This window comes from Rhinoraja longicauda, chromosome 37, assembly GCF_053455715.1.
Source record: "Rhinoraja longicauda isolate Sanriku21f chromosome 37, sRhiLon1.1, whole genome shotgun sequence".
In the NCBI taxonomy this organism is placed as follows: Eukaryota; Metazoa; Chordata; class Chondrichthyes; order Rajiformes; family Arhynchobatidae; genus Rhinoraja; species Rhinoraja longicauda.
In genome coordinates, this window is record NC_135989.1 from 8619046 (window position 1) to 8763224 (window position 144179).

At 48.0% G+C, this 144179-nt stretch overlaps 1 protein-coding gene across 2 annotated transcripts; it reads left to right on the top strand.

Moving 5' to 3' along the window:
* Window positions 1–20990: 20990 nt before the first annotated feature.
* LOC144610604 (adhesion G protein-coupled receptor E5-like) lies at window positions 20991–82976 on the top strand. Of its 2 annotated transcripts, XM_078429416.1 has the most exons (25): window positions 20991–21360; window positions 22972–23070; window positions 46844–46975; window positions 48065–48205; window positions 50619–50750; window positions 51946–52077; window positions 53517–53654; window positions 54491–54622; window positions 55905–56042; window positions 57058–57189; window positions 59918–60058; window positions 61121–61252; window positions 61810–61877; window positions 63371–63457; window positions 64057–64231; window positions 66190–66309; window positions 67301–67488; window positions 69672–69848; window positions 71293–71484; window positions 72768–73003; window positions 73923–73989; window positions 74855–74946; window positions 77404–77572; window positions 78506–78592; window positions 80241–82976. In XM_078429416.1, exons 1-25 carry the CDS (start codon window positions 21321–21323, stop codon window positions 80244–80246), a joined length of 3153 nt encoding a protein of 1050 aa, XP_078285542.1. In that variant the 5' UTR covers window positions 20991–21320; the 3' UTR covers window positions 80247–82976. The 2 variants fall into 2 exon arrangements, 1 of the variants encoding a protein (XP_078285542.1); XR_013549439.1 differs by lacking the exons at window positions 73923–73989; window positions 78506–78592; window positions 80241–82976 and having other exon boundaries at window positions 77404–77533.
* The last annotated feature ends 61203 nt before the right edge of the window (window positions 82977–144179 follow it).

Consider the following 144179-nt stretch of genomic DNA (forward strand, 5'->3'; position numbering starts at 1 on the left):
GCCTCGTTGTTCACGGGGAATAATCATCGGGAAATGCATTATATTGAATTGTGGGTTTGTGTCTTTTTAAACAATACGTACTGTACTTCACTGACAATAATTAACGGCTGGAATGGTCGGCGATGGCGGACCTTTCACTGAAGATGGCTGCCGGTACAGAGAGGCGCAGGCGGGTTGTGTTGTGTGCATCACGTCTTGGTGAACACTCGGTACATTTAGCATGTGCTGGCATCCCCTTCACTAACAGATAGCACCGGGTTAAAGAAAGTAGCGATTGGGGTTGTTTTGTGGGCTCGGCAGGGAGGTGCTTGCCCCAGACTGAAATTACCTGCAACTTGTTGCAGTAAACCTGTGTCTCCGATGCCAATAACTCAACCCGTTAAATCACTGGGGAGCTGCAAGAAACAGATCATCACTTTCTACCACTATCGCTTAAAAGGACAGTACCAAGTCCCAGTGGTCTAGGAAAATAACTGCAGATGCTGGTACAAATCGAAGGTATCACAAAATGTTGGAGTAACTCAGCAGGTCAGGCAGCATCTAGGAGAGAGGGAATGGGTGACGTTTCGGGTCGTTGGATAAAGAGCTTATTGTCTGGCACATCGACGGAGAAAGCGCACGCACAAAGAAGTATCGACTTGCAATCATTCTCTGTAACATAGTGTGCGCTTTGTGTTTGAGGAGTTCGCTATTTGCGCCCTTTGATGGTAAACAAAACTGAAATCTTGCAGGTTAAGCGCAGGGATATTGATACAATTGTCTTTGCTGCCACAAACTGTGTTACATGTCTATGTTTTTCCTCTGGGGAATATTTGAAGCTGAATAACATTCTTAATTTAAGCATCATGTTTGATTCTTACGCCTGGCCATACCTATTGCATCAGTTTTGTAGCATAATCTGATGGGGACTCTGCTACACCTCAGCTGTTGAAGCTATCTCCTGTTATTACTAGACTTGATCTTTTTGATACTCTTCGGCCTATTTTCTTCCACCCGATTCAATATCAAGCCTATTATGCCTATGCCGTATTTATAAACAGTAATTTTCTGGTCTCGTGCCGCAATTCCCTCCCCTCCACCTTCCCAACCTCAGCCTCACCTTAGAGTACCCATTTCCATCACTGGTAATGACCACCCACGGACGGCCCCCAGTGTGGGGAGTGTGGAGTTGGGCTTGCCGGCTTCCCTCCAATGATGTGAAGAGCGAGGGAGGAGTCCCTGGTGCTTGGCCCATTATTCACTGAGAGACACAGCACGGGAACAGGCCCTTCGGCCCACCAAGTCTGCGCTGACCATCGGCCTACAGTCATCTCTCATTCATCCCAGATTCTCATCAACGACCCTTGGAGCCTACACACATCCTTGGGATGTGGGAGCACACAAGAGTCTCGGAAAAATAAACCCACACCATGTCCTATCGCACCCACCTTCCCCCCAGCCACTGAGTCAGGAGAGGGGGGTGAAAGGAAAGGGAGGGTGGGAGGACAGGACAGATTTGACAAGAGAGGGAGGGGACTGGGAGGTGGGAATGGGTTGGATAAATTAAGGAAGGCGGGGGAAGGGAGGGAAAGATTGGGAAAGGAGTGGAGCGGAAGGGGAGTATTGGAATGAATATTTACCCATTAGAGGCAAACAGCAGCCCATGTTGCCCAGTCTCATTCTCTGCAGCTACACCCGCTCCTGTGTCAGCTGATTCTGAAAACACCAGAGTTTAGACTTCATTTGATCTCTTCATCACATTGAGCACATTGGCGGGTGAAGGAAGTGAACCTCCCTTCCTGCGCCATTCACAAGGCAAAAGATAACCAAATGTGTTTGTTGGGCATCTCAGGGCCATGTCACTGTTGTCATTGACGGGAGGCTAAATATCTGGACCAGACCAGCACACAGGTGCGGGTTCGATCCCAGGAGGTGGAGGTGGTTGGGGGGGGTCCAGTGAAAGTTCAAAACCCGGGACTTGGGAGCATGGTAACTGCAGCAGCTTCTGCCGCAACGATCGGCTCGATGCAATTGGCGACCACAGGAGAAGATCTGTTACTCCAGCGAAGCGGTTCACAGGAACAGAAGTGCGTGAAAATGACGCTTCTGCTGGAGCGAGTCACACCGTGGCTGAGAGCGAAATCCAGAAATAGTTTCATTTGTCTCGCTCACACTTGGCCTCACGCCAGTTTCATTTTAGTTCCAGATTTCAAGATCAATTTATTGTCACATGTACCAATTACGTGTACACATGTATGCCATCTCTCTGGCTCTTCGCACTGTCCTGACTCACCTGGAGAGACAGGGCACCTACGTGAGAATTCTATTTACAGACTGTAGCTCTGCCTTCAACACAGTCATCCCCATCAAGCTCACCTCCAAACTCCACCAGCTAGGCCACAGCTCGCCTATATGCAACTGGATCCTGAATTTCCTGACGGAGCGCCCTCAGACACTGAAAATGGCCTCCACCTGTCCTCCACCACCACCCTGAGTACTGGCACACCGCAGGGTTGTGTACTGAGCCCCATCCTCTACTACCTCTTCACACATGACTGTGTCCCTGCATTCGTCACCAACACCATCATTAAATTTGTGGATAACACAACGGTGATCGAACAGATCTCCAACGGCGATGAATCAGCCTACAGAGCGGAGGTGCAGAACCTGTCAAGCTGGTGCTCAGAGAACAACCTGTCCCTAAACACATCAAAAACCAAGGAGCTAATTATCAACTTCAGAAGGTCACAGAATGTTCTCATCAACGGGGACGAAGTAGTGAGAGTGTCCAGCTTCAGGTTTCTGGGCACACACATTTCAGAGGACCTCACATGGTCCACTAGTCAAAAAAGCACAGCAACGGCTGCTTTTCCTGAGAACGCTAAAAAAGGTCGGTCTGCGACAACAGTCATCACCTTCTACCACTGCACTACAGAGAGCATTCTGACATACGGCATCTATGTGTGGTATCTCAGCTGCACGGCAGCGGACAGGAAAGCTCTTCAGCGGGTCGTCTGCAGAGCGCAGAGGATCATTGGGATACAGCTGTCAGCCCTGGAGGACATCTACAACGCACGCTGCCTCAGGAAAGCCACCAGCATCTACAAAGACTCCACACACCCATGCCACCGTCTGCTTCAACTAATTCCATCTGGCAGATGTACGCCCGTACCTCCAGACTAAGAAACAGCTTTATCCCTAAAGCTATAGCTGCTCTGAGTCGGTCCTGCTGAGAGCCCGCCAGTGATGGAAATGGGTGGGGGGGGTACGCAGGGGGACGGTGTTCCCCTAGTTTTCAATTTCCAGCTCGGGTTTAATGAGTACTGCAGAAAGATTCGAGTCGTTTATCACTTTATTCAACTCAGACGAAAACGATTTGTTAACTGCCACTGTTAGCACTTGTTAACAGCCAGTAGTTAACAGGTAGTAGTTATACAATGTGTCATCAATACATGATCCACATTCCTCAGTAAATGTAATTGTGTTTTGACCATGTATTAATGACACCGCATTCCTTTGAATAAAATTCAAGGGAGAATTTCTTAAACTCACTGTCAGGGCTACCGCGAGCACGGGCTCAGCCAGTAAAGTCACGTTATTTTATTATTCCACGTTATTTTATTTGCCGCTCTGCCGCTGCGCCTCAATTGTTTCTGTTAAATTAGAATGGCGCATTGCGCATGTTGTGCCTTTGTTTAAAAAAGGTTCTAAAAGTAAACCTAGCAATTATAGACCTGTTAGTTTGATGTCTGTGGTGGGAAAATTAATGGAAAAGATACTTGGGGACAATATATATAATCACATGGATAAACAAGGCCTGATTAGAAACAGTCAACATGGATTTGTGCCTGGAAGGTCATGTTTGACTAATCTTCTTGAATTTTTTGAAGAGGTTACCAGGGAAATTGATACGGGCGAGGCTGTGGATGTTGTCTATATGGACTTCAGTAAGGCATTTGACATGGAAGGTTGATTAAGAAGGTTAAATCGTTGGGTATTAATAGTGAGGTTGCAAGATGGATTCAACAATGGCTGAATGGGAGATACCAGAGGGTAATGGTTGACAACTGTATGTCACGTTGGAGGCCAGTGTCTAGTGGAGTACCCCAAGGATCTGTGTTGGGTCCACTGTTGTTTGTCATTTACATTAATGATCTGGATGATGGTGTGGTAAATTGGATTAGTAAGTATGCCATGATACTAAGATAGGTGGTGTAGTTAATAATGAAGTAGATTTTCAAAGTGTACAGAGAGACTTGGGCCTTTTGGAAGGGTGGGCTGAAAGATGGCAGATGGAGTTTAATGCTGATAAGTGCGAGGTGCTGCATTTTGGTAGGACAAATCAAAATAGGACGTACAGGGTAAATGGTAGGGAATTGAGGAATGCAGTGGAACAGAGGGATCTGGGAATAACTGTGCATTGTTCCCTGAAGGTGGAATCTCATGTGGATAGGGTGGTGAAGAAGGCGTTTGGTATGCTTGCCTTTATAAATCAGAGCATTGAATATAGAAGTTGGGATATAATGTTAAAATTGTACAGGGCACTGGTGAGGCCGAATCTGGAGTATGGTGTGCAGTTCTGGTCGCCAAATTATAGGAAGGATGTCGACAAAATGGAGAGGGTACAGAGGAGATTTACTAGAATGTTGCCTGGGTTTCAGCACTTAAGCTACAGAGAGAGGTTGAACAGGTTGGGTCTTTATTCTTTGGAGCGTAGAAGGTTGAGGGGGGACTTGATAGAGGTTTTAAAATTTTTAAGAGGGACGGACAGAGTTGACGTGGGTAGGCTTTTCCCTTTGAGAGTGGGGAAGATTCCAACAAGGGGACATAACTTCAGAATTAAGGGACAAAAGTTTAGGGGTAACATGAGGGGTAACTTCTTTACTCAGAGGGTGGTGGCTGTATGGAATGAGCTTCCGGTGGAAGTGGTGGAGGCAGGCTCGATTTTATTATTTAAGAGTAAATCGGATAGGTATTATGGATGGGAGGGGATTGGAGGGTTATGGTCTGAGAGCAGGTAGATGAGACTAGGTTAGAGAAAGTGGTCGGCGTCAACTAGTAGGGCCGAACGGGCCTGTTTCCATGCTGTAATTGTTATATGGTTATTATATGGATGGGGAGAAAATTAATTAAGTAGTACCAATAGTTTTATCCAGCCTAAATCGTGAGTGGTGAATATTTTATAGTGGGTAGTTTTATTTAGCAAAACAATAGTGCATGCGGAAATATTTTATTATATATCACCAACAAATTTTATTATATATCACTATCAAATATCTATAAATTTCAGATTTGTGTACCCCTGTGAAAATGAGTATAGAGATACTTTGAAAGACAGCGTCTTCAGATCGATGAAGAAATAAATGATAACTTGAAAATTGGTCGTGTTTTCAGTGTGAGATGGGTTGCTTCGTCTTACCGAACTGTAAAGGCAATGTGGCAGCCTTATAAAGCTATTTGGGAGCATTTTGGAAAAGCACGCTGTGATGCTTCAAGATCTAGAGCAGAGAGAGCAAAGTACGAGGGGTTGAAAAAAGTATTTTCGTAAATAATTTGGCCTTGTTGATGAACAGTTTGCTGGAGTTGTCTGAATTGTCACTTGAACTGCAGAACCGAAATTGTACACTTAGTAAAGCACATGAGGAAATTAAACGAACTATCAAGGTTCTTGAATGTCAAATAGAGAAGCCAGGAAAAATTTATACTCAAATGGAGAAAGCAACAAGCTAGATGATATTTAATGGAATAAATTTGAGAGCTGGTAAAGCACCTATCATACATAAATAACAGTTTTTGAGTAGTTTGGTAAATAATATGAAATCCAGGCTGCTTGAATCTACAACAGCTTCCAATGATAAATGTAAAAAGTTAATTAACAAGTCGAAATATTTAGATATTAACAATATTCCAGAAGATTCACTTTTTACCTTTGAGGATAATGATGTAGAAGAAATGGCAGAACAATTTGGCTTAAATGGTCGGCTTTGTGTCAGAGCCTTCAGAGAATTCAAGGAATCTAAAGGGAAGATAGTTTCTGCCGATTTTCAGCAGCTAGTAACACCTGCAAATACAATTCCGGTATCAACAGCAGAATGTGAATGAAGCTTCAGTGGCATGAATTTCTGCATATTACCACAACGTGCAAGACTTCAAATTGATCATCTCTCAACTCTTCTATTTATTAAGTTGGTCTGTCAAAATTCAACCCGAAGAATATGTGAGGACATGGCTTCTTAGTGGCAGAAGGCGTGCTGAAGAAACGGCATGCAGAAAGAAAGAAGGTTACAGAAAAAAATGGAGATTATATACCATTATGGAACATTTTGTAATGTAAACAGAGAGAGAGATGCCAGAAAGCAGTTATGACATATAATACACAATAAACTATATTATAAATACACAATAAACAAGTTATGCATTCTTGTACTCTTACATGGGTATGACCACCTTCCTTCCCAACTTCAGCCTCACGGACCTTAGAGTACCCCTAGTTCCTAAAACCCATTTCCATCACTGGAGCCCGCCATGATCTGTCTCTGCTCCCAAGGTCATCTGGCACAACTGACCCTTGCATGATCCTTTTTTTTGCACATTACCTTGTTCCCCCTTTTTTTTCCTTTCTCCCCCATGATTTTTGCCATGATTTATTTATATATTTGATAGTATCAATATGGAAGCAACATTCAAAAATCTCGTTGTACTTGTACAATGACAATAAAATATATTGTATTGTATTGTATTGTATTATATTAAGGTACAGTGAAATTTGAGTTACCATACAGCCATACGAGGTGAAAAGCAACAAGACACACAGCCACATAAAATAATATAAACTTTAACATAAACATCCACCACAGTGGATTCCACATTCCTCACTGTGATGGAGTTTAGAGATACAGCGTGGAAACAGGCCTTTCGGCCCACCGGGTCCGCACCGACTATCGATCAGCCCCTACACGAGCACTGTCCTACACACTATGGGACAATTTACAAGCTTTGCCGAAGTAAATTAACCGACAAACCTGTATGTCTTTGGAGTTTGGAAACCAGAGCACCCGGAGAAAGCCCACGCAGGCCACAGGGTGAACGTACAAACTCCATACGGACAGCACCCATAGTCAGGATTGAAGCTGGGTCCCTGTCACTGTAAGGCCATAAGTCTACAGCAGCGCCACCGTTCCACCGTGTTGCACTTCTGTTAAGAAATCATCTATGGATTTAAAAATCCCTCTCTTGGACTATAACTTGGTGGAGACCAATGAGTTTGCCTGAGGATGGAGTCAAACCAATAACTATTGGTTGTGCTGGGTGTTAAGAACAGGCTACTGGCAGAAAATGTGGCACAGTGGTGTCCGTCTGAAGATGGGTTTTGACCCGAAACGTCACCTATTCCTTTTCTCCAGGGATACTGCCATACCTGCTGTGTTACTTCAGCATTTTGTGTCTATCTTTGGTGTAAACCAGCCTCTGCAGCTCCTTCCTGCACAGTGGTGCAGCTGGTTTGGGGTTTTTATTGGCACGTGTACTGAGGCAGAGTTAAAAGCATTATTTTGCGTGCTATCCAAACTGATCAGATATGCCATATATAGATACGATCAGTTCAAACTCAGGTACAACAGATAGAGCAAATTTGGAATATAGTTCTCAGAGGTTGACTTGCTGCCTCACAGCACCAGAGACCCGGGTTCAATACTAACCTTGGGTATTGTCTGTATGGATTTTGCACATTCTCCCTATCACTACGTGGGTTTCTTCAGGGTGCTCCAGTTTCCACCCACATTCCAAAGATGTGCGGTTTTGCAAGTTAATTGTCCTGTGTAAAATTGCCCCAGGTGTGTAGGGAATGGGCGAGGAAGTGGAATAACATAGAACTTGGGCACTCAGTGGGCCAAATGTCCAGTTTCCATGCTGTGTCTTTCAGTTATTCAAAGTCTCATTCTGTGCGGTAGAAGTGTCCTTATTTGAGCCCACACTGGAGAACAGCTACAGTCTCTGCCAGACATGCCAGGTGCCCTCTGCCCTCGTGGGTCACTGGTGAAGATCCACAGCCACCCATGGCCACAACTGATGACAGTCACTATTTGTGGGATCCTGTTGTGCACAGTTCAGCTGCTACATGTGTTGGAAAGAACTACAGATGCTGGTTTAAATGGAAGATAGACACAAAATGTTGGGAGAGGCAGCATCTCAGGAGAGAAGGAATGGGTGCCGTTTCGAGTCGAGACCCTTCTTCAGAGTGATGTCAGGGGAGTGGGCGGGGCAGAGATCGAATGTAGTCAGAGACATTAAGACTGGTCTGAGAACTGGGAAGGGGATGGAAAGAGAGGGAAAGCAAGTATTACTTAAAGTTAGAGAAGTCAATGTTCATACCGCTGGGGTGTAAGCTACCCAAGTGAAATATGAGGTGCTGTTCCCTCAATTTGCACTGGGCCGCACTCTGGCAATGGAGGAGGCCCAGGAGAGAAAGGTCAGTGTGGGAATGGGAGGGGGAGTTAGTGTTGAGCCACTGGGAGATGAGGTAGGTTTAGACGGACTGAGCAGAGGTGTTCAGCGAAATAATCACCGAGCCTGTTTCCTCCAATTTGCGCTGGGCAATTAGCTGCTGCATCCGCAGTGTAACATCAGTGCGTCTACATCTCCAGAGGACCTCCATTGCAGAAGGAGCTTCTGAGGTCACTGGAAGCTCAGCTCGCCACCAAACCTGAAGCAGACAGTGGGAGGGGTGGAGTGAGGGGCACAGCTACTTCCAACCATATAAAGGACCCCCACTCACCCAACTCCCATTGATAACCCCTTACCGACCTCTCTGTCCTGGGCCTCCTCCATTGCCAGAGTGAGGACACATGTAAACTGGAGGAACAGCACCTCATATTCCACTTGCATAGCTTTCAACCCAATGGTATGAACATTGAATTCTCCAATTCTGAGTAATCCCCTCTCTTTCCTGTGCCTCCCCCCACCCCCACGCTGGTGTGCACACCCATTACCCCCCTTACTCTACCCTTCCACCTATATCCCTCAGTCCATACATTTCACTCTTCCCTCCTTATCTGACACCCTTTTGTCACCTTTTCACCTCCTGCCTTTGATCACCAAACCCTCCTCACCTGTATCCACCTATCACTTGTCTGGCCTTGTCCCACAACCATCTCCTTGCCAGGTCGGGACTCTTGTTCAGGCTGTAGAAGGCTTCCCACCTGAACTGCCGCCTATTCCTTTTCTCCAGAGATGCTGCCTGACCCGCTGGAGGGTTACTCCAGCGTTTTGTGTCTGTCCACCTCAGATGCTGCCTGACCCGCTGTTTTCCTCTGGCAATTTATGCTTTTGGTTGGGCGTGGACTGGGTTAGAAATTTTGAATCTCTTGGCCCAGGTCAGGACACGACCTTGAATAACCTGCAGGAGAATGTCGGGAGCTGCTTTGGTCACTGTGCAGGAGCAGTAATCATTAAATTCCTAACACAGAGTCCGCCCGAGTGGTCTGTTAGTTCTCCTCACCCTCCTAATCCTCAGTCCCAATCCCTTTTTCTATACCCTTTCGCCAGCCTTTGCTTAAACCTGTTCCTTTTCTTCAACTCAAATTGTTGCTCTCCAAATTCAGGAATTTCACCAGAATACTAACGGGATTTGTTGGTGACCATCTTAGAGTCAGAGTCAGACAGCACAGAAACAGGCCCTTCGGCCCACTCAGTCTATGTTGTCCAGCAACCTCCCACTTATACCTTTCCCATTTTACTCTCCCCACATTCCATCAATACCCCTCAAGACTCTACCATCCATCTCCACACCAGGGGCAATTTGCAGAGGGCCAATTAACCTACTAATTGAACGTCTTTGGGATCTGGTTGGGAACTGGAGCACGCGGAGGAAACCCACACTGTCACCGTGAGGACAGACGTGTTAACTCCACACAGATAGCACCCGAGGTCAGGATTGAACCCGGGTCACTGAGGCAGAGGGCCACTGTGTGTTACACATGGAGCCCTGGTGCTCCATAGATTCATAACATCTGCTTGGCGGGGCAGTGGCGTAGCTGATGGAGATGCTGGCTCACAGCGCCAGAGACCCGGGTTCGATCCTGTCCTTGGTTGCTGTCTGTGTGGAGCTCATAAGTTCATGCTCTTAAGTGATAGGAGCAGAATTAGGCCATTGGGCCCATCAAGTCTACTCCACCATTCAATCATGGCTGATCAATCTCCCCCACTCTTCTCAAAACCCCTGACACCTGTACTAATTAGGAATCTATCTGTCTCTGCCTTCTCCACCCATTTCTGTAGCTGCCCTTTAGCCCATTGCATATTTTGTTCGATAGAGCTCTAGGGGATGGAGGAATCAAGGGATATGGGGAGAAGGCAGGCGCAGGTTACTGATTGTGGATGATCACAATGAATGGCGTTGCTGGCTCGAAGGGCCGAATGGCCTCCTCCTGCACCTATTTTCTATGTTTCTATGACAGCCTCCCTCACTGTCTGTGACCACAACAGTCTTGGTGTCATCTGCAAACTAACAAACCAATTCATCTATATTATGTTCAAGTCAATTATATTCTATCACAACAGCAACGGTCCCAGCACAGATCCCTGCAGAATATTGGCATCACAGACTTTCACCCTGAATGTTGTCCTTCCACCACAACCCTCTGTCTTCCATCAGTAATCCAGTTCTGAATCCAGATGGCCAAATCACTATTACTCCTATGCATCTTAATCTTCTAGATCAGCCTACTACCACAGGTGACTTTAATAAATGCCTTATTAAAATGTAAACATCCACCTCCTTACCCTCATTGATATCTTCCTCCAAAAAAACGATCAATTTAGTAAGACGCGATCTGCCGTGTATAAAGCAATGCTGACTGTCCCTAATTAACCTAATGTTGCTATAGTACCTGCCTCAACTATTTCCTCCGGCAGCACTTTCCATATAGCCACCACCCTGCCTGAAATTGTTGCCCCTCAGGTTCCAATTACATCTTTCCCCACCCATCTTAAACCCATGTCCTCTGGTTCTTGATTCTCCTCCTATAAGGCCGTTCCTCTCCCTCCATTTGGAAAATGTGACCACGCTGCCATTTTCCTGCTGCCGGAGTATAAACAGCGGATAGTACGGGAAACGGCGGTGACGAGGGCCATAAAGCGGTGGTCTGACCATTCGGAGGCCATGCTGCAAGAAGCACTGAGCGAGGTCGACTGGAATATGTTCCAAGCAAGTTCCAGAGCCGTCAGTGAGTTTGCGGAAGCGGTTACGGACTTTATTGCAACAATAGCCGATAACATCGTCCCCACGGTAAGGGTTAGTATCTTTCCTAATCAAAAACCCTGGGTGGACAGGTCTATTCGCGTTGCCTTGAATGCTCGCACCACTGCTTATAACTCTGGCCTGGCATCCGCCAATATGGACGACTACAAGGTAGAGTCCTACCGACTGCAAAGGGTGGTGAAGGACGCAAAAAGGAGGTACAGGCACAGGATGGAGTCGCAGATGGAGCAGCAGGACACCAGGTCCCTTTGGCAGGGGCTATGGACTATAACTACCGGTGCAGCCCCCCCCCCCCCCCCCCTCAACCGGAAGTGCCGGCATCTCCCTAGCTGATGACCTGAACTCCTTCTACGCACGATTCGAGACGGGCAACATTACCCCTAGCTCGCCGTCTAAAAACAACACCGCCAGCATGCTGGCTAGCGAGGCTGGAGGGGGATCCACCGCTGAGATGTGCACACATTCTCGGTGTACGAGCACGACATGAGGAGGGCTCTGACGCGTGTGAACATGCGGAAAGCTGTAGGCCCAGATGATATATCTGGGTGAGTACTAAAGACTTGTGCCACTCAGCTTGCTCCAGTGCTCACCACAATATTCAACCTCTCCTTGGCCAAGTCCGTGGGCCCTGCCTGCTTCAAAAGATCCATCATCGTACCAGTGCCAAAGAATGCCTCTCCAGCCATTCGGCCCATCGAGTCTACTTTGCCATTCAATCATGGCTGACCTATCCTTTCCTCTCAATCCCATTCTCCTGCCTTCTCCCCATAACCTTTGACACCCTTACTAATCAAGAATCTGTCAAACTCCGCTTTAAAACTACCCAAAGTGGCGCAGCTGTCGAGTTACTGCCTTACAGCCATTGCAGCCCCAGAGACCTTGGTTCGAACCCAACTACGGGTGCTGTCTGTATGGAGTTTGTACATTCTCCCTGTGACCTGCATAAGTTTTCTCTGAGATCTTTGGTATCCTCCCACATTCCAAAGACGTACAAGTTTGTAGGTTAATTGGCTTGGTATAAGTGTAAATTGTCCCTAGTGTGTGTTAATGTGCGGGTATTGTTGGTCGGTGGGGACTCGGTGGGCCTGAAGGGCCTGTTTCCGCACTGTTTCTCTAAACTCACAGCAGTGATGCCTCTGGATGGGACTGACGGGAGAAATATCTGATCATCTCCATTCTTTATCGAAGTTTAAGATCTCATTTATTCTTCAGCACTTGGCATTGTAGATGCATAAAGATTTATTCATCAAGATAGTTTAATTAAATCAATTTTGATCAACAATACAGTAATTTTCAAGCATAGTCTTCTTTGTAAAGAAACAATCATAAGTATATTTTCTAATAGAAAATATCATTTCAGTATAGTTTTTGTACAATTGTTATGAAGGCAAATAAAGCAAAGAAGCTCCTTCATGTTGGTTCTGTATATAAAGGTTCACTGTCACCAAAATAGAGGTGGATAAGGTGTGGTATTGGTTCCACCAGTGCTGAGTTAGCCAGTCAAAACCAAGCTAAAAATGGCCTCAAAACCGTCAGTGGTGATTGTGTGTGTGAGTGTACAAGTGTGTGAGTGAGTGAGTGTGTGCGCGTGTGTCCATGTGTGTGTGTGCGCGCTGTACTTGTGCTTCAGGACTGTTTGCGTTTGTGAGTGCGTGTGCATGTGCGTATGAGTGTGTGTGTGCATGTGCATGTATGGGCATGTGTGTCCGTGTCTCTCCGCTGTACTTGTGCTTCAGGGCTCTCTGTGTTTGGGAGTGCATGTGCATGCATATGTATGCGCGTGCACATACATGTAGGAGTGAATGTGTGCGCGTGTGTCCATGCATGAGTGTGTGCGTATGAGTGTGTGTGTCTGCGCGCGTGTGTATCTGTGTGTCTCTCTGCTGTACTTGTGCTTCAGGGCTGTCTGCGTTTTTGTGTACGTGTGCTTGTGTGTCCATCCGTGCATGTACTTAAAGTGTACACGTGACAAGTGCTGTACCGATCTTTTGCCGGAGTTTTATATCTGGTACATGTGTGTGTACTGTATCTGTACATGTGTGAGCTGTACATATACACAGCTCCATACCTGTATCTGCAACATTTCCAGTAAGGTCAAGTGTTGCCTTATAATGCTGAGAATTATATTCTGCACTCTGTATCTTCTCCTTTGCTCTACCTATTGTACTTCCATTGACTGTATTTGTGTATGGTATATCCGAACTGTTTGGATACCATGCAAAATAAAGCTTTTCACCGCCACCATGGTGCACAAGACAATGATAAACCAAAACTTAAATTTAAGAGTCCAAATCTGGTGTCTCACATTAACCAGAGATGATCTCAACCATGTTGGCTCCACAGTGGCACACCTCAATAGTAAATAAGCAAAATAATACAATCCTAGACTTGTACATCGCAGTGTCTTTAGCACAACACGTCCAAACCAACCAAGATGTCATTCTGAGTTAGTCCCATGTGCCTGCATTTGGCCCATGTCCCTCTAAACATTTTCCACCCAAAAACCTGTCCAAATGTTTCTTAAATGTTGGAATTATAACTGCCCATGCCACCTCCTCTGACAGCTCAATTATTAAACTCACCACTCTGTGTGTGAAAAAAGTGTGCCTCATGTCCCCTTTAAATCTCTTCTCTCTCACCTTAAATCTCTAGTTTTACACTCCCCTACCCTGGGAACAAGATTATACCCAACCACTTTATCTGCACCCCTTATGGTTTCACAAAACTCTGTATAAGAGTCACCTCTCAGTCTCCTTCACTCAAGGGAAACAGAGACTCCTTATAATGGAGGACTGCTGGGCAAATCGAAAAAGTAGCAAAAAACAGATTGGTAATCACACGCATAGAAAAAAAGCAGCAAATATCATTCCTTTACAGACTCATATTCATAGACGCACTTGAAAACATTAAATTATACAGTAACTGCTCCCTCAATGTCAGCAGATGGAATCAGCTGGTGGTGGACCTGAGGGGCTACGTTGAGGTACATGGCCCAGTCTGTATCAATGAAGCTGAAGTGGAGATGGGGGAGAGCATCACGTTCCCAGATGTAAATATCATCATTGAATCGCCCTAATCAAGCACACTAACAACCACGGCTGTCTGCGTTTGTGAGTGCGTGTGCATGCGTGTACGAGTGTGTGTGTGTGTGTGTGTGTATGTATGTGTATGGGCGTGTGTGTCTGTGTGTGTGTATGTGTCTCTCTGCTGTACCTGTGCTTCAGGGCTCTCTGTGTTTGTGAGTCCATGTGCATGCGTGTATGTGTGCGTACCTGTGGGTGTGAGTGTGTGTCCGTGTACGAGTGTGTGAATGTGAGTGTGTGTCTCTCTGCTGTACTTGTGCTTCAGGGCTGTCTGCGTTTGCGTGTGCATGTGAGTCCATGCGTGCATGGACATTAAATGTGGCTAAGACAGCACATCAATATGGTGGTGCAGCGGTAGAGTTGCTGCATTACAGCAAATGCAGCATCGGAGATCAGGGTTCGATCCCGACCACGGGTGCTGTCTGTACGGAGTTTGTATGTTCTCCCCTTGATCTGCGTGGGTTTTCTCCAAGATCTTCGGTTTCCTCCCACACTCCAAAGACGTACAGGTTTGTAGGCTAATTGACTTGGTATAAATGTAAAAATTGTCCCTAGTATGTGTGTAAGATCGTGTTAATGTGCGGGTTAATGGGGGTCTCTGGCCGGCGTGGACCCGGTGGGCCGAAGGGCCTGTTTCCACACTGTATCTCTAAACTAAACACCTCGACTTCCTCAGAAGGCTCAGCAAATTCGGATGTCTCCAGCCACATTCTAGGCTTGGTGAAGAGAAGCGAGCCGGCCTGAAACGCAAATCCCCCCAGCTCTGAAGTGTGACTTCAACCCACAATTTTCGGAGTGGGAAGCACGAGCGAGGTGGGGAGCGACAGAGAGAGCATGAAAGGAGGAAAATCCACTGAGATAAATCATGTCCTTGAGTCTTGAAACCTTCCGCTTACATCGTTTTATAAGTCTGGATAAAACAAAATGAGATTGCAATGAATTATTTTGCTCCAATCAACACACAGTTGAGACCAACCACATGGACCTGAAATGGACACAAAATGCTGGAGTAACTCAGCGGGGCAGGCACCATCTCTGGAGAGAAGGAATGGGTGACGTTTTGGGTCGAGACCCTTCTTTAGAATAGTCAGGAAAAAGGGAAACGAGGGATGTAGACAGTGCTGTAGATAGATATAGAATGTGAGGATCCTCTGTCCACGGTGCTGTCTGTTCTACCAGGTGGACAATGTCCCGTCTGGGTCATCAGGGACAGCAGGAGGGATGGAATGGGAGCAAGGACCACACTGTGTCCATCACCTGCAGTAGCCTGCAATAGTCTGTCGGACACTGTCACCCACTTGGGTGAGGAGGGGCGAGGATGGGGAATGGCTGGGGCACCTTGCCAGGAGCCTATGGATGCCACTCCCAGCAAGAGGAACAAACAGCATTGTTATTGATAGTCATCCGGGTTTCAGACTCCAGCAGAGGGCAGCAGATAGCCGAGTGGAGGCAGAAAATCTCCCTCTGTCTTCAGGGGTCTGGTCTATAGCTGAGTTGGGAACCTGACCATAGCCAGGACCTGATCAGCCCCCCTAAGCCTATCAGGGGTTATGGGGAGAAGGCAGGAGAACGAGGTTGAGAGGGAAAAGTAGATCAGCCACAATTGAATGACTGAGTAACTTGATGGGCCGAATGGCCCAAATCTGCTCCTGTATCTTCTGAACTTATGAACCACTTGCAACTGATCAGCCCGTGTCTGAATGTTCAAGATTTCAAGATCAATTTATTGTCACATGTGCCAATTAAGGCACAGTGAAATTTGAGTTACCATACAGCTATACACAGTGAAAAGCAACAAGACACACAGCCACATAAAATAACATTTAACATAAACTTCCACCACTGCGGATTCCATAGAAACAGAAAATATGTGCAGGAGGGGGCCATTCGGCCCTTCGAGCCAGTACCGCCATTCATTGGGATCATGGCTGATCATCCACAATCAATAACCCATGCCTGCCTTCTCCCCATATCCCTTGATTCCACTAGTCCCTTGAGCTCTATCTAACTCTCTCTTAAATCCATCCAGTAATTTGACCTCCACTGCCCTCTGTGACAGAGAATTCCACAAATTCATAACTCTCTGGGTGAAAAAGTTCCTTCTCACCTCAGTTTTAAATGGTCTCCCCTTTATTCTAAGATGGGAACATTTTTCCTGCATCTAGCTTGTCCAGTCCTTTTATAATTTTATACGTTTCTATAAGAACCCCTTTCATCCTTCTAAACTCCAGTGAATACAAGCCTTGTCTTTTCAATCTTTCCGCATATGACAGTCCCGCCATCCCAGGGATCAATCTCGTGAGCCTACGCTGCACTGCCTCATCGTTCACATTGTGAGGACAAGCCCTGAAAAGTTCAGATGTGGGCGGCACGGTAGCGCAGCGGTAGAGTTGCTGCTTTACAGCGAATGCAGTGCCGGAGACTCAGGTTCGATCCTGACTACGGGTGCTGCACTGTAAGGAGTTTGTACGTTCTCCCCGTGACCTGCGTGGGTTTTCTCCGAGATCTTCGGTTTCCTCCCACACTCCAAAGACGTACAGGTATGTAGGTTAATTGGCTGGGTAAATGTAAAAAAAATTGTCCGTAGTGGGTGTAGGATAGTGTTAATGTACGGGGATCGCTGGGCGGCACGGACTTGGAGGGCCGAAAAGGCCTGTTTCCGGCTGTATAGATATGATATGATATGATATGATATACTAGAGGAGCAAGATGAACTGCTCTGTCGAAATCGTCTACACTATAAACAATAGACAATAGGTGTAGGAGGAGGCCATTCGGCCCTTTGAGCCAGCACCACCATTCAATGTGATCATGGCTGATCATCCACAATCAGTACCCCGTTCCTGCCTTCTCCCCACACCCCCTGACTCCGCTATCATTTAGAGCACTAACTAGCTCTCTCTTGAAAGCATCCAGAGAATTGGTCTCCTGAGGCAGAGAATTCCAGATTTACAACTCTCAGACTGAAAAAGTTTTTCCTCATCTCCATTCTAAAGTGTTTTTTCTCATCTCCGTTCTAAAAATGTTTTTCCCCATCTCCATTGTAAAAAAGGTTTTCCTCGTCTCCATTCTAAAAAAGTTTTTCCTCATCTCCGTTCTAAAAAGTTTTCCCTCATCTCCACTCTAAAAAGGTTTTCCTCGTCTCCACTAGAAAAATGTTTTCCTCATCACCGTTCTTAAAAGTTTTTCCTCATCTCCATTCTAAAAAAGTTTTCCTCATCTGCGTTCTAAAAAGTTTTTCCTCATCTCCATTCTAAAAAAGTTTTTCCTCATCTCCATTCTAAAAAGTTTTTCCTCGTCTCCATTCTAAAAAAGTTTTTCCTCATCTCCGTTCTAAGCAGCGGGAATATGCGACACAACTAATCATGACTAATGGTGCTCACAAAAATGAACAAGCTGTCACAAATATACCATCGATTTCTCTCATGTCTCCAGGGAAGGTGATCTGGTGGCCTCACCAGGTTAAGCCCACGTGACCAACGCACCAATGTGGTTAACTCTTCCTCTCCTCACCTTCACAGATCTTCCCTGCATTCAGGCTGGCGGTCGCAGATGATGCCAGAAACCCTGCTCTGCAGTTGCAATGGTAGGAACCCCAAGGACCCACACAGTCTTTCCAGGTGAGACAGAGGTTCACCTGCACCTCCTCCAACCTCATCTATTGCATCCACTGCTCTAGATGTTAACTTCTTTACATCGGCGAAACCAAATGCAGGCTCGCCGATCATTTCGCTCAACACCTTCGCTCAGTCCGCCTTAACCAACCTGATCTCCCAGTGGCTGAGTACTTCAACTTCCACTCCGACCTTTCTGTCATGGGCCTCCTCCAGTGCCATAGTGAGGCCCACCGGAAATTGGAGGAACAGCACCTCATAATTCGCTTGGGCAGCTTGCAGCCCAGCGGTATGAACATTGACTTCACCAACTTTAGATAGTTTTCCTGTCCCTCTCTTCCCCTCCCCTACCCAGTTCTCCCTCTATCTTCCTGTCTCCACCTATATCCTTCCTTTGTCCCGCCCCCCTGACATCAGTCTGAAGAAGGGTCTCGACCCGAAACGTCACCCATTCCTTCTCTCCTGAGATGCTGCCTGACCTGCTGAGTTTCTCCAGCATTTTGTGAATAAATACCTTCGATTTGTACCAGTATCTGTAGTTATTTTCTTACACTAAACTAAACCAATGATCACGCCTGCTGGAGCTACCAACTCTGGTTAGACCAGTTCCTGGACGATGCATCACATGGTCCCCTGTTTTCAAGGGACCAGTCTGGTCAATATATTCATTTCCCAGTCTCTGCATGATTCAGAATAATCGACCAAATCTGTCACAAGGAACAAATAAAAAGCCCATGTTTGGCCCCCACCACCATCCCACAATGATGCTCAGTGAGATTTGTTCAGAGGACTTAAGTCTCAAATTCCAGGACATTCCTGTAGGATTGACAATCGTAACAGATGATGGCGATTTATTCTCTGTTTCTTGCTTATACAGGGCGGCACGGTGGCGCAGCAGTAGAGTTACTGCCTTACAGCGCCAGGGACTCGGGTTCGATCCCGACTACGGGTGCTGTCTGTACAGTCTCTATGACTGCCTGTGTTTCCTCCGTGATAAGCGGTTTCCTCTCACACTCCAAAGACGTACAGGTTTATAGGTTAATTGGCTTCGTATGATTGTGAATATTGCCTAGCGTATGTAGGATAGTGTAAGTGTCCGGGGATCGCTGACCGTCGCGGACTGGGTGTGCCGAAGTGCCTGTTTCCGCACTGTATCTCTAAACTAAACTAAAACTAAACATCCCTGGTAACCTCTTCAAAAAATTCAAGAAGGTTAGTTAAACATGACCTTCCAGGCACAAATCCATGTTGACTGTTTCTAATCAGGCCTTGTTTATCCACGTGATTATATTTATATTGTCCCTAAGTATCTTTTCCATTAATTTTCCCACCACAGACATCAAACTAACAGGTCTATAATTGCTAAGTTTACTTTTAGAACCTTTTTTAAACAAAGGCACAACATGCGCAATGCGCCATTCTAATTTAACAGAAACAATTGAGGCGCAGCGGCAGAGCGGCAAATAAAATAACGTGGAATAATAAAATAACGTGACTTTACTGGCTGAGCCCGTGCTCGCGGTAGCCCTGACAGTGAGTTTAAGAAATTCTCCCTTGAATTTTATTCAAAGGAATGCGGTGTCATTAATACATGGTCAAAACACAATTACATTTACTGAGGAATGTGGATCATGTATTGATGACACATTGTATAACTACTACCTGTTAACTACTGGCTGTTAACAAGTGCTAACAGTGGCAGTTAACAAATCGTTTTCGTCTGAGTTGAATAAAGTGATAAACGACTCGAATCTTTCTGCAGTACTCATTAAACCCGAGCTGGAAATTGAAAACTAGGGGAACACCGTCCCCCTGCGTACCCCCCCATTTCCATCACTGGCGGGCTCTCAGCAGGACCGACTCAGAGCAGCTATAGCTCTAGGGACAAAGCTGTTTCTTAGTCTGGAGGTATGGGCGTACATCTGCCAGATGGAAGTAGTTGAAGCAGACGGTGGCATGGGTGTGTGGAGTCTTTGTAAATGCTGGTGGCTTTCCTGAGGCAGCGTGCGTTGTAGATGTCCTCCAGGGCTGACAGCTGTATCCCAATGATCCTCTGCGCTCTGCAGACGACCCGCTGAACAGCTTTCCTGTCCGCTGCCGTGCAGCTGAGATACCACACATAGATGCCGTATGTCAGAATGCTCTCTGTAGTGCAGTGGTAGAAGGTGATGACTGTTGTCGCAGACCGACCTTTTTTAGCGTTCTCAGGAAAAGCAGCCGTTGCTGTGCTTTTTTGACTAGTGGACCATGTGAGGTCCTCTGAAATGTGTGTGCCCAGAAACCTGAAGCTGGACACTCTCACTACTTCGTCCCCGTTGATGAGAACATTCTGTGACCTTCTGAAGTTGATAATTAGCTCCTTGGTTTTTGATGTGTTTAGGGACAGGTTGTTCTCTGAGCACCAGCTTGACAGGTTCTGCACCTCCGCTCTGTAGGCTGATTCATCGCCGTTGGAGATCCGTTCGATCACCGTTGTGGCATCCACAAATTTGACGATGGTTTTGGTGACGAATGCAGGGACACAGTCATGTGTGAAGAGGTAGTAGAGGATGGGGCTCAGTACACAACCCTGCGGTGTGCCGGTACTCAGGGTGGTGGTGGAGGACAGGTGGAGGCCCATTTTCAGTGTCTGAGGGCGCTCCGTCAGGAAATTCAGGATCCAGTTGCATATAGGCGAGCTGTGGCCTAGCTGGTGGAGTTTGGAGGTGAGCTTGATGGGGAAGACTGTGTTGAAGGCAGAGCTATAGTCTGTAAATAGAATCCTCACGTAGGTGCCCTGTCTCTCCAGGTGGGTCAGGACAGTGCGAAGAGCCAGAGCCATGCGAACACGTAATTAGTACATGTGACAATAAATTGATCTTGAAATCTTGAACTAAAATGAAACTGGCGTGAGGCCAAGTGTGAGCGAGACAAATGAAACTATTTCTGGATTTCGCTCTCAGCCACGGCGTGACTCGCTCCAGCAGAAGCAAGCGTCATTTTCACGCACTTCTGTTCCTGTGAACCGCTTCGCTGGAGTAACAGATCTTCTCCTGTGGTCGCCAATCGTATCGAGCCGATCGCTGGGGCAGAAGCTGCTGCAGTTACCATGCTCCCAAGTCCCGGGTTTTGAACTTTGACTAGACCCCCCCCCCCCCCAACCACCTCCACCCCCTGGGATCGAACCCACGCCTGTGTCCTGGTCTGATCCAGATATTCAGCCTCCCGTCAATGACAACAGTGACATGGCCCTGAGATTTGGTTATCTTTTGCCTTGTGAATGGCGCAGGAAGGGAGGCTCACTTCCTTCCCCCGCCAATGTGCTCCATGTGATGAAGAGGTCAGATGAAGTCTAAACACTGGTGCTTTCAGAATCAGCTGACACAGGAGCGGGTGTAGCTGCAGAGAATGAGACTGGGCAACATGGGCTGCTGTTTGCCTCTAATGGGTAAATATTCATTCCAATACTCCCCTTCCGCTCCACTCCTTTCCCAATTTTTCCCTCCCCTCCCCTCATCCGCCTTCCTTCATTTATCCAACCCATTCCCACCTCCCAGTCCCCTCCCTCTCTTGTCCAATCTGTCCTCTCCTCCCACCCTCCCTTTCCTTTCACCCCGCTCTCCTGACTCAGTGGCTGGGGGGAAGGTGGGTGCGATAGGACATGGTGTGGGTTTATTTTTCCAAGACTCTTGTGTGCTCCCACATCCCAAGGACGTGTGTAGGTTCCAAGGGTCGTTGATGAGAATCTGGGATGAATGAGAGATGACTGTAGGCTGATGGTCAGCGCAGACTTGGTGGGCCGAAGGGCCTGTTCCCGTGCTGTGTCTCTCAGTGAATAATGGGCCAAGCACCAGGGGCTCCTCCCTCGCTCTTCACATCATTGGAGGGCAGCCGGCAAGCCCAACTCCACACTCCCCACACTGGGGGCCGTCCGTGGGGGGTCATTACTGGGGGCAATTTGGACCCCGGCCTATCGACTAAATTGTAATTTGGGGGAAAACTTCCATCGTCTTCTGTGCCGAGGGCGACAGACAGTCACCAGAATCTTCATCGGTGACAGCCGTTTCACAGTGTTGTCCACAGCTCCCGTTTCGCATTGATCAGGTTTAACTTTATAGGAAGGTTTGTCAATGAATCTCTACCCCTTAGTCTTAGTCTTAGCTACGTTGTTGGACTGGGAGGGAGGGGAGAGTGGGCGGTTGTAGCAACAAGAAGCAGCCTTGTTAAAGCTGGGAGATGTCACAGAAAATAACTACTTCTTTTGTTGACGATAGTGAGAAAATCGTACATAAACTGGAAGTCTTAAACGGGTGATTTACAATAGACAATAGGTGCAGGAGGAGACCATTCAGCCCTTCGAGCCAGCACCACCATTCAATGTGATCATGGCTGAACATTCTCAATCAGTACCCCGTTCCTGCCTTTCTTTTCCCCATACCCCCTGATTCCGCTATCCTTAAGAGCTCTATCTAGCTCTCTCTTGAAAGCATCCAGAGAATTGGCCTCCACTGCCTTCTGAGGCAGCGAATTCCACAGATTCACAACTCTCTGAGTGAAAAAGTTTTTCCTCATCTCCGTTCTAAATGGCCTACCCCTTATTCTTAAACTGTGGCCCCTTGTTCTGGACTCCCCCAACATTGGGAACATGTTTCCTGCCTCTAACGTGTCCAACCCCTTAATAATCTTATATATTTCGATAAGATCCCCTCTCATCCTTCTAAATTCCAGTGTATACAAGCCTAGTCGATCCAGTCTTTCAACATACGACAGTCCTGCCAGCTTCGAGTCTCCTGAGCTTTAGACACCGCAGTTGATTGTAGAGGGGTCTGAATTTTGGTCATTGCGTACAAAGCACAGGGAATTGAGTACAATTGAGTGTTCGGTGCCTTCGATCCACAATGCAGGATGGGGATTGAGCCCCTTGCCTTCAGCAAATGTACCTCCCATGGTCCCATACCTCCCATAACCTCCCACTGGCCCATGTTGTCTTTTGTTTTACGCAGAGAAGGAGCAAAACTGGGGGAACAAAGGTCTAACTGCTTCGTTTTGTTTCTTCTAGTTGCCTTGAGCTGTGGTGCCGGCATGGTCGTTCTATGCCAGGGTACAACATGTTCACCAGGTTTTCAAGTTGATCCAAATGGCAACAATCAATGTACAGGTGAGTGTTAAATTGTCTTGGGTGACTGCTGAGTGCTTGAGATTAAAGTGGGGAAAGCAGTCAGATGAATGATTTTCATGAATGTATAGGGCGGCACGGTGCCGCAGCGGTAGAGTTGCTGCCTTGTAGCGCCGGAGACCTGGGTTCAATCCTGACTATGGGTACTGTCTGTACAGAGTTTGTATGTTCTCCCCGTGACCTCCCCACACTCCAAAGACGTACAGGTTTGGTAAATGTAATAATTGTCCCTAGTGGGTATAGGATAGTGTTAATGTGCGGGGATCCCTGGTCGGCGTGGGCTGAAAGGGCCTGTTTCCGCGCTGTATCTCTAAACTAAAATATGGTCGTACGTGTGTGCTTCTAATGTTTCTACTTAAGTGTACATGATTTGTTAAACTAAGATCTTATAGCAGCGGGAGTAGACCATTCGGCCCCTCATTGCTGCTTGCATGTTCAATGAGATGGTGTGTATGTGGATAAATTTGCACATCGAGTGTTCATTGGATCGAACTAAGATCCTACAGTAGACCACGTATAGGGCGCCGACAAAGTTACCAAAGTTTTAAATATAGTCCCAATGGCCCCTCTTCATTCTCGGCGCTGTTTCTACTTAAGTGTGGATGTGTATAAATTTGTGCATAACTTGTTCATAAGTTTGAACTAAGATCTTATAGCAGCGGGAGGATCATTTGAACCATTCAGATTTTCACCATCAATGACCTTGATGGTCCCTCTGTTTTGCACTGTCTTCTGGAAGCTGTGTTGATGGACCCTTACTCAAGACTCGGATGTTACTGAGTTCATTGAACCAGGGCTGGGTTAACATGGGACATCTACTCTTTGTTCCTTTTTCCATTCTTAATTCAGTGACCTAAGAAACTGAAACTACAATTGGTGGTGGTCATCTATTTCCACTTCCTCTTTGCCCCAACTTCCTAATATTTAAACATCACTTTGGTATACATAAGAAATAGAACTTAGAACTATACAGCACAGGAATAGGCCCTTCGGCCCACAATGACTGTGCCGAACTTGATGCTAAGTCCAAGGATAAACAGGAGGGATATGGACCATGTACAGGCAGAAGACACCGGTTTATCTTGGTAGACACAAAAAGCTGGAGTAACTCACCAGACATAGTGTAGGAAAATAACTGTAGATGCTGGTACAAATCGAAGGTATCACAAAATGCTGGAGTAACTCAGCGGGTCAGACAGCATCTCTGGAGAGAAGGAATGGGTGACGTTTCGGGTCAAGTCAGAAGAAGGGGCTCGACCCGAAAACTCACCCATTCCTTCTCTCCAGAGATATTACCCGACCCGCTGAGTTACTCAAGCATTTTGTGATAACTCGCCAGACATAGCAATAGACATAGACATAGAAAACCAGGTCATAGACATAGACATACAAAATAGGTGCAGGAGGAGGCCATTTGGCCCTTCGAGCCAGCACCGCCATTCATGGTGATCATGGCTGATTATCCGCAATCAGTAACCCGTGCCTGCCTTCTCCCCATATCCCTTGATTCTATCTAACTCTCTTTTAAATTCATCCAGTGAATTGCCTCCACTGCCTTCTGTGGCAGAGAATTCCACAAATTCACAACTCTCTGGGTGAAAAGGTTTCTTCTCACCTCAGTTTTAAATGGCCTCCCCTTTGTTCTTAGACTCTGGCCCCTGGTTCTGGACTCCCCCAACATTGGGAACATTTTTCCTGCATCTAGTCTGTCCAATCCTTTTATAATTTTATACGTCTCTATAGGATCCCCTCTCATGCTTCTAAACTCCAGCGAATACAAGCCCAGCCTTTCCAATCTTTGACAGACAGCATCTCTGGAGAAAAGAAATAGAGGACGTTTCGGGTTGAGACCCTTCTTCAGACCACGAACCGAAACGTCGCCTATTCCTTTCCTCCAGAGATACTGTCTGACTCGCTGAGTTACTCCAGCGTTTTGTGTCTATCTTCAGTTTAAACCAGCATCTGCAGTTCCTTCCTACGTTGACCTTGGTGTCATGTTTGGCATGGATGTTGTAGGCCGAGGGGTCCATTCCTGTGCTGAACTGTTCTACGTTCTCCCAGCCACATCCCTCTCTCGTAGTACCTATATTTTCTGCCTGGAAGACTTTCAGTTCAATTTATCTGCAAAACCAGGATTAAGAATTGGAAATATATATATATATATATATATATATATATATATATTTTTCTCTCTCTCTCTCTCTCCCCCTCTCCCCCCCCTCTCCCCCCCTCCAATCCTCTTGCTATGAATGCTAACATACCATTCGCTTTCTTCACTGCCTGCTGCACCTGCACGCTTGCTTTCAATGACTGGTGCACCATGACACCCAGGTCACGTTGCATCTCCCCTTTTCCTAATTGGCCACCATTCAGGTAATACTCTGCTTTCCTGTTCTTGCCGCCAAAGTGGACAACCTCACATTTATCCACATTATATTGCATCTGCCATGCATTTGCCCACTCGCCTAATCTATCCAAGTCACTCTGCAGCCCCCTAGCATCCTCCTCGCAGCTAACACTGCCACCCAGCTTCGTGTCATCCGCAAACTTAGAGATGTTGCATTCAATTCCCTCGTCCAAATCATTAATATATATTGTAAATAACTGGGGTCCCAGCTCTGAGCCTTGCAGTACCCCACTAGTCACTGCCTGCCATTCCGAAAAGGACCCGTTTATTCCTAATCTTTGCTTCCTGTCCGCCAACCAATTCTCTATCCACCTCAACACTGAAGCCCCAATACCGTGTGCTTTAGGATTGTACACCAATCTCCTAACTCTTAAACACCACAATCATATCTGTCTCCACTACCACCCCTGACAATGCGTTCCAAGCCCCCATCTCTCTCCGTGCAAACACCATGCCCCATACATCCCCATTAAACTTACCCCCCCCTGTTAAATCAAGTTCTTTACCTTCAGTCTGAATAATCACCCGCAATACTGAATGAGCACATCAGATTTATTCCACCATGGGGTTCTTCTCGTGAGGATCTCCAGACACAACACTAGTGTCTGAAAAGATCACAACTCAGGGGAGGGGAAGAACAACTTCGCCACGATTGTTTACTTTTTTATACAGAAAAAGAGAGGTGTGACAAAAAGAAATCAAGGACCAATTACAAATCTAATACAATTCCCATGGTTACAGAGAAAACAAAATCATTGATACAGGTCACATGCTCAGAAACCAAACCATTAATATAAGTCACATGCTTTTGGAGAAACGCATCAATTTACCTAGAGTGGATTCAAAACTTTTCCTACTTTCACATGCACCCATATAAGGAGTTGTTATTAAGAAATAAACTTTCTTTATCTCTATAGACTATGGCGAGTCCGAAACTTGTTGGTTGTAGACAAAGTTTATTGCAGCCGCAATACCCGAATACAGAGTTAAACAACAAGGTACAGGACAACCAATACAAACTTACTGTCTTCCTTGAAGACTTCGCCGAACTAACTAAATCGGGCGCCAAACGCGCACATGACATCGCTGGCCAATCAGCGATGTCGCTCCCTGGACCAATCCCCATGGTCGCGTTCCCACGTGACCTCGCTGGCCAATCCGAGGGTTCGACGACCTGGACCATTCTCTATGGTCGCTACATGACCCCCCCCAGAACCCGAGGTGCGGAACCTAGCAGGGAGCCGGATTTCGCGACCATAACGAGTACGGAGAGGGACAGCCTGAACCACAGGAGCCGGAGGTTCCGGACTTGGTGGAACAGCCGGAACGAGAGGTTCTGGAGGAACTACCGGCACGGGGGGTCCTGGAGGAACTGCCGAAACGGGGGGTCCTGGAGAAACTGTCGGAACGGGGGTTTCCGGACTGGGCGGAACTAACGGAGGTCGGCCTCTCCTAGGGGTTTGACCGACCAGGACTGGTTGATCCGGGTCCAAATGGGCAGGTTTGAGCCGGGACACCGAGACGAGTTCACTCTTGCCGCCCATGTCTAAGGTGAAGGTAGCCGTTCCTTTACGTAAAACCCGGAACGGCCCTTGATAGACCCTCTGCAACGGGGCGCGATGGGCATCTTTACGCAGAAAAACAAACTCACAGTCCTTCAGGGAAGACGGTTCATGTACCATGGGACACCCATGACGTGAAGTCGGAACTGGAGCCAGGGAGCCCACCCGTTCCCGGAGAGATGCTAACGCTGATGGGACTGAAGGGAGCAGGTCTGAAGGGTCCGGAAACAGATCTCCGGGTACTCGAAGTGTCGAGCCATATACTAGCTCTGCGGATGACGCACCGAGATCTGGCTTAGGAGCAGTCCGGATACCCAAAAGAACCCAAGGGAGTTGGTCTACCCAGTCCGGGCCTTCAAGCCTTGCACTGAGGGACGCCTTAAGTTGGCGGTGGAACCTTTCTACGAGTCCATTTGCCTGGGGGTGATATGCAGTCGTGGGTTGCAACTTGGACCCGTACAGTTCCGCCAGCGCGGCCCAGAGGGACGAAGTGAACTGTGGCCCTCTGTCAGTGGTAATAACTGCCGGGACCCCGAAACGAGCTACCCAATGAAGGGCCAAAGTCCTAGCACAAGACGCTGACGAAATATCAAACAATGGGAAAGCCTCTGGCCACCGGGTGAACCGATCCACCACCGTGAGGAGGTGGGTGTAGCCCCGGGAGGAAGGCAAAGGCCCGACCAAATCCACGTGGATGTGGAAAAAACGAACAGCCGGGACCTCGAAATCCTGTACGGGGGGCTGGACGTGGCGCTGGACTTTAGCGGTCTGACAGGGCACGCAGGAACGTGCCCACCCCGCTACCTGTTTCCGCAGGCCATGCCAGACAAACCTCGCTGCTACCAAGGCAGAGGTGGAGCGGATGGACGGGTGCGCCAGCCCATGAATGGCATCGAAAACCCGGCGCTGAAGGGAGGGCGGTACTACCGGCCTGGGACGGGGAAGAGAAACATCGCACCAGACTTTCGTGCCCTCCGACCCACAAGCTACCTGGGCCAACTTCAATCCCGAAGTGGTGGACCGGTAAGCCGAAACGGTATCCGCTAGGAGCTGTGCCTCCGCAAGCTCCTGGGGATCCACTTCGCAGTCCACTGCCGAAATAGGGGGAAAAGCAGGTCTAGACAGGGCGTCAGCAACGGCATTAAGCTTACCCGCGACATGACGGACATCGGTGGTAAATTCGGAGATAGCAGTCAGGTGCCGCTGCTGGTGGGCCGACCATGGGTCAGACAATTTCAAAAAAGCAAATGTTAATGGCTTGTGGTCCGTAAATGCCACAAATGGGCGGCCCTCGAGGAAATACCTGAAATGACGAACAGCTAAATAGAGAGCTAGAAACTCTCGGTCAAATGCGCTATATTTCAGCTCGGCCGAATTTAGTTGCCGGCTGAAAAACGCTAAAGGCTGCCAACGGCCACCGACCTGCTGCTCCAGAACCCCGCCCACCGCCACGTCAGAGGCGTCAACCGTCAGGGCCGTGGGGGCGGAGGGGCTCGGATGGACCAACATGGTGGCGTCTGCCAAGGCTGCCTTAGCTGCTGTAAAAGCCGACTCTGCGGCCGGGGACCACAACAACTCTACCGGATTCCCTGCAAGGCATTGGAAAAGCGGGCGCAGGACTCGCGCCGCTGCCGGGACGAATCTATGGTAGAAATTAACCATGCCTACGAACTCCTGCAGCCCTTTTACTGTGGTGGGCCTGGGAAAAGCCCGGATAGCCTCCACCTTCTCGGGCAAAGGGGCGGCGCCGGCAGGAGTAATTCTGTGCCCTAGAAAATCAAGAGCAGGCAGGCCGAATTGACATTTGGAGGGTTGGATAATGAGCCCGTGGTCTTGGAGCCGCTGGAACACGGTCCGCAAATGGGCCTGGTGTTCCTGCACTGAGGGGCTGGCGACCAGGATGTCGTCTAAATAAATAAACAAAAAGGGTAAACCCCGGCCCACGCGGACCATCAGTCGCTGGAAAGCCTGTGCCGCGTTCTTTAAACCGAAAGGCATACGCAACCATTCAAACAACCCGAACGGAGTAATAGTTGCAGTTTTCTGTATGTCCTCCGGTCGCACCGGAATCTGATGGTATCCTCGCACCAAATCGATTTTGGAAAACACCACCGCTCCTTCCAGCCCAGATGAAAAATCCTGTAGGTGCGGTATGGGGTAGCGATCAGCCGTGGTGACAGCATTGAGACGCCGATAATCGCCACATGGCCTCCACCCCCCAGATGCCTTGGAGACCATGTGTAACGGCGAGGCCCACGGGCTGTCAGACTGATGGACAATTCCCATTTCCTCCATCTTCCTGAACTCCGCCCTTGCCACCACCAGTTTGTCTGGCGGTAGTCTCCTGGCCCGAGCGAAAACGGGAGGGCCTTCGGTGCGGATGTGATGGACCACACCGTGCTTAGCCGAAGGTGTGTCAAAACGTTGGACGAGCAGCTCTGGGAACTCTGCCAGAATCGCAGCATACGAGTCGGGGGCCGCGACGACGGCCTGGACAGTAGGGCTGGGCGAGGAGGCGATTGCCGGAGCGACATGCTCATCTTCGGCAGAGGGTCGGAGGTCGTTACCGCGGACATCAGGAACCAGTGAAAAAGCCCAGAGAAAATCTGCGCCCAGGATCGCTTGTTTGACGTCGGCTATGATGAATGGCCATTCGTACGTGCGGAGGCCTAACACAAGGGACATCTTCCGTGTACCGAAAGTGCGAATTGGGCTGCCATTAACCGCGATGAGGGTGGGACCTGTCTTACCCGATCTGGTTTCGAGGTCGGTCGGCGGCACTATGCTGACGATGGCTCCCGTGTCTACCAAAAATTCCGTGTCCGTGAATCGATCATGGACATAGAGGCGCCGGTTCTGGCCAATCGTAACTGCCCCTATGTACGATCGGCCGAGGCATTTCCCGCGAAGGTACAAGGCAAACGACAGTTGCGGGATTCGTTACCCCATCGTAGGTGATAATAGCACCAGCCGCGCTTGTGCGGATCTTTTTGGCGGGCTTTCGGAGAATTGGCGGGAGACGTGGCGCCATCTTGCCGTCGCTGTGGCGTGGTCACCGATGTCGAGACTTTGTTGATTGAACCACTTGCCTTGTTTTTTGCCGCTATGAGCGCGTCCGCTTTCGCTGCATATGCTTCGGGGTCCTTAAAAGAACAATCCGTGAGCAGCAGTCGGACATCCTCGGGAAGTTTCTCGCGGAATGCCTGTTCGAACATCGGGCAATCCGTATGCTCACCGGCTAGCATCATCATTTCGGCCATGAGGACGGAAGGCAGCTGGTCTCCAAGATCCGGTAGGTGCAGAAGTTTTGCCGCACCACCATGCTTATTAAACCCGAAGGTTCGCAGTAATACCTTCTTCATGGCCTCGTACTTGTCTTCCGCAGGTGGATTCACGATGAACCGCATCACGCGCTTGGTTGTGTCCGGCGATAGAGCGCTGACGAGGTAGAAGTACTTCGTGGATTCGTCCGACACCTTCTTTATATGGAATTGAGCCTCGGCGTGGATAAACCAAGCTTGCGGTGCGTGCGTCCAAAACAACGGAAGATGAACGCCTGCCGCGCTTGACTCCGGTGTGCCCTGCTCGGTCATCGTCAACGAGGCGTCGGGTTCCTGCTCAGTCGGTGATCGTCCAGATCACGTCGGGGTCACCAATATGGCGAGTCCGAAACTTGTTGGTTGTAGACGAAGTTTATTGCAGCCGCAATACCCGAATACAGAGTTAAACAACAAGGTACAGGACAACCAATACAAACTTACTGTCTTCCTTGAAGACTTCGCCGAACTAACTAAATCGGGCGCCAAACGCGCACATGACATCGCTGGCCAATCAGCGATGTCGCTCCCTGGACCAATCCCCATGGTCGCGTTCCCACGTGACCTCGCTGGCCAATCCGAGGGTTCGACGACCTGGACCATTCTCTATGGTCGCTACAAGACGATCAATCTCGCAGCTGCATGACCTTGCTTTACTGTTTCAATACACAGCACTCACACAGTCAGACAGAGTAGTGGGAGAGGACAATAGCCCCATCTCTTCTGAACACTCCTTATCATTCGTAAAGGGACAAACACATTCTGTTCCCAAGGATAACATTTCTGCCACAAGCATCCATCTTACTGCTTTCCACTGAAAATAAGCATTCATTTTATATTAGCTAAAACAACAAAAGAAACCATCTCAACTACAACAAATATCAATATCTCTAATTAACTATATCAACTAATAGCATAGATTCTCATTCCCCCCTTTTATCATTCTATGATAACTATCAAAGCTTAAAACAATAAATCACCTTAAACACCTCAAGAGTAAAACAATGCCTTCATATTCCCTCAGGTGGATAGAAAACAAACTACCTACAACCAAACTTCTAAGTACAATCAAATCTAAAGCTTGTTTATTTCTACAGAAAGGAAACAACATCAATACTAGACAGAATCCCCCTCATTCTCACCTTCCACCCCATCAATAGACAATAGACAATAGACAATAGGTGCAGGAGTAGGCCATTCAGCCCTTCGAGCCAGCACCGCCATTCAATGCGATCATGGCTGATCACTATCAATCAGTACCCCGTTCCTGCCTTCTCCCCATACCCCCTCACTCCGCTATCCTTAAGAGCTCTATCCAGCTCTCTCTTGAAAGCATCCAACGAACTGGCCTCCACTGCCTTCTGAGGCAGAGAATTCCACACCTTCACCACCCTCTGACTGAAAAAGTTCTTCCTCATCTCCGTTCTAAATGGCCTACCCCTTATTCTCAAACTGTGGCCCCTTGTTCTGGACTCCCCCAACATTGGGAACATGTTATCTGCCTCTAATGTGTCCAATCCCCTAATTATCTTATATGTTTCAATAAGATCCCCCCTCATCCTTCTAAATTCCAGTGTATACAAGCCCAATCGCTCCAGCCTTTCAACATACGACAGTCCCGCCATTCCGGGAATTAATCTAGTGAACCTACGCTGCACGCCCTCCATAGCAAGAATATCCTTCCTCAAATTTGGAGACCAAAACTGCACACAGTACTCCAGGTGCGGTCTCACCAGGGCCCGGTACAACTGTAGAAGGACCTCTTTGCTCCTAGTATCAGCCAGTGTATCCAACAAATCATCCTCCAACATTTCCGTCACCTTCAACGGGACCCCACTACTGGCCACATCTTCCCATCCCCTCTGAAGAAGGGTCTCGACCCGAAACGTCACCCATTCCTTCCCGCCTGACCTGCTGAGTTACTCCAGCATTTTGTGAATAAGTACCTTCGATTTGCACCAGCATCTACAGTTATTTTCCTTCAAAACTAGACCATCATTAACACTTCTAAACACTTCTAAACAATGACCCCCAACACCAGAAAAACTACGCCCTGCTACAATATCTCTTACATGAACTGCTTCTTGCCTACATCTCCTTAACCCTTTCAGTTCCAAACTCCACACATGCATCATTCTTCTGGTATCGCCCTCCAAAGGCCACGTATTCTACTACACCTATTCTATTAAGTTGGTCATCCTCAAAACCACTTCATCTTCCCCTTCGTTGTTACCTCCTAATCCAATAGCCTTCCTAGTCGTTCAAACTCTTCCTTCACACCATCAACATCCTCAGCCTCCTTATCATACAATTCAGTTTGTCTTACCACTAACATTCTTGAAGTACCAATACTTTCTAACGCCATCTGCATTCTTTTCAATACACATTTCAGAATAGCCAACCCCACAAATATACAAACAATTAAAATTCCCAGATACAATGCTATATCAATCAACTTGTCTGACCAGCCTCCGAAACCCCAATCACCCCAACTAGTCGACTCCTTCATGTTATCCATTTGCTCCCTTATCTTTATAATAAAACGAGTAATATTCTCTGTCTGATCCCTAACTCCCATCATACACCTACCTTTCACTATAGCACAAACACCTCCTTCCCGAGCCAACAAATAATCTAGGGCATATCTGTTCTGCATAGTAAAGAGCCTAAGTTCAGTAAGTCCCTGGGTAATCATGTCGAGGGCCCCCGTGGTTGCATTACCCAAGATAGTGAGACCACAAATGAGGTAATTGCGATTATTGGCAGCCAAATAACCTCCAGTGAAGCCTAGACTAAAGACGCTAGCCCATCCCTATCCCACAGAGCTCCCATGTGTTCCCAGAGATGTAGGATCTTTCCACTTTGAACAAAATTCTTCTGAAACAGCTTTACACCTCGGGAATGGTGGATTCAGGACATTAGTGGCTGTACCATTAAAGAAAAAGAAAAGGTTTGAATCCGTTGAAAACAAGGTGCCATGACATATCGAATACATGTTTAACTCACCTCCCTCTATCCAATCCCTAAACTGCTCAGAGAACCATCACACATCTCTGCCACCTCTTTCTTTCGTCATCTGGGTAAAAGGGGACGTATAGTTTCCCACCACCACATGCATTCGATTGCAGACTCCACAGACTAGTTGGATTCCCATAACAAGAGGAACACAGGTATAGGGGTGACATTTACACTTCCCTTGGCCATCTTTGACCTGACAGGTCCTGTTATCACAAAACGACATCAAGCATGTGATGTTGCTTGGGTTATCAACATATAGCATCCCTCCTTTTCCTGGTGGAAACAATTCTCCTATGACCTGAGGTCATCGTTGGGTGTGAATTTGCACGGTTTGGCGATATTTGTGACCAAACATACATCCTGTGAATGTGAATTATCCTTTGGTAACGGGAGACAAATAGCAGGCGGGGCAGTAAAGGGTTCATAAATAAGGTGGATAGGTTTAGGTTCCTTTATTTTTGCTTTCTCCCTCCAATTATCACATATAAGGTACTTTAGGGGGTCCCATTCTGGTCATGCTGAATAATGCCTGTACTGAGGTCATGGGTGGGTAGCAACAACTGACTGTGGGGAGTACATAGCTGAGTGAGCTCGGAGAAATAAATTACCTCTTGGGATTACTCCGAGAAACTTGAGATCACGTTTACATCTCTGTAGTTGAAAGACCAGACATAGTTCTGTGGGAATCCAACCTACCGCACTTGGACATGCATCATCAAATTTACACTTAGTCCAATAACAAGGTAACAAGGTAACATTTTATGATGACGGTCCTTCAACAGTCACGAAAAGTGAAGATGCCTCAAAAGTCCAATACAGGCCTTCAGTCGGCTGGCGTCCCATTCTCTAAATCCCTCCGAGTGCATTTTCATTATACGTTAACGTCGTCTATTCCGAGGAGAGATTTCAGCATGTAGTCTCCTGGTATTATGGACTCGTCCCCTTATGTAACTGGTGGTGGCTTCTGTGCCTCTTGTACCTGGGAATGCAGGACTGGTAAAGCAGGGGTTAATTGCTGTGCATAAATAATTAATTCATCGCTGAGGGTGTGTTGGTCAGAATAACTTCCACACACTTAATCATAATGTGCCCCTGACAACTCTATAAGATCTACTTATATACACTCAAAGGGTCAATAGACAATAGGTGCAGGAGTAGGCCACTCAGCCCTTCGAGCCAGCACTGCCATTCAATGTGATCATGGCTGATCATTCAAAATCAGTACCCCGTTCCTGCCTCTAACGTGTTCAATCCCTTAATAATCCTATGTTTCAATAAGATCCCCTCTCATCCTTCTAAATTCCAGCGTATACAAGCCCAGTCGCTCCAGTCTTTCAATATACGACAGTCCCGCCATTCCGGGAATTAACCTCGTAAACCTACGCTGCACGCCCTCAATAGCAAGAATATCCTTCCTCAAATTCGGAGACCAAAACTGCACACAGTACTCCAGGTGCGGTCTCACTAGGGCCCTGTACAACTGCACACAGTACTCCAGGTGTGGTCTCACTCCAGGTGCGGTCTCACTCCAGATGCGGTCTCACTCCAGGTGTGGTCTCACTCCAGGTGCGGTCTCACTCCAGATGCGGTCTCACTCCAGGTGCGGTCTCACTCCAGGTGCGGTCTCACTCCAGGTGCGGTCTCACTCCAGATGCGGTCTCACTCCAGGTGCGGTTCTCCAACTGCAGAAGGACCTCTTTGCTCTTATACTCAACTCGTCTTGTTATGATGGCCAACATTCCATTGGCTTTCTTCACTACCTGCTGTACGTGCATGCTTCCTTTCAGTGACTGATGGTCAGTCCAATATGAGTGTCATTCCCTTTGTCTTTCCGGGATTATTTCATCTGCAAATTTCAAAATCTGAGGCTTGTTTTAACGCCTCCTGGTGAATTTTCGGATGCCACCATGTTTCTTTTGCCATCCTGACCATACCCTCCTTACTAGCATGCGTAAGGAAGTGTATATAGTTGAAAGGAATGGGCAGAAAAACATCAGGTACACAAATTTGCCCAAGAGGGGTAAGCCAGAGCCCAGTCAAGGAGTCAATGGCACAATCCTCTCATTTCCAAGATCACGTTGCCCAGCAGAGGCATCCCCCTGCATTAACCCTACATCACCCATGTCTGGCAAGGCCGTTCTGCCCATTAGAATCTTTGGTTCTGTGGGGACCATAGTGCAGGATTCGCAAGCTACGGTGCAGGATTCGCAAGTTACGGTGTGGGCAGGCATTTCCCAGGAAATTTTAGTCGCGGCCACCCGGATGGGCATTGCACTTGAAAATGGCCAGTTGCGTTGGGAGGGCTGGGGCTTGCAATAGGTTGATCACATAAAGCTGAAAATGGGCAATCTTATAAAGGACGACCAATGTCTGGTGCAGTGACTAGCACTGTTTTAGATTGCGGCACGCTTCTTCTTGTTGGGGTGAGAGAGTGAGTTGCTGCGGTGCCTTGGCGGAGGCAAGGGTGACAGTAATTTAGTGTACACTGCCACGTTGGGGATCCACTCCGGCAGAAATTCACCAAACCCAGAAAAAACCCTCATCCGTCTAGGGGTGGTCGGGCTGGTATGGTTCCCAAAGGGTTCTCCATCGTACCCCCTCGGTTGGATTCAGGATAGCGGACGTTAGGGTGAACACATCTCTTGCGACTGTTTCGTACATGGTTAATGTTGATCTTATACAATTCACAAATCCAAACGCAGTCTGGGGCATTCCTAGAAATCTTCATAATTTCCTGCAACTTCCATGGGGTGTATACATGCATCACAGCCTGCGCCCCATTCTGTCCTGCTAATGGATTTGGCATTGCTCTCAGTAGCATTATCTTTTTAGTCTTTTTAGTTTCCTGCTGGTTCTCAGCCTCGCGTTTCCTTTGCTCTTCATTGCACTCTCTCACTGATTAATTCAATTACTGCTCCTCCTTCCTCTTCTGCCTCAGCCCTTCCCCTCCTTTCGTCCTCCTTTTCAGTTTCCCGGTCGCTGTTGGTATCATCTTCCTCTGGGGATGCCCTTCCCTGTGGGGGTGCCGATGCCCCCCCCATGGTATCTTAGTGGGGCAGTTCCTGCTCTTGGGGACAGGTAGCTAGGGGCATATGGGGGAGATGTTCTACACCATTCCCGACTTTCCCAATTTACTCCTCATCCTCCTCTTCTATAAACAGGGTCGCCATGCCAGACAAGGAGTCCTCGGGGTTATTTTGCTTAGGTTTCCATTTTTGCATTACCAATTGTTTACAATCCTGTTGGCCAACTGCATTTTTTCCTCCTGATCATCATGCCGTTGGCACTCTGCCAATAATACATCCCAACCTTTCAATATGCCTTCCTTCGTACGTAACTATCCCTCTACAACTTGGATTATCCATCCAATATGCCGAAACTCCTCCCACACCTCTTTCTTCATATTTCCATTCCTCAATCCATTTCTTCCATTTCTTGCCTCTCTCTGCCTCTCTCTCTCTCTCTCTCTCTCTCTCCCTCTCTCTCTCTCTCTCTCTCTCTCTCTCTCTCTCTCTCTTAGCAGCTGGTCCGCCTGCTTACTGACTTCAGTCAGTCTACTATCATCTTAAGAATATCTCAAGGGTTAAAGGACATGGCTCAGCAGGATAGCTGCAGCGGTTTCAGAAGCAGCTACTCGAGTTTCACTAAGGCCAAGAAAGTGAATCGCATCATTCCAGTTCTGAGGTCCTCGCATCCAATCTATCAAAGAATTAATTTCAAAAGGTCTTCTGGGACAGATCGGTTCTCTGTCCCAGAGTCAGAAATAAACCTGGAGAAGCAGCGTTTAATTTTTTATGCACCACATATATGAAACAAACTCCCAGAAAACTGCAGGTTCGCTGCAACACTCAGTTCCTTTAAATCGAGGCTGAAGACTTCTGTTTGACGCTGCCTCTTATTAAATCAAATAATTATTTATTCTTGCATTGCACTGTAACCTTTATTCTGGTATTTTATACCTGTCTTATTTTATTTCAGCTTCCTGCTCTTTAATGTTTTATGTAAAACACTTTAAATTGCCTTTTTGCTGGAATGTGCTATATAAATAAACTTGCTTTGCCTTCGGCTTTTACATTCCATGCTTCCCCTACACTGACCATCCTTTGTCTCCTAATCTCTTACAAGCTGATACCTGTGTGTAATATGTACGTTTTCCAGGGTCTAAGTAACACATATCCCCCCTTCCCCTCCAGGAGGGAAACTCGGTTAACACACTGACCAATTCATAAAATATTTCTACAGACCCCATCCTCCCTGAGACGGGTTACTCAATTTAAAGTCTCCAATTCATAAAACTTTCTTACTGGCTTATTGGCTTCTATGTGACCACTGTGTTCCCAGGAACCTTTTTCAGGAGTCCAGACACAAAGGATGTGATAGTGCACTTTTACTCCCTTCAAGGTCCCGGTCAGACCACAGCCACTTACTCAGTTGTTGGAGATGGTCCTGTGGTGTATTTACCATTTTGAGTTTTGTGTTTTGGCAGCTGAGCCTTGCCGTAGTTCCGGGTATAAAGCATTGTGGGATACCTGATTACACTCTCTGGTGGTGTTGAAGTAAAGCAGCCATATGTTGTATGCTAACCCATCTCACTCGTCGATTCTTATCATAATACACCACAGTTAAAGTTGGCGACGAGGATAAAACAAGCAGAAAATGCCTATGATAGGTTCCATAGGGGAGTTCGCCCCGAAGACAGAGTCTTGGTCGGCGTATGTGGAACGTTTAGAGCAGTTTTTTGAGGCTAACGACATTGCAGTGGAGAAGCAAGTGGCTACTCTGTTAAGTGTGATGGGAGCATCTACATATGGTCTGTTAAGGAACCTGGTGCAGCCGCTGAAGCCAAAAGATAAGTCCTACGATGACATTGTGAACATTTTAAAGACTCATTTTGAACCCAAGCCGTTGCTTATTGCGGAGAGATTCCGCTTTAACCGATGCAACCAGCGGGCGGATGAGTCTGTGACCAGTTACGTTGCGGAGCTGAAACAGTGTGCAGTTAACTGAGTTTGGAGCGACGTTGAACAAGACGCTTCGGGACCGTTTTGTCAGTGGGATTTGTAACGAGGCAAGCCAGCGCCGGCTGTTGTCGGAGTCCAACCTGACTTTTGCACGGGCATTTGAAATCGCCCTCAGCATGGAGACTGCGGAGAGAGACACGCAGCAGCTGCGGGGACACGAGGTACGTCCGAACCAAGTGCATAAAGTGGATGCGCACACGGCTAAGCAAACGGGGAGGAACTGCCATAGATGTAACGGCAGAAATCACAGCCCACAGGTGTGTCGCTTTAAAGACGCAAAGTGTTACAACTGTGGTAAAACCGGGCATATTAAAAGGGCATGCAGAGGAAAAGTGGCGGCAGCACTGACACAGAGCAGATATAAACGACAGACTGATAAAAACACAAAGTATGTGGAGGCAGAAGAAATAGTGTTGCCAATGTTTTCATTAGTAAATGGCAACAACTGTAAACAAGCATACCGGGCATGTTTTGTGGTTAATGGCAAAGAAGTCAAACTAGAAATTGACACCGGAGCTGCCGTGAGCATTATCTCAGAGGAGTTGTTTCAGACCACCTTTTTAAAGCAACCACTAGGGCTTGCTGAAGTCACACTGAAGACATACACAGGGGAGGTTATTCCTGTGTTGGGACAGTTTGAAGCCACTGTCAAATATGAGAGTCAGAGTGAGCAGCTACCAATGATTGTGGTAAAGGGAGCAGGACCAGCTTTGTGTGGAAGGAACTGGTTAAAAAAGCTCACCTTAAACTGGAAAGAAATTAAACATGCCAGTGACAAGTCTCATCAGGAAGACATAAAGCATATTAAGGAGATGCCTCACCTGACATCAATACAGGATGTACTGGAGTTACACGCTGAAGTGTTTAAAGATGAACTTGGCACTCTGCGTGATGTCAAAGCAACAATTCTGTTGGAACCAGGGGCACGCCCAAATATTTGCAAAAGCCGTCCACTGCCGTTTGCCATGAAAGCACGAGTGGAGGCTGAATTGGACCGACTGGAAAAGGCCAACATAATTACTCCAGTCAAAAAAAGGACCATACCATCCGTCTGTGTGGAGATTACAAACTCACTGTAAACCAAGCTGCCACTACAGAGACTTATCCATTGCCACGGATAGAGGAGCTGATGGCAACCCTCAGTGGAGGAAAGGTGTTTTCAAAGATCGACCTCGCCTCAGCGTACCAGCAGGTACTTCTGGAGGAAGAATCAAAAAAACTGTTGACCATTAACACACACCGAGGCTTATTTGTCTATAACAGACTGGCTTTTGGTGTGAGCGCAGCACCCTCCATCTTCCAAAGAATCATGGAGAACCTCATGAAAGATCTGGATGTAGTGGTGTATCTGGATGATCTCCTCATCACAGGAAAAACTGAACGAGAGCATCTGCAAAACCTGCATAAAGTGCTACAGAGACTGCAGGAGAGCGGACTGAGAGTCAGGGAGTCAAAGTGTGAGTTTGGGAAGAAACAAATCGAATACTTGGGTCATGTGTTAAACAGCCAGGGCATTCAGCCGTCACCGGAGAAAGTCAGAGCAATAAAGGATGCACCAGCCCCCACCTGTGTGAAAGAGCTGAGAGCTTTCTTGGGACTAGTGAATTATTATGGACGGTTCATGCCCAACCAAAGCACCGTGCTTGCTTCCCTGTACAGGTTGCTGAAAGACCAGGTGTCGTGGGAGTGGAAAAGTCAGGAGCAGAAAGCTTTTGACAAGTGCAAATCGCTGCTCACAAGTGACAAGATCCTGGTGCACTATGTCCAAAAGCTTCCTCTCACTCTGGCCTGTGACTTCTCAGCGTATGGCATTGGAGCTGTCATACAACACAAAATGCCTACAGGGGAGGAGCGCCCCATCGCCTTCTCATCACGCACATTATCCCCTGCTGAGAAGAAATATTCTCAGATTGAGAAAGAGAGACTGGCGCTCATTTTTGGTGTAAAGAAGTTTCACCAGTACCTGTGGGGGAGGAAATTCAAACTTGTGACTGATCACAAACCCCTGCTAACACTGTTTGGAGAACACAAAAGCCTGCCTACCATGGCTGCAGCTCGAATCCAAAGATGGGCAATAATTCTCTCTGCCTATGATTATCACATTGAGTACTGTGCTTCAGAGAAACAAGGTAATGCAGATGGCCTCTCAAGAGTTCCGCTGCCTGACACAAACGACGCAGGGACCACAGCCGTCACTGACAGCGTATACACACTGTTAACTGAACATCTTGAGCAGGCTCCACTGAACGCAGACCAAGTGGCACGTGCAACATGCACAGACAACGTGTTGTCAAAGGTGCTGAAATTTGTCATGGATGGCTGGCCTGCTGAAGTGGATGAGACTCTGAAAGCTTTCCACACGCGTAGATGTGAACTTTCAGTAGAGCGAGGATGTGTCCTGTGGGGCACCAGAGTTGTGATTCCTGAAAAGTTGAGAAAAACTGTGTTAAAGGAGCTGCATTCTGGCCATCCAGGAATTGTGAAAATGAAAGCACTAACACGCAAGTACGTATGGTGGCCTAAAGTTGATGCAGAGGTGGAGCAAGTTTGCAGAGCATGTGAGTCATGTCAATTGGAGCAAAGGATGCCTCGTCAGGTGCCTTTGCATCCATGGGAATTTCCTGGCCAGAGCTGGAAAAGACTACACATAGACTTTGCTGGTCCATTTTTGGGACACACTTTCATGTTGGTGGTGGATGCTTACTCCAAGTGGTTGGAGGTGTTTAAAATGTCTAGCATCACATCACAAGCCACTATCGCACGACTGAGAAGACTGTTCGCAGCTTATGGATTGCCGGAGCACATTGTCACGGATAATGGAACGCAGTTCATGTCAGAGGAGTTTAAAAACTTCATGCAGCAGAATGGAATCCTTCATTCTACAAGTGCTCCTGGTCACCCTGCCTCGAATGGCCTGGCAGAACGGTACGTTCAGTCATTCAAGGGTGGAATTAAAAAGCTGACACACACCGCAATGGATGTGGAGGACAGGGTCTCCCTCTTTTTGATGCAGTATCGCACCACACCAAACTGCACTACTGGTCAGTCACCCGCTGACCTGTTTCTGAACAGACACGTGTGCACCCGTCTGGATTTCATCCGTCCGGACACAGCAGCCGCTGTTCGAAAAAAACAGTACAAGCAGAAGTTTCACCATGACCTCCGTGCAGCAGACAGGTGTTTCTCAGTGGATGACCCAGTGTATTTATACAATACGGCTGGGGGAGGACGCAAATGGATTCCTGGAGTCATAGTGGATCAAACAGGACCGGTGTCTTACAAAGTACAAGGAGAAGACACCGACATCACCTACAGGAGACATGGAGATCAGCTGAGATTCAGAGTCATGGGAGATGGACTGGATCAGGACACTGAAAACTCAACCACTGATACTTCTGCACCGAGCCAACCCGCACAGCCGGAGGACATGTCATCATGCAGCGAGCCAGGGACTGTGGACCGTACAGCTGCAGCTGCTGCACCGCTGAGTCCACGCCGATCATCAAGGGTCAGGAAGCCTCCAGACCGCTATGTCCCTTAAGCTTCATTTTTTTTTAAAAAGGGGAAATGTTCGGCATGAAGGACTGTTTAGTTGTTTAAGTTGTTTTCATTAATATGAACACACAGATGGACTGAGACTTGTTAAAACTACAAGAGGGTCTCTAGTGATAACAAGTAACTTTGCATAGTAGTAATTTTGGGAATGGTTATTGTTGGTAATAAGGTACTTGCTAATTTCAGTTATTTAAGATTACCTTCATTTTAAAAAGGGGGTAATGTGGTGTATTTACCATTTTGAGTTTTGTGTTTTGGCAGCTGAGCCTTGCCGTAGTTCCGGGTATAAAGCATTGTGGGATACCTGATTACACTCTTTGGTGGTGTTGAAGTAAAGCAGCCATATGTTGTATGCTAACCCGTCTCACTCGTCGATTCTTATCATAATACACCACAGTCCCAGCGAGATCCGTATATAATTTCAGCAGGACTCAGCCGTGTTTCCCCAGCCGGGGTAGTACGTATCTGGAACAGGGCGGCACGGTAGCGCAGCGGTAGAGTTGCTGCTTTACAGCGAATGCAGCGCCGGAGACTCAGGTTCGATCCTGACTACGGGTGCTGCATTGTAAGGAGTTTGTACGTTCTCCCCGTGACCTGCGTGGGTTTTCTCCGAGATCTTCGGTTTCCTCCCACACTCCAAAGACGTACAGGTATGTAGGTTAATTGGCTGGGTAAAATGTAAAAATTGTCCCTAGTGGGTGTAGGATAGTGTTAGTGTACGGGGATCGCTGGGCGGCGCGGACTTGGTGGGCCGAAAAGGCCTGTTTCCGGCTGTATATATATGATATATGATATGATATGATAGGGCTACGGGAAGTAATTTAACCCATGTAATTCCCAATTCAGCCTGTAGTTGGCTAATTTACTTTTAAGGTCTGATTAACCCTTTCAACTAGTCCGGCAGCCTGAGGTCTGTAGGCACAATGCAACTATTACTGGATGCCCATCTGGGTACAGAATTCCTTGTTTATTTGACCCATGAAATAAGACCCGTTGTCTGAACTTAATCGGTTTGGAATTCCATACCTGGGAATAATCTCATTAACACTTCACAACAGTAGAGGCTTTGTTATCCCTTGTCAGGTGAGCCTCAATCCATTTACTAAACTCATCTACAATAACTAATACATATTTATAACACTAACATCTCTCCAGCTCACTTTAGTCCATCTGGAGGGTCTCAAAGGGACCCACGGACAATGGTGTTTTACCCATCTCACAAGGTACACCCTTTCCAGGATTATGTTGCTGACAAATCAGGCAACGATTGCTAATACCTTGAGCCAGAGATTGCAACTGTGGATGCCAGCATGTGGCTAGGAGCATATCACTGGTTGCTTTAGCACCACAATGAGTTGCAAAGTGTATATATTCAATAACCCACATTGCTAAATCATCTGACATACAAGCCTGTCCAGCAGGGGTGATCCACAGTTTAGATTCACAATCAACTGTGCACCCGAGCTGTTTCCACAGTACCTTATCCCGTTCAGGAGCATCCTCCTGTAATTTAATGATATCTTGGATGGTTGGCATTCCTTTCCGAGGGAGACTTGCTTTTATTTGAGCTTTAAGTCTGGCCCATCATTTTAGGCACAACCACCCGCTGTCCCCGGGACGCCTCTCTAGCTTCCTAAACGGTTCCCTACATCCACTGGTGTTTGACCTGTTGTGTGGGCAGATCATTTCATAACGGAAATCTGCTCTGTTGTATTAGGACAACTAGTTCAGCTGGCTGAGCAGAATGCTCAAAACTGCTGACTCCAGTTTGCCATCCTGACAACATATGGGGGATTTAGGGAGTTAGGAACCATATAAATTCTGTGATTCCATTCATCCAAATCAGGAAAAAAACAGTCTCCCTTCGTTCGGGGAAAGCCAGCCATTGGACTACGTAATCCCTTACATTCATATCCCCAGACCCCATCAGGGTCTTGCCAGACTTCTGTCTCAAATGTTTTTCATGAGCACATTCCTTCTTTAACACTCCGGTTGATTTAGCCACTCCCCCCTTCAGTAATTCTTATTCCCAATTTCAAGGCATTATCCTGCCAACTTGCCAACACTGAAGCTTCCTTTAATTCTTGACAATACTGTTTCCACAGGGCAATAAGTTGCCAGAGTACCCCTATTACTCTTCCAAATTATCTCCTGAACATTCTTAACATCATCCAGAGCCTTTATTCCTCCTAATGGCCAAACGTCATCTCCTAATTTCTTGTTTAACTCCACCGACAATTGTCTGAATTGCTCCGATTTGTAAGGATACCGTTCACATAAGATTTGCAAAGCACTGTTTGATTCAGTTGTAGTATCCAAACGATTACCCATCTTGCCGACTGATAATTCAACACAGTGCGTTGCAAATGACACAAATTACACAGTCGCGTTCCAAACGTCACAAATCTTAATACCCCCCCACAACACTACACACAAGCTCACACACCTCACAACACTTTCATACACACAATCGGACCCAATCTTACAGGACTGAAACCTGACCAGCGTCCACGCTTTCAGGACTGAAACCTGACCAGCGTCCGCACTTTCAGGACTGAAACCTGACCTGTGCCCCACTCTCAGGACTGAAACCTGACCCAGTGGTATTGATATCGATATCATTAAATTATAGTCGACTCCCAATGATACCAATCACTGACCAAAATATCTGCCGCTTCCAGTATTCGCCAGACTGACCTGATTTCGTCAAGACGTCACACAAGAGTTAGCGAATGGCCAATTCGTCATCAGACGACAGATCAGAGGAAACCGATGCAGTAAAACAAACCACTTGCATCGGGGGCCCAATTCCTCTCTCTGCCTCCGAGACTTCTCAGCTCCTTGGCCGCGAACTCGTGGTAATTGTCTTTTGAAATCCCACCGCTGCCACCAAAATGTTAAATCAAGTTCTTTACCTTCAGTCTGAATAATCACACGTAATACTGAATGAGCACATCAGATTTATTCCACCATGGGGTTCTTCTCGTGAGGATCTCCAGACACAATATTAGTGTCTGAAAAGATCACAACTCAGGGGAGGGGAAGAACAGCTTCTCCACGATTGTTTACTTTTTTATACAGAAAAAGAGAGGTGTGACAAAAAGAAATCAAGGACCAATTACAAATCTAATACAATTCCCACGGTTACAGAGAAAACAAAATCATTGATACAGGTCACATGCTCAGAAACCAAACCATTAATATAAGTCACATGCTTTTGGGGAAACGCATCAATTTACCTAGAGTGGATTCAAAACTTTTCCTACTTTCACACGCACCCATATAAGGAGTTGTTATTAAGAAAGAAACTTTATCTCTATAGACGAGCAATCTCGCAGCTGCATGACCTTGCTTTACTGTTTCAATACACGGCACTCACACAGTCAGACAGAGTAGTGGGAGAGGACAAGAGCCCCTATTCTGAACACTCCTTATCATTCGTAAAGGAACAAACACATTCTGTTCCCAAGGATAACATTTCTGCCGCAAGCATCCATCTTACTGCTTTCCACTGAAAATAAGCATTCATTTTATATTAGATAAAACAACAAAAGAAACCATCTCAACTACAACAAAATATCAATATCTCTAATTAACAATATATCAACTAATAACATAGATTCTCACCCCCTCCCCTCTCTCATCTTATTGCGATGTCCCCTAGTGTTGGACATTTCCACCCTGGGAGAAAGGTTCTGACTGTCTACCCTGACTCCCCTCAAACTCCAATGTTCCAGAGAAAACTCCAGGTCTATCCAAACTCTCCTGTAGCTGAAAAGCTCTGATCCAGGCAGTATTCTGGTGAACCTCCTCTGCATCCACTCCAATGGTGACACGAAGGTGCAGGTCCATGTGGAGGTATAGTCCCTCATCTTCAGTGGACAAGTGAGAAGGCGCTGGACATTTCTTTTTTCTTTCCCTCTCCCTCTCCCTCTCCCTCCCCCCTCTTCCCCTCCCCCTCTTCCCCTCCCCCTCTTCCCCTCCCCCTCTTCCCCTCCCCCTCTTCCCCTCCCCCTCTTCCCCTCCCCCTCTTCCCCATCCCCTCTCCCCCTCCCCCTCTCCCTCTTGCTGGATATCTGACACAATAGAAAATGCTGGAAACACCCAGCACTGTTTCTCTCTCCACAGATGCTGCCTGACTTGTTGAGTATTTCCAGTTTTGTTCAGAATTATTACTTGTGAATATATTGGAGACTGGGAAACAGATCGATGGAGCGGGCAGTGTCCGTGGAAGCAGGGGACGGTACAATGGCACCTCTGGTCTGACCAGCATTGGCAGCTCCAGCTGGCGAGATCATTAGTTTAGTTTAGAGATACTGCGCAGAAACAGGCCCTTCGGCCCACCGGGTCCGTGCCGACAAGCGATCCCCACACATTAACACTATCCTACACCCACTAGGGACAATTTTTACATTTACCAAGCCAATTAACCTACAAACCTGTACGTCTGTGGAGTGTGGAACGAAACCGAAGATCTCGGAGAAAACGCACACAGGTCACGGGGAGAACGTACAAACTCCGTACAGACAGCACCCGTAGTCGGGATCGAACCCGGGTCTCCGGCGCTGCGTTCACTGTAAGGCAACAACTCTACCGCTGCGCCACCGTGACCGCCCAAAGAAAATCCAAACATAGAAAATAGGTGCAGGAGGAGGCCATTCAGCCCTTCGAGCCAGCACCGCCATGCAATATGATCATGGCTGATCATCCACATTCAGTGCCCTGTTCCTGCTTTCTCCCCATATCCCTGGATTCTAATTCCAATTGCCGATCCCCATCTCTCACAGGGTCCAGGCTCACGTTCTCGGTTGCAGCCCCCGTGCGGGGCCGTGGAGGATATTTACCTTTTGTAAACGATGTCTCCTGTTTACGCAGATATCAACGAATGTGCTTTCTCTCCGTGTGGCCGTGACGGGGCTTGTCACAACACGGACGGTTCCTACTCGTGTATCTGCAATACCGGCTTCAATTCGACCACCGACTCCACTGGCAAGACCACTTGTGTGGGTGAGGACCATAGACTTCCGCGAGGTGCAGTACACACGTCTACTCGGTGTTGGAGTGGACAGAAGGGTATCGACCTGAAACGCCACCCATTCCTTCTCTCCAGAGATGCTGCCTGTCCCGTTGAGTTAGTTCAGCATTTTGTGTCTATCTTCACATTTGTCCTGCAGATTCCATCAACGATTCCATTAAGCAATCTCTGAACAACTTGCTCGTTGAACCCACCCCCCAATGCTCCCTGCACCACTGCACACTGCCCTTTCTCTCCGTCTGCCCTCCTACCGATGTCCAGTGATTCACGCACGCTCCAAATCTCCCTCTTCCCCTCCCCCTCTTCCCCTCCCCCTCTTCCCCTCTTTCCCTTCCCCTCCCCCTCTTCCCCTCCCCCTCTTCCCCTCTCCCCCTCTTCCCCTCTCCCCCTCTTCCCCTCTCCCCCTCTCCCCCTCTTCCCCTCTCCCCCTCTCCCCCTCTTCCCCTCTCCCCCTCTTCCCCTCCCCCTCTTCCCCTCTCCCTCTTCACGATGTCCAACAATTTGCCAATCAAAGCCCTTTCACCTGTATCCAGCGTAGACCAGGCATTCAGCGTTTCGCTGGGATTGTGCGCTCGATCGGCCAATGCCAGCTATTTTAACTTCCCGTGCCTTTCCCAAACCGACCATTCTGTCCTTGACCTCTGCAGATACTGGATCCTCCGCTCCAATGGCACTCGTCTCTGTTTTTACGCCACATGCCACCAGAGCACATAGGTTCAAGGTGGATAGGAATCTGAGGGGTAACTTTTTCACGCAAAGGGTGGTGGGTGCTTGGAAGAAGCTGCCAGAGGAGGTAGTTGAGGCCAGGACTATTCCAATGTTTAAAAAACAGTTATACAGGTACATGGATAGGACAGGTTTGGAGGGATATGGACCAAGGCAGGCCGGTGGGACTAGTGTAGCTGGGACATGTTGACCGGTGGGGGCAAGTTGGGCTGATGGGGCCTGTTTCCACACTGTATCACTCTATGACTCTATGCTGGTGTGTTGTTACATCCAGGGCCACAGGTTGCTCACGTAACTGGGTTGACGACTGTGAAGCGTTTTCATTGTTCACACAGATATCAACGAATGCAATTTCTCACCCTGTCACGATAATGCAACTTGTTTCAACACAATTGGTTCCTACCATTGCAAATGCAACTCAGGGTTTCAGGAAACAATTGCAACCGCCGGCCAAAGTGCAGGGAAGATCTGTGAAGGTAAGGACTTCATGTCAGCAACAAAGCATGTCAACAGGTCGGCACAGTGGCGCAGCGGTACAGTTGCTGCCTTACAGCGCTTGCAGCACTGGAGACCCAGGTTCAATCCCGACTAGGGGTGCTGTCTGTACGGAGTTCGTATGTTCTCCCCTTGACTGCATGGGTTTTCTCTGAGATCTTCGGTTTTACTCCCACACTCCAAAGACCTACAGGGCTGTAGATTAATTGGCTTGGTAAATGTAAAAATTGTCCCTAGTGTGTGGAGGATAGTGTTAATGTGTGGGGATCGCTGGTCGGCGCGGGCCTGGTGGGCCGAAGGGCCTGTTTTCCGTGCTGCATCTCTGAACTAAACTAAACTAAACTGCGAATAAATCCCCAGCTACTGTTTGTGGTCAATCCTACAGGGGTCTCCGGCAGATTCCTGGACTTTTAGATAATCCCCTGACACTGCTCCGACAGAATCTCACCGGGAATGATTGGGGGACAGTATTGGGGTCAAACATTGGTATTTGTTTTGTTCAGATTGAGGATTTGGTCAACGACTGTAAATATCTTGGAGACTGGGAAGTGAAGCTATCCCGAGTAATTTCCAATCACAAACCAATGGACAAGACATTTGCAAACATCACCAGCAGTGGCATCTATGGTCAGAGAATCCCGTCAACATCCCACCATGACACCTTCCACCCCTCCCCCCATTGTTCTCCTTCTTTGTCCATTCAGCATGTTGGTGGAGTGTTTACTCGGCATGTTTCTGTCTCTGGGCCTTGTCTGGGCCTTATCGCTAAGGACAGTGTCCGATGCCCATCCCTGCTGCCTTCTTAAACTGCTGCAGACCTTCTCATGAGGATGCCCCCCCACAGTTGCTGCTGGGGAGGGAGTTTCAGGAGTTCGATCCAGTAATGGGGAGGGAACGGCAAAATATTTCCACGTCAGGTCGCACACGTCTTGGAGGGGCACCTGTAGATGTTGGTCCCATGCACCCAAACCTCTTGTCCTTGGAGATGGAGGTCACACAATAGACAATAGGTGCAGAAGGAGGCCATTCGGCCCTTCGAGCCAGCACCACCATTCAATGTGATCATGGCTGATCATTCTCAATCAGTACCCCGTTCCTGCCTTCTCCCCAAACCCCCTGACTCTGCTATCCTTAAGAGATCTATCTAGCTCTCTCTTGAAAGCATTCAGAGAATTGGCCTCTACTGCCTTCTGAGGCAGAGAATTCCACAGATTTGCAACTCTCTGACTGAAAAGGTTTTTCCTCATCTCCGTTCTAAATGGCCTACCTCTTATTCTTAAACTGTGGCCCCTGGTTCTGGACTCCCCCAACATTGGGAACATGTTTCCTGCCTCTAACGTGTCCAACCCCTTAATAATCTTATATGTTTCGATAAGATCCCCTCTTATCCTTCTAAACACACGTTTGGAAGGTGCAGCTGAGGTAGCCTTGGAGAGCAACTGGTGACTTCCTGGGCATTCCATGGGAGCATTTTAGAGCCAACCCCATTGGTGGTCTGGTCACAAGCAGGCCAGAGGACCCTCCTTGGAGGGCTTGAGGGAACCAGGTGGGTTTTAATGATAACTTGTTCATTTTTGTGAGCACCTCTTTCTAAATGCCAACTGCAGTGAAGAAAGCTAATGGCATGTTGGCCTTCATGACAAGAGGAGTTGAGTATAGGAGCAAAGAGGTCCTTCTGCAGTTGTACAGGGCACTAGTGAGACCGCACCTGGAGTACTGTGTGCAGTTTTGGTCTACAAATTTGAGGAAGGACATTCTTGCTATTGAGGGCGTGCAGCGTAGGTTCACTAGGTTAATTCCCGGAATGGCAGGACTGTCGTATGTTGAAAGACTGGTGCGACTGGGCTTGTATACACTGGAATTTAGAAGGATGAGAGGGGATCTGATTGAAACATATAAGATTATTAAGGGATTGGACACGCTAGAGGCAGGAAACATGTTCCCAATGTTGGGGGAGTCCAGAACCAGGGGCCACAGTTTAAGAATAAGGGGTAGGCCATTTGGAACGGAGATGAGGAAAAACATTTTTGCTCAGAGAGTTGTAAATCTGGGGAATTCTCTGCCTCAGAAGGCAGTGGAGGCCAATTCTCTGGATGCTTTCAAGAGAGAGTTAGATAGAGCTCTTAATGATAGCGGAGTCAAGGGGAATAGGGAGAGGGCAGGAATGGTGTACTGATTGTGGATGATCAGCCATGATCACGGTGAATGGTGGTTCTGGCTCGAGGGGCCGAATGGCCTACTCCTGCACCTACTGTCTATGCTCCGGTGTTATTGGAATTTGCTTCTGTAGATTGCACTCTGTTAATTGTATCAATCGAGTGCCCACGTGCAATCAGTGGACATTGGTCATGTGCGTGCCTGTGCTAATGAGAAGGATTTTCTCTGTTCATGTAGATGTTGACGAATGTGGCTTCTATCCATGCGAGCGTCACATGACTTGCACCAATATAGTGGGTTCCTTCCAGTGCAACTGCAAAGCAGGGTTTCAGTCACCACCTGTGACCAGCGCAGGAACGGTTTGTGTAGGTAAGGACTTTACATCGCCATGAAATGGAGAATAAAACTCAGATTGGGGTTGTGGATGTTAATCCCCCAGGACTGTCCTGCAGATTCCTGGAATTAAAGAACAAATTTTCCTTTCCCCTGACTCTCGGTCTTAAAAAAGTCTCGCCCCAAAACGTCACCCATTCCTTCTCTCCAGAGATGCTGTCAGTCCTGCTGAGTTACTCCAGTATTTTGTGTCGGAAAATAAATGCAGATGCTGGTACAAATCGAAGGTATTTATTCACAAAATGCTGGAGTAACTCAGTGGGCCAGGCAGCATCTCAGGAGAGAAGGAATGGGTGACGTTTCAGATCGAGTCTGAAGAAGGGTCCTCTCCATGTGACCCTAACGCGGCTTAAGAGTTTCTTAACCTTTCACTGAATCCTTTGTTTAGTTTCAGTTTAGTTTAGAGATACAGTGCGGAAACAGGCCCTTCGGCCCACCCAGTCCGCGACAGTCAGCGATCCCCGGACACTTACACTATCCTACACACGCTAGGCAATATTCACAATCATACGAAGCCAATTAACCGGATATCACGGAGGAAACACATGCAGTCACAGAGACTACAGACAGCACCCGTAGTCGGGATCGAACCCGAGTCCCTGGCGCTGCAAGGCAGTAACTCTACTGCTGCTCCCTGTGTAAGCAAGAAACAGAGAATAAATCGCCATCTGTTAAGATTGTCAATCCTACAGGAATGTCCTGGAATTTGAGCATCATTGTGGGATGGTGGTGGGGGCCAAACATAGGCTTTTTATTTGTTCCTTGTGACAGATTTAGTCGATTATTCTGAATCATGCAGAGACTGGGAAATGAATATATTGACCTGACTGGTCCCTTGAAAACAGGGGACCATGTGATGAATCGCCCAGGAACTGGTCTGACCAGATTTGGCAGCTCCAGCTGGCGAGATCATTAGAAAATCAAAACATAGAAAATAGGTGCAGGAGTAGGCCTTTCGGCCCTTCGAGCCAATACCGCCATGCAATATGATCATGGCTGATCATCCACATTCAGTGCCCTGTTCCTGCTTTCTCCCCATATCCCTGGATTACAATTCCAATTGCCGATCCCCATCTCTCACAGTGTCCAGGCTCACGTTCTCGGTTGCAGCCCCCGTGCGGGGCCGTGGAGGATATTTACCTTTTGTAAACGATGTCTCCTGTTTGCGCAGATATCAACGAATGTGCTTCCTCGCCGTGTGACCGTAACGTAACTTGTCAAAACACGGACGGTTCCTACTCGTGTATCTGCAATACCGGCTTCAATTCGACCACCGACTCCACTGGCAAGACCACTTGTGTGGGTGAGGACCTTAGACTTCCGCGAGGCGCAGTACACACGTCTACTCGGTGTTGGAGTGGACAGAAGGGTATCGACCTGAAACGCCACCCATTCCTTCTCTGCAGAGATGCTGCCTGTCCCGCTGAGTTACTCCAGCATTTTGTGACTATCTTCACTATTGTCCTGCAGATTCCATCAAAAAGACCATAATGACAAGGCCACTGAATTAAATAATCTCTGAACAAATCGCTCGTTGAACGAACCCCCCCCCCCCTTCTAATGCTCCCTGCGCCACTGCACACTGCCCTTTCCCTCTGTCTGCCCTCCTGCCGATGTTCAGTGATTCACGCACGCTCCAACCCCCCCTTCTCTTCAAAGTTCACCTAAGGGTGCAGGGGGATTACGGCCGTCACTAGTTCACTTGTTGCCGAAGAACGTCTGTCGCAGAGGCAGGTAGTGGGCTGCCCCCTCGGCCCAGTCTTTACCCTGGACTGATGTCCCAGTGTGGGAAGGGAGGGCCTGTGCTATTGCCAGTTATTCATTGTACTCTGCCTTACCATGGGGTGTGTGAGTATGTGTAAGTATGTGTGCGTGTGTGTGAGTATGTGCGCATGTGTGTGCATGCGTGTGCATGCATGTGAGTATGTGTGTGAGTGAGTATGTGTGGGTGTGTGTGAGTATATGTGCGTGTATGTGTGTATGTGTGCGTGTGTGTGAGTTTGTGTGTGTGTGTGTGGGTATGTGTGGGTATGTGTGCGTGTGTGTGAGTATGTGTGCGTGTATGTGTGCGTGTGTGTGTGTGTGTGGGTATGTGTGCGTGTGTGTGAGTATGTGTGCGCGTGTGTGCATGCGTGTGTAGGTGTGTGAGAAGTTGGGAACCCCGGGAACAGGTGCAAGCAGCTGTAGCTGGTGGGCTCACTGCAGTCCCAGTTCCCCAGTCCTACACGGTCCAAGGCCGTACCCGCAGGTCTCGTTCCGTACAGGGGGTGGGCAATTTTGCGAAGGTCCAGATGTGGCCAGACCCGGTCTGGGCTCAGAGCTAGGTTAGATTCACGGAGCAGTGGACATCCTGTGTCTGCAACCACCCCATGCCGCCCACACCACCCGCACCGTGACATGGTTGTTTACACAACTGCCCCAACAGAGACGGCTGGGTTACTGCCCAACCTTTCCCCTCTCACCGACAGACAGCTTCCAGTTCAATGGAACCGAGGGCAATCATCGCAGCTTCTGGCTTGTCCAAGGCTATTTGGTTCCTCAATTCCGTTTGATCCAGGAAGATCTGTTCCTTAACTCCATCCACCTGTCTTTCTCCCTCAACCTTTCACTGAATCCTTTGTTCCAACGAGGGTCTGCTCTGTGTTTAAGGCACACGCCGGTGTGTTGCTGCATCCACAGTTACAGAGTGCAACAGGGAGCAAACCGTGTTACTGTTGTGAAGGGTTTTCACTGTTCCCACAGATATTGACGAATGCAAATCTTCACCCTGTGGCAAAAACACGTTGTGTGACAATGCGCCGGGTTCCTACCAGTGCAACTGCATCGCAGGGTTTCACGCATCAGCTGGGACCACTGGCATCGGCGCAGAGGACTGTGAAGGTTGGGATGTTTAGTTTCAGTTTAGTTTAGAGATACAGCGCGGAAACAGGCCCTTCAGCACACCCAGTCCGCGACGGTCAGCGATCCCCGGACACTTACACTATCGTACACACGCTGGGCAATATTCACAATCATATGAAGCCAATTAACCTATAAACCTGTACGTCTTTGGAGTGTGAGAGGAAACCGGATATCACGGAGGAAACACAGGCAGTCACAGAGACTGTACAGACAGCACCCGTAGTCGGGATCGAACCCGAGTCCCTGGCGCTGCAAGGCAGTAACTCTACTGCTGCGCCCTGTGTAAGCAAGAAACAGAGAATAAATCGCCATCTGTTAAGATTGTCAATCCTACAGGAATGTCCTGGAATTTGAGCATCATTGTGGGATGGTGGTGGGGGCCAAACATAGGCTTTTTATTTGTTCCTTGTGACAGATTTAGTCGATTATTCTGAATCATGCAGAGACTGGGAAATTAATATATTGACCTGACTGGTCCCTTGAAAACAGGGGACCATGTGATGCATCGCCCAGGAACTGGTCTGACCAGATTTGGCAGCTCCAGCTGGCGAGATCATTAGAAAATCAAAACATAGAAAATAGGTGCAGGAGGAGGCCATTCAGCCCTTCGAGCCAATACCGCCATGCAATATGATCATGGCTGATCATCCACATTCAGTGCCCTGTTCCTGCTTTCTCCCCATATCCCTGGATTACAAATCCAATTGCCGATCCCCATCTCTCACAGGGTCCAGGCTCACGTTCTCGGTTGCAGCCCCCGTGCGGGGCCGTGGAGGATATTTACCTTTTGTAAACGATGTCTCCTGTTTGCGTAGATATCAACGAATGTGCTTCCTCGCCGTGTGACCGTAACGCAGCTTGTCAAAACACGGACGGTTCCTACTCGTGTATCTGCAATACCGGCTTCAATTCGACCACCGACTCCACTGGCAAGACCACTTGTGAGGGTGAGGACCTTAGACTTCCGCGAGGCGCAGTACACACGTCTACTCGGTGTTGGAGTGGACAGAAGGGTATCGACCTGAAACGCCACCTATTCCTTCTCTGCAGAGATGCTGCCTGTCCCGCTGAGTTACTCCAGCATTTTGTGTCTATCTTCACTATTGTCCTGCAGATTCCATCAACGTGACCATAATGACAAGGCCACTGAATTGATTAATCTCTGAACAACTCGCTCGTTGAACGAACCCCCTCCCCCCCCCAATGCTCCCTGCGCCACTGCACACTGCCCTTTCCCTCCGTCTGCCCTCCTGCCGATGTTCAGTGATTCACGCACGCTCCAACCCCCCCTTCTCTTCAAAGTTCACCTAAGGGTGCAGGGGGATTACGGCCGTCACTAGTTCACTTGTTGCCGAAGAACGTCTGTCGCAGAGGCAGGTAGTGGGCTGCCCCCTCGGCCCAGTCTTTGCCCTGGACTGATGTCCCAGTGTGGGAAGGGAGGGCCTGTGCTGTTGCCAGTTATTCATTGTACTCTGCCTTACCATGGGGTAGGTGTGTGTGATTATGTGTGCGTGTGTGTGAGTATGTGTGTGTGTGTGTGTGTGTGAGTATGTGTGTGTGTGTGTGTGTGTGTGAGTATGTGTGCGTGTGTGTGAGTATGTGTGCGCATGTGTGCATGCGTGTGCAGGTGTATGAGAAGTTGGGACCCCCGGGAACAGGTGCAAGCAGCTGTAGCTGGTGTACTCACTGCAGTCCCAGTTCCCCGGTCCTACACGGTCCAAGGCCGTACCCGCAGGTCTCGTTCCGTGCAGGGGGTGGGCAATTTTGCGGAGGTCCAGATGTGGCCAGACCCGGTCTGGGCTCAGAGCCAGGATAGATTCACGGAGCAGTGGACATCCTGTGTATGCAACCACCCCATGCCGCCCACACCACCCGCACCGTGACATGGTTGTTTACACAACTGCCCCAACAGAGAAGGCTGGGTTACTGCCCAACCTTTCCTCTCTCACCGACAGACAGCTTCCAGTCCAATGGAACTGAGGGCAATCACCACAGCTTCTGGCTTGTCCAAGGCTATTTGGTTCCTCAATTCCGTTTGATCCAGGAAGATCTGTTCCTTAACTCCATCCACCTGTCTTTCTCCCTCAACCTCTCACTGAATCCTTTGTTCCAACGAGGGTCTGCTCTGTGTTTAAGGCATACGCCGGTGTCTTGCTGCATCCACAGTTACAGAGTGCAACAGGGAGCAAACTGTGTTCCTGTTGTGAAGGGTTTTCACTGTTCCCACAGATATTGACGAATGCAAATCTTCACCCTGTGGCAAAAACACGTTGTGTGACAATGCGCCGGGTTCCTACCAGTGCAACTGCATCGCAGGGTTTCACGCATCAGCTGGGACCACTGGCATCGGCGCAGAGGACTGTGAAGGTTGGGATGTTTAGTTTTAGTTTAGTTTAGAGATACTGCGCGGAAACTGGCCGTTCGGCCAACCCAGTCCGCGACGGTCAGCGATCCCCGGACACTTACACTATCCTACACACGCTAGGCAATATTCACAATCATACGAAGCCAATTAACCTATAAACCTGTACGTCTTTGGAGTGTGAGAGGAAACCGGATATCACGGAGGAAACACGGGCAGTCACATAGACTGTACGGACAGCACCCGTAGTCGGGATCGAACCTGAGTCCCTGGCGCTGCAAGGCAGTAACTCTACTGCTGCGCCACCGTGCCGCCCTGTATAAGCAAGAAACAGAGAATAAATCGCCATCATCTGTTACGATTGTCAATCCTACTGGAATATCCTGGAATTTGAACATCTGGTCTGACCAGAGTTGGCAGCTCCAGCAGGCGTGATCATTAGTTTAGTTTAGTTTAGAGATACTGCACAGAAACAGGCCCTTCGGCCCACTGGGTCCGCGCCGACCAGCGATCCCCACACATTAACACTATCCTACGCCCACAAGGGACAATTTTTACATTTACCAAGCCAATTAACCTACAATCCTGTACATCTTTGGAGTGTGCGAGGAAACTGAAGATCTAGGAGAAAACGCACACAGGTCACGGGGAGAACGTACAAACTCCATACAGACAGCACCCGTAGTCGGGATCGGACCCAGGTCTCCGGCGCTGCGGTCACTGTAAGGCAGCAACTCTACCGCTGCACCACTGTGACGCCCAAAGAAAATCGAAATATAGAAAATAGGTGCAGGAGGAGGCCATTCAGCCCTTCGAGCCAGCACCGCCATGCAATATGATCATGGCTGATCATCCAAATTCAGTGCCCTGTTCCTGCTTTCTCCCCATATCCCTGGATTCCAATTCCAATTGCCGATCCCCATCTCTCACAGGGTCCAGGCTCACGTTCTCGGTTGCAGCCCCCGTGCGGGGCCGTGGAGGATGTTTACCTCTTGTAAACGATGTCTCCTGTTTGCGCAGATATCAACGAATGTGCTTCCTCGCCGTGTGGCCGTGACGGGGCTTGTCACAACACGGACGGTTCCTACTCGTGTGTCTGCAATGCCGGCTTCAATTTGACCACCGAATCCACTGGCAAGAACACTTGTGAGGGTGAGGACCTTAGACTTCCGCGAGGCGCAGTATACACGTCTACTCGGTGTTGGAGTGGACAGAAGGTTCTCGACCCGAAACATCGCCCATTCCTTCTCACCAGAGATGCTGCCTGTCCCGCTGAGTTACTCCAGCAGTTAGTTTCTATCTTTGGTGTAAACCACTATCTGCACTTCCTTCCTACACGTTAAGGTAAAGAAAGCTGTGGAAATGTATAGATTACACAGGATGTACGTGACTGGCTTCTCTCCTGAGGTCTAGATCAGAAGGGGAGTTTCTGAGAAGGACTGGGAGAAGGTGGGATCACCGTAGAAGAAGACACAAAGTGCTGGACGAACATAGTGGGTCTTAAGAGACGCTACCTGACCTGTTGAGTTACTCCAGCACTTTCTGTCTTCTTTTGTAAACCAGCAACTGCAGTTCAGTGTGCCTACAGATCACCAGGGAAATTGGAGCAAAACAAATTGAAAACTACTACTACAGAACTACTTTCTGTAATGTGCGCAGAACAGCACCTGTGCAGCCATGGAGAAGGTGTTGAGGGGGAGAGACTGAAAGAAGAACTGCTTCATGTATCTGAAGGGCAGGTGTAGCTTGTGCTCAGTTGTGGGATAAGTTGTTGAGTGTGAGAATGAGTCCAGGAATATATTATTATTAGGACACTTCCAGTTTCCAGCCCCGCCACGTGGACACTTCTGCTATGGGGCCATCCACCGTGGTGGATGTTCATGCCTTTCATGCTTCAGTAAGTTTCAATGAGATCCCCCCCATCATCCATCTAAACTCCAGCAAGTGCAGGCCCACAAACCGTCAATCGCTCATCAAATGTTCACAGTTGTGGGATAAGTCGTTGAGTGGGGGAATAAGTTCAGGCAGAGCAGTGAGTGTGTTGGTGACGAGGAACTGGTTGTGTCTCTGCTCAAGGAACAGGATATTAGTTGCTCGCAAGGTGAGGTCCATGATTTGGACCAGGGTAATGACGAAGGGCCGGCAAAGTATTTCCAAATCAGGGTTGTGCTCAAAGATACCAGAGGAGCAAGAAAGACCACTCGACCCAAAGAACCGTAGTATGTCATGGCACCATTTTGGTCGGCAGAAACTTGCAGAAACATTTAAAAAGAAAAATGACAATAATCTGTGAATTGATGATGAGATATATTCTGCATTTTAATGGTATCATCACACATACTGTTCCCCCAAAACACTGATTACACTGCGAGAGGCATAGCGAACTAAAATTTTGCCTACTAAAATTTCTCCTCATCGCTGACAGAGCTAGATAGAGCTCTTAAGGATAACGGAGTCAGGGGGTATGGGGAGAAGGCAGGAACGGGGTACTGATTGAGAATGATCAGCCATGATCACATTGAATGATGGTGCTGGCTCGAAGGGCCGAATGGCCTACGCCTGCACCTATTGTCTATAAACGTTTTGCCTACTAAAATGACGGACGTTACGCTCCTTTGCGTACTACACTTCAGTATAGGCGATTTCAACTGAGTGGTCCATCTTGTTCCTCTAGTATCTTTGGTTGTGGTTGACTTGGAGGGGAACCTGTGGGTGGTGGTGTTGCCAGTGCTTGAACCCTATGTCCTGTTTGCCGATAAAGGTCAAAATGACTGGAAGGAGCTGTTGGAGCAACCAAGGCAAGTAATCGACTGACTTCCAAGGACATTTCCTGCAGTATTTATGAGTCACCATATTGGTTCTGGTCACAGAGTCCAGTCCTGGTGATAACACCAGGTTAACGACGAGTAAACAATGTGTTTCTGTTGTTAACAATTGTCACTGTTTACACAGATATCGATGAGTGTAAATCCTTGCCCTGTCACCAAAACGCAACTTGTAATAACACGAGGGGTTCCTACCAGTGCAACTGCAGAGCAGGGTTTCTGGCATCATCTGCGCCTGCAAGCCTGAATGCAGGGAAGATCTGTGAAGGTGGGGAGAGGAAGAGTTAACCACATTGGTGCGTTGGTCACGTGGGCTTAACCTGGTGAGGCCACCAGATCACCTTCCCTGGAGACATGAGAGAAATCGATGGTATATTTGTGACAGCTTGTTCATTTTTGGGAGCACCATTACTCATGATTAGTTGTGTCCCATATTCCCGCTGCTAAGAACGGAGATGAGGAAAAACTTTTTAGAACGGAGATGAGGAAAAACTTTTTTAGAATGGAGATTAGGAAAAACTTTTTTAGAACGGAGATGAGGAAAAACTTTTTAGAATGGAGATGAGGAAAAACTATTTTAGAATGGAGGTGAGGAAAAACTTTTTCAGTCTGAGAGTTGTAAATCTGGAATTTTCTGCCTCAGAAGGCAGTGGAGGCCAATTCTCTGGATGCTTTCAAGAGAGAGTTAGATAGTGGTCTAAATGATAGCGGAGTCAGGGGGTGTGGGGAGAAGGCAGGAACGGGGTACTGATTGTGGATGATCAGCCATGATCACATTGAATGGTGGTGCTGGCTCAAAGGGCCGAATGGTCTCCTCCTGCACCTATTGTCTATTGTTTATAGTGTAGGCAATTTCGACAGAGCTGTTCATCTTGCTCCTCTAGTATCTTTGGTTGTGTCCCATATTCCCGCTGCTGTGATGGGATTTGAGTTTGTAGATCGAGACTGTGGTGATTTTATATTGCGCCACCAACAGACTCTGACCAGACACAATGTCCTCAGGTAACAGAGAACAACAGGTTGACGATTGTGAAGGGTTTTCTCTCTTCACACAGATATCGACGAGTGTAATTCCTTGCCCTGTCACAAACTAGCAACTTGTACCAACACGATGGGTTCCTACCTGTGCCGATGCAATGCAGGGTTTCAGGAATCAGCTGCGACCGTTGGCAACAGTGCGAGGAAGATCTGTCAAGGTGAGCACTTTAAGAGACATTGGTGCGTCTGATCACATTGGGTAGTCTTGGTGAGGAGACCAGATTTCATTCGCTGGGGGGGGGGGGGGGGGGCATTAGAGAAACCAATGCCTTTCCATGACAACTTGTCCATTTTTGTGAGCACCAATACTGATGATTAATTGTTTTCTAAATTCCTGCCTCAGTTCAGGGATGATCTGTGAGGTATGGACTTTTATCTCACCATGAAACTGAGAATACTGTCCTAAATTATCCACAAAATGGAGATTAAATCTCAAATTGGCACTGGGGATGCCCACCCTTCATCTAGTCCCGCAGATTCCTGGAATCAACAAAGGGTCTCATGAACGTTGACTTCAGCCAAGTCCATGAGAAGGTCGTAGTGTTTTCAAAGAAGGCTTGGGTCATTTGGGATTTGCAGAGGCGATTTACAGAGGCCAATTAGCCGGCAAACCCGCACCTACTTGAGATATTGGAGGAAACCAGAGCATCAGGAGTGTTTCCAATGACTTCTGTGTCTATGAGGCATGCAGTCATAGAGTCACACAGCATGGAAACAGGCCCTTCGGCCCAACTCATGCATGCCGACCAAGATGCCCCATCTAAGTTAGTCCCATTTACAAACATTTGGCCCATATTCCCCTGAGCACTTCTTATCCAGGTTCCTGTCCACGTATTGTTATAGAATCTGCTTAAATTACCTCCTCTGTCAGCTCGTTCCATATATCTGACCTCCTCTGAGTGAAACAGTTGCTCCTCAGCTTCCTATTAAATTTGCCCCTCTCTTAAACTTCTGTTCTCTGGTTTTTGATTCCCCTGCCCTGGATAGAAGACTGTGCATTCACCCCATCTATTCCCCTCATGATTTCATACACCTCTATAAGATCAGCCCTCAGTGTGGGTAAGACCGTGCCGGGCGGATAGTGGTTGAATAGCAACAGGGATGTGAGAGTGAGCCCCTGTTCCACTCCACGCATCACCCTCTTGTCAATCACAGTTTCTCGCTCCTCACCATCCGTGCCGTCGATGTTTGCAACAGATGTCTGTCTCTCTCTGCAACAGACGTGGACGAGTGCGAGCGTGGACACCAGTGCAGCGGCAACATGGCCTGTCGCAACACCTTCGGGAGTCACATCTGTGTCTGTGGAGCGGGATCTCCCCCAGGGACGGGACAGACCCACCAGGCATGTCGAGGTAAACGTAGACTTGTTGTTCAGGGAACCAAAACTGGACATGCAGGAAACATTCAACTGGTCAGGCAGAAGCTGTGGAAGGGACGGCGGGCACTGATTAGTGATGGTTAACATGGCTCTCTGGGTGGGAAATTGTGGATTACAAATGTGATTGGGTGCTTTGAAACGGTGACAAGGAAGGCACTTGACATGTTTGCCTTCATTGGTCAGGGCATTCAGTACAACAGTTGAGAGTAGACACAAAATGCTGGAGTGACTCAGCTGGTCAGGCAGCATCTCGGGAGAGAAGGAATGGGGGACGTTTCGGGTCGAGACCCTTCTTCAGACAGTTGAGATGTTGTGTTACAATTGTGTAAATGTTGGTGAGACCACACACTTGGAATATTGAGTGCACTTCAGGTCACCCAGTCTGACGCTCCTCATAGTGGGAGCACCATGGTGGAGCTCTGGATGAGGGGCAGGGGTGAGGTCTACTCTGCTGATGGGTGATCATCAGGAGGGTGACTGGTGGGGTCTACAGGTAGCACTGACATCTCTTTCATGTGATTCTTACACCAGTCGATCCACTCGGTTGTCCCGACTCGGCAAAGCAGAGTTCCACAGAGCCGCGGTGCAGTTCCACGCAGGTACGTGAACGGCCTCTGACTTTCACAGGCACAGCGATTAGATGCACACTGCTGGAGGGAGACTCAGCGGGTCAGGCAGCACCTGTGGAGGGAACGGACAGACCAGGTTGTGGGTCGGGACCATCCTTCAGGATTTCACATTGTAGTATAAGAAAATAACTGCAGATGTTGGTACAAATCGATTTATTCACAAAATGCTAGAGTAACTCAGCAGGTCAGGCAGCATCTCGGGAGAGAAGGAATGGGTGACGTTTCGGGTCGAGACCCTTCTTCAGACTGAAATCTACAATTGCACATTGTAGTGTCCACTACAATCAGACTGAAGAAGCTTCCTGACCTCGAAACATGTTCTCCAGAGATGCTGCCTGACCCGCTGAGTCCCTCCAGCACTTTGCGTTTCACACTGTGCACCATACCCTGTAAAGTACTTGTAACGCTCTGAGACCGCGAAAGGCATTAGGTAAGTTGTGATGTAGCTTTACAGGACCTTCGTTAGGCTAAATTTGGACCATTGCATACAGTTCTGGCCGCCACATTAAAGGAAGGATGTGGCGGATTTGGAGAGGATGCAGAATGACAATAGACAATAGATGCAGGAGGAGGCCATTCGGCCCTTCGAGCCAGTACCACAATTCAATGTGATCATGGCTGATCATCCACAATCAGTACCCCGTCCCTGCCCTATCCCCATACCCCCTGACTCTGCTATCATTAATAGCTCTATCCAACTCTCTCTTGAAAGCATCCAGAGAATTGGCCTCCTCTGCCTTCTGAGGCAGAGAATTCCATAGATTTACAACTCTCTTAAGTGAAAAGGTTTTTCCTCATCTCCGTTCTAATGATGTCTGGATTAGGTGGTGTTAGCTACAGGAGAGATTGGACAGACTTGGATTGTTTTCTATGGAATGCCAGAGGGTGAGGGGAGACGTGATAGAAGCACATAAAATGATGAGAGGCATAGATGGGGTGGACAGCCAGCTTTTGGGCGAGAGGGGCATAATTTCAAGGGGGCATGTCTTTTACACAGGGGATAGTGGGTGCCTGGAACACACTGATGGGGGTGGAGGTGGAGCAGATATCATCATGGTATTTAAGATACTTTTGCATTTGCACACGGATATGCAGGTAACGGAGGGATATGGGTTATGTACAGGCAGATGAGTTGGTCTTAGCATCGGGTTGGGCACAGACAATGTGGGCCGAAGGGCCTGTTCCTGTGCTGTGCTGTGCTCTTCTGTGTTTATAAAGGCAACCCTTCTTTATAAGCAACTCCTTCCTGTCATCGCCACCATTTAAGCCGTGAGGTCCAGTGAGAGTTGCCATGGTACATGACACTCACACCACCCCTGTACACAAGCGGTTTTACAGCCTTTATAGTCAGACGTTAATAAGTAGATTTGGAAGACCCTTTTTCCAATTGTTTGTAACGTTGGACTAATTCCCCAGCACGGCCAGTCCAATATCTCTAACTGTTGCCTTGTTCCTCTGTCCAGTTAACCTCTGCAGACGACGTGCTGCAGAAAGCTGATTGCTTCAAAGATAAAATGTGTCAGGATTTCAGCGTGGAAAGTGATTTCAAGGTAAGGTAGCCCTACGATCTTACCTTTGGGTAAATGTGGTGTGCATCTGAGATAGAGAATGACACGAGGGTGTTTATAAAGATTCTGTGGGCGGCACAATGGCGCAGCGGGTAAAGCTGCTGCCTCACAGCGCCAGACACCGGGATTCGAACCTGACTTTGGGTGCTGTCTGTGTGGAGTTTGCACGTTCTCTCTGTGACTGTATGGGTTTGCTTTGGGACCTCTGGTTTCCTCGCACATCTGAAAGACGTGCGGGTTTGTAGGTTAATTGGCCCTCTGTAAGTTGCCCCGAGCGTGTAGAGAGTGGATGACAACCTGGGATAACATGGAACTGGTGTGAACGGGTGATCGATGGTCGGTGTGGACTCAGTGGGCCGAAGGGCCTGTTTCCATACTATTTCAGACTTCCAGCATTCAATATCACGGAGACATTGAGAATGGAAACAAGCACTTTGGCTCAACTCGTCCATGTGGATCAAGATGCCCTATCTACGCTAGTCCCATTTCCCCATGTTTTGCCCATATTTTCTCAACATTTCCAAACCATGTAACTGCAATGTTTTGCTTTCCAATATATTGAGTGTTCTCTCCACCCTTAGGGCATGGAAACCTTTACAAACAAGGTTCTCAATCGTTCACTACTGAATACCACGAACATAAATCAAAGGCTGGAGGTGGTAACAGCCATATTGGATCTTGTGGACAAAATGGCCATGGCAATAGCTCTCACTCTGCCCAGTTCACAAGTGAAGACCATCACAACAGATTCATTTGGTAAAGTACTCTCTGTGGGAAACTTTCACCATCGCAACAATGGTTCTCGTTGCTAGTTACCGTGTGTGTGAAACTAGATTTAAGTGAAGGGGTGGCAATGTGGAGTTTACTTTGAAATAATCAGCTTTGAGCCCGAAGTGCCTGTTCATCACTTGGTGTTGAATAGATGAAGATGGACTGATTGAGATGTTGGCTCTTGATATCAATTTTACCGCAATATTTCCTGATGCAGAAAATCAACAGAACTGCAGATTTGAGGGAATTTGGGGGGGAAAAGTCCCGGAAAATGCTGGAAACACTCGGCAGCTCTGGCAGCATCTGAGGCAAGAGAAACGGCCAATGTTTCAGGTTAAAGATGTGAACTCTTTCTCTTTCCACACATTCTGCCTGAGCTGTTGAATCCACCGCCTGCTGTGTATTGATGTCAAAGTCGCTGAGACCGCGTGGGAAGGGCTTGGTGCAACACGACAAGCCAGGAACGGTGAGGTGTCCCGTCTCACAGTGTTGTACCTGTTGCCACAACTCCACATAAAGGTTACTCAGGGGACACTGTCAGCCGGGGTTTCTGTTTCGTGTAGGAAGGAACTGCAAATGTTGGTTTAAACCGAAGATAGACACAAAAAGCTGAAGTAACTCAGCGGGACAGGCAGCATCTCCAGAGAGAAGGAGTGGGTGACGTTCGGGTCGAGACCCTACTTCAGACTGGTTAGGGATAAGGAAAACGAGAGATATAGACAGTGATGTGGAGAGATAAAGAACAATGAATGAAAATATGCAAAAAAGTAACGGTGATAAAGGAAACAGGCCATTGTAAGCTGTTTCTTAGGTGAAAACAAGAAGCTAATGCGACTTGGGTGGGGAGGGATGGAGAGAGAGGGAATGCCGGGGCTACCTGAAGTGAGAGAAGTCAATATTCATACCACTGGGCTGTAAGCTGCCCAAGCGAAATATGAGATGCTGTTCCTCCAATTTGCATTTAACCTCACTCTGACAATGGAGGAGACCGAGGACAGAAAGGCCTCTGTGGGAATGGGGAGGAGAATTAAAGTGTTTAGCAACCGGGAGAACAGGTAGGTTCAGGTGGACTGAGCAAAGGTGTTCAGCTAAACGATCACCCTGTTTCCCAGCACTGTGTGGCTGTGACTGCTGCTGATACCCACAAACTCCAACTGCAGGCTCCTGCCCACTGTTCACACTCGATTCACAACCTTCTCTAAAGAAAACAATGCCTCCTTCTCTGGCCTGTCCATGGGACTGGTGTTCCTCAGTGACTGGATATCTAAATACTAAAACTCTTGTTTGTTTGTTCCTGAACTACAGCCAAAACAGTACACGATAGCGTAACAATTTTAGGCCCACCTTACTCACCGCCATCACTTTGGTGCTAATGGAAGAAGTTTCATTGAAATCAGTGTTATATTTTTAAAGTTATTCACATTTTAAAGTCTAAATCTATCTCCTAGTGAGGGAGGGGGAAGGATAAGAGTGGTTGTGGGGGATGGAGTGGGGGGAGGGGAGGGGAGTGGGGGAGGAGAGGGTGCTGCAGGAGAGGTTTGGGCCCAACGGGTCCACTTGGTCTAGTTACCACTAAATCTTTCCCGCTCTCTCTCTCTCTCTCTCAAGCCACATCTTCCCTCATGCATGGTACCCAGGTGTGATTTGCCCGAACCATCTTCATAGCAATTCAACAATGCTTCAACAGTGACATCCATCAGGACGTTCTGAGGTTGAGAGAGACACAGGGTTGAGGACTAGTCAGCCCAGACTCTGTGCTCAGGGTGTGGAAGTGGGTCTCCAGGCTCCCTCCAGGCTCAGGGGCAAGAGCAATACCTGAGCCACAGCTAACAAGTGTTGGCAGGCTGTTAGACCTTGGGGACTATTGCAAAGCTTGCGGGAGAAAGAGAGGGATCAGTTCTGTTGCCACTGCACGCTTCACAATGTCTAATCTTTTCTCATAGTTCTGAAGGTCCAGGTGATTGGAAAGAAGAATAACAGTGGGGACCACTTGGTGGAGATGCAAGTTGGGAGCAATGTCATGAAGATATTCTGGAGTTCAATCACTGGAGGGACTAACCCCGGTAAATGCTCTGTCTCTTTCCCATCCTTTCATACCTGGTGTGTAGACATCACAGGAACTGATGGAACATAGAAAACAGACACAGCAGAGGAACAGATCCTTTGGCCACAACATCAGTGCTGAACATGAAGCCAAGATAAACTAACCAGCCTGACCATGATCCATATCCCTCCATAGCCATGTGCTTATCTAAAAGCCTCTTAAACGCCATTATTGTATCAGCTTACAGCAAGTTCCAGGCACCCACCACCGTCTGTATTAAAAACTTGCCCCACACGTCTCCTTGAAACCTTGCCCTTTTCACTTTAAAGCCGTGGTCTCTAGTCTAGATATTTGCTACATTCATCATCTCATTCCACAGAAAGGCATCATCTAGATGATGATGGGTGGAAATCATAGAATCTTTTATCCAGAGTAGGGGAATCAAGAACCAGAGGACATTGGTTAAAGGTGAGAGGGGAAAGATTGAATAGGAACCTGAGGGGCACCTTTTTAACACAAAAGGTGTTAGGTGCTGCAGGAGTTAGTTGTGGCAGGCACTATCGCAATGTTTAAGAGACATTTCGACATGTTGAAACATAAACACTCATGGAGAGGTGGGTGTGTGGAACAAGCTTCCAGAGGAAGGTTCTATAACAGCATTTAAAAGATATTTGGACAGATACATGAATACAAACATTTAGACAGATATGGGCCAAATGCAGGGAAATTGGACAAACTTAGATGGGACATCTTGGTCGGCAGGGACCAGTTGGGCTGAAGGGCCTGTATCTGTGCTCTGTGACACAATGACTCTATCTTGTGTGAAGGCCGCTCGATGATCTCCCGATCCACCACTGTTTACAGCTGGTTTTAATGCTCCGAGCCGCAGTACAGGGCACCACTGGAATGGGTGGTGTGTGCTGTAGACCTGCCTTTTATGTCCAGTTACTGTAGTCTTGCAGCTGACGTTTCTCCACACTCACCAATGGTTGAACTGTTATCTCCGGCAGGGTTTGTGGCTGTTTCCTTTCTCGTATTCAATGACATGGAATCCCTGTTGAACAGAGAGATTAAAGGAGGAATCCCAACCCAGAGGACGGTCCCATTGAACTCCAAGGTGGTCTCAGCCACGATCAGCAACAAATCCGTCAGCTCCAAGCTGGAAAAAATGGTCAATTTCACAATGAAACTCAACCAGGTTTGTAAATACCACCCGAGGTGTTTCCCGATGGATGATGGGCTCCCCCAAAGGTACAAGTGGGAAATAGTTCCTGAACTCAGAATTAAGCTCCTTCTGCCCCCATTGGGTAAGTCCCCATCAAATCTGGGTCACATAAGTGCTGAAAATTGCAAGGTGTCATCTAGGACTAACTGGGCAAGTAGATGAGGGAAAAGCTAAATATGTAGGAAAGAAAACTGCAGATGCTGGTTCCAATTGAAGGTAGACACAATATGCTGGAGTAACTCAGCGGGCCAGGCAGCATCTCAGGATAGAAGGAATGGGTGACGTTTCGGGTCGAGACCCTTCCTCAGACTGATGTCAGGGGAGGGGGCGGGACAAAGATAGGATGTAGTAGGAGACAGGAAGACAGTGGGAGAACTGGGAAGGGGGAGGGGAAAGAGAGGGACAGAGGAGCTATCTGAAGTAGGAGGAAGGTGCAGAGACTGGAATGAAAACAGAAAATGCCTAAAACACTCAGCATATCAGGCAGCATCTGTGTAGAGAGGAACAAAGCTAACTTCTCATTCTCTGCAGAACCTGCCTGACCTGCTGAGTACTAGCACCATCTTGTGTTTACGTTAGACTTGGATGAGAGGATTGGCTCTGATTGCACTCTTGGTGAACGATCAGGAAGAACCTTTGCTCTGGGCTATTCACTGCTGGGAAGTCACCGTACACTGGGTGGGGATGGGCGTCCATGTGACCCTGGTTAACCCACCACACCCTGTAGTGTGAAGGTTGGCAGGGCAGCAGACACACTGAGACTGGCTTCAGGCCTGATGTCTCCATGTAAGCTGGATCTGAGCTGGTCGCCTCTCCATTCATATCATATCATATCATATCATATATATACAGCCGGAAACAGGCCTTTTCGGCCCTCCAAGTCCGTGCCGCCCAGCGATCCCCGTACATTAACGCTATCCTACACCCACTAGGGACAATTTTTACATTTACCCAGCCAATTAACCTACATACCTGTACGTCTTTGGAGTGTGGGAGGAAACCGAAGATCTCGGAGAAAACCCACGCAGGTCACGGGGAGAACGTTCAAACTCCTTACAGTGCAGCACCCGTAGTCAGGATCGAACCTGAGTCTCCGGCGCTGCATTCGCTGTAAAGCAGCAACTCTACCGCTGCGCTACCGTGCCGCCCTACTCACCGTTACTCAGGGTCAGTGCAAGGAGACCTGATGCAGGAAGTGGAAATCCCACATCTGACGGAGAGGGGAGAAGGGTTAGAGATTGGTAATGAGGCGGGTCAGAGGAGGAGGCCCTCTGCCACCATTACTCAGGTGGTGGTGCAGCTGTAGTTTCAGAGTACAGCCGCCATTTCAATGTTGGACAATCCCCATCACTGGGCACGGTGGGGCAGCGGTAGAGTTGCTGCCTTACAGCGAATGCAGCGCCGGAGACCCGGGTTTGATCCCGACTCCGGGTGCTGTCTGTATGGAGTTTGTACGTTCTCCTCGTGACCTACGTGGGTTTTCTCCGAGGTCTTCGGTTTCCTCCCACACTCCGAAGACTTGCAGGTTTGTAGGCTAATTGGCATGGTAAATGTAAAAATTGTCCCCAGTGGGTATAGGATAGTGTTAATGTGCGGGGATCACTGGGCGGTGCGGACCCGGTGGGCCGCAAGGGTCTGTTTCCGCGCTGTATCTCTAAACTAAACTCTGGAGAGATGCTGCCTGACGCGCTGAGTTACTCCAGCATTTTGTGATACCTTCTATTTGTACCAGCATCTGCAGTTATTTTCCTATATAAACTAAACTGAAAGACAATTCCCACCACTGCTGCACTGTGCATGTGGGATGTCTGCTGGGATATTGTAGAAGGAGCTTCACTCTCGATACACTCTGACTCCTCTTCCCCAGGCCTGTTTGAATGTGGAGGGAGTTTCCCTCTGTATATATCCAGCGCCCCCATCCTGGGGCAGTTTGGTGGGACAGTGCGGTGAGATTGGTAGCAATGGTGTTCCCTCTGTTGTGTTAAACGTGATCCTGTGACCAGTTTCCCACCTGCAAGGAGATCACTGAATTGCTGTCACCAAAGGGACAGGCCATATCTCATGTTTTCTGTGCTAACACAACTTGGGGAAGTGTGAATGCTGAAGCTGTTATCAGGAGGATTCCATCGATGGTTAATAGAGGTTTCTCTTCCCAGCCGCAGGAACAGCAAGACAACAAGAAGCCAACATGTGTGTTTTGGAAGACGAAGGCCGGGGATAGTGTCTGGTCCCATGAGGGTTGTGCAACGCATGACTTCAATCAGACACACGTGAACTGCCAGTGTGGCCACCTCACAAGCTTTGCTGTTTTAATGGCTCCTGTTGATCTTAAGGTACGAGGTCGCTCAACAGAAAAACTAAAGAGGGAACAAGTCAGAGTGAAGGAGACACAAGAATGGGAACATACCCATCAGCCCACCATGTCCATGCTGACCCTCAAGCATCTATTGGTCTGAAGAAGAGTCTCGACCCGAAACCTCACCCATTCCTTCTCTCCAGAGATGCTGCCTGTCCCGCTGAGTTACTCCAGCCTTTTGTGTCTATTAAATCTGCTACTTGATAGACTGAAGTCTTCAGTCTGAATAAGGGTCCCGAACCAAAAAATCACCCGTCCTTTTTCTGCGGAGATGCTGCCTGACCTGCTGAGTTGCTCCAGCACTTTGTGTCTATCTTCAGTATAAATCAGCATCTGCAGTTCCTTTGTACACAATGCCACTACTTGGCCTGTTGCCTTCTACACCTTGGTGATTTAAGTCGTACTTTGGAGTGCTGTGAGGTAGCTACCTCTCCCATCCACTCAATCCGGGTTTCCGAGATCACAGGCACCCACTGGGTGAAATTGTTCCTCCTCAAATCTTCCCCAAACCTCACACTCTTTCACCTCCACCGATACCCTCTATTTTTAGATGCCTGTGCTGTGGTATAAAGTTCCTCATTATCTACTTCATCTCCACCCTTCCCATTCGGAATTTGTGTACCTTAATCAAGTACAATCAACCTTACGGGAGGAATCAAGAACTGAGGGACATGGGTTTAAGATGAGAGGGGAAAAAATTAATGGGAACCTGAGGAGCAGCATTTTCACACAGTGGGAGGCAGGTATGTGAAAGGAGTTGAGACAGGTCTAATGGCAACGTTTAAAAGATGTTGGACAGATGTTTGGACTCAAAGGTTCTTGAATGAGGGGTTGAATGGGAAGCATTCTAGAACACAATGAATGGTGTTCTAGAGGTTGAATGGGCCTGGCCCAGAGCTCCAGCCTGTTGTCCCTGTAGACACCTCGAATATCAGAGCCTCAGGACATCAGGGAGACAGGGGTTCCTGATCACAAAGGAATTGATGGTCAATGTTCTGGAACACGATGAGTCGGTGCCTGTAGATCTAGAACCCAAGGGGACCTGGACCAGACCTGCATCATGTTGTCAATGAACACTTTGGGGGTATCATAGCCCCAGGACATCAGGGTTGGTGAATACGAGGGAATTGATGGTTTGCGTTCTGGAACACGATGAGTTGGTGCCTGTTGATCTAGAATTCGAGGGGATGTGGCCCAGAGCTCCAGCCTGTTGTCAATGGACACTCTGGGAGTATCAGAGCCCCAGGACAACAGGGTTGGTGGATACGAGGGAATTGATGGTTGGTGTTCTAGAACACGATGAGTTGGTGCCTGGAGATCGAGCGCTCGAGGAGACCAGGCCCAGACTCCATCGTGTTGTCCCTGGAGACCCTGCCGCTGCTGTGGTGTGAACGTTGTGTCCCACATTGTGCCCGCTGCAGGATGCCTTGCCCTTGGAGGTGATCACCTACATCTGCCTGATCGTCTCTCTGCTGTGTCTCGCCGCCTCCATCGCCATCTTTCTCAAATGCAGCTCTATCCAGAACGCCAACACCACCGTCCACAAGCACCTGAGCTTCACCCTCTTCCTCGCACAGTTTGTCTTCCTGATAGGAATGAGGATTAAACACAAGGTGAGAAATCCAAGCTGCAGCTTCAAATTCTCAGCCCTCTCCTGAACCTTGACCTTATCTACATCTCTCATAATTTCACATACTTCTTTCAGATCTCCCCTCAGCCTCCAAGTATTGCTTCAGAGAAAATAGTACATTTGCTCAACTTCACCTTTATGGGAAAACTCTCTAATCCAGGCGGCGTCCTGGTGAACATTTTCTGCATCCTCTTCACATCCTTCTAGTCATAGACTTGGTTGAATTACAGATTTATTTAATTAATAGACCAAGTGAACCTGTTGGGCCCAAACCTCTCCTGCAGTGGTGCAGCACCCTCCCCTCCCCCACTCCCCCTCCCCTCACCCCCCCTCCTCTACCCCCCCCCCCTCCCTCCGTCCTCTGCCCCCTCCCTCTCCCCCCTCCACTCCTTCCCCCTCCCTCCCCCCTCTCCCTCCCCCTTTCCCCTCCCCCAGCTCCATCCCCCTCAACCCCACTTATCCTCCCCCCGCCCCCCCTCCCTCCCTAGGAGATAGATTTAAACTTTAAAATGTGAATAACCTTAAAAATATAACACTGATTTCAATAAAGCTTCTTCCATTGCCACCAAAGGGATGACAGTGAGTAAGGTGGGCCTAAAATTGTTGTGCTATTGTGTACTGTTTTGGCTGTAGTTCGGGAACCAACAAACAAACAAATTAGAGTTTTAGTATCTAGATTGGTGGGGTTGAAGTTCACGTCCTGGGTCCAATCCAGCAATTGACCCATTCTGCTTGGCTGCTGGTTATCAACAGAAATGTGCCATTTAATTACACCACTGGACCTTGCTGGAGATATTGGGACCCCGGACTCTTGCAGAGCTCCAAATTCATAATTCTAAACTCGGTTTAGTTTAGTTTAGAGATACAGCTGGGAAACGGGCCCTTTGGCCCAACAAATCTACGCCGACTAGCGAACCCCCACACACTATACTACACACACGGAACAATTTACAATCTTTTCTTACCCTCACCAATTAACTTACAAACCTGTACGTCTTTGGAGTGTGGGAGGAAACTGGAGAATGTACAAACTCCTTATAGACAGCACCTGTAGTCAGGATCTCTAGGCAGGCAGCGACTCTACCGCTGTGCCATTGTGCCACCCTAATACTTAGTCACATGTACAGTGATAATCGTTTCTCTGGGTATCTGCGTGTGTGTGTGTGTGTGCCTCTGCCCCTCTCTCTGACCATTCCTACCGGTCTATGACCCACTCTGCTACCATCCAGTGCTGCCCATTAACCCGGCTGTTGCCTTTTTCTCTAGGTGGTGTGCGGTCTGATTGCAGGCTGTTTGCATTACCTCTTTCTCACCGTCTTCGCCTGGATGTTCCTGGAGAGTTTGCAGCTTTTCATCATGTCCAGACACCTCACCGTCACAAACTACACTCGCACGCACGTCATCAAACGAAAATACCTCTACGTTTCCAGCTACGGCGTGCCTGCTGTGATAGTCGTGATCTCAGCGGCAATAAACCCCAAAGGTTACGGATCGGAAAATCAGTGAGTAACAACTTATGGACAGGACGGCGGGATACGGGCCAAACGCTGGCACGTGGGACTAGGGTGGATGGGGCAGCTTGGTCTGTGGAGGCCGTCAGGGGATATTTTCAAGGCAGAGATAGACAAATTCTTGATTAGAATGGGTGTCAAGAGTTATGGGAGAAGGCAGGAAAATGGTATTAGGAGGCAGAGATCAGCCACGATTGAATGGCGGAGTGGACTCGATGGGCCGAATGGCCTAATTCTACTCCTATAACTTGTAACTAGTGAAGTCTATGTGAGCCTCTCATAATTTTATATACTTCTATCAGATCTCCCATTCCCTCAATCTGGGAGCAATCCAAGTAGAAATAAAAAAGGTTATGTGAGAGATTTTGCTGAGACTACAACTCCCAGAATCCTAAGCCCCAGAATTGCAGACATGGAAACACAGAGCATTTAGTGAGGTGCCAGAGACATACTGGGTGTGTCCAATGCCATGGCCTGTGGTGAAGTTTCTGGTTGTCAGGGTGGCACGGTGGCGCAGCGGTAGAGTTGCTGCCTCACAGCGACAGAGACCCGGGTTCGATCCCGACTATGGGTGCCGTCTGTACGGAGTTTGTATGTTCTCCCCATGACCTGCGTGGGTTTTCTCTGAGATCTTCGGTTTCCTCCCACACTCCAAAGATGTACAAGTTTGTAGGTTAATTGGCCTGGTTTTAAATGTAAAATTGTCCCTAGTGTGTGTAGGATAGTGCTAATGTGCGGGGATCGCGGGTCGGTGCGGACTCGATGGGCCGAAGGGCCCGTTTCCGCGCTGTATCTCTAAACTAAACTAAACTAAACGATACTAAACAGTGACCCTGTGTGTGTCAGTGCCTTCCACAAGTACTTCATGAGCCGAGTGAGAGTCAGTAACAAAACTCTTTCCTCCTCACAGCTGTTGGCTGAGCCTTGAGCGGGGCTTCCACTGGGGTTTCCTGGGGCCGGTCTGCCTGGTGAGCGTGGTAAGCTTCCCTCCCCCCCCCAACCCAACAACACCTCACTAAACGCTTCACTGCTTGCAGCTGATGGCAACTCTATGTCAGTGGTTCACCAGAATGCTGCCTGCAATAGAGGGGATTAGCTACAAGGAGAAGTTGGACAGATTTGGATGGTTATCCCTGCATTGCTGGAGGTTGAGGGGAGAACTAACAGAAGTACATGAAATTAAGAGTGGCAGAGATAGATAGGGTAGACAGTCAGAACATTTTCCCAAAGTGGAAATGTCAAAGACTAGAGGACGTAGCTTAAGGTAGACACAAAATGCTGGAGTAACTCAGCGGGTCAGGCAGCATCTCAGGACAGAAGGAATGGGTGACGTTTCGGTACGAGACCCTTATTCTCGCCCCGAAATGTCATCCATTCCTTCTCTCCTGAGATGCTGCCTGACCCGCTGAGTTACTCCAGCATTTTGTGTCTACCTTCCATTTTAACCAGCATCTGCAGTTTTTTTTACCTACACATAGATTCAGATGTAAGGGGCTAAATTTAAAGGAGATGAGTGGGTTAGGTTTTTTTGCACATAGAGTGGTGCGTGCCAGGAACGCGCTGCCAGGGGTGATGGTGGAGGCAGATAAGGTAGTGGTGTTTAAGAGGGGTTTAGATAGGCACAGGATATGTGGGGAATGGAGATACGAGAGGAGAAGGTTGCCGGGGAGAGGTGAGGGCCGGCAGAGTCTCGGATAGAGGGAGAGAGGGTGACGGGGAGCGCCGTGGAGTGGTGAGGGGAGAGTGGGTGGCAGCGGGCGAGAAGGGAAGGCACCGGAGGGAATTGTGTATGGGATGTGGAGGATGTCATCCTCAGCAGACTCTGTTTCTCCCCCTCTCCAGGTCAACACCGTGATGCTAGCTTGGACGCTCGGCCTGCTGAGGAAACATTTTGCCTCACGCAACAAGGAAGTGTCGAAGCTCAAGGAAACCAGGTACGTGGAGCAGAGAACATTGAACTGTACAGCCCAACAACCAGGCCCTTCAGCCCACGATCACGTGCTGACCACGATCAACGTTGCAACTCATCCCATCTGCCTGCATGTGGTCCACATCTCTCCATCCTCAGCCTGTTCAAGAGCCTGTCTGAATGTCTCTTAAATATGACCATGGTATCTGCTTCCACCTCCTGTCCTGGCAGCGCATTCCAGGCACCTATTACTCTGTAAAACAACTTGCCTCTCAAATCTCCCCAAAACTTTTCCCCGAAGGTAGACACAAAAAGCTGGAGTAACTCAGCGGGTCAGGCAGCATCTCTGGAGAGAAGGAATGGATGAAGATTCGGGTCGAGACCTTTCTTCAGACTTCTTCTACTTCTTGCGTTTGAGGCAGCAGAAGTTATGAAGCTGCTTCTGCTTCTGCTGTCTCTGTTTGTTGTCGTTCGCCTGACTGAGGTCAGTTGACTGGGCTCACCACGGGGAGGTCGACATCATGAGCCCCAGACTGAAGAAGGATCTCGACCCGAAACGTCACCCATTCCTTTTCTCCAGACATGCTGTCTGACCCACTGAGTTACTCCAGCATTTTGTCTACCTTCGATTTAAACCAGCATCTACAGTTTTTTTCTCCAATTAAACGCTCCCCCTTACACTTTAAACCTATGTCCTCTAGCATTTGACCTTTCCTCCTGCGAATAAATCTCTACCCACCTTATGTGTAGGAATGAACTGCAGATGCTGGTTTAAATTGAAGACCGACACAAAATACTGGAGTAACTCAGCGGGACAGGCAGCATCTTTGGAGAGAAGGGGTAATCTGATGAGAAGTATATAAATGTACTAGACCAAGTGGACCCGTGGTGAGCCCAGTCAACACCCCGCAGGCGACGTCACCCATTTCTTCTCTCCAGTGATGTGACCTGCCCCGCTGAGTTACTCCAGCATTTTCTGTCTACCTTATCTTTGCCTCATAATTTTAAGTTTTTCTTTCGCTCATCCCTCAGCCTCAGTCGTTCTGGGGAACACAATCCAAGTTTGTCCAACCTCGCCTTACTTCTAGAACTCTCTGATCCAGCCAGCATTCTGGTGAATCTCTCAAATCTCCTTTAACTTTCGCCCTCTGAGCGTCAAGCCATGCCCTTTGATATGTGCGATTTGCACCCTGAGAAAAAAATCCATCTTCCTTATTTACGCCCCTCATCTATATACTAAATCTCTCGTTTGTTTGTTTGTTTGTTCCTGAACTACAGCCAAAATGGTACACGATAGCCCGACAATTTTAGGCCCACCTTACTCACCGTCGTCCCTTTGGCGCTAATGGAAGAAGTTTCATTGAAATTGGTGTTATATTTTTTGTTATTCACGTTTTAAAGTTTAAATCTATCTCTTAGGGAGAGAGGAGGGTGGAGGGAAGGGAGATAAGGTTGTTGAGGGGGATGGAGTGGGGGGAAAGGAAGGAGTGAGGGGGAGGGGGTGGAGGGAGGGAGGGAGTGGAGGAGGGAGGGGTGAGGACAGAGGGAGGGGAGGGGGCAGGGAGGGGAGTGGGGAGGGTGCTGCACCAATGCAGGAGAGATCTGGGCCCAACGGGTCCACTTGGTCTAGTAAATTTATATACTTCTCATCAGATTACCCCTTAGCCTCCGACATTCTGGAGAAGGCACTCCAAGTTTTTCCAAACTCTCCTTGTAGCTCAAACTCTCTAATCCAGCCAGCGTTCTGGTGAATCTTTTCTGCACCCTCTCCTCATCCACCACAACCTTCCTGTGATCTGGTGACCAGAAATGCAGGCAACGGTCGAAATATGATCGCTGGTGACTGGATGGGCTGGGAGACAGCAGGGTCCCAGGGTGGGTCTCAGTCCAAGGTGCTGATCTCTGACCACGGTGACAATGGAAGTGGCAAGGGAAGCTGGATGAGTTTACAGATCCAGCGGGGAATCAGGCCCTTCGGCCCACCGACTCCGTGCTGGCCCTTGACCACCCGTTCACGCTAGTTCTATGTGATCCCACTTTCTCATCACTCCCTGCACACTGGGAGCAAATTGCAGATGGCAATTAAACTATAAACCCACACGTCTTTGGAGTGAGGGAGGATACCGGAGCCCCTGGAGGAAACAGACGTGGTCACAGGGAGAACGTTCAAACTCCACACAGGCAGCAGCCAAGGTCAGGATTGAACCCGAGTCTCTGGCGCTGGGAGGCAGCAGCTCTACCCGCTGCCGCCTCTCAAGTCAGGATCAATTTCTTCACGATGATGTTCTCATTGATCTGCACAGGAACAGGCCCTTCGGCCCACAATATCTGCGCCATAAGGTTTTTATTTGAAAGATGCACTGATTTTATAACGTGCTGTGGGGTGTTCAGAATGCCCCAAGAGTGTGGACGATCCCACATGGAAGGAGTTTATTCATACGATGTTTCCATTGACCTGCTCTGCTTCTCTCCTTGTGTACAGAACCCTGACCCTAAAGGCGGCCGCACGGCTGCTGGTTTTGGGAACCACTTGGATCTTGGGAATATTCCAGTTGAATGAGAGCACCCTGGCGATGTCCTACTTGTTCACCATCATCAACAGCCTGCAGGGGCTGTTTGTTTTCCTCATTTACTGCGTCTTCAACCGCCAGGTGAGGAGAAGCTCCGCAGAGAAACCTTCCCTCCTCTGATGCTGCGCTCTGCACTCTGACACGGCTGTGGTCTATATTCACCAGGTTAATCCCCGGGATGGCATGACTGTCATATGAGGAAAGATTGGAAAGACTGGGCTTGTATGCACTGGAGTTTAAAAGGATGAGAGGGGTTCTTATAGAAACGTATAAAATTATAAAAGGACTGGACAAGCTAGATGCTGGAAAAAAATCCTAATGTTGGGGGAGTCCAGAACCAGGGACCACACAGTCTAAGAATAAAGGGTGCCATTTAAAACTGAGATGAGAAAAAAACTTTTTCACCCAGAGAGTTGTGAATTTGTGGAATTCTCTGCCACAGAAGGCAGTGGAGGCCAATTCACTGGATGAATTTAAAAGAGAGTTAGAGCTAGTGGAATCAAGTGATATGGGGAGAAGGCAGGCACAGGTTACTGATTGTGAATGATCAGCCATGATCACAATGAATGGTGATTGCTGGCTCGAAGGGCCAAATGGCCTCAGCCAGCACCTATTTTCTATGTATCTATGTTAACATTTAGACAATCACTTGACTTGCAAGGCGTAGAAGGCTACAGGCCAAGTGTGGGTAAATGGGATCAGTATTGATGGTTCCTTGATTGTCAGCACGGAGAGGATGGGCCGAAGGGCCTGTTTCTCTGCTGAACAACTCTGTGACTGAAGAGAGATGCAGAGAATCACGACCCTGTGAGAGAAAATGGCGGACAGGCCAACCCAACAGAACTGGTGAGAAGAGGAGGCATCTTGGAGACTCGCTCCTGAGCGAGTGATCCCATGGAGATGCTAATGGCAGAAGCCACTGGATAAGTGTAAACTCTCACGACTGTGGGACAAAAGCGCGTTGAACGGTTGGAAGTTTTCTCCATGTGTTGAAATATTCCTATTTTGTCGAAGGTGACTACTGAATGCCGGAAATGGTTGGACAGAAAGCACAAGCATTTCACCACTGAATCCTCACTGATTCAGATGACCTCGACTGAGGTAAGAGGCTTTGTCCGGAAACACAGAGATCCTCAGCAGGTCAGGCAGCGTCCGTGGAGAGAGAACGACTCCAGTCGATGATCTCACGTCAAACTTGCTCCTCTGGAAGGAAGGTGGAAGGAAGGCTCATCCACCTGAAACATCAACTCTGTTTCTCTCTCCACATCTGAACTTTTCAGGGCTCGTCCTCACAATGTGAACGATGAGGCAGTGCAGCGTAGGCTCACGACATTGATCCCTGGGATGGCGGGACTGTCATATGAGGAAAGATTGAAAAGACTGGGCTTGTATGCACTGGAGTTTAGAAGGATGAAAGGGGATCTTATAGAAACATATAAAATTATAAAAGGACTGGACAAGCTAGATGCAGGAAAAATGTTCCCAATGTTGGGCGAGTCCAGAACCAGGGGCCACAGTCTTAGAATAAAGGGGAGGCCATTTAAAACTGAGGTGAGAAGGAACTTTTTCACCCAGAGAGTTGTGAATTTGTGGAATTCTCTGCCACAGACGGCAATGGAGGCCAAATCACTGGATGGATTTAAGAGAGAGTTAGATAGAGCTCAAGGGCTAGTGGAATCAAGGGATATGGGGAGAAGGCAGGTATGGGTTATTGATTGTGGATGATCAGCACTGATCTCAATGAATGACGGTGCTGGCTCGAAGGGCCGAATGGCCCCCTCCTGCACATATTTTCTATGTTTCTATGGAATCCGCAGTGGTGGAAGTTTATGTTAAATGTTATTTTATGTGGCTGTGTGTCTTGTTGCATTTCACTGCGTATGGCTGTATGGTAACTCAAATTTCACTGTGCCTTAATTGGCACATGTGACAATAAATTGATCTTGAAATCTTGAACATTCAGACACGGGGTGATCAGTGGCAAGTGGTTCATAAGTTCAGAAGATATAGGAGCAGATTTGGGCCATTCGGCCCATCAAGTTACTCAGTGATTCAATTGTGGCTGATCTACTTTTCCCTCTCAACCTCGTTCTCCTGCCTTCTCCCCATAACCCCTGATAGGCTTAGGGGGGCTGACCAGGTCCTGGCTATGGTCAGGTTCCCAACTCAGCTATAGACCAGACCCCTGAAGACAGAGGGAGATTTTCTGCCTCCACTCGGCTATCTGCTGCCCTCTGCTGGAGTCTGAAACCCGGATGACTATCAATAACAATGCTATTTGTTCCTCTTGCTGGGAGTGGCATCCATAGGCTCCTGGCAAGGTACCCCAGCCCTTCCCCATCCTCGCCCCTCCTCACCCAAGTGGGTGACAGTGTCCGACAGACTATTGCAGGCTACTGCAGGTGATGGACACAGTGTGGTCCTTGCTCCCATTCCATCCCTCCTGCTGTCCCTGATGACCCAGACGGAACATTGTCCACCTGGTAGAACAGACAGCACCGTGGACAGAGGATCCTCACATTCTATATCTATCTACAGCACTGTCTACATCCCTCGTTTCCCTTTATCCTGACTATTCTGAAGAAGGATCTCGACCTGAAACGTCACCCATTCCTTCTCTCCAGAGATGGTGCCTGCCACGCTGAGTTACTCCAGCATCTTGTGTCCATTTCAGGTCCATGTGGTTGGTCTCAACTGTGTGTTGATTGGAGCAAAATAATTCATTGCAATCTCATTTTGTTTTATCCAGACATAAAACGATGTAAACGGAAGGTTTCAAGACTCAAGGACATGATTTATCTCAGTGGATTTTCCTCCTTTCATGCTCTCTCTGTCGCTCCCCACCTCGCTTGTGCTTCCCACTCCGAAAATTATGTGTTGAAGTCACACTTCAGAGCTGGGGGGATTTGCGTTTCAGGCCAGCTCGCTTCTCTTCACCAAGCCTAGAATGTGGCTGGAGACATCCGAATTTGCTGAGCCTTCTGAGGAAGTCGAGGTGTTTAGTTTAGAGATACAGTGTGGAAACAGGCCCTTCGGCCCACCGTGTCCACGCCGGCCAGTGACCCCCGCACATTAACACGATCCTACACACACACTAGGAACAATTTTTACATTTATACCAAGCCAATTAGCCTACAAACCTGTATGTCTTTGGAGTGTGGGAGGAAACCGAAGATCTCGGCGAAAACCCACGCAGGTCACGGGGAGAAGGTACAAACTCCGTACAGACGGCACCCGTGGTCGGGATCGAACCCTGATCTCCGGTGCTGCATTTGCTGTAATGCAGCAACTCTACCGCTGGACCACCGTATTGATGTGCTGCCTTAGCCACATTTAATGTCCATGCACGCATGGACACACATGCACACGCAAACGCAGACAGCCCTGATGCACAAGTACAGCAGAGACACACACTCACATTCACACACTTGTACACGGACACACACTCACACCCACAGGTACGCACACATACACGCATGCACACGGACTCACAAACACAGAGATCCCTGAAGCACAGGTACAGCAGAGAGACACGTACACACAGACGGACACACACGCTCATACACATACATACACTCATACACGCATGCACACGCACTCACAAACGCAGATAGCCGTGGTTGTCAGTGTGCTTGATCAGGGCGATTCAGTGATGATATTTACATCTGGGAATGTGATGCTCTCCCCCATCTCCACTTCAGCTTCATTGATACAGACTGGGCCATGTACCTCAACCCAGCCCCTCAGGTCCACCACCAGCTGATTCCATCTGCTGACATTGAGGGAGCGGTTACTGTATAATTTAACGTTTTCAAGTGCATCTATGAATATGAGTCTGTAAAGGAATGATATTTGCTGCTTTTTTTCTGTGCGTGTGATTACCAATCTGTTTTTTGCTAATTTTCCGAGATTTGCCCATTATAAGGAGTCATAAATTGCCCATTTCCTCCATTATAAAGAGTCCCTGTTTCCCTTGAGTGAAGGAGACTGAGAGGTGACTCTTATACAGAGTTTTGTGAAACCATAAGGGGTGCAGATAAAGTGGTTGGGTACAATCTTGTTCCCAGGGTCGGGGAGTGTAAAACTAGAGATTTAAGGTGAGAGAGAAGAGATTTAAAGGGGACACGAGGCACAATTTTTTCACACACAGAGTGGTGAGTTTAATAATTGAGCTGTCAGAGGAGGTGGCAAGGGCAGTTATAATTCCAACATTTAAGAAACATTTGGACAGGTTTTTGGGTGGAAAATGTTTAGAGGGACATGGGCCAAATGCAGGCACATGGGACTAACTCAGAATGACATCTTGGTTGGTTTAGACGTGTTGTGCTAAAGACACTGCGATGTACAAGTCTAGGATTGTATTATTTTGCTTATTTACTATTGGGGTGTGCCACTGTGGAGCCAACATGGTTGAGATCATCTCTGGTTAATGTGAGACACCAGATTTGGACTCTTAAATTTAAGTTTTGGTTTATCATTGTCTTGTGCACCATGGTGGCGGTGAAAAGCTTTATTTTGCATGGTATCCAAACAGATCGGATATACCATACACAAATACAGTCAATGGAAGTACAATAGGTAGAGCAAAGGAGAAGATACAGAGTGCAGAATATAATTCTCAGCATTATAAGGCAACACTTGACCTTACTGGAAATGTTGCAGATACAGGTATGGAGCTGTGTATATGTACAGCTCACACATGTACACATACAGTACACACACATGTACCAGATATAAAACTCCGGCAAAAGATCGGTACAGCACTTGTCACGTGTACACTTCATGTACATGCACGCATGGACACACAAGCACACGCACACAAAAACGCGGACAGCCCTGAAGCACAAGTACAGCAGAGAGACACACAGATACACACGCGCGCACACACTGACACACACACTCATACGCACACACTCATGCATGGACACACGCGCACACACACTCACACCCACATGTATGTGCACGCACACACATACGCATGCACATGCACTCCCAAACACAGAGAACCCTGAAGCACAAGTACAGCAGAGAGACACGGACACACATGCCCATACATGCACACACACATACACACGCACACACTCATACGCACATGCACTCACAAACGCAAACAGTCCTGAAGCACTAGTACAGCGCACGCACACATGGACACACGCGCGCACACTCACACACACTTGTACTCTCACACACTTACACACTCACGCACACAATCACCACTGACGGTTTTGAGGCCATTTTTAGCTTGGTTTTAACTGGCTAACTCAGCACTGGTGGAACCAATACCACACCTTATCCACCTCTATTTTGGTGACAGTGAACCTTTATAAACAGAACCAACATGAAGGAGCTTCTTGCTTTATTTGCCTTCATAACAATAGTTCAAAAACTATACTGAAATGATATTTTTTATTGCAAATATACTTATGATTGTTTCTTTGCAAAGGAGGCTATGCTTGAAAATTACTGTATTGTTGATCAAAATTGATTTAATTAAACTATCTTGATGAATAAATCTTTATGCATCTACAATGCCAAGTGCAATGGATAGTGCTGAAGAATAAATGAGATCTTAAACTTCGGTAAAGAATGGAGATGATCAGATATTTCTCCCGTCAGTCCCATCCAGAGGCATCACTGCTGTGAGTTTAGAGAAACAGTGCGGAAACAGGCCCTTCTGGCCCACCGAGTCCCCACCGACCAACAATACCCGCACATTAACACACACTAGGGACAATTTACACTTATACCAAGCCAATTAACCTACAAACTTGTACGTCTTTGGAATGTGGGAGGAGACCAAAGATCTCAGAGAAAACTTATGCAGGTCACAGGGAGAATGTACAAACTCCATACAGACAGCACCCGTAGTTGGGTTCGAACCAAGGTCTCTGGGTCTGCAATGGCTGTAAGGCAGCAACTCGAAAGCTGCGCCACTTTGGGTAGTTTTAAAGCGGAGTTTGACAGATTCTTGATTAGTAAGGGTGTCAAAGGTTATGGGGAGAAGGCAGGAGAATGGGATTGAGAGGAAAGGATAGGTCAGCCATGATTGAATGGCAAAGTAAACTCGATGGGCCGAATGGCGTAATTCTGCCCCTGAGACTTATGAACTTATGAACACACTCCATGGCATTGCGTCAAAAAGTTAAAAAAATATTAATTAAGGCAAATTTGGTTAGTAGAAAGTGGCGCTGTGGTAGGACCATCTTATCAAGCAGCAAAGTAGGTGCCCTTGAATTCCTTATGACAGGGGTGTTGGTGTCTCAGTTAAGCATCTTGTTCCAATGTGGTTGTCCATCAATCTGAAGAAGGGTCTCAAGTCGAAATGTCACCTATTCCTTCTCTCCTGAGATGCTGCCTGTCCCGCTGAGTTACCCCAGCATTTTGTGTCTACGGTTTAAAGCAGCATCTGCAGTTCCTTTCTCCGCATTGTCCCAATGTGGTTCTGTGGTCCATGCTGAGAAACAGCCAGCAGTTGTACAAATCACCACCAGGTGGCAGCTGTGGTTTCATCAGGCATTGCATGAAGACCTACCTTGCCATTCCAAATGAATTCCCCAATTTTAGGTAACTTCTAACAACCCCTCCCTCCTCCTCCCATTTCTCTCCCAAAACCCCTCACTTCCTCCCCCCACATTTAATTCCTTTGTCTAAATCGTTAATGTATATTGTAAATAACTGGGGTCCCAGCCCTGAGCCTTGCCTGCCACTAGTCATTGCCTGCCATTCTGAAGAGGACGTGTTAATTCTTACTCTTTGCTTCCTGTCTGCCAACTAGTTCTCTATCCATGTCAATACCCTACCCCCAATAACATGTGCTCTAATTTTGCACACTAATCTCTTATGTGGGACCTTGTCAAAGGCTACAAAGGTACATGGATAGGAGAGGTTTAGTGGGATATGGGCCAAACGCAGGCAGGTGGGACTAGTGTAGCTGGGGCACGTTGGTTGGTGTGGGCATTGAGTCCATGGCGCTGTAAGATAGCAACTCTACTGCTGCGCCACCGTGCCACCCCTCAATGCCGCCATAGCTTTAAGGTGTGAGTTTAAAGAAAATGTATGGGGCAAGTTTTATTACACAGAGTGTAAGGGCTAACATTACAAATGCAGCAATGTGGGTTTTATTGCAGGAGTGTAAAAGCTCCAGCTCGGATTATTCCTGGGGCATCCTGTTGTCAGCATGGAAGCGCGGTTTATGGCTGATCGTATCCTCTGATATCAGCAACTGGCCTCAAAGCTTTGAAGTGTTAAGAAGAACATCTTGCCATATGGACTGCCCCTTGTTCCCAAGAAAGAAGCGGTCACGATGGACACGGAGGTCCCGAAAGACACATAAAGATTTATAGGGCATTGTAAACTTGCCATATAAGGCAGAGATGGAAAAATACTGGCACATGTATTTAGGTTATAAAAGGTGTGTAAATGCTAGCTTTCGGAGAGAGAGGCTACACGAGCTTCCTGAGCGTTTCCGAGAACGCTTCTGTATCTAGGCTCTCTCCCACCTGGGTGAGTAGAATAAAGAGGTTAAATGATTTTGGTTGTCTGACTATTCTGTTCATAGGGCACGAACTACAACAAGAGAGTGATGGGTGGCTGGAACATGCTGCCAGGAGTGGGGGTGGAGGCAGAAACGATAGTGGCATTTAAGAGGTTTTTGGAAAGGCACATGGATATGCAGGGAATGGAGGGGTATGGATCACGTGCAAGTCAAGTCAAGTCAAGTTTATTTGTCACATACATATACAAGATGTGCAGTGAAATGAAAGTGGCAACGCCTGCGGATTGTGCTAAACTACAAAACAATAGAAAAAAAAATTTACACAAAAAATAAATTAATACAGTAAATTAAATTAGTCCCTGGTGATATGAGAGTTAACAGTCCTGATGGCCTGTGGGAAGAAACTCTGTCTCATCCTCTCTGTTTTCACAGCGTGACAGCAGAGGCGTTTGCCTGACCGAAACAGCTGGAACAGTCCGTTGCTGGGGTGGTAGGGGTCCCCCATAATGTTGCTGGCTCTGGATCTGCATCTCCTGATGTATAGGTCATGCAGGGGGACGAGTGTAGTTCCCATAGTGCATTCAGCCGAACGCACTACTCTCCGCAAAGCCTTCCTGTCCTGGGCAGAGCTATTCCCAAACCAGATTGTGATGTTTCCGGACAAGATGCTTTCTACAGCCCCAGAGTAGAAGCACTGAAGGATCCTCAGAGAGACTCTGAATTTCCTCAGCTGTCTGAGGTGGTAAAGGCGCTGCCTTGCCTTACCAGTGCGGCAATGTGTGTTGTCCATGTCAGATCCTCTGTGATGTGGAGTCCCAGGTATTTAAAGCTGCTCACCCTATCCACAGCAGTCCCACTTAACACCAGTGGCGTGTACGTCCTCGGATGTTGAGCCCTACGTCCTCGGATGTTGAGTCTACAATCAGTTCCTTAGTTTTTTTGACATTCAAGAGGAGGCTGTTGTCCTGACACCAGAGTGCCAGATCAGCCACCTCCTCCCGGTAGGCCTTCTCCTCGTTATCGGAGATCAGGCCCACCACCACAGTGTCGTCAGCAAACTTGATGATGGAGTTGGAGCTTAACCCGGCCACACATTCATGTGTGTACAGGGAGTACAGTAGGGGCTAAGGACGCAACCCTGGGGGGTATCCTGTGTTCAGGGTGAGGGGGTTAGATGTTTGTCTCCCCATCTTGACCACTTGGGGCCTGGCGGTGAGAAAGTCCAGGACCCAGGCACACAGGGGAGCGTTAGGCCCCAGTTTCAGCAACTTCTCAGCCAGTCTGGTGGGGACTATTGTATTGAAAGCTGAACTAAAATCAATGAACAGCATCCTCACATAGCCCCCCTTCTGGCTGTCCAGATGAGAGAGAGCGGTGTGCAGAACCTGGGAGACCGCATCATACGTGGATCTGTTCGGACGGTATGCGAACTGCAGCGGGTCCATATTGCGAGGGAGGAAGGCACAGATGTGGTTCTTGATCAGCCTCTCGAAGCATTTCATGACCTCCGAGGTGAGGGCCACCGGTCAGTAGTCATTCAAACAAGCTGGAGAGGCATTCTTTGGCACTGGTACGATGATGGATCTTTTGAAGCATGCAGGGACCACGGACTTGGCCAAGGAGAAGTTGAATATTGTGGTGAGCACTGGAGCAAGCTGAGTGGCACAAGACTTTAGTACTCGCCCAGATATATCATCTGGGCCTACAGCTTTCCGCATGTTCACTCGCGTCAGAGCCCTCCTCACGTCGTGCTCGTACACCAAGAACGTGTGCACATCCCCAGCGGTGGATCCCCCTCCAGCCTCGCTAGCCAGCGTGCTGGCGATGTTGTTTTTTGACGGCGAGCTAGGGGTAATGTTGCCCGTCTCGAATCGTGCGTAGAAGGAGTTCAGGTCATCAGCTAGGGAGGTGCCGGCACTTCCGGATAAGGGGGGGGGGCTGTACCAGGAGTTAGTTATTGTCCGTAGCCCCTGCCAAAGGCGTCTGGTGTCAAATAGACCTGTCCACCCAGGGTTTTTGATTAGGAATGATACTAACCCTTACCGTGGGGACGATTTTATCGGCTATTGTTGCAATGAAGTCCGTAACCGCTTCCGCAAACTCACTGACGTCTCTGGAACTTGCTTGGAACATATTCCAGTCGACATCGCTCAATACATCTTGCAGCATGACCTCCGAATGGTCAGACCACCGCTTTACGTCCCTCGTCACCGCCGTTTCCCGTACTATCCGCTGTTTATACTCCGGCATCAGGAAAATGGCAGTGTGGTCACATTTTCCAAATGGAGGGAGAGGAACGGCCTTATAGGAGGAGAATCAAGAACCAGAGGACACGGGTTTAAGATGGGTGGGGAAAGATGTAATAGGAACCTGACGGGGAACAATTTCAGGCAGGGTGGTGGCTATATGGAACGTGCTGCCGAAGGAGATAGTTGAGGCAGGTACTATAGCAACATTGGGTTAATTAGGGACAGTCAGCATTGCTTTATACACGGCAGATCGCGTCTTACTAAATTGATAGTTTTTTTGGAGGAGGATATCAATGAGGGTAAGGAGGTGGATGTTTACATTTTAATAAGGCATTTATTAAAGTCACCTGTGGTAGTCGGCTGATCTAGAAGATTAAGATGCATAGGAGTAATAGTGATTTGGCCATATGGATTCAGAACTGGATTACTGATGGAAGACAGGGTTGTGGTGGAAGGACAACATTTAGGGTGAAAGTCTGTGATGCCAATGTTCTGCAGGGATCTGTGCTGGGACCGTTGCTGTTGTGATATAATATAATTGACTTGAACATAATATAGATGAATTGGTTTGTTAGTTTGCAGATGACACCAAGACTGTTGTGGTCAGACAGTGAGGGAGGCTGTCATAGAAACATAGAAAATAGGTGCAGAAGAAGGCCATTCGGCCCTTCGAGCCAGCAACGCCATTCATTGTGATCATGGCTGATCATCCACAATCAGTAACCTGGGCCTGCCTTCTCCCTATATCCCTTGATTCCTCCAGCCCCTAGAGCTCTATCTAACAAATTATACAATGGGCTAAAGGTCAGCTACAGAAATGGGTGGAGAAGGCAGAGACAGATAGATTCCTGATTAGTACAGGTGTCAGGGGTTTTGAGGAGAAGAGTGGGGAAGATTGATCAGCCATGATTGAATGGTGGAGTAGACTTAATGGTCCCAATGGCCTAATTCTGCTCCTATCACTTAAGAGCATGAACTTATGAGCTCCACACAGACAGCAACCAGGACAGGATCGAACCCGGGTCTCTGGCGCTGTGAGGCAGCATCTCCATCAGCTACACCACTGCCCCGCCAAGCAGATGTTATGAATCTATGGAGCACCAGGGCTCCATGTGTAAGACACATTGGCCCTCTGCCTCAGTGACCCGGGTTCAATCCTGACCTCGGGTGCTATCTGTGTGGAGTTAACACGTCTGTCCTCACGGTGACAGTGTGGGTTTCCTCCGCGTGCTCCAGTTTCCAACCAGATCCCAAAGACGTTCAATTCGTAGGTTAATTGGCCCTCTGCAAATTGCCCCTGGTGTGGAGATGGATGGTAGAGTCTTGAGGGGTATTGATGGGAATGTGGGGAGAGTAAAATGGGAAAGGTATAAGTGGGAGGTTGCTGGACAACATAGACTGAGTGGGCCGAAGGGCCTGTTTCTGTGCTGTCTGACTCTGACTCTAAGATGGTCACCAACAAATCTCGTTAGGATTCTGGTGAAATTCCTGAATTTGGAGAGCAACAATTTGAGTTGAACAAAAGGAACAGGTTTAAGAAAAGGCTGGCGAAAGGGTATAGAAAAAGGGATTGGGGTTGAAGATTAGGAGGGTGAGGAGAACTAACAGACCACTCGGGCAGACTCTGTTAGGAATTTAATGATTACTGCTCCTGCACAGTGACCAAAGCAGCTCCCGACATTCTCCTGCAGGTTATTCAAGGTCGTGTCCTGACCTGGGCCAAGAGATTCACAATTTCTAACCCAGTCCACGCCCAACCAAAAGCATAAACTGCCAGAGGAACACAGCGGGTCAGGCAGCATCTGAGGTGGACAGACACGAAACGCTGGAGTAACCCTCCAGATGGTCAGGCAGCATCTCTGGAGAAAAGGAATAGGCGGCAGTTCGGGTGGAAAGCCTTCTTCAGCCTGAACAAGGGTCCCGATCTGGCAAGGAGATGGTTGTGGGACAAGGCCAGACAAGTGATAGGTAGATACAGGTGACGAGGGTTTGGTGATCAAAGGCAGGAGGTGAAAAGGTGACAAAAGGGTGTCAGATAAGGAGGGAAGAGGAGTGAAATGTATGGACTGAGGGATATAGGTGGAAGGGTAGAGTAAGGGGGGTAATGGGTGTGCACACCAGCGTGGGGGGTGGGGGGAGGCACAGGAAAGAGAGGGGATTACTCAGAATTGGAGAATTCAATGTTCATACCATTGGGTTGAAAGCTATGCAAGTGGAATATGAGGTGCTGTTCCTCCAGTTTACATGTGTCCTCACTCTGGCAATGGAGGAGGCCCAGGACAGAGAGGTCGGTAAGGGGTTATCAATGGGAGTTGGGTGAGTGGGGGTCCTTTATATGGTTGGAGGTAGCTGTGCCCCTCACTCCACCCCTCCCACTGTCTGCTTCAGGTTTGGTGGCGAGCTGAGCTTCCAGTGACCTCAGAAGCTCCTTCTGCAATGGAGGTCCTCTGGAGATGTAGACGCACTGATGTTACACTGCGGATGCAGCAGCTAATTGCCCAGCGCAAATTGGAGGAAACAGGCTCGGTGATCATTTCACTGAACACCTCTGCTCAGTCCGTCTAAACCTACCTCATCTCCCAGTGGCTCAACACTAACTCCCCCTCCCTCTCCCATTCCCACACTGACCTTTCTCTCCTGGGCCTCCTCCATTGCCAGAGTGAGGCCCAGTGCAAATTGGGGGAACAGCACCTCATATTTCACTTGGGTAACTTACACCCCAGCGGTATGAACATTGACTTCTCTAACTTCAAGTAACACTTGCTTTCCCTCTCTTTCCATCCCCTTCCCAGTTCTCAGACCAGTCTTAATGTGTCTGACTACATTCGATCTCTAACCCGCCCCCTCCCCTGACATCAGTCTGAAGAAGGGTCTCGACTCGAAACGGCACCCATTCCTTCTCTCCTGAGATGCTGCCTCTCCCAACATTTTGTGTCTATCTTCCATTTAAACCAGCATCTGTAGTTCTTTCCAACACATGTAGCAGCTGAACTGTGCACAACAGGATCCCACAAATAGTGACTGTCATCAGTTGTGGCCATGGGTGGCTGTGGATCTTCACCAGTGACCCACGAGGGCAGAGGGCACCTGGCATGTCTGGCAGAGACTGTTGCTGTTCTCCAGTGTGGGCTCAAATAAGGACACTTCTACCGCACAGAATGAGACTTTGAATAACTGAAAGACACAGCATGGAAAATGGACATTTGGCCCACTGAGTGCATGATCACCTTCGATCACCCAAGTTCTATGTTATTCCACTTCCTCGCCCATTCCCTACACACCTGGGGCAATTTTACACAGGACAATTAACTTGCAAAACCACACATCTTTGGAATGTGGGTGGAAACTGGAGCACCCTGAAGAAACCCACGTAGTGATAGGGAGAATGTGCAAAATCCATACAGACAATACCCAAGGTTAGTATTGAACCCGGGTCTCTGGTGCTGTGAGGCAGCAAGTCAACCTCTGAGAACTATATTCCAAATTTGCTCTATCTGTTGTACTTGAGTTTGAACTGATCGTATCTATATATGGCATATCTGATCGGTTTGGATAGCACGCAAAATAATGCTTTTAACTCTGCCTCAGTACACGTGCCAATAAAAACCCCAAACCAGCTGCACCACTGTGCAGGAAAGAGCTGCAGATGCTGGTTTACACCAAAGATAGACACAAAATGCTGAAGTAACACAGCAGGTATGGCAGCATCCCTGGAGAAAAGGAATAGGTGACGTTTTGGGTCGAAACCCATCTTCAGACGGGCACCACTGTGCCACAGTTTCTGCCAGTAGCCTGTTCTTAACACCCAGCACAACCAATAGTTATTGGTTTGACTCCATCCTCAGGCAAACTCATTGGTCTCCACTAAGTTATAGTCCAAGAGAGGGATTTTTAAATCCATAGATGATTTCTTAACAGAAGTGCAACATGGCGGCACAGTGGCGCTGCTGTAGACTTATGGCCTTACAGTGCCAGGGACCCAGCTTCAATCCTGACTATGGGTGCTGTCCGTATGGAGTTTGTACGTTCACCCTGTGACCTGCGTGGGCTTTCTCCGGGTGCTCTGGCTTCCAAACTCCAAAGACATACAGGTTTGTCGGTTAATTTGCTTCGGCAAAGCTTGTAAATTGTCCCATAGTGTGTAGGACAGTGCTCGTGTAGGGGCTGATCGATAGTCGGTGCGGACCCGGTGGGCCGAAAGGCCTGTTTCCACGCTGTATCTCTAAACTCCATCACAGTGAGGAATGTGGAATCCACTGTGGTGGATGTTTATGTTAAAGTTTATATTATTTTATGTGGCTGTGTGTCTTGTTGCTTTTCACCTCGTATGGCTGTATGGTAACTCAAATTTCACTGTACCTTAATATAATACAATACAATACAATATATTTTATTGTCATTGTACAAGTACAACGAGATTTTTGAATGTTGCTTCCATATTGATACTATCAAATATATAAATAAATCATGGCAAAAATCATGGGGGAGAAAGGAAAAAAAAGGGGGAACAAGGTAATGTGCAAAAAAAAGGTTCATGCAAGGGTCAGTTGTGCCAGATGACCCTGGGAGCAGAGACAGATCATGGCGGGCTCCAGTGATGGAAATGGGTTTTAGGAACTAGGGGTACTCTAAGGTCCGTGAGGCTGAGGTTGGGAAGGAAGGTGGTCATACCCATGTAAGAGTACAAGAATGCATAACTTGTTTATTGTGTATTTATAATATAGTTTATTGTGTATTATATGTCATAACTGCTTTCTGGCATCTCTCTCTCTGTTTACATTACAAAATGTTCCATAATGGTATATAATCTCCATTTTTTTCTGTCACCTTCTTTCTTTCTGCATGCCGTTTCTTCAGCACGCCTTCTGCCACTAAGAAGCCATGTCCTCAAATATTCTTCGGGGTTGGATTTTGACAGACCAACTTAATAAATAGAAGAGTTGAGAGAAGATCAGTTTGAAGTCTTGCACGTTGTGGTAATATGCAGAAATTCATGCCACTGAAGCTTCATTCACATTCTGCTGTTGATACCGGAATTGTATTTACAGCTGTTACCAGCTGCTGAAAATCTGCAGAAACTATCTTCCCTTTAGATTCCTTGAATTCTCTGAAGGCTCTGACACAAAGCCAACCATTTAAGCCAAATTGTTCTGCCATTTCTTCTACATCATTATCCTCAAAGGTAAAAAGTGAATCTTCTGGAATATTGTTAATATCTAAATATTTCGACTTGTTAATTAACTTTTTACATTTATCATTGGAAGCTGTTGTAGATTCAAGCAGCCTGGATTTCATATTATTGACCAAACTCCTCAAAAACTGTTATTTATGTATAATAGGTACTTTACCAGCTCTCAAATTTATTCCATTAAATATCATCTGGCTTGTTGCTTTCTCCACTTGAGTATAAATTTTTCCTGGCTTCTCTATTTGACATTCAAGAAACTTGATAGTTCGTTTAATTTCCTCATGTGCTTTACTAAGTGTACAATTTCGGTTCTGCAGTTCAAGTGACAATTCAGACAACTCTAGCAAACTGTCCATCAACAAGGCCAAATTATTTACGAAAACACTTCTTTCAACCCCTCGTACTTTGCTCTCTCTGCTCTAGATCTTGAAGCATCACAGCGTGCTTTTCCAAAATGCTCCCAAATAGCTTTATAAGACTGCCACATTGCCTTTACAGTTCGGTAAGACGAAGCAACCCATCTCACACTGAAAACACGACCAATTTTCAAGTTATCATTTATTTCTTCATCGATCTGAAGACGCTGTCTTTCAAAGTATCTCTATACTCATTTTCACAGGGGTACACAAATCTGAAATTTATAGATATTTGATAGTGATTTGATAGTGATATATAATAAAATTTGTTGGTGATATATAATAAAATATTTCCGCATGCACTATTGTTTTGCTAAATAAAACCACCCACTATAAAATATTCACCACTCACGATTTAGGCTGGAAAAAACTATCGGTACTACTTAATTAATTTTCTCCCCATCCATATAATAACCATATAACAATGACAGCACGGAAACAGGCCCGATCGGCCCTACCAGTCCACGCCGACCACTTTCTCTGACCTAGTCTCATCTACCTGCTCTCAGACCATAACCCTCCAATCCCCTCCTATCCATATACCTATCCAATTTACTCTTAAATAATAAAATCGAGCCTGCCTCCACCACTTCCACCGGAAGCTCATTCCATACAGCCACCACCCTCTGAGTAAAGAAGTTACCCCTCATGTTACCCTTAAACTTTTGTCCCTTAATTCTGAAGTTATGTCCCCTTGTTAGAATCTTCCCCACTCTCAAAGGGAAAAGCCTACCCACGTCAACTCTGTCCGTCCCTCTTAAAATTTAAAAAACCTCTATCAAGTCCCCCCTCAACCTTCTACGCTCCAAAGAATAAAGACCCAACCTGTTCAACCTCTTTCTGTAGCTTAAGTGCTGAAACCCAGGCAACATTCTAGTAAATCTCCTCTGTACCCTCTCCATTTTGTTGACATCCTTCCTATAATTTGGCGACCAGAACTGCACACCATACTCCAGATTCGGCCTCACCAATGCCCTGTACAATTTTAACATTACATCCCAACTTCTATATTCGATGCTCTGATTTATAAAGGCAAGCATACCATAGGCCTTCTTCACCACCCTATCCACATGAGATTCCATCTTCAGGGAACAATGCACAGTTATTCCCAGATCCCTCTGTTCCACTGCATTCCTCAATTCCCTACCATTTACCCTGTACGTCCTATTTTGATTTGTCCTACCAAAATGCAGCACCTCACACTTATCAGCATTAAACTCCATCTGCCATCTTTCAGCCCACCCTTCCAAAAGGCCCAAGTCTCTCTGTACACTTTGAAAATCTACTTCATTATTAACTACACCACCTATCTTAGTATCATCTGCATACTTACTAATCCAATTTGCCACACCATCATCCAGATCATTAATGTAAATGACAAACAACAGTGGACCCAACACAGATCCTTGGGGTACTCCACTAGACACTGGCCTCCAACGTGACATACAGTTGTCAACCATTACCCTCTGGTATCTCCCATTCAGCCATTGTTGAATCCATCTTTCAACCTCACTATTAATACCCAACGATTTAACCTTCTTAATCAACCTTCCATGTCAAATGCCTTACTGAAGTCCATATAGACAACATCCACAGCCTCGCCCTTATCAATTTCCCTGGTAACCTCTTCAAAAAATTCAAGAAGATTAGTCAAACATGACCTTCCAGGCACAAATCCATGTTGACTGTTTCTAATCAGGCCTTGTTTATCCATGTGATTATATATATTGTCCCTAAGTATCTTTTCCATTAATTTTCCCACCACAGACATCAAACTAACAGGTCTATAATTGCTAGGTTTACTTTTAGAACCTTTTTTAAACAAAGGCACAACATGCGCAATGCGCCATTCTAATTTAACAGAAACAATTGAGGCGCAGCGGCAGAGCGGCAAATAAAATAACGTGGAATAATAAAATAACGTGACTTTACTGGCTGAGCCCGTGCTCGCGGTAGCCCTGACAGTGAGTTTAAGAAATTCTCCCTTGAATTTTATTCAAAGCAATGCGGTGTCATTTATACATGGTCAAAACACAATTACATTTACTGAGGAATGTGGATCATGTATTGATGACACATTGTATAACTACTACCTGTTAACTACTGGCTGTTAACAAGTGCTAACAGTGGCAGTTAACAAATCGTTTTCGTCTGAGTTGAATAAAGTGATAAACGACTCGAATCTTTCTGCAGTACTCATTAAACCCGAGCTGGAAATTGAAAACTAGGGGAACACCGTCCCCCTGCGTACCCCCCCCACCCCCCCATTTCCATCACTGGCGGGCTCTCAGCAGGACCGACTCAGAGCAGCTATAGCTCTAGGGATAAAGCTGTTTCTTAGTCTGGAGGTACGGGCGTACATCTGCCAGATGGAAGTAGTTGAAGCAGACGGTGGCATGGATGTGTGGAGTCTTTGTAGATGCTGGTGGCTTTCCTGAGGCAGCGTGCGTTGTAGATGTCCTCCAGGGCTGACAGCTGTATCCCAATGATCCTCTGTGCACTGCAGACGACCCGCTGAAGAGCTTTCCTGTCCGCTGCCATGCAGCTGAGATACCACACGTAGATGCCGTATGTCAGTATACTCTCTGTAGTGCAGTGGTAGAAGGTCATCAGTAGCTGTTGTCGCAGACCGACCTTTTTTAGCCGCCTATTCCTTTTCTCCAGAGATGCTGCCTGACCCGCTGGAGGGTTACTCCAGCGTTTTGTGTCTGTCCACCTCAGATGCTGCCTGACCCGCTGTGTTCCTCTGGCAGTTTATGCTTTTGGTTGGGCGTGGACTGGGTTAGAAATTGTGAATCTCTTGGCCCAGGTCAGGACAAGACCTTGAATAACCTGCAGGAGAATGTCGGGAGCTGCTTTGGTCAATGTGCAGGAGCAGTAATCATTAAATTCCTAACACAGAGTCCGCCCGAGTGGTCTGTTAGTTCTCCTCACCCTCCTAATCCTCAGCCCCAATCCCTTTTTCTATACCCTTTCGCCAGCCTTTTCTTAAACCTGTTCCTTTTGTTCAACTCAAATTGTTGCTCTCCAAATTCAGGAATTTCACCAGAATCCTAACGGGATTTGTTGGTGACCATCTTAGAGTCAGAGTCAGACAGCACAGAAACAGGCCCTTCGGCCCACTCAGTCTATGTTGTCCAGCAACCTCCCACTTATACCTTTCCCATTTTACTCTCCCCACATTCCCATCAATACCCCTCAAGACTCTACCATCCATCTCCACACCAGGGGCAATTTGCAGAGGGCCAATTAACCTACGAATTGAACGTCTTTGGGATCTGGTTGGAAACTGGAGCACGCGGAGGAAACCCACACTGTCACCGTGAGGACGGACGTGTTAACTCCACACAGATAGCACCCGAGGTCAGGATTGAACCCGGGTCACTGAGGCAGAGGGCCACTGTGTCTTACACATGGAGCCCTGGTGCTCCATAGATTCATAACATCTGCTTGGCGGGGCAGTGGTGTAGCTGATGGAGATGCTGCCTCACAGCGCCAGAGACCCGGGTTCGATCCTGTCCTTGGTTGCTGTCTGTGTGGAGCTCATAAGTTCATGCTCTTAAGTGATAGGAGCAGAATTAGGCCATTGGGCCCATCAAGTCTAGTCCACCATTCAATCATGGCTGATCAATCTTCCCCACTCTTCTCCTCAAATCCCCTGACACCTGTACTAATCAGGAATCTATCTGTCTCTGCCTTCTCCACCCATTTCTGTAGCTGACCTTTAGCCCATTGTATATTTTGTTAGATAGAGCTCTAGGGGCTGGAGGAATCAAGGGATATGGGGAGAAGGCAGGCCCAGGTTACTGATTGTGGATGATCAGCCATGATCACAATGAATGGCGTTGCTGGCTCGAAGGGCCGAATGGCCTCCTCCTGCACCTATTTTTCTATGTTTCTATGACAGCCTCCCTCACTGTCTGACCACAACAGTCTTGGTGTCATCTGCAAACTAACAAACCAATTCATCTATATTATGTTCAAGTCAATTATATTATATCACAACAGCAACGGTCCCAGCACAGATCCCTGCAGAACATTGGCATCACAGACTTTCACCCTGAATGTTGTCCTTCCACCACAACCCTCTGTCTTCCATCAGTAATCCAGTTCTGAATCCATATGGCCAAATCACTATTACTCCTATGCATCTTAATCTTCTAGATCAGCCGACGACCACAGGTGACTTTAATAAATGCCTTATTAAAATGTAAACATCCACCTCCTTACCCTCAATGATATCCTCCTCCAAAAAAAACGATCAATTTAGTAAGACGCGATCTGCCGTGTATAAAGCAATGCTGACTGTCCCTAATTAACCCAATGTTGCTATAGTACCTGCCTCAACTATCTCCTCCGGCAGCACGTTCCATATAGCCACCACTCTGCCTGAAATTGTTGCCCCTCAGGTTCCTATTACATCTTTCCCCACCCATCTTAAACCCGTGTCCTCTGGTTCTTGATTCTCCTCCTATAAGGCCGTTCCTCTCCCTCCATTTGGAAAAATGTGACCACGCTGCCATTTTCCTGCTGCCGGAGTATAAACAACGGATAGTACAGGAAACGGCGGTGACGAGGGACGTAAAGTGGTGGTCTGACCATTCGGAGGCCATACTGCAAGATGCACTGAGCGAGGTCGACTGGAATATGTTCCAAGCATGTTCCAGAGACGTCAGTGAGTTTGCGGAAGCGGTTACGGACTTCATTGCAACAATAGCCGATAACATCGTCCCCACGGTAAGGGTTAGTATCTTTCCTAATCAAAAACCCTGGGTGGACATGTCTATTCGCGTTGCCTTGAATGCTCGCACCGCTGCTTACAACTCTGGCCTGGCATCCGGCAATATGGACGACTACAAGGTAGAGTCCTACCGACTGCGAAGGGTGGTGAAGGATGCAAAATGGAGGTACAGGCACAGGATGGAGTCGCAGATGGAGCAGCAGGACACCAGGTCCCTTTGGCAGGGGCTACGGACTATAACTAACTACCGGTGCAGCCCCTCCCTCAACCGGAAGTGCCGGCACCTCCCTAGCTGATGACCTGAACTTCTTCTACGCACGATTCGAGACGGGCAACATTACCCCTAGCTCACCGTCTAAAAACTACACCGCCAGCACGCTGGCTAGTGAGGCTGGAGGGGGATCCACCGCTGGGGATGTGCACACGTTCTCGGTGTACGAGCACAACGTGAGGAGGGCTCTGACGCGTGTGAACATGCGGAAAGCTGTAGGCCCAGATGATATATCTGGGCGAGTACTAAAGTCTTGTGCCACTCAGCTTGCTCCAGTGCTCACCACAATATTCAACCTCTCCTTGGCCAAGTCCGTGGTCCCTGCATGCTTCAAAAGATCCATCATCGTACCAGTGCCAAAGAATGCCTCTCCAGCTTGTTTGAATGACTACTGACCGGTGGCCCTCACCTCGGTGGTCATGAAATACTTCGAGAGGCTGATCAAGAACCACATCTGTGCCTTCCTCCCTCGCAATATGGACCCGCTGCAGTTCGCATACCGTCCGAACAGATCCACGTATGATGCGGTCTCCCAGGTTCTGCACACCACTCTCTCTCATCTGGACAGCCTGAAGGGGGGCTATGTGAGGATGCTGTTCATTGATTTTAGTTCAGCTTTCAATACAATAGTCCCCACCAGACTGGCTGAGAAGTTGCTGAAACTGGGGCTTAACGCTCCCCTGTGTGCCTGGGTCCTGGACTTTCTCACCGCCAGGCCCCAAGTGGTCAAGATGGGGAGACAAACATCTAACCCCCTCACCCTGAACACAGGATCCCTCCCCCAGGGTTGCGTCCTTAGCCCCCTACTGTACTCCCTGTACACACATGAATGTGTGGCCGGGTTAAGCTCCAACTCCATCATCAAGTTTGCTGACGACATTGTGGTGGTGGGCCTGATCTCCGATAACGAGGAGAAGGCCTACCGGGAGGAGGTGGCTGATCTGGCACTCAGGACAACAGCCTCCTCTTGAATGTCAAAAAAACTAAGGAGCTGATTGTAGACTCAACATCCGAGGACGTAGGGCTCAACATCCGAGGACGTACACGCCACTGGTGATAAGTGGGACTGCTGTGGATAGGGTGAGCAGCTTTAAATACCTGGAAGTCCACATCACAGAGGATCTGACATGGACAACACACATTGCCGCACTGGTAAGGCAAGGCAGCGCCTTTACCACCTCAGACAGCTGAGGAAATTCAGAGTCTCTCTGAGGATCCTTCAGTGCTTCTACTCTGGGGCTGTCGAAAGCATCTTGTCCGGAAACATCACAATCTGGTTTGGGAACAGCTCTGCCCAGGACAGGAAGGCTTTGCGGAGAGTAGTGCGTTCGGCTGAATGCACTATGGGAACTCGTCTCCCTGAATGCACACTCGTCCCCCTGCATGACCTATACATCAGGAGGTGCAGATCCAGAGCCAGCAACATTATGGGGGACCCCTATCACCCCAGCAACGGACTGTTCCAGCTGTTTCGGTCAGGCAAACGCCTCTGCTGTCACGCTGTGAAAACAGAGAGGATGAGACGGAGTTTCTTCCCACAGGCCATCAGGACTGTTAACTCTCATATCACCAGGGACTAATTTAATTTACTGTATTAATTTATTTTTTGTGTTAATTTTTTTTTTTCTATTCTGTTTTGTAGTTTAGTACAATCCGCAGGCGTTGCCACTTTCATTTCACTGCACATCTTGTATATGTATGTGACAAATAAACTTGACTTGACTTGCACGTGATCCATACCCCTCCATTCCCTGCATATCCATGTGCCTTTCCAAAAACCTCTTAAATGCCACTATCGTTTCTGCCTCCACCCCCACCCCTGGCAGCACGTTCCAGCCACCCATCACTCTCTTGTTGTAGTTCGTGCCCTATGAACAGAATAGTCAGACAACCAAAATCATTTAACCTCTTTATTCTACTCACCCAAGTGGGAGAGAGCCTAGATACCGAAGCGTTCTCGGAAACGCTCAGGAAGCTCGTGTAGCCTCTCTCTCCGAAAGCTAGCATTTACACACCTTTTATAACCTAAATACATGTGCCAGTATTTTTCCATCTCTGCCTTATATGGCAAGTTTACAATGCCCTATAAATCTTTATGTGTCTTTCGGGACCTCCGTGTCCATCGTGACCGCTTCTTTCTTGGGAACAAGGGGCAGTCCATATGGCAAGATGTTCTTCTTAACACTTCAAAGCTTTGAGGCCAGTTGCTGATATCAGAGGATACGATCAGCCATAAACCGCGCTTCCATGCTGACAACAGGATGCCCCAGGAATAATCCGAGCTGGAGCTTTTACACTCCTGCAATAAAACCCACATTGCTGCATTTGTAATGTTAGCCCTTACACTCTGTGTAATAAAACTTGCCCCATACATTTTCTTTAAACTCACACCTTAAAGCTATGGCGGCATTGAGGGGTGGCACGGTGGCGCAGCAGTAGAGTTGCTATCTTACAGCGCCATGGACTCAATGCCCACACCAACCAACGTGCCCCAGCTACACTAGTCCCACCTGCCTGCGTTTGGCCCATATCCCACTAAACCTCTCCTATCCATGTACCTTTGTAGCCTTTGACAAGGTCCCACATAAGAGATTAGTGTGCAAAATTAGAGCACATGGTATTGGGGGTAGGGTATTGACATGGATAGAGAACTAGTTGGCAGACAGGAAGCAAAGAGTAAGAATTAGCACGTCCTCTTCAGAATGGCAGGCAATGACTAGTGGCAGGCAAGGCTCAGGGCTGGGACCCCAGTTATTTACAATATACATTAACGATTTAGACAAAGGAATTAAATGTGGGGGGAGGAAGTGAGGGGGGATTGGGAGAGAAATGGGAGGAGGAGGGAGGGGTTGTTAGAAGTTACCTAAAATTGGGAATTCATTTGGAATGGCAAGGTAGGTCTTCATGCAATGCCTGATGAAACCACAGCTGCCACCTGGTGGTGATTTGTACAACTGCTGGCTGTTTCTCAGCATGGACCACAGAACCACATTGGGACAATGCGGAGAAAGGAACTGCAGATGCTGCTTTAAACCGTAGACACAAAATGCTGGGGTAACTCAGCGGGACAGGCAGCATCTCAGGAGAGAAGGAATAGGTGACATTTCGACTTGAGACCCTTCTTCAGACTGATGGACAACCACATTGGAACAAGATGCTTAACTGAGACTCCAACACCGCTGTCATAAGGAATTCAAGGGCACCTACTTTACTGCTTGATAAGATGGTCCTACCACAGCGCCACTTTCTACTAACCAAATTTGCCATAATTAATTTTTTTTAAACTTTTTGACGCAAAGCCATGGAGTGTGTTCATAAGTTCATAAGTCTCAGGTGCAGAATTAGGCTGATAATAGGCTGACCTATCCTTACCTCTCAATCCCATTCTCCTGCCTTCTCCCCATAACCTTTGATACCCTTACTAATCAAGAATCTGTCAAACTCCGCTTTAAAACTACCCAAAGTGGCGCAGCTGTCGAGTTGCTGCCTTACAGCCATTGCAGCCCCAGAGACCTTGGTTCGAACCCAACTACGGATGCTGTCTGTACGGAGTTTGTACATTCTCCCTGTGACCTGCATGATCTTCGGTCTCCTCCCACATTCCAAAGACGTACAAGTTTGTAGGTTAATTGGCTTGGTATAAGTGTAAATTGTCCCTAGTGTGTGTTAATGTGCGGGTATTGTTGGTCGGTGGGGACTTGGTGGGCCAGAAGGGCCTGTTTCCGCACTGTTTCTCTAAACTCACAGCAGTGATGCCTCTGGATGGGACTGATGGGAGAAATATCTGATCATCTCCATTCTTTACCGAAGTTTAAGATCTCATTTATTCTTCAGCACTATCCATTGCACTTGGCATTGTAGATGCATAAAGACTTATTCATCAAGATAGTTTAATTAAATCAATTTTGATCAACAATACAGTAATTTTCAAGCATAGCCTCCTTTGTAAAGAAACAATCATAAGTATATTTGCAATAAAAAATATCATTTCAGTATAGTTTTTGAACTATTGTTATGAAGGCAAATAAAGCAAGAAGCTCCTTCATGTTGGTTCTGTTTATAAAGGTTCACTGTCACCAAAATAGAGGTGGATAAGGTGTGGTATTGGTTCCACCAGTGCTGAGTTAGCCAGTTAAAACCAAGCTAAAAATGGCCTCAAAACCGTCAGTGGTGATTGTGTGCGTGAGTGTGTAAGTGTGTGAGAGTACAAGTGTGTGAGTGAGTGTGCGCGCATGTGTCCATGTGTGTGCGTGCGCTGTACTTGTGCTTCAGGACTGTTTGCGTTTGTGAGTGCATGTGCGTATGAGTGTGTGCGTGTGTATGTGTGTGTGCATGTATGGGCATGTGTGTCCGTGTCTCTCTGCTGTACTTGTGCTTCAGGGTTCTCTGTGTTTGGGAGTGCATGTGCATGCGTATGTGTGTGCGTGCACATACATGTGGGTGTGAGTGTGTGCGCGTGTGTCCATGCATGAGTGTGTGCATATGAGTGTGTGTGTCAGTGTGTGCGCGTGTGTGTATGTCTGTTCTCTCTGCTGTACTTGTGCTTCAGGGCTGTCTGCGTTTTTGTGTGCGTGTGCTTGTGTGTCCATCCGTGCATGTACATGAAGTGTGCACGTGACAAGTGCTGTACCGATCTTTTGCCGGAGTTTTATATCTGGTACATGTGTGTGTACTGTATCTGTACATGTGTGAGCTGTACATATACACAGCTCCATACCTGTATCTGCAACATTTCCAGTAAGGTCAAGTGTTGCCTTATAATGCTGAGAATTATATTCTGCACTCTGTATCTTCTCCTTTGCTCTACCTATTGTACTTCCATTGACTGTATTTGTGTATGGTATATCCGAACTGTTTGGATACCATGCAAAATAAAGCTTTTCACCGCCACCATGGTGCACAAGACAATGATAAACCAAAACTTAAATTTAAAAGTCCAAATCTGGTGTCTCACATTAACCAGAGATGATCTCAACCATGTTGGCTCCACAGTGGCACACCTCAATAGTAAATAAGCAAAATAATACAATCCTAGACTTGTACATCGCAGTGTCTTTAGCACAACACGTCTAAACCAACCAAGATGTCATTCTGAGTTAGTCCCATGTGCCTGCATTTGGCCCATGTCCCTCTAAACATTTTCCACCCAAAAACCTGTCCAAATGTTTCTTAAATGTTGGAATTATAACTGCCTTTGCCACCTCCTCTGACAGCTCAATTATTAAACTCACCACTCTGTGTGAAAAAATTGTGCCTCATGTCCCCTTTAAATCTCTTCTCTCTCACCTTAAATCTCTAGTTTTACACTCCCCTACCCTGGGAACAAGATTGTACCCAACCACTTTATCTGCACCCCTTATGGTTTCACAAAACTCTGTATAAGAGTCACCTCTCTGTCTCCTTCACTCAAGGGAAACAGAGACTCCTTATAATGGAGGAAATGGGCAATTTATGACTCCTTATAATGGGCAAATCTCGGAAAATTAGCAAAAAACAGATTGGTAATCACACGCACAGAAAAAAAGCAGCAAATATCATTCCTTTACAGACTCATATTCATAGATGCACTTGAAAACGTTAAATTATACAATAACCGCTCCCTCAATGTCAGCAAATGGAATCAGCTGGTGGTGGACCTGAGGGGCTGGGTTGAGGTACATGGCCCAGTCTGTATCAATGAAGCTGAAGTGGAGATGGGGGAGAGCATCACGTTCCCAGATGTAAATATCATCACTGAATCGCCCTGATCAAGCACACTGACAACCACGGCTATCTGCGTTTGTGAGTGCTTGTGCATGCGTGTATGAGTGTATGTATGTGTATGAGTGTGTATGTCCGTCTGTGTGTACGTGTCTCTCTGCTGTACCTGTGCTTCAGGGATCTCTGTGTTTGTGAGTCCGTGTGCATGCGTGTATGTGTGCGTACCTGTGGGTGTGAGTGTGTGTCCGTGTACAAGTGTGTGAATGTGAGTGTGTGTCTCTGCTGTACTTGTGCTTCAGGGCTGTCTGGGTTTGCGTGTGCATGTGAGTCCATGCATGCATGGACATTAAATGTGGCTAAGGCAGCACATCAATACGGTGGTCCAGCGGTAGAGTTGCTGCATTACAGCAAATGCAGCACCGGAGATCAGGGTTCGATCCTGACCACGGGTGCCGTCTGTACGGAGTTTGTACCTTCTCCCCATGACCTGCGTGGGTTTTCTCCGAGATCTTCGGTTTCCTCCCACACTCCAAAGACATACAGGTTTGTAGGCTAATTGGCTTGGTATAAATGTAAAAATTGTTCCTAGTGTGTGTGTAGGATCGTGTTAATGTGCGGGGGTCTCTGGCCGGCGTGGACACGGTGGGCCGAAGGGCCTGTTTCCACACTGTATCTCTAAACTAAACACCTCGACTTCCTCAGAAGGCTCAGCAAATTCGGATGTCTCCAGCCACATTCTAGGCTTGGTGAAGAGAAGCGAGCCGGCCTGAAACGCAAATCCCCCCAGCTCTGGAGTGCGACTTCAACCCACAATTTTCGGAGTGGGAAGCACGAGCGAGGTGGGGAGCGAAAGAGAGAGCATGAAAGGAGGAAAATCCACTGAGATAAATCATGTCCTTGAGTCTTGAAACCTTCCGCTTACATCGTTTTATAAGGCTGGATAAAACAAAATGAGATTGCAATGAATTATTTTGCTCCAATCAACACACAGTTGAGACCAACCACATGGACCTGAAATGGACACAAGATGCTGGAGTAACTCAGCGGGGCAGGCACCATCTCTGGAGAGAAGGAATGGGTGACGTTTCGGGTCGAGATCCTTCTTCAGAATAGTCAGGAAAAAGGGAAACGAGGGATGTAGACAGTGCTGTAGATAGATATAGAATGTGAGGATCCTCTGTCCACGGTGCTGTCTGTTCTACCAGGTGGACAATGTCCCGTCTGGGTCATCAGGGACAGCAGGAGGGATGGAATGGGAGCAAGGACCACACTGTGTCCATCACCTGCAGTAGCCTGCAATAGTCTGTCGGACACTGTCACCCACTTGGGTGAGGAGGGGCGAGGATGGGGAAGGGCTGGGGTACCTTGCCAGGAGCCTATGGATGCCACTCCCAGCAACAGGAACAAACAGCATTGTTATTGATAGTCATCCGGGTTTCAGACTCCAGCAGAGGGCAGCAGATAGCCGAGTGGAGGCAGAAAATCTCCCTCTGTCTTCAGGGGTCTGGTCTATAGCTGAGTTGGGAACCTGACCATAGCCAGGACCTGATCAGCCCCCCTAAGCCTATCAGGGGTTATGGGGAGAAGGCAGGAGAACGAGGTTGAGAGGGAAAAGTAGATCAGCCACAATTGAATCACTGAGTAGACTTGATGGGCCGAATGGCCCAAATCTGCTCCTATATCTTCTGAACTTATGAACCACTTGCCACTGATCACCCCGTGTCTGAATGTTCAAGATTTCAAGATCAATTTATTGTCACATGTGCCAATTAAGGCACAGTGAAATTTGAGTTACCATACAGCCATACGCAGTGAAATGCAACAAGACACACAGCCACATAAAATAACATTTAACATAAACTTCCACCACTGCGGATTCCATAGAAACATAGAAAATATGTGCAAGAGGGGGCCATTCGGCCCTTCGAGCCAGCACCGTCATTCATTGAGATCAGTGCTGATCATCCACAATCAATAACCCATACCTGCCTTCTCCCCATATCCCTTGATTCCACTAGCCCCTTGAGCTCTATCTAACTCTCTCTTAAATCCATCCAGTGATTTGGCCTCCATTGCCGTCTGTGGCAGAGAATTCCACAAATTCACAACTCTCTGGGTGAAAAAGTTCCTTCTCACCTCAGTTTTAAATGGCCTCCCCGTTATTCTAAGACTGTGGCCCCTGGTTCTGGACTCGCCCAACATTGGGAAATTTTTTCCTGCATCTAGCTTGTCCAGTCCTTTTATAATTTTATACGTTTCTATAAGATCCCCTTTCATCCTTCTAAACTCCAGTGCATACAAGCCCAGTCTTTTCAATCTTTCCTCATATGACAGTCCCGCCATCCCAGGGATCAATCTCGTGAGCCTACGCTGCACTGCCTCATCGTTCACATTGTGAGGACGAGCCCTGAAAAGTTCAGATGTGGAGAGAGGAACAGAGTTGATGTTTCAGGTGGATGAGCCTTCCTTCCACCTTCCTTCCAGAGGAGCAGGTTTGACGTGAGATCGTTCTCTCTCCACGGACGCTGCCTGACCTGCTGAGGATTTCTGTGCTTCCGGACAAAGCCTCTTACCTCAGTCAAGGTCATCTGAATCTGTGAGGATTCGGTGGTGAAATGCTTGTGCTTTCTGTCCAACCATTTCCGGCATTCAGTAGTCACCTTCGACAAAATAGGAATATTTCAACACATGGAGAAAATTTCCAACCGTTCAACGCGCTTTTGTCCCACAGTCGTGAGAGTTTACACTTATCCAGCGGCTTCTGCCATTAGCATCTCCATGGGATCACTCGCTCAGGAGCGAGTCTCCAAGATGCCCCCTCTTCTCACCAGCTCTGTTGGGTTGGCCTGTCCGCCATTTTCTCTCACAGGGTCGTGATTCTCTGCATCCCTCTTCAGTCACAGAGTTGTTCAGCAGAGAAACAGGCCCTTCGGCCCATCCTCTCCGTGCTGACAATCAAGCAACCATCAGTACTGATCCCATTTACCCACACTTGGCCTATAGCCTTCTACGCCTTGGCAAGTTTGTCTAAATGTTAACATAGATACATAGAAAATAGGTGCGAGCTGAGGCCATTTGGCCCTTCGAGCCAGCAATCGGCATTCATTGTGATCATGGCTGATCATTCACAATCAGTAACCTGTGCCTGCCTTCTCCCCATATCACTTGATTCAACTAGCTCTAATGCTTTTTTAAATTCATCCAGTGAATTAGCCTCCACTGCCCTCTAGCAGAAATTTCCACAAATTCACAATTCTCTGTGTGAAAAATATTTTTTCTCATCTCAGTTTTAAATGGCCTCCCCTTTATTCTTAGACTGTGTGGTCCCTGGTTCTGGACTCCCCCAACATTGGGAACATTTTTCCTGCATCTAGCTTGTCCAGTCCTTTTATAATTTTAACATTTCTATAAGATCTCCTCTCATCCTTTTAAACTCCAGTGAATACAAGCCCAGTCTTTCCAATCTTTCCTCATATGACAGTCCTGCCATCCCGAGGATTAACCTGGTGAATATTGACCACAGCCGTGTCAGAGTGCAGAGCGCAGCATCAGAGGAGGGAAGGTTTCTCTGCGGAGCTTCTCCTCACCTGGCGGTTGAAGACGCAGTAAATGAGGAAAACAAACAGCCCCTGCAGGCTGTTGATGATGGTGAACAAGTAGGACATCGCCAGGGTGCTCTCATTCAACTGGAATATTCCCAAGATCCAAGTGGTTCCCAAAACCAGCATCCGTGCGGCAGCCTTGAGGGTCAGGGTTCTGTACACAAGGAGAGAAGCAGAGCAGGTCAATGGGAACATCGTATGAATAAACTCCTTCCATGTGGGATCGTTCACACTCTTGGGGCATTCTGAACACCCCACAGCACGTTATAAAATCAGTGCATCTTTCAAATACTAACCTGATGGCGCAGATATTGTGGGCCGAAGGGCCTGTTCCTGTGCAGATCAATGAGAACATCATCGTGAAGAAATTGATCCTGACTTGAGGGGCGGCACAGTGGTGCAGCGGGTAGAGCTGCTGCCTCCCAGCGCCAGAGACTCGGGTTCAATCCTGACCTTGGCTGCTGCCTGTGTGGAGTTTGAACGTTCTCCCTGTGACCACGTGGGTTGCCTCCAGATGCTCCGGTATCCTCCCTCACTCCAAAGACGTGTGGGTTTATAGGTTAATTGCCCTCTGCAAATTGCCCCCAGTGTGCAGGGAGTGATGAGAAAGTGGGATCACATAGAACTAGTGTGAACGGGTGGTCAAGGGCCAGCACGGAGTCGGTGGGCCGAAGGGCCTGATTCCCCGCTGGATCTGTAAACTCATCCAGCTTCCCTCGCCACTTCCATTGTCACCGTGGTCAGAGATCAGCACCTTGGACTGAGACCCACCCTGGGACCCTGCTGTCTCCCAGCCCATCCAGTCACCAGCGATCATATTTCGACCGTTGCCTGCATTTCTGGTCACCAGATCACAGGAAGGTTGTCGTGGATGAGGAGAGGGTGCAGAAAAGATTCACCGGAACGCTGCCTGGATTAGAGAGTTTGAGCTATAAGGAGAGTTTGGAATAACTTGGGAGTGCCTTCTCCAGAATGTCAGAGGCTAAGGGGTAATCTGATGAGAAGTATATAAATTTACTAGACCAAGTGGACCCGTTGGGCCCAGATCTCTCCTGCATTGGTGCAGCACCCTCCCCCACTCCCCTCCCTGCCCCCTCCCTCCCTCCCTCCCTCCTCCCTCTCTCCCTCCGTCCTCCCTCCTCCACTCCCTCCCTCCCCCCCACCCCCTCCCCCTCACTCCTCCCCTTCCCCTCCACCACACTCCATCCCCCTCAACCACCTTATCCTCCTCCCCCCTTCCCTCCACCCTCCTCTCTCCCTAGGAGATAGATTTAAACTTTAAAACGTGAATAACTTAAAAAAATTAACACCGATTTCAATGAAACTTCTTCCATTAGCACCAAAGGAACGACGGTGAGTAGGGTGGGCCTAAAATTGTCAGCCTATCGTGTACCGTTTTGCCTGTAGTTCAGGAACAAACAAACAAACAAACGAGAGATTTAGTATATAGATGAGGGGCGTAAATAAGGAAGATGGATTTTTTTCTCAGGGTGCAAATCGCACATATCAAAAGGCATGGCTTGACGCTCAGAGGGTGAAAGTTAATGGAGATTTGAGAGGTTCACCAGAATGCTGGCTGGATCAGAGAGTTTTAGAAGTTAGGTGAGGTTGGACCAGCTTGGATTGTGTTCCCCAGAACGACTGAGGCTGAGGGATGAGCGAAAGAAAAACGAAAAATTATGAGAGGCAAAAATAGGGTAGACAGAAAATGCTGGAGTAACTCAGCGGGGCAGGTCACATCACTGGAGAGAAGAAATGGGTGACGTCGCCCATTCCTTCTCTCCAAAGATGCTGCCTGTCCCGCTGAGTTACTCCAGTATTTTGTGTCGGTCTTCAATTTAAACCAGCATCTGCAGTTCATTCCTACACATAAGGTGGGTAGAGATTTATTCGCAGGAGGAAAGGTCAAATGCGAGAGGGCAAAGGTTTAAAGTGTAAGGGGGAGCGTTTAATCGGGGGGGAAAAAACTGTAGATGCTGGTTTAAATCGAAGGTAGACACAAAATGCTGGAGTAACTCAGTGGGTCAGACAGCATGTCTGGAGAAAAGGAATGGGTGACGTTTCGGGTCGAGATCCTTCTTCAGTCTGAGGCTCATGATGTCGACCTCCCCGTGGTGAGCCCTGTCAACTGACCTCAGTCAGGCGAACGACAACAAACAGAGACAGCAGAAGCAGAAGCAGCTTCATAACTTCTGCTGCCTCAAACGCAAGAAGCAGAAGTAGTCTGAAGAAAGGTCTCGACCCGAAACTTCATCCATTCCTTCTCTCCAGAGATGCTGCCTGATCCGCTGAGTTACTCCAGCTTTTTGTGTCTACCTTCGGGGGAAAGTTTTGGGGAGATTTGAGAGGCAAGTTGTTTTACAGAGTAATAGGTGCCTGCAATGCGCTGCCAGGACAGGAGGTGGAAGCAGATACCATGGTCATATTTAAGAGACATTCAGACAGGCTCTTGAACAGGCTGAGGATGGAGAGATGTGGACCACATGCAGGCAGATGGGATGAGTTGCAACGTTGATCGTGGTCAGCACGTGATCATGGGCTGAAGGGCCTGGTTGTTGGGCTGTACAGTTCAATGTTCTCTGCTCCACGTACCTGGTTTCTTTGAGCTTCGACACTTCCTTGTTGCGTGAGGCAAAATGTTTCCTGAGCAGGCCGAGCGTCCAAGCTAGCAGCACGGTGTTGACCTGGAGAGGGGGAGAAACAGAGTCTGCTGAGGATGACATCCTCCACATCCCATACACAATTCCCTCCGGTGCCTTCCCTTCTCGCCCGCTGCCACCCACTCTCCCCTCACCACTCCATGGCGCTCCCCGTCACCCTCTCTCCCTCTGTCCGAGACTCTGCCGGCCCTCACCTCTCCCCGGCAACCTTCTCCTCTCGTATCTCCATTCCCCACATATCCTGTGCCTATCTAAACCCCTCTTAAACACCACTACCTTATCTGCCTCCACCATCACCCCTGGCAGCATGTTCCAGGCACCCACCACTCTATGTGCAAAAAAACTTAACCCACTCATCTCCTTTAAATTTAGCCCCTTACATCTGAATCTATGTGTAGGTAAAAAAAACTGCAGATGCTGGTTAAAATGGAAGGTAGATACAAAATGCTGGTGTAACTCAGCGGGTCAGGCAGCATCTCAGGAGAGAAGGAATGGGTGACATTTCGGGGCGAGAAGAAGGGTCTCGTACCAAAACGTCACCCATTCCTTCTCTCCTGAGATGCTGCCTGACCCGCTGAGTTACTCCAGCATTTTGTGTCTACCTTAAGCTATGTCCTCTAGTCTTTGACATTTCCACTTTGGGAAAAGGTTCTGACAGTCTACCCTATCTATCTATGCCACTCTTAATTTCATGTACTTCTGTCAGTTCTCCCCTCAACCTCCAGCAATGCAGGGATAACCATCCAAATCTGTCCAACTTCTCCTTGTAGCTAATCCCCTCTATTGCAGGCAGCATTCTGGTGAACCACTGACATAGAGTTGCCATCAGCTGCAAGCAGTGAAGCGCTTAGTGAGGTGTTGTTGGGTTGGGGGGGGGGAGGGAAGCTTACCACGATCACCAGGCAGACCGGCCCCAGGAAACCCCAGTGGAAGCCCCGCTCCAGGCTCAGCCAACAGCTGTGAGGAGGAAAGAGTTTTGTTACTGACTCTCACTCGGCTCATGAAGTACTTGTGGAAGGCACTGACACACACAGGGTCACTGTTTAGTATCATTTAGTTTAGTTTAGTTTAGAGATACAGCGCGGAAACGGGCCCTTCGGCCCATCGAGTCCGCACCGACCCGCGATCCCCGCACATTAGCACTATCCTACACACACTAGGAACAATTTTACATTTAAAACCAGGCCAATTAACCAACAAACGTGTACGTCTTTGGAATGTGGGAGGAAACCGAAGATCTCAGAGAAAACCCACGCAGGTCATGGGGAGAACATACAAACTCCTTACAGACAGCATCCGTAGTCGGGATCGAACCCGGGTCTCTGGCGCTGTGAGGCAGCAACTCTACCGCTGCGCCACTGTGCCACCCTGACAACCAGAAACGTCACCACAGGCCATGGCATTGGACACACCCAGTATGTCTCTGGCACCTCACTGAATGCTCTGTGTTTCCATGTCTGCAATTCTGGGGCTTAGGATTCTGGGAGTTGTAGTCTCAGCAAAATCTCTCACATAACCTTTTTTATTTCTACTTGGATTGCTCCCAGATTGAGGGAATGGGAGATCTGATAGAAGTATATAAAATTATGAGAGGCTCACATAGACTTCACTAGTTACAAGTTATAGGAGTAGAATTAGGCCATTCGGCCCATCGAGTCCACTCCGCCATTCAATCGTGGCTGATCTCTGCCTCCTAATACCATTTTCCTGCCTTCTCCCATAACTCTTGACACCCATTCTAATCAAGAATTTGTCTATCTCTGCCTTGAAAATATCCCCTGACGGCCTCCACAGCCCTCTGTGGGAATGAGTTTCACAGATTAACAACTCTCTGACTAAAGAAGTTCCTCCTCACCTCCTTTCTAACAATCAGAATCTTTGTCCCAGGGTAGAAATGTCAAGGACAAGAGTGCCTGGCTTTAAGGCGAGAAGGGCAATGTTTAGACGAGATGCATGGGCACGTTTTCCACAGAGAGTGGTGGGTGTGTGGAATGTGCTACCAGGGGTGGTGGTGGGGGCAGATATGATAGTGGCATTTAAGATGCTTTTGGATCAGGCTGGCACAGTGGCACAGCGGTAGAGTTGCTGCCTTACAGCGAATACAGCGCCGGAGACCCGGGTTCCATCCCGACTACGGGAGCTGTCTGTACGGTGTATATACGTTCTTCCCATGACCTGCGTGGGTTTTCGCCGAGTCCTTCGGTTTCATCCCGCACTCCAAAGACGTACAGGTTTGTAGGTTAATTGGCTTGGCAAATGTAAAAGCTGTCCCTAGTAGGTGTGGGATAGTGTAAATGTGCGGGAATCGCTGGTCGGCGCGATCCCGGTGGGCTGAAAGGGCCTGTTTCTGCGCTGTATCTCTAAACTAAACTAAACTAAACACATGGATATGCAAGGAATGGAGAGATATGGATTATGTGCAGGCGGAGGAGATTCGTTCCTCAATCTCTTGGTTCTCTGGAACTACAGACCGGTGTTTCTATATCTCCTTCTCCGAAGACAGACGCAGAGCTTCGGTTTAATTCCTCCTTTGACAGAGGTGGTGAAAACCATGAGAGGAATTGATTGGGTAAATGCACAACCTTTTACCCAGAGTAGGAGATTGAGAACCAGAGTGAGGGGGGGGGAAAGTTTAATAGGAACCAAAGCACCAACTTACTTTTGCACACAGGGTGGTGGGTGCCTGGAACGAGCTGCTGGCAGAAGTAGTTGAGGAAGGGGCTATCACAACATTTAAGAGATTCTATTAATCTGAAACTTCAGACAGGTGTTTCTGAATTGAATGCTTCTTCTTTCTTTCATATGTCAACGACAACAATCAAAAATGGCAATTGGTGCTTCAGAGATACTTTATTGTCACATGTGACAAGCCACAGTGAAACTCCTTGCTTGCATACCCAAGGTTTGCAAATAGTTGCTCATAAAGGGCGCTGACAAAGTAACAATGTTATCTCCCTCCCAGATGACAGGCAGAGTATGGATTCAATTCCCTGTTCCCCATTATGAATTATCCCGTGTCTTCTGGACAGGACCCACAATTACCCACTGCTCATTTCCTCTTTCCATAACGCACGGCGTGGTTTTACATCTCCCTGTGTGGAGACAGTCAGGAAGCGTGCAGGTTGGAACAGAATAAGTGAGGACCTGTATCTGTTGTCAGGAGGGGTGGTGCCTGGAGAGTTAAACATAGAAACACTGAAAATAGGTGCAGGAGGAGGCCATTTTGCCCTTCGAGCCAGCACCGCCATTCATTGTGATCATGGCTGTTCATCCACAATCAGTAACCCCGTGCCTGCCTTCTCCCCATATCCCTTGATTCCACTAGTCCCTATAGCTCTATCTAACTCTCTTTTAAATCCATCCAGTGAATTGGCCTCCACTGCCTTCTGTGGCAGAGAATTCCACAAATTCACAACCCTCTGGGTGAAATTTTTTTTTTTCTCACCTCAGTTTTAAATGGGGTTCCCTTTATTCTTAGACTGTGGCCCCTGGTTCTGGACTCCCCCAACATTAGGAACATTTTTCTTGCATCTAATTTGTCCAGTCATAATTTTATATGTCCCTATAAGATCCCCTCTCATCCTTCTAAATTCCAGTGAATACAAGCCCAGTCTTTTCAATCTTTCCTCATGTGACAGTCCCGCCATCCTGGGGATTAACCTCATGAACCTATGCTGCACTGCCTCAATAGCAAGGATGTCCTTCCTCAAATAAGGAGAGCAAAACTGCACACAATACTCCAGATGTGGTCTCACCAGGGCCCTGTACAACTGCAGAAGGACCTCTTTACTCCTATACTCAAATTCTCTCGTTATGAAGGCCATCATGCCATTAGCAATATATCTATATACTAAAACTCTCGTTTGTTTGTTACTGAACTACAGCCAAAATGGTACACGATAGCTCGACAATTTTAGGCCCACCTTACTCACTGTCGTCCTTTTGGTGGTAATGGAAGAAGTTTCATTGAAATCGGTGTTATATTTTTAAAGTTATTCACATTTTAAAGTTTAAATAGATCTCCTAGGGAGGGAGGGAGGGAGGGAGGGAGGGAGGGAGGGAGGGAGGGAGGCAGGGAGGGAGGGAGGGAGGGAGGGGGGATGGAGGGCAGGGGGGATGGAGGGCAGGGGGGAGGGAGGGAGGGAGGGAGGGGGTTGGAGGGCGGGGGGATGGAGGGAGGGGGGGAGCATAAAGGAGATGGAGGGGGATGGAATGGGGGGAGGGGAAGGGGAGGGGAATGGGAGGGGGATGGGGAGGGGGGAGGGAGGGGGAGATGGAGAGGGGAGGAGAGGGTGCTGCACCAATGCAGGACAGGTTTGGGCCCAACGGGTCCACTTAGTCTAGTTCTATATAAAACATTGACAAGAAGACCCACAGGGGATCAGCAGCAAACTTCAAGCACTGACTTGTGATGAGCTGGGCTTGCTGTGCAGAGAGGAGGTGGAACAGGTTCAGAGGGAGATCTCAGACGTGGTGGGGGCGGTTTTGGACGTCTGAATCACTTGTTCAGGACTCTGCTCCGCAATCTCCTCCTGGGTTACGGCAGCGCGGCAGTGCAGCGGGTAGTGCTGCTTCCCCCCCCCCCCCCCCCCAGAAACCTGGGCTCGGGCCTGACCTCAGGTACTGTCCGTGAGGAGTTTGCACGTTCTCTCCGTGACCAGGTGAGGTTTTCCCCCAGTGCTACAAAATCATGAGAGGAATAGGTCGGGCAGATGCACAAGAGTCTCTTGCCCAGAGTAAGGGAATCGAGAACCAGAAGACGAAGGTTCAAGGTTAAGGGGAAAAGATTTAAAAGGAATCTGCGGGGTAACTTTTTCACACAAAGGGTGGTGGGTGTATGGGACAAGCTGCCAGAGGAGGTACTTGAGGCTGGGACTATCTCAATGATTACGAAACAGTTAGACAGGTACATGGATAGGACAGGTTTGGAGGGTTATGGACCAAACGCAGGTAGGTGGGACTAGTGTAGCTGGGACATGTTGGCCAGTGTGGGCAAGTTGGGCTGAAGGGCCTGTTTCCACACTGTATCACTCTGTGACTCTATGCTCTGGTTTGTTCCCATCCCCAAAGATGAAGGGGAGATGACTTGATCTACGGTGAATTCCCCCTCAGTGTAGGTGGGTGGGAAAAGATTTGCTGAGGGAATAAGATGTAGGGAGATAAGGAGAGGGGCAATGGGTCTGATGGGATCGGTCTGCTGGGAGCTTGCATGGATCCAATGCACCAAATGGCCTCTCCCTGTGTCGGGATAAGTAGGCTGTAGAACTGTGCCATTTTCCTATCAGAGGCATAGAGTCATACAGCAATGAAACAGGCCGTTCGGCCCCAGTTGCTTATGCTGACCAAAGATACTAGAGGAGCAAGATAGACCCTAAACTCGACCCTAAAAACCGTAGTATGTCATGGCGCCATTTTAGTAGGCAGAAACTTGCAGAATCATTTAAAAAGAAAAATAACAAAAATCTGTGAATTGATAGATGAGATATATTCTGCATTTTTATGGTATCATCACACATACTGTTCCCCCAAAACACTGATTACAAAACTCGGACTTTCTGTATGTGCTTTTGTGTTGGTGGTCTTCCTGTTTTTTTGTTTGAGGCAAATTATTATGTCGCTGCTTATGTAATACAATTTACACCTTCTGATGGTACCTGGGGATGATGATGTGCGTGGGAGGGTTACCATGGTGAGCTGGGATGTCCGCGGCATGGGCCACCCAATTAAACGAGCTAAGGTGTTTTCACACCTTAGGTCTTTATCTGCCGACCTTGTGTTCCTCCAAGAAACTCACATTAGAACATTGGGGCAGAGACAGTTGCGCTGTAGATGGGCAGATCAGATATTTCAATCCACATTTTCTAGCAAAGCCCGCGGGGTGGCAATTATGGTTAAGAAAAACATAGATTTCAGACATATTTCTACAGTAAGTGACCCGAATGGTCGATTTCTCATAGTAACTGGGTACCTTTACTCTGTTCATGTAACACTGCTTAACATTTATGGTCCGAATATTGATGATGCATCTTTCTTCCGCAAAATCTTTGATAAGCTACCTGACCTTTCTAATATGAATGTGATTGTTGCAGGGAACCATAACACAATCCTCGACTGGCACCTGGATAGGTCATCAAATAAAATGTGTAGCCCTTCGAACGCATCCACGGTTTTGAAAAATCTCATTTCCTCCACCAATCTAGTTGACATTTGGAGGATACAGCATCCCACAGACAGAGAATACTATTTTTTTCTAAAATGCACAATTCATACTCTCGTATCGATTATTTTTTATTAGACTCGAAACTCATACCTAATGTAATAAATACCAAATATCATAACATTTTGATCTCAGATCATGCTCCAACCTCAATTATCTTTGACTTTAAGCTGTCTAAACGATGTGCTAAATGGCGACTACGCCTTTCCTTGCTTAATGATGGAACTTTCTGTAAATACATGTCTGAAAAAATTACAGAATATTTGGAGACCAATGACACTGCAAAATATGCTCAGTCCTAAATATGAGTATAACACGATTCTAACAAATCAAGTCAGTGACCAGCTACTGCGACTGAAACAGCGATATTTTGAATTAGGGGACAAACCGCATACATTGTTAGCCCGTCAGCTTAGAGGGCAACAAACAAGTAGGGCCATACATATAATAAAATCAGGCAAGGGTGTTGCTTTAACCGATCCAAAGTTAATAAATGAACGCTTTAAGGAGTATTATCAAAAGCTGTATAAATCCAAAGCTAACGGTGATATCAATGCATGGTTAAAAAAGTTGGACATACCAAAATTAGATAGGGCATCTTGTGAGGCCTTAAACTCAGAACCCTCCTCTGTAGAAATCATGGACGCAATTAGGTCGCTGCAAAACGGCAAGAGCTCTGGGCCAGATGGTTTCGGAGTCGAATGTTATAAGAAGTTTGCTGACCAGGTAACTCCGATTCTGCACAGGATGCTCTCCCACTCAATCAAGTTGAAAAAGCTCCCACCATCATTGTAAAATGCTAATATTTCTCTCTTATTGAAACAAGACAGGGATGAAACCAATCCCTCCTCATACCGACCAATTTCTATGCTTAATGTGGATTTCAAAATTTTTACTAAAATAATGGCGACTAGACTAAATAAGTGTATAGAATCCATTATCCATACGGATCAGACCGGGTTCATCCCCAATAGGTTCTCTTTCTTGAATGTTAGAAGAGTAATGAATATTATGTATCACAAATTCGACAGTTCTTCCAAACAAGCCATTCTGTGTTTAGACGCAGAAAAAGCTTTCGATCAGGTTGAATGGGGATATTTACTCAGAGTGCTGGAAGAGTTTGGTCTTGGTGCCTCTTTTATTTCCTGGGTACGTCTTATATATGCTCATCCCACCGCTTCCATACTCACAAACCAGGATAGGTCACCCCCTTTTGCCCTTCAGAGGGGTACGCGACAGGGCTGCCCCCTCTCGCCGCTCCTCTTCGCGTTAGCCATTGAGCCGCTGGCAATCAGCATAAGAGGGCATGCGCTTATAAAACCGATAATACTGGGTGGGGTGGAACATAAGATTTCGCTTTATGCGGATGATATTGCCATCTTTGTATCTGACCCTGAACATTCTGTCCCTTACCTATTCCAGCTTATTAATTCCTTTGGCGAGGTCTCAGGTTACACTATAAACTGGCAGAAGAGTGAACTTATATCGTTAACAGCAGAATTAGACCCTGTATTCTTAGCCAACATGCAGTTTAAAACAAATCCGGACAGTATAAAATATCTGGGCATTAAAATATCTAAAAATCCCAAGACCCTTTTTAAAATTAACTTTACCGAAAGGTTGAACAAGCTAAAGGAGAACATAGAGAAATGGAGAACGTTGCCTATTTCCTTGATTGGCCGCGTGAACGCAGGAAAGATGGTCTCCATGCCGAGATTTCTGTATTTATTTCAGAATGTCCCTATTTTTATCCCCAAATCCTACTTTAAGTTAATCGATTCTATCATTATGCCATTTATTTGGGGATATAAAGCACACAGGATCTCAAAAGCTTATCTTCAAAAAATGAGGGAACAGGGGGGACAGGGATTACCGTGCTTTTTATATTACTATTGGGCGGCCAATGTTAGAGTCATGGTATACTGGCAGTATGCATATGAACGGGGAGTTGGGTATGACCTGCCCCCTTGGTTGGCGATTGAAAAAAGCTTAACCCCAAAAACTTCTCTCCCTGCTCTCCTTTTTTCATTACCCAGATCTCTCACTTCACTGTCCAATGCTCAGAGAATATGGCACCAAATTAGGAAAGCTTGGGAGCTTCCGAATACGTCAATGCACGCCCCAATCTGGCATAACCACGCTTTCCCCCCATCATTTACAGACACAGCGTTCAGAGAATGGAGCTGTAAAGGGATAGTTACAATAAAAGATCTTTACATAAATAGACACTTTGCATCATTTGATCAGCTACAATCCAAGTTCTCATTGCCCAAAACTCAATTCTTCAGGAACTTACAGCTGAGAAATTATGTTCGACAAAACAATTCGCTTTTTGAGTCCCTGCCCGAAGACGACTCATTGTCCAAAATTTTGCTGGGTCCCCCGGAAGCAAAGAACCTAATCTCATCTTTTGTAGGTATCTTTTCAAACAAACTAGATAAATCTACTTTAAAAATAAAACAAACCTGGGAAGAAGACCTTAACATTGGAATTGATGACGATGTCTGGAAGGTAGTACTGGAAAGTATAAAATCCTGTTCTATTAATTCTAGGCTACAACTGATTCAATTCAAGGTTATACACCGATTACACCACACTAAGGTTAAGCTGCATAAAATCTTTCCTGATCTCTCACCTTTGTGTAATAGATGCAAGACCGCTGAGGGTACACTCGCTCACCACTTTTGGACTTGTCCAAAACTTCACAACTTTTGGTGTCTTTTATTTCAATGGTACTCTACTGTTTTAAACGTCACTTTAACTCCGGACCCTGAAACTGCTCTATTCGGGTATTCCACAACGCTTGAGAAGCTGGACCATAATGCTCGCATAATCTTGGTTTATGGTATGGTAATTGCCAACAGATGTATTTTGAAACTATGGAAATCAGACTCTGCTCCTCAGTTTGAGAATTGGTTAAGAGAATTAATGGGCATCTTACACGTAGAGAGGTTGAGATATGAATTGTCTGGCAACCCTCAAAAGTTCTTCAACATATGGAACCCAGTGCTGCAGCATATTAAGGACAAGTAAAACTATCCCCTCAATGCCACATGCTTTTGTACCTTCTTTGAATCCAGCAGTGAAAATACTGAAATATTTGACTTGTGAAAATTACCTTGCCTCATGTTTTTGTGCTTTTGTCTTTTTTGTCACATTGTAGTTATGTTTTTTTAATTTTTAATTATTTTTATTTATTTGTTTGTTTTTGTTTGTTTGTTTTCATGATTATGTAGGGAAGGGGAGGGCTGGGGTTTACTGTTGTTGTTATATGCACTGTAATTAATTAAATTAAAAACAAAAACAAAAAAAACACTGATTACACTGCGAGGCAAAGCGAACGGTGGGTTTTGCCTACTAAAATGGCGGACGTTATGCTCCGTTGCGTACTACACTTCAGTATAGGCGATTTCAACGGAGTGGTCCATCTTGTTCCTCTAGTATCTTTGATGCTGACCAAGCTGCCCCATCCACCCTAGTCCCACGTGCCAGCGTTTGGCCCGTATCCCGCCGTCCAGTCCATAGGTTACTCACTGATTTTTCGATCCGTAACCTTTGGGGTTTATTGCCGCTGAGATCACGACTATCACAGCAGGCACGCCGTAGCTGGAAACGTAGAGGTATTTTCGTTTGATGACGTGCGTGCGAGTGTAGTTTGCGACGGTGAGGTGTCTGGACATGATGAAAAGCTGCAAACTCTCCAGGAACATCCAGGCGAAGACGGTGAGAAAGAGGTAATGCAAACAGCCTGCAATCAGACCACACACCACCTAGAGAAAAAGGCAACAGCCGGGTTAATGGGCAGCACTGGGTGGTAGCAGAGTGGGTCATAGACAGGTAGGAATGGTCAGAGAGAGGGGCAGAGGCACACACACACACACACGCAGATACCCAGAGAAACGATTATCACTGTACATGTGACTAAGTATTAGGGTGGCACAATGGCACAGCGGTAGAGTTGCTGCCTGCCTAGAGATCCTGACTACAGGTGCTGTCTGTGAGGAGTTTGTACATTTTCCCTGTGACCGCATCGGTTTTCTCCAGGAGCTCCAGTTTCCTCCCACACTCCAAAGACATACGGGTCTGTAAGTTAATTGGTGAGGGTAGGAAAAGATTGTAAATTGTCCCGAGTGTGTAGTATAGTGTGTGGGGGTTCGCTAGTCGGCGTAGATTTGTTGGGCCAAAGGGCCCGTTTCCCAGCTGTATCTCTAAACTAAATTAAACCGAGTTTAGAATTATGAATTTGGAGCTCTGCAAGAATCCGGGGTCCCAATATCTCCAGCAAGGTCCAGTGGTGTAATTAAATTGCACATTTCTGTTGATAACCAGCAGCCAAGCAGAATGGGTCAATTGCTGGACTTGGACTCAGGACGTGAACTTCAACCCCACCAATCTATATACTAAAACTCTAATTTGTTTGTTTGTTGGTTCCCGAACTACAGCCAAAACAGTACACGGTAGCGCAACAATTTTAGGCCCACCTTACTCACTGTCATCCCTTTGGTGGCAATGGAAGAAGCTTTATTGAAATCAGTGTTATATTTTTAAGGTTATTCACATTTTAAAGTTTAAATCTATCTCCTAGGGAGGGAGGGGGGGGAGGGAGGATAAGGGGGGTTGAGGGGGATGGAGCTGGGGGAGGGGGAAGGAGTGGAGGGGGCAGAGGGGAGGGAGGGGGAGTGGGGGGGAAGAGTGTGGGAGGAGGGGACGATGGAGGGAGGGGGGAGAGGGGAGGGTGCTGCACCACTGCAGGAGAGGTTTGGGCCCAACAGGTTCACTTGGTCTATTAATTAAATAAATCTGTAATTCAACCAAGTCTATGACTAGAAGGATGTGAAGAGGATGCAGAAAATGTTCACCAGGACGCCGCCTGGATTAGAGAGTTGTCCCATAAAGGTGAAGTTGAGCAAATGTACTATTTTCTCTGAAGCAATACTTGGAGGCTGAGGGGAGATCTGAAAGAAGTATGTGAAATTATGAGAGGTGTAGATAAGGTCAAGGTTCAGGAGAGGGCTGAGAATTTGAAGCTGCAGCTTGGATTTCTCACCTTGTGTTTAATCCTCATTCCTATCAGGAAGACAAACTGTGCGAGGAAGAGGGTGAAGCTCAGGTGCTTGTGGACAGTGGTGTTGGCGTTCTGGATAGAGCTGCAGTTGAGAAAGATGGCGATGGAGGCGGCGAGACACAGCAGAGAGACGATCAGGCAGATGTAGGTGATCACCTCCAAGGGCAAGGCATCCTGCAGCGGGCACAATGTGGGACACAACGTTCACACCACAGCAGCGGCAGGGTCTCCAGGGACAACACGATGGAGTCTGGGCCTGGTCTCCTCGAGCGCTCGATCTCCAGGCACCAACCCATCGTGTTCTAGAACACCAACCATCAATTCCCTCGTATCCACCAACCCTGTTGTCCTGGGGCTCTGATACTCCCAGAGTGTCCATTGACAACAGGCTGGAGCTCTGGGCCACATCCCCTCGAATTCTAGATCTACAGGCACCAACTCATTGTGTTCTAGAACGCCAACCATCAATTCCCTCGTATTCACCAACCCTGATGTCCTGGGGCTATGATACCCCCAAAGTGTTCATTGACAACGTGATGCAGGTCTGGTCCAGGTCCCCTTGGGTTCTAGATCTACAGGCACCGACTCATCATGTTCCAGAACATTGACCATCAATTCCTTTGTGATCGAGAACCCCTGTCTCCCTGATGTCCTGAGGCTCTGATACTTGCAGTGTCTACAGGGACAACAGGCTGGAGCTCTGGGACAGGCCCATTCAACCTCTAGAACACCATTCATTGTGTTCTAGAATGCTTCCCATTCAACCCCTCATTCAAGAACCTTTGAGTCCAAACATCTGTCCAACATCTTTTAAACGTTGCCATTAGACCTGTCTCAACTCCTTTCACATACCTGCCTCACACTGTGTGAAAATGCTGCTCCTCAGGTTCCCATTAATTTTTTCCCCTCTCACCTTAAACCCATGTCCCTCAGTTCTTGATTCCTCCCGTAAGGTTGATTGTATTTGATTAAGGTACATAAATTCCGAATGGGAAGGGTGGAGATGAAGTAGATAATGAGGAACTTTATACCACAGCACAGGTATCTAAAAATAGAGGGTATCAGTGGAGGTGAAAGAGTGTGAGGTTTGGGGAGGATTTGAGGAGGAATAATTTCACCCAGTGGGTGCCTGTGATCTCGGAAACCCGGATTGAGTGGATGGGAGAGGCAGCTACCTCACAGCACTCCAAAGTACGACTTAAATCACCAAGGTGTAGAAGGCAACAGGCCAAGTAGTGGCATTGTGTAGAAAGGAACTGCAGATGCTGATTTATACTGAAGATAGACACAAAGTGCTGGAGAAAATCAGCAGGTCAGGCAGCATCTCTGCAGAAAAAGGACGGGTGACTTTTTGTTTCGGGACCCTTATTCAGTCTATCAAGTAGCAGATTTAATAGACACAAAAGGCTGGAGTAGCTCAGCGGGACAGGCAGCATCTCTGGAGAGAAGGAATGGGTGAGGTTTCGGGTCGAGACCCTTCTTCAGACCAATAGATGCTTGAGGGTCAGCATGAACATGGTGGGCTGATGGGTATGTTCCCATTCTGTGTGTCTCATTCACTCTGAGTTGTTCCCTCTTTATAACAGTATAACAGTATAACAGAGCTTTATTTGTCATTCGGTACCAAGGTACCGAACGAAACTACATAGCAGTCATACAAAAAAAGAACACAAGACACATAACCCCAACACAAACGTCCATCACAATGACTCCAAACACCCCCTCACTGTGATGGAGGCAACAAAACTTCCACTCTCTTCCCCACGCCCACGGACAGACAGCTCGTCCCCGACCGACCCGCACAGTCCCCGCAAGGGGGTGGAAGTCCCCGCGGCCGAATCGCACCGGGTGCTGAAACGTCTCGCGGCCGAGCCGGGCGATGAAAGGCCCCTCGACCAAGCCTTGCGCAGCTAAGTCCCGTGGCCGAGCCGCACCGGGCGATGTTAAGTCCCGCGGCCGAGCCGCACCAGCGATGAAAAGTCCCGCGGCCGAGCTGCACCGGGTGATGTAAAGTCCCGCGGCCGAGCCGCACCGGGCGATGTTAGGCCCCGCAGCCGAGCTGCACCGGGCACTGTTAAGTCCAGCGGCCGAGCCGCACCAGTGATGTAAAGTCCCGCGGCCAAGCCGCACCGGGCGATGAAAAGTCCAGCGGCCGAGCCGCACCAGCGATGTAAAGTCCAGCGGCCGAGCCGCACCGGGCGATGAAAAGTCCCGCGGTCGAGCCGTACCGGGCACTGTTAAGTCCAGCGGCCAAGCCGCACCGGGCGATGTAAAGTCCAGCGGCCGAGCCGCACCGGGCGATGTTAGGCCCCGCAGCCGAGCCGCACCCCGCGCCGTGAGGAAGAGAAAAGTTTCCCCCACCACCCCCCCACCCACACCACCACCCCCCACACATACACAACCAAAAAAAAATAATACAAAAACCATCCCAACACCGACACACAAGAAAAAAAAGGAAAAAAGACGAACAGACTGCTAGCGAGCCGCTGCCGTTAGGCGCCGCCACTTCCGCGACCTCGTACCTCAAGATCAACAGGAGCCATTAAAACAGCAAAGCTTGTGAGGTGGTCACACAGGCAGTTCACGTGTGTCTGATTGAAGCCATGCGTTACACAACCCTCATGGGACCAGACACTATTATTCCTGTCCATCGTATTCCAAAACACACATGTTGGCTTCTCGTTGTCTTGCTGTGACTGGGAAGAGAAACCTCTATTAACCATCGATGGAATCCTTCTGATAACAACTTCAGCATTCACACTTCCCCAAGTTTTTTAGATTTAGATTTAGAGATACAGCGTAGAAACAGGCCCTTCGGCCCACCGAGTCCGCGCCGCCCAGCGATTCCCGCACACTAACCTACCCACACTAGGGACAATTTTTACATTTTACCTAGTCAATTAACCTACATACCTGTACGTCTTTGGAGTGTGGGAGGAAACCGAAGATCTCGGAGAAAACCCACGCAGGTCACGGGGAAAACGTACAAACTCCATACAGACAGCACCCGTTGTGTTAGCACAAAAAACATGAGATATGGCCTGTCCCTTTGGTGACAGCAATTCACAGTGATCTCCTTGCAGGTGGGAAACTGGTCACAGGATCACGTTTAACACAACAGAGGGAACACCATTGCTACCAATCTCACCGCACTGTTCCACCAAACTGCCCCAGGGTGGGGGCACTGGTTATGTACAGAGTGAAGCTCCCTCCACATTCAAACAGGCCTGGGGATGGGGAGTCAGAGTGTATCGAGAGTGAAGCTCCTTCTACAATATCCCAGCAGACATCCCACATGCACAGTGCAGCAGTGGTGGGAATTGTCAGTCAGTTTAGTTTATATAGGAAAATAACTGCAGATGCTGGTACAAATCGAAGGTATCACAAAATGCTGGAGTAACTCCGCGGGTCAGGCAGCATCTCTCCAGAGATGCTGCCTGACCCGCTGAGTCACTCCAGCATTTTGTGATACCTTCAGTTTAGTTTAGTTTAGAGAAATAGTGCGGAAGGCAATACGGGGAGAAAAGATGAGGTACGAGGGTAAGCTAGCCAATAAGATAAAGGAGGATAGTAAAAGCTTTTTTAGATATGTAAAGAGGAAAAAAATAGTCAAGGCAAACGTGGGTCACTTGAAGTCAGAAGCAGGGGAATTTATTATGGGGAACAAGGAAATGGCAGACGGGTTGAACCGGTACTTTGGATCTGTCTTCACTAAGGAAGATAGAAGCAATCTCCCAGATGTTCTAGTGGCCAGAGATCCTAGGGTGACGGTGGAACTGAAGGAAATCCACATTAGGCAGGAAATGGTGTTGGGTAGACTGATGGGACTGAAGGCTGATAAATCCCCAGGGCTTGATGGTCTGCATCCCAGAGTACTTAAGGAGGTGGCGCTAGAAATTGTGGACGCATTGGTGATCATTTTCCAATGTTCTATAGATTCAGGATCAGTTCCTGTGGATTGGAGGGTAGCTAATGTTGTCCCACTTTTTAAGAAAGGAGGGAGAGAGAAAACGGGAAATTATAGACCAGTTAGTCTAACATCAGTGGTGGGGAAAATGACGAAATTGCGGAGCATTTGAATAGTAGTAACAGGATTGTTCCGAGTCAGCATGGATTTACGAAGGGGAAATTATGCTTGACTAATCTTCTGGAATTCTTTGAGGATGTAACTAGGAAAACTGACAGGGGAGAGCCGGTGGATGTGGTGTACCTTGACTTTCAGAAAGCCTTTGACAAGGTTCCACATAGGAGATTAGTGGGCAAAATTAGAGCACATGGTATTGGAGGTAGGGTACTGACATGGATAGAAAATTGGTTGACAGACAGAAAGCAAAGAGTGGGGATAAATGGGTCCCTTTCAGAATGGCAGGCAGTAATTAGTGAGGCACCGCAAGGAATTTACAATATACATTAATGACTTGGATGAAGGGATTAAAAGTACCATTAGCATATTTGCAGATTATACAAAGCTGGGTGATAGTGTGAACTGTGAGGAAGATGCTATGAGGTTGCAGGGTGACTTGGACAGGTTGTGTGAGTGGGCGGATGCATGGCAGATGCAGTTTAATGTGGATAATTGTGAGGTTATCCACTTTGGTGGTAAGAATAGGAAAGCAGAGTATTATCTGAATGGTGTCAAGTTAGGAACAGGGGACGTACAACGAGATCTGGGTGTCCTAGTGCATCAGTCACTGAAAGGAAGCATGCAGGTACAGCAGGCAGTGAAGAAAGCCAATGTAATGTTGGCCTTCATAACAAGAGGAGTTGAGTATAGGAGCAAATAGGTCCTTCTGCAGTTGTACAGGGCCCTAGTGAGACCGCACCTGGAGTACTGTGTGCAGTTTTGGTCTCCAAATATGAGGAAGGATATTCTTGCTACTGAGGGCGTGCAGCGTAGGTACTAGGTTAATTCCCGGAATGGCGGGACTGTCATATGTTGAAAGACTGGAGCGACTAGGCTTGTATACATTGGAATTTAGAAGGATGAGAGGAGATCTTATCGAAACATATAAGATTATTAAGGGGTTGGACACGTTAGAGGCAGGAAACATGTTCCCAATGTTGGGGGAGTCCAGAACAAGGGGCCACAGTTTAAGAATAAGGGGTAGGCCATTTAGAACTGAGATGAGGAAAAACTTTTTCAGACAGAGAGTTGTGAATCTGTGGAATTCTCTGCCTCAGAAGGCAGTGGAGGCCGATTCTCCGAATGCATTCAAGAGAGAGCTCGATAGAGCTCTTAAGGATAGTGGAGTCAGGGGGTATGGGGAGAAGGCAGGAACGGGGTACTGATTGAGAATGATCAGCCATGATCACATTGAATGGCGGTGCTGGCTCGAAGGGCCGAATGGCCTCCTCCTGCACCTATTGTCTATTGGAAACAGACCCTTTCGGCCCAACGGGTCCTCGCCGACCAATGATCCCCGCACATTAACACTATCCTATACCCACTGGGGACAATTTTTACATTTACCAAGCCAATTAACCTACAAACCTGCAAGTCTTTGGAGTGTGGAAGGAAACCGAAGATCTCGGAGAAAACCCACGTAGGTCACGGGGAGAACGTACAAACTCCATACAGACAGCACCCGTAGTCGGGATCAAACCCGGGTCTCCGGCGCTGCTTTCGCTGTAAGGCAGCAACTCTACCGCTGCACCACCGTGCCCAGTGATGGGGATTGTCCAACATTGAAATGGCGGCTGTACTCTGAAACTACAGCTGCACCACCACCTGAGTAATGGTGGCAGAGGGCCTCCTCCTCTGACCCGCCTCATTACCAATCTCTAACCCTTCTCCCCTCTCGATCAGATGTGGGATTTCCACTTCCTGCGTCAGGTCTCCTTGCACTGACCCTGAGTAACGGTGAATGGAGAGGCGACCATAAACTGACCTGGACCAGCTCAGATCCAGCTTACATGGAGACATCAGGCCTGAAGCCAGTCTCAGTGTGTCTGCTGCCCTGCCAACCTTCACACTACATGGTGTGGTGGGTTAACCAGGGTCACATGGACGCCCATCCCCACCCAGTGTACGGTGACTTCCCAGCAGTGAATAGCCCAGAGCAAAGGTTCTTCCTGATCTTCCCCCTCGCTCACCAAGAGTGCAATCAGAGCCAATCCTCTCATCCAAGTCTAACGTAAACACAAGATGGTGCTAGTACTCAGCAGGTCAGACAGGTTCTGCAGAGAATGAGAAGTTAGCTTTGTTCCTCTCTACACAGATGCTGCCTGACCTGCTGAGTGTTTTAGGCATTTTCTGTTTTCATTCCAGTCTCTGCACCTTCCTCCTACTTCAGATAGCTCCTCTGTCCCTCTCTTTCCCCTCCCCCTTCCCAGTTCTCCCACTGTCTTCCTGTCTCCTACTACATCCTATCTTTGTCCCGCCCCCTCCCCTGACATCAGTCTGAGGAAGGGTCTCGACCCGAAAAGTCACCCATTCCTTCTCTCCTGAGATGCTGCCTGGCCCGCTGAGTTACTCCAGCATTTTGTGTCTACCTTCAATTTGAACCAGCATCTGCAGTTTTCTTTCCTACATATTTAGCTTTTCCCTCATCTACTTGCCCAGTTAGTCCTAGATGACACCTTGCAATTTTCTGCACTATGTGACCCAGATTTGATGGGGACTTACCCAATGGGGGCGGGAGGAGCTTAATTCTGAGTTCAGGAACTATTTCCCATTTGTACCTTTGGGGGAGCCCATCATCCATCGGGAAACACCCCGGGTGGTATTTACAAACCTGGTTGAGTTTCATTGTGAAATTGACCATTTTTTTCAGGTTGTTGCGTTTGTTGCTGATCAAGGCTGAGACCACCTTGGAGTTCAATGGGACCGTCCTCTGAGTTGGGATTCCTCCTTTAATCTCCCTGTTCAACAGGGATTCCATGCCATTGAATACGAGAAAGGAAACAGCCACAAACCCTGCCGGAGATAACAGTTCAACCATTGGTGAGTGTGGAGAAACGTCAGCTGCAAGACTACAGTAACTGGACATAAAAGGCAGGTCTACAGCACACACCACCCATTCCAGTGGTGCCCTGTACTGCGGCTCGGAGCATTAAAACCAGCTGTAAACAGTGGTGGATCGGGAGATCATCGAGCGGCCTTCACACAAGATAGAGTCATTGTGTCACAGAGCACAGATACAGGCCCTTCAGCCCAACTGGTCCCTGCCGACCAAGATGTCCCATCTAAGTTTGTCCAATTTCCCTGCATTTGGCCCATATCTGTCTAAATGTTTGTATTCATGTATCTGTCCAAATGTCTTTTAAATGGTGTTATAGAACCTTCCTCTGGAAGCTTGTTCCACACACCCACCTCTCCATGAGTGTTTATGTTTCAACATGTCGAAATGTCTCTTAAACATTGCGATAGTACCTGCCACAACTAACTCCTGCAGCACCTAACACCTTTTGTGTTAAAAAGGTGCCCCTCAGGTTCCTATTAAATCTTTCCCCTCTCACCTTTAACCAATGTCCTCTGGTTCTTGATTCCCCTACTCTGGATAAAAGATTCTATGATTTCCACCCATCATCATCTAGATGATGCCTTTCTGTGGAATGAGATGATGAATGTAGCAAATATCTAGACTAGAGGCCATGGCTTTAAAGTGAAAAGGGCAAGGTTTCAAGGAGAGGTGTGGGGCAAGTTTTTAATACAGACGGTGGTGGGTGCCTGGAACTTGCTGTAAGCTGATACAATAATGGCGTTTAAGAGGCTTTTAGATAAGCACATGGCTATGGAGGGATATGGATCATGGTCAGGCTGGTTAATTTATCTTGGCTTCATGTTCTTCACTGATGTTGTGGCCAAAGGATCTGTTCCTCTGCTGTGTCTGTTTTCTATGTTCCATCAGTTCCTGTGATATCTACACACCAGGTATGAAAGGATGGGAAAGAGACAGAGCATTTACCGGGGTTAGTCCCTCCAGTGATTGAACTCCAGAATATCTTCATGACATTGCTCCCAACTTGCATCTCCACCAAGTGGTCCCCACTGTTATTCTTCTTTCCAATCACCTGGACCTTCAGATCTATGAGAAAAGATCAGACATTGTGAAGCGTGCAGTGGCAACAGAACTGATCCCTCTCTTTCTCCCGCAAGCTTTGCAATAGTCCCCAAGGTCTAACAGCCTGCCAACACTTGTTAGCTGTGGCTCAGGTATTGCTCTTGCCCCTGAGCCTGGAGGGAGCCTGGAGACCCACTTCCCCACTCTGAGCACAGAGTCTGGGCTGAATAGTCCTCAACCCTGTGTCTCTCTCAACCTCAGAACGTCCTGATGGATGTCACTGTTGAAGCATTGTTGAATTGCTATGAAGATGGTTCGGGCATATCGCACATGGGTACCATGCATGAGGGAAGATGTGGCTTGAGAGAGAGAGCGGGAAAGATTTAGTGGTAACTAGACCAAGTGGACCCGTTGGGCCCAAACCTCTCCTGCAGCACCCTCTCCCCCCCCCTCCCCCCACTCCATCCCCCTCAACCCCCCTTATCCTCCCTCCTCCCCACCTCCCTCCCTCCCCCTCCCCCCCACTCCATCCCCCACAACCACTCTTATCCCCCTTCCCTTCCTAGGAGATAGATTTAGACTTTAAAATGTGAATAACTTTAAAAATATAACACTGATTTCAAAGAAACTTCTTCCATTAGCACCAAAGTGATGGCGGTGAGTAAGGTGGGCCTAAAATTGTCACGCTATCGTGTACCATTTTGCTTGTAGTTCAGGAACAAACAAGCAAGAGTTTTAGTATTTAGATATCCAGTCACTGAGGAACACCAGTCCCATGGACAGGCCAGAGAAGGAGGCATTGTTTTCTTTAGAGAAGGTTGTGAATCGAGTGTGAACAGTGGGCAGGAGCCTATAGTTGGAGTTTGTGGATATCAGCAGCAGTCACAGCCGCACAGTGCTGGGAAACAGGGCGATCGTTTCGCTGAACACCTTTGCTCAGTCCACCTGAACCTACCTGTTCTCCCGGTTGCTAAACACTTTAATTCTCCTCCCCATTCCCACAGAGGCCTTTCTGTCCTCGGTCTCCTCCATTGTCAGAGTGAGGTTAAATGCAAATTGGACGAACAGCATCTCATATTTCGCTTGGGCAGCTTACAGCCCAGTGGTATGAATATTGACTTCTCTCACTTCAGGTAGCCCCGGCATTCCCTCTCTCTCCATCCCTCCCCACCCAAGTCGCATTAGCTTCTTGTTTTCACCTAAGAAACAGCTTACAATGGCCTGTTTCCTTTATCACCGTTACTTTTTTGCATATTTTCATTCATTGTTCTTTATCTCTCCACATCACTGTCTATATCTCTCGTTTTCCTTATCCCTAACCAGTCTGAAGTTGGATCTCGACCCGAACGTCACCCATTCCTTCTCTCTGGAGATGCTGCCTGTCCCGTTGAGTTACTCCAGCTTTTTGTGTCTATCTTCGGTTTAAACCAACATCTGCAGTTCCTTCCTACACGAAACAGGAACCCCGGCTGACATTGTCCCCTGAGTAGCCTTTATGTGGAGGTGTGGCAACAGGTACAACACTGTGAGACGGGACACCTCACCGTTCCTGGCTTGTCGTGTTGCACCAAGCCCTTCCCACGCGGTCTCAGCGACTCTGACATCAATACACAGCAGGCGGTGGATTCAGCAGCTCAGGCAGAATGTGTGGAAAGAGAAAGAGTTCACATCTTTAACCTGAAACATTGGCCGTTTCTCTTGCCTCAGATGCTGCCTGAGCTGCCGAGTGTTTCCAGCATTTTCCGGGACTTTCCACCCCCCCCCCCCCCCCCCAATTCCCTCAAATCTGCAGTTCTGTTGATTTTCTGCCTCAGGAAATATTGCGGTAAAATTGATATCAAGAGACAACATTTCAATCAGTCCATCTTCATCTATTCAACACCAAGTGATGAACAGGTACTTCGGGCTCAAAGCTGATTATTTCAAAGTAAACTCCACATTGCCTCCCCTTCACTTAAATCCAGTTTCACACACACGGTAACTAGCAACGAGAACCTTTGTTGCGATGGTGAAAGTTTCCCACAGAGAGTACTTTACCAAATGAATCTGTTGCGATGGTCTTCACTTGTGAACTGGGCAGAGTGAGAGCTATTGCCATGGCCATTTTGTCCACAAGATCCAATATGACTTTTGCCACCTTCAGCCTTTGCTTTATGTTCGTGGAATTCAGTAGTGAACGTTTGAGAACATTGTTTGTAAAGGTTTTCATGACCTAAGGGTGGAGAGAACACTCAATATATTGAAAAGCAAAACATTGCAGTTACATGGTTTGGAAATGTTGAGAGAATATGGGTAAAACATGGGGAAATGGGACTAGCGTAGATGGGGCATCTTGATCCACATGGACGAGTTGAGCCAATGTGCTTGTTTCCATTCTCAATGTCTCCATGATATTGAATGCTGGAAGTCTGAAATAGTATGGAAACAGGCCCTTCGGCCCACCGAGTCCACACCGACCATCGATCACCCGTTCACACCAGTTGGGAGGAAACCAGAGGTCCCGAAGCAAACCCATACGGTCACAGAGAGAACGTGCAAACTCCACACAGACAGCACCCAAAGTCAGGATCGAATCCCAGTGTTTGGCGCTGTGAGACAGCAGCTCTACCCACTGCGCCATTGTGCCGCCCACAGAATCTTTATAAACACCCTTTAGAGGGAGTACAGAGAAGGTTCACCAGATTGATCCCTGGGATGGCGGGACTTTCATATGAAGAAAGACTGGATAGACTAGGCTTGTACTCGCTGGAATTTAGAAGACTGAGGGGGGATCTTATAGAAACATATAAAATTCTTAAGGGGTTGGAGAGGCTAGATGCGGGAAGATTGTTCCCGATGTTGGGGGAGTCCAGAACCAGGGGTCACAGCTTAAGGATAAGGGGGAAGTCTTTTAGGACCGAGATGAGAAAACATTTCTTCACACAGAGAGTGGTGAGTCTGTGGAATTCTCTGCCACAGAAGGTAGTTGAGGCCAGTTCATTGGCTATATTTAAGAGGGAGTTAGAGGTGGCCCTTGTGGCTAAAGGGATCAGGGGGTATGGAGAGAAGGCAGGTACAGGTTACTGAGCTGGATGATCAGCCATGATCATATTGAATGGCGGTGCAGGCTCGAAGGGCCGAATGGCCTACTCCTGCACCTATTTTCTATGTTTCTATGTAAGATCGTAGGGTTACCTTACCTCAATATCACTTTCCACGCTGAAATTTTGACACATTTTATCTTGGAAGCAATTAGCTTTCTGCAGCACGTCGTCTGCAGAGGTTAACTGGACAGAGGAACAAGGCAACAGTTAGAGATATTGGACTGGCCGTGCTGGGGAATTAGTCCAACGTTACAAACAATCGGGAAAAGGGTCTTCGAAATCTACTTATTAACGTCTGACTATAAAGGCTGTAAAACTGCTTGTGTACAGGGGTGGTGTGAGTGTCATGTACCATGGCAACTCCCACTGGACCTCACGGCTTAAATGGTGGCGATGACAGAAAGGAGTTGCTAATAACGAAGGATTGCCTTTATAAACACAGAAGAGCACAGCACAGGAACAGGCCCTTCGGCCCACAATGTCTGTGCCCTACCCGATGCTAAGACCAACTCTTATCTGCCTGTACATAACCCATTATCCCTCCGTAACTCCCTGGTCCACTCGTCCCTTCCTACCCAAACCACCCCAACCCCGGGCACTTTCCCCTGCAACCGCACGAGATGCAACACCTGTCCCTTTACCTCCCCCCTCAACTCCATCTAAGGACCCAAACAGTCTTTCCAGGTGAAACAAAGGTTCACCTGCACCTCCTCCAACCTCATCTATTGCATCCGCTGCTCTAGATGTCAACTTATTTACATCGGCGAAACCAAGCGCAGGCTCGGCGATCGCTTCGCTGAACACCTGCGCTCGGTTCGCATTAACCAAACTGATCTCCCGGTGGCCGAGCACTTCAACTCCCCCTCCCATTCCCAGTCTGACCTTTCTGCCTCCTCCAGTGCCATAGTGAGGCCCACCGGAAATTGGAGGAACAGCACCTCATATTTCGCCTGGGCAGTTTGCAGCCCAGTGGCATGAACATCGACTTTTCCAACTTTAGATAGTTCCTCTGTCCCTCCCTTCCCCTCCTCCTTCCCAGATCTCCCTTTATCTTCCTGTCTCCACCTATATCCTTCTTTTGTCCCGCCCCCACTGACATCAGTCTGAAGAAGGGTTTCGACCCGAAACGTCACCCATTCCTTCTCTCCAGAGATGCTGCCTGACCTGCTGAGTTACTCCAGCATTTTGTGAATAAACCCATATCCCTCCGTTACCTGCATATCCGTGTGCAAATGCAAAAGTATCTTAGATACCATGATGATATCTGCTCCACCTCCACCCCCATCAGTGTGTTCCAGGCACCCACTATCCCCTGTGTAAAAGACATGCCTCCTTGAAATTATGCCCCTCTCGCCCAAAAGCTGGCTGTCCACCCCATCTATGCCTCTCATCATTTTATGTGCTTCTATCAGGTCTCCCCTCACCCTCTGGCATTCCATAGAAAACAATCCAAGTCTGTCCAATCTCTCCTGTAGCTAAGACCACCTAATCCAGACATCATTAGAACGGGGACGAGGAAAAATCTTTTTACTCGAGAGAGTTGTAAATCTGTAGAATTCTCTGCCTCAGAAGGCAGTGGGGGCCAATTCTCTGGATGCTTTCAAGAGAGAGTTGGATAGATCTGTTAATGACAGCAGAGTCAGGGGGTATGGGGAGAGGGCAGGAACGGGGTACTGATTGTGGATGATCAGCCATGATCACATTGAATTGCGGTACTGGCTCAAAGGGCCGAATGGCCTCCTCCTGCACCTATTGTCTATTGTCATTCTGCACCCTCTCCAAATCTGCCACATCCTTCCTTTAATGTGGCGGCCAGAACTGTATGCAATGGTCCAAATTTAGCCTAACGAAGGTCCTGTAAAGCTACATCACAACTTACCTAATGCCTTTCGCGGTCTCAGAACGTTACAAGTACTTTACAGGGTATGGTGCACAGTGTGAAACGCAAAGTGCTGGAGGGACTCAGCGGGTCAGGCAGCATCTCTGGAGAACATGTTTCGAGGTCAGGAAGCTTCTTCAGTCTGATTGTAGTGGACACTACAATGTGCAATTGTAGATTTCAGTCTGAAGAAGGGTCTCGACCCGAAACGTCACCCATTCCTTCTCTCCCGAGATGCTGCCTGACCTGCTGAGTTACTCCAGCATTTTGTGAATAAATCGATTTGTACCAACATCTGCAGTTATTTTCTTACACTACAATGTGAAATCCTGAAGGATGGTCCCGACCCGTAACCTGGTCTGTCCATTCCCTCCACAGGTGCTGCCTGACCCGCTGAGTCTCCCTCCAGCAGTGTGCATCTAATCGCTGTGCCTGTGAAAGTCAGAGGCCGTTCACGTACCTGTGTGGAACTGCACCGCAGCCCTGTGGAACTCTGCTTTGCCGAGTCGGGACAACCGAGTGGATCGACTGGTGTAAGAATCACATGAAAGAGATGTCAGTGCTACCTGTAGACCCCACCAGTCACCCTCCTGATGATCACCCATCAGCAGAGTAGACCTCACCTCTGCCCCTCACCCAGAGCTCCACCATGGTGCTCCCACTATGAGGAGCGTCAGACTGGGTGACCTGAAGTGCACTCAATCTTCCAAGTGTGTAGTCTCACCAACATTTACACAATTGTAACACATCATCTCAACTGTCTGAAGAAGGGTCTCGACCCGAAACGTCCCCCATTCCTTCTCTCCCGAGATGCTGCCTGACCCGCTGAGTCACTCCAGCATTTTGTGTCTATTCTCAACTGTTGTACTGAATGCCCTGACCAATGAAGGCAAACATGTCAAGTGCCTTCCTTGTCACCGTTTCAAAGCACCCAATCAAATTTGTAATCCACAATTTCCCACCCAGAGGGCCATGTTAACCATCACTAATCAGTGCCCGCCGTCCCTTCCACAGCTTCTGCCTGACCAGTTGAATGCTTCCTGCATGTCCAGTTTTGATTCCCTGAACAACAAGTCTACGTTTACCTCGACATGCCTGGTGGGTCTGTCCCGTCCCTGGGGGAGATCCCGCTCCACAGACACAGAAGTGACTCCCGAAGGTGTTGCGACAGGCCATGTTGCCGCTGCACTGGTGTCCACGCTCGCACTCGTCCACGTCTGTTGCAGAGAGAGACAGACATCTGTTGCAAACATCGACGGCACGGATGGTGAGGAGCGAGAAACTGTGATTGACAAGAGGGTGATGCGTAGAGTGGAACAGGGGCTCACTCTCACATCCCTGTTGCTCTTCAACCACTATCCGCCCGGCACGGTCTTACCCACACTGAGGGCTGATCTTATAGAGGTTTATGAAATCATGAGGGGAATAGATAGGGTGAATGCACAGTCTTCTATCCAGGGCAGGGGAATCAAAAACCAGAGGACATAAGTTTAAGAGAGGGGCAAATTTAATAGGAAGCTGAGGGGCAACTGTTTCACTCAGAGGAGGTCAGATATATGGAACGAGCTGACAGAGGAGGTAATTTAAGCAGATTCTAGAACAATACGTGGACAGGAACCTGGATAAGAAGTGCTCAGGGGGATATGGGGCAAATGTTTGTAAATGGGACTAGCTTAGATGGGGCATCTTGGCCGGCATGCATGAGTTGGGTCGAAGGGTCTGTTTCCGTGCTGTGTGACTCTATGACTGCATGCCTCATAGACACAGAAGTCATTGGAAACACTCCTGATGCTCTGGTTTCCTCCAATATCTCAAGTAGGTGCGGGTTTGCCGGCTAATTGGCCTCTGTAAATTGCCTCTGCAAATCCCAAATGACCCAAGCCTTCTTTGAAAACACTACGACCTTCCCATGGACTTGGCTGAAGTCAACGTTCATGAGACCCTTTGTCGATTCCAGGAATCTGCGGGACTAGATGAAGGGTGGGCATCCCCAGTGCCAATTTGAGATTTAATCTCCATTTTGTGGATAATTTAGGACAGTATTCTCCGTTTCATGGTGAGATAAAAGTCCATACCTCACAGATCATCCCTGAACTGAGGCAGGAATTTAGAAAGCAATTAATCATCAGTATTGGTGCTCCCCACAATGGATAAGTTATCATGGAAAGCCATTGGTTTCTCTAATGCACCCCCCCCCCCCCCCCCAGCGAGTGAAATCTGGTCTCCTCACCAAGACTACCCAATGTGATCAGACGCACCAATGTCTCTTAAAGTGCTCACCTTGACAGATCTTCCTCGCACTGTTGCCAACGGTCGCAGCTGATGCCTGAAACCCTGCATTGCATCGGCACAGGTAGGAACCCATCGTGTTGGTACAAGTTGCTAGTTCGTGACAGGGCGAGGAATTACACTCGTCGTTATCTGTGTGAAGAGAGAAAACCCTTCACAATCGTCAACCTGGTTGTTCTCTGTTACCTGAGGACATTGTGTCTGGTCAGAGTCTGTTGGTGGCGCAGAATAAAATCACCACAGTCTCGATCGACAAACTCAAATTCACATCTCATCACAGCAGCGGGAATATGGGACACAACCAAAGATACTAGAGGAGCAAGATAATCTGCTCTGTCGAAATTGCCTACACTATAAACAATAGGTGCAGGAGGAGGCCATTCGGCCCTTTGAGCCAGCACCACCATTCAATGTGATCATGGCTGATCATCCACAATCAGTACCCCGTTCCTGCCTTCTCCCCACACCCCCTGACTCCGCTATCATTTAGAGCACTAACTAGCTCTCTCTTGAAAGCATCCAGAGAATTGGCCTCCACTGCCTTCTGAGGCAGAGAATTCCAGATTTACAACTCTCAGACTGAAAAAGTTTTTCCTCATCTCCGTTCTAAAAAGTTTTTCCTCATCTCCGTTCTAAAAAGTTTTTCTTCATCTCCATTCTAAAAAGGTTTTCCTCATCTCCGTTCTAAAAAGTTTTTCCTCACCTCCATTCTAAAAAAGTTTTTCCTCATCTCCGTTCTAAAAAGTTTTTCCTCATCTTCGTTCTAAGCAGCAGGAATATGGGACACAACTAATCATGAGTAATGGTGCTCACAAAAATGAACAAGCTGTCACAAATATACCATCGATTTCTCTCATGTCTCCAGGGAAGGTGATCTGGTGGCCTCACCAGGTTATGCCCACGTGACCAACGCACCAATGTGGTTAACTCTTCCTCTCCTCACCTTCACAGATCTTCCCTGCATTCAGGCTGGCGGTCGCAGATGATGCCAGAAACCCTGCGCTGCAGTTGCACTGGTAGGAACCCCTCGTGTTATTACAAGTTGCGTTTTGGTGACAGGGCAAGGATTTACACTCATCGATATCTGTGTAAACAGTGACAATTGTTAACAACAGAAACACATTGTTTACTCGTCGTTAATCTGGTGTTATCACCAGGACTGGACTCTGTGACCAGAACCAATATGGTGACTCATAAATACTGGAAGTCAGTCGATTACTTGCCTTGGTTGCTCCAACAGCTCATTTTGACCTTTATTGGCAAACAGGCAGGGGGTTCAAGCACTGGCAACACCACCACCCACAGGTTCCCCTCCAAGTCAACCACAACCAAAGATACTAGAGGAACAAGATGGACCACTCAGTTGAAATCGCCTATACTGAAGTGTAGTACGCAAAGGAGCGTAACGTCCGTCATTTTAGTAGGCAAAACTTTTATAGACAATAGACAATAGGTGCAGGAGTAGGCCATTCGGCCCTTCGAGCCAGCACCACCATTCAATGTGATCATGGCTGATCATTCTCAATCAGTACCCCGTTCCTGCCTTCTCCCCATACCCCCTGACTCTGCTATTAGAGCACTATCTAGCTCTCTCTTGAATGCATTCAGAGAATTGGCCTCCACTGCCTTCTGAGGCAGTGAAATCCACAGATTTACAACTCTCTGACTGAAAAAGTTTTACCTCATCTCCGTTCTAAATGGCCCACCCCTTATTCTTAAACTGTGGCCCCTGGTTCTGGACTCCCCCAACATTGGGAACATGTTTCCTGCCTCTAACGTGTCCAACCCCTTAATAATCTTATATGTTTCGATAAGATCCCCTCTCATCCTTCTAAATTCCAGTGTATACAAGCCTAGCCGCTCCAGTCTTTCAACATATGACAGTCCAGCAATTCCGGGAATTAACCTAGTAAACCTACGCTGCACGCCCTCAATAGCAAGAATTTCCCACACTGGGGAAATTTACAGTGTTACAGCAGCAAAGTGGATAGCAAGAGATCATTCATTATAAATAAAGGTAAAGACAAGGATAAATTGTATTCCTTAGCTGTTATTGTTGACTGGTCTGCTGGGAGCAGTGCTGGTTGTGCAGTCTCACAGCAGCAGGAAGGAAGGACCTCCTATATCTCTCCTTCACGCACTTGGGGTGAAGGAGTCTGTCACTGAAGGAGCTACTCAGTGCAGTGACAGTGTCCTGCACGGGGTGGGAGTCGTTGTCCAGCAGCGATGTTAACTTTACCATCATCCTCCTCTCTCCCACCACCTGCACTGAGTTGAGGGACAGAGCTGGCCTTCCTGACCAGCTTGACAAGTCTCTTCCCTTCCGCCGCTGAGATGCTACTGCTCCAGCAGACCACTCCATAGAAAATAGCTGATGCAACCACCGTGTTGTAGAAGGTCCTGAGCTAATCCTGCTACCACCATCATCTGTTGTACAAGTGATGGCCTCCACTGATTGTCGCAGGAAGCTTGCGCCCTTTTCAAGACGGACGATGGCAGCGATGTAACATTTGAAACATGGATGATGGACACGACAGAAGAAAAGAAGAAGACCACAGCGGTTCAAACATCTTCCTCTTTGTTCAACTGCGGTCGGGGCTGGTGGACCATCTGCAGTCGCCGCTGCCGACTGCCTTCTGTTCCTTGAGCACAGACACAACCAGTCCCTCGCCACCAACACACTGGCTGCTGTGGCTGGACTCATTCTCACACTCAACAACTTATCCCACAACTGAGCACAAGCTACACCTGCCCTTCAGTGGGATACATGAAGCAGTTCTTCTTTCAATCTCCCCCTCAACACCTTCGCCGTGGCTGCACAGGTGCTGTTCTCCGCACATTACAGAAAGTAGTTCTGTAGTAGTAGTTTTCAATTTGTTTTGCTCCAATTTCCCTGGTGATCTGTAGGCACACTGAACTGCAGTTGCTGGTTTACAAAAGAAGACAGAAAGTGCTGGAGTAACTCAACAGGTCAGGTAGCGTCTCTTGAGACCCACTATGTTCGTCCAGCACTTTGTCTTCTTCTACGGTGATCCCACCTTCTCCCAGTCCTTCTCAGAAACTCTTCTGATCTAGACCTCAGGAGAGAAGCCAGTCACGTACATCCTGTGTAATCTATAGATTTCCACAGCTTTCTTTACCTTAACGTGTAGGAAGGAACTGCAGATAGTGGTTTACACCAAAGATAGAAACTAACTGCTGGAGTAACTCAGCGGGACAGGCAGCACCTCTGGAGAGAAGGAATGGGTGATGTTTCGGGTCAAGACCCTTCTGTCCACTGCAACACCGAGTAGACGTGTATGCTGCGCCTCGCGGAAGTCTAAGGTCCTCACCCTCACAAGTGGTCTTGCCAGTGGAATCGGTGGTCAAATTGAAGCCGGCATTGCAGACACACGAGTAGGAACCATCCGTGTTGTGACAAGCCCCGTCACGGCCACACGGCGAGGAAGCACATTCGTCGATATCTGCGCAAACAGGAGACATCGTTTACAAGAGGTAAATATCCTCCACGGCCCCGCACGGGGGCTGCAACCGAGAACGTGAGCCTGGACCCTGTGAGAGATGGGGATCGGCAATTGGAATTGTAATCCAGGGATATGGGGAGAAAGCAGGAACAGGGCACTGAATTTGGATGATCAGCCATGATCATATTGCATAGCGGTGCTGGCTCGAAGGACTGAATGGCCTCCTCCTGCACCTATTTTCTATATTTCGATTTTCTTTGGGCGGTCACAGTGGTGCAGCGGTAGAGTTGCTGCCTTACAGTGACCGCAGCGCCGGAGACCTGGGTTCGATCCCAACTACGGGTGCTGTCTGTATGGAGTTTGTACGTTCTCTCCGTGACATGTGTGCGTTTTCTCCTAGATCTTCAGTTTCCTCGCACACTCCAAAGATGTACAGGATTGTAGGTTAATTGGCTTGGTAAATGTAAATATTGTCCCTAGTGGGCGTAGGATAGTGTTAATGTGTGGAGATCGCTGGTCGGCGCGGACCCAGTGGGCCGAAGGGCCTGTTTCAGTGCAGTATCTCTAAACTAAACTAAACTAATGATCACGCCTGCTGGAGCTGCCAACTCTGGTCAGACCAGTTCCTGGGCGATGCATCACATGGTCCCGTTTTCAAGGGACCAGTCAGGTCAATATATTCATTTCCCAGTCTCTGCATGATTCAGAATAATCGACTAAATCTGTCACAAGGAACAAATAAAAAGCCTATGTTTGGCCCCCACCACCATCCCACAATGATGCTCAAATTCCAGGACATTCCTGTAGGATTGACAATCTTAACAGATGGCGATTTATTCTCTGTTTCTTGCTTACACAGGGCGCAGCAGTAGAGTTACTGCCTTGCAGCGCCAGGGACTCGAGTTCGATCCCGACTACGAGTGCTGTCCGTACAGTCTATGTGACTGCCCGTGTTTCCTCCGTGATATCCGGTTTCCTCTCACACTCCAAAGACGTACAGGTTTATAGGTTAATTGGCTTCGTATGATTGTGAATATTGCCTGGCGTGTGTAGGATAGTGTAAGTGTCCGGGGATCGCTGACCGTCGCGGACTGGGTGTGCCGAAGGGCCTGTTTCCGCACTGTATCTCTAAACTAAACTGAAACTAAACATCCCAACCTTCACAGTCCTCTGCGCCGATGCCAGTGGTCCCAGCTGATGCGTGAAACCCTGCGATGCAGTTGCACTGGTAGGAACCCGGCGCATTGTCACACAACGTGTTTTTGCCACAGGGTGAAGATTTGCATTCGTCAATATCTGTGGGAACAGTGAAAACCCTTCACAACAGTAACACGGTTTGCTCCCTGTTGCACTCTGTAACTGTGGATGCAGCAAGACACCGGCATATGCCTTAAACACAGAGCAGACCCTCGTTGAAACAAAGGATTCAGTGAGAGGTTGAGGGAGCAAGACAGGTGGATGGAGTTAAGGAACAGATCTTCCTGGATCAAACGGAATTGAGGAACCAAATGGCCTTGGACAAGCCAGAAGCTGTGATGATTGCCCTCGGTTCCATTGGACTGGAAGCTGTCTGTCGGTGAGAGGGGAAAGGTTGGGCAATAACCCAGCCGTCTCTGTTGGGGCAGTTGTGTAAACAACCATGTCGCGGTGCGGGTGGTGTGGGCGGCATGGGGTGGTTGCAGACACAGGATGTCCACTGCTCCGTGAATCTATCCTGGCTCCGAGCCCAGACCGGGTCTGGCCACATCTGGACCTCCGCAAAATTGCCCACCCCCTGTACGGAACGAGAGCTGCGGGTACGGCCTTGGACCGTGTAGGACTGGGGAACTGGGACTGCAGTGAGTACACCAGCTACAGCTGCTTGCACCTGTTCCCGGGGGTCCCAACTTCTCACACACCTACACACGCATGCACATACACGCACACATACTCACACACAAATACTCACACACACGCACATACTCACATACACGCACACATACTCACACACACGCACACATACTCACACACACATACATGCACAGGCATGCACACACATGCGCACATACGCACACATAATCACACACACACCCCATGGTAAGGCAGAGTACAATGAATAACTGGCAACAGCACAGGCCCTCCCTTCCCACACTGGGACATCAGTCCAGGGCAAAGACTGGGCCGAGGGGGCAGCCCACTACCTGCCTCTGCGACAGACGTTCTTCGGCAACAAGTGAACTAGTGACGGCCGTAATCCCCCTGCACCCTTAGGTGAACTTTGAAGAGATGGGGGGGGTTGGAGCGTGCGTGAATCACTGAACATCGGCAGGAGGGCAGACGGAGGGAAAAGGCAGTGTGCAGTGGCGCAGGGAGCATTGTGGGGGGGGGGGGGGTCTAACGAGCGAGTTGTTCAGAGATTTTTCAATGCAATGGCCTTGTCATTATGGTCTCATTGATGGAATCTGAAGGACAATAGTGAAGATAGACACAAAATGCTGGAGTAACTCAGCGGGACAGGCAGCATCTCTGCAGAGAAGGAATAGGTGGCGTTTCGGGACGAGACCCTTGTGTCCACTCCAACACCGAGTAGACGTGTGTACTGCGCCTCGCGGACGTCTACGGTCCTTACCCTCACAAGTGGTCTTGCCAGTGGAGTCGGTGGTCGAATTGAAGCCGGTATTGCAGATACACGAGTAGGAACCGTCCGTGTTGTGACAAGCTGTGTTACGGTCACACGGCGATAAAGCACATTCGTTGATATCTGCGCAAACAGGAGACATCATTTACAAAAGGTAAATATCCTCCACGGCCCCGCACGGGGGCTGCAACCGAGAACGTGAGCCTGGACACTGTGAGAGATGGGGATCGGCAATTGGAATTGTAATCCAGGGATATGGGGAGAAAGCTGGAACAGCGTACTGAATGTGGATGATCAGCCATGATCATATTGCATGGCGGTATTGGCTCGAAGGGCTGAATGGCCTCCTCCTGCACCTATTTTCTATGTTTTGATTTTCTAATGATCTCGCCAGCTGGAGCTGCCAAATCTGGTCAGACCAGTTCCTGGGCGATGCATCACATGGTCCCCTGTTTTCAAGGGACCAGTCAGGTCAATATATTAATTTCCCAGTCTCTGCATGATTCAGAATAATCGACTAAATCTGTCACAAGGAACAAATAAAAAGCCTATGTTTGGCCCCCACCACCATCCCACAATGATGCTCAAATTCCAGGACATTCCTGTAGGATTGACAATCTTAACAGATGGCGATTTATTCTCTGTTTCTTGCTTACACAGGGCGCAGCAGTAGAGTTACTGCCTTGCAGCGCCAGGGACTCGAGTTCGATCCCGACTACGGGTGCTGTCCGTACAGTCTATGTGACTGCCCGTGTTTCCTCCGTGATATCCGGTCTCCTCTCACACTCCAAAGACGTACAGGTTTATAGGTTAATTGGCTTCGTATGATTGTGAATATTGCCCAGCGTGTGTAGGATAGTGTGTGTCCAGGGATCGCTGTCCGTCGCGGACTGGGTGTGCCGAAGGGCCTGTTTCCGCACTGTATCTCTAAACTAAACTGAAACTAAACATCCCAACCTTCACAGTCCTCTGCGCCGATGCCAGTGGTCCCAGCTGATGCGTGAAACCCTGCGATGCAGTTGCACTGGTAGGAACCCGGCGCATTGTCACACAACGTGTTTTTGCCACAGGGTGAAGATTTGCATTCGTCAATATCTGTGGGAACAGTGAAAACCCTTCACAACAGTAACACGGTTTGCTCCCTGTTGCACTCTGTAACTGTGGATGCAGCAAGACACCGGCGTATGCCTTAAACACAGAGCAGACCCTCGTTGAAACAAAGGATTCAGTGAGAGGTTGAGGGAGCAAGACAGGTGGATGGAGTTAAGGAACAGATCTTCCTGGATCAAACGGAATTGAGGAACCAAATGGCCTTGGACAAGCCAGAAGCTGTGATGATTGCCCTCGGTTCCATTGGACTGGAAGCTGTCTGTCGGTGAGAGGGGAAAGGTTGGGCAATAACCCAGCCGTCTCTGTTGGGGCAGTTGTGTAAACAACCATGTCGCGGTGCGGGTGGTGTGGGCGGCATGGGGTGGTTGCAGACACAGGATGTCCACTGCTCCGTGAATCTATCCTGGCTCCGAGCCCAGACCGGGTCTGGCCACATCTGGACCTCCGCAAAATTGCCCACCCCCTGTACGGAACGAGAGCTGCGGGTACGGCCTTGGACCGTGTAGGACTGGGGAACTGGGACTGCAGTGAGTACACCAGCTACAGCTGCTTGCACCTGTTCCCGGGGGTCCCAACTTCTCACACACCTACACACGCATGCACATACACGCACACATACTCACACACAAATACTCACAC

Excerpts from the sequence above, each read along its gene's own strand:
- LOC144610604 (XM_078429416.1), top strand. The coding sequence starts at position 21,321 with ATGAGACTGGGCAACATGGGCTGCTGTTTGCCTCTAATGG. Across the intron at positions 73,004-73,922 it reads GGTTACGGATCGGAAAATCA|CTGTTGGCTGAGCCTTGAGC; the intron begins GTGAGTAACAAC and ends TCCTCCTCACAG. Across the intron at positions 74,947-77,403 it reads TCGAAGCTCAAGGAAACCAG|AACCCTGACCCTAAAGGCGG; the intron begins GTACGTGGAGCA and ends CCTTGTGTACAG.